Source organism: Piliocolobus tephrosceles, chromosome X (genome assembly GCF_002776525.5).
Source record: "Piliocolobus tephrosceles isolate RC106 chromosome X, ASM277652v3, whole genome shotgun sequence".
NCBI classification, from domain to species: Eukaryota; Metazoa; Chordata; class Mammalia; order Primates; family Cercopithecidae; genus Piliocolobus; species Piliocolobus tephrosceles.
The window spans coordinates 19,294,307-19,438,485 of NC_045455.1; the positions used below are offsets into that span (position 1 = coordinate 19,294,307).

General features: G+C 40.3%; 2 protein-coding genes, 1 non-coding gene and 1 pseudogene across 3 annotated transcripts; 2 read left to right on the forward strand and 2 right to left on the reverse strand.

Moving 5' to 3' along the window:
* Positions 1–1,926: 1,926 nt before the first annotated feature.
* LOC113219601 (integral membrane protein GPR180) lies at positions 1,927–34,829 on the reverse strand. The gene is made up of 9 exons (XM_026446562.2): positions 34,600–34,829; positions 30,476–30,634; positions 23,780–23,980; positions 16,583–16,763; positions 16,396–16,445; positions 14,692–14,849; positions 11,464–11,655; positions 8,965–9,042; positions 1,927–7,976 (listed from the first exon to the last, which is right to left on the reverse strand). Exons 1-9 carry the CDS (start codon positions 34,742–34,744, stop codon positions 7,818–7,820), a joined length of 1,323 nt encoding a protein of 440 aa, XP_026302347.1. The 5' UTR covers positions 34,745–34,829; the 3' UTR covers positions 1,927–7,817.
* Positions 24,161–24,594, reverse strand: LOC111546611 (annotated as a pseudogene).
* A 5,528-nt stretch (positions 34,830–40,357) lies between the features above and the next one.
* LOC113219602 (dTDP-D-glucose 4,6-dehydratase) lies at positions 40,358–62,468 on the forward strand. The gene is made up of 12 exons (XM_026446563.1): positions 40,358–40,582; positions 42,685–42,751; positions 44,285–44,353; positions 45,646–45,736; positions 52,825–52,967; positions 54,830–54,928; positions 56,354–56,413; positions 57,810–57,853; positions 58,435–58,600; positions 59,169–59,227; positions 60,185–60,282; positions 61,725–62,468. Exons 1-12 carry the CDS (start codon positions 40,497–40,499, stop codon positions 61,793–61,795), a joined length of 1,053 nt encoding a protein of 350 aa, XP_026302348.1. The 5' UTR covers positions 40,358–40,496; the 3' UTR covers positions 61,796–62,468.
* Positions 62,469–87,269: 24,801 nt separating this feature from the next.
* Positions 87,270–87,342, forward strand: TRNAF-GAA. The gene has a single exon. It is a non-coding gene; the product is annotated as a tRNA-Phe (tRNA).
* Positions 87,343–144,179: the final 56,837 nt, after the last annotated feature.

Below are 144,179 nucleotides of genomic sequence, written 5' to 3' on the forward strand. Positions count from 1 at the left end.
TTTTTTTTGTAGTATTTTCTTACTGTTCTGTTAATGTCTGCAGTCTGGTATCTCCTTTTATTCCTGATATTAGTAATTTGTGTCTTTTTTCTTTTGTCAGTCTTGCTAGAGGCTTGTAAATTTTACTAATATTTTCAAAGAATGAGCTTTTGGTTTTGTTAATTTTTCTCTATGGCTTTTCTGTAATCAAATTCATTGATACCTGCTCTTTATTATTTCCTTGTTTCTGCTTGCTTTGGAGTTTTCATTTTTAAGTTGAAGGGGCAACAATTAGAGGTAAAAAAATGGAATAGAAAAGATAAAAATGATGATTGTTTGCAGATAATATGGTTGTTTACCTAGAAAACACAACAGAACCAACCAGAAATTTATTATAACTGTTAGAAGAATTCAGTTAGGTGACTGGGAACAAAATTAGAATACAGAAATCAACAGTTTTCATGCATAAAACAAAAGCCATATGCAACATATAATGAAAGAAAACACTAACATATTCATGAGTATCAAGAAATGTACAAGAGCTATATAAAGAAGTCTTTAAAAGGTGATTGAGAAACACATACTTCTGATTACTTAATAAATAAGTATATATACTATGTATTATACATGTATCAAATTATAAGTATTAAAAAATCAAAAAGGCATTTCATACTAGTTTCTTGGGTCACTATGGGAAAACCCAGTTTCAGACAGTTGATATTGATAATACGCTTGGCTGAGGAGTCAATGGCATGCTACCACCTGTGGGTTCAACACTCAACATGTTAAGAAAGTCAAATTTCCCTAAATTGCTATGGAAATTTAATTCATTCCACTAAGAATACTAAACCGGACGTTTTTCTTTTAAAAATCAGAAAAATTGACTTCAAAGTTTATATAAAAAATGAGCAAGACTAATTGGAAAATTATAAAAAACAAAAACATTTAACAGAAAATTATCCCTACCAGAGAGTACAGCAATTTTAAGACTATAATACTTGAAACAGTGTGGTACCAGATCAACAGTTCATCACATAGCCTTAAAAGTCCAGAAATCAATTAGCAACAAATCAGTAAATAAAAGATGGATTATATAACATATGATATCGCAGTAAGTGAGCAACTATCTGAAAAAAATTAAGTTGGATCTCTAGTTCATATTTTAACAGCAAAATAAATTCCAGGTGGATGAAAAAACTTAAACATAAAAAATAAATCCATAAAACCACTAGATGAAAATACAAGGCATTTAAACATAATCTCAAAGAGCTAAGGCTTTTCTACCTGTGAAACAGGTAGAACACAGAAGAAAAAAAGTAAAAGACTGATAATTCCACCTGCATTAAGAAAATCTACAAGAAAAAGATACCATTAAAAAAGGAAAAAGAAAAATGACAAATTGAGAAACACAGTTTAAACTCATATCACAAATGACCAATTTCTGTTATAAAGAGTTTTAATAAATCAGTAAGAAAAAGACAACCAAACCAATAGAAAAGTGGGAAAAATATGTTAACAGATCATAGAACTGGAAAGAAAATGGTTTTAAAACATATAAATTAATAACAGAAATGCAAATTAAAACTATAATGAATAAAAGTTATTCATCAGATTGGTATCTAGTACAATCCATGGAAAACAAAAACATTTAACAGAAAATTACATTGTATTCTCTGGTTAAGGGATAATTTTCTGTTAAGTGTTTTTGTTTTGCATGGATAATCAGGATATTTGCAATGGCTTGTGACACGAACTGCCTAAAGTTAAGCCAAACTTCACAGGTTAAGGGCCCAGTCCTCCATATGACTGCCCTCACTTCAGAAACTAGCAACTTTGGGCATTCTCAGGGCCATCATTACTTCTGACCAACTGGCTGAAAGTTCAGGGGTTCCCACAATACCTTCAGGTTAGATAATTAAATAGAACAACTCACAGAACTCAGCAAAGTGCTATGCATACAATTATAGTTTATTATAGCAAAAGGATACAGATCAGAACAGCCAAAAGAAGACATATATAGAGCAAGGAGTAGGAGAATCCCAAATACAGTTTCTGTATTCTCGGGGACCTGTCACCCTCCCAGAACACACCAGAGTATTGCCGACTGGGAAAGTTCACTTGAGTGTCACTGACCAGAGCTTCTCTCGGGGTTTCATTACAGGCATGATTGATTGACTCAATCTCTATACAAAGCTGAACTCAATCTCTAACCCCTCTCTCCACCTCAGATGTTGGGCTAATATCATACAACTCTAAACTCCAATCCTCTAATCCGATGGTTGGTCTTCTGGTGTGGCCAGCCCCTATCTGAGTCATCTTGTTAGAATAACTATCAGAGAGCTTACTATGAATAACATAGATACTTCTATCACCTAGAAAATCCCAAGGATCTAGACCTAGAACCTGGAGTGGAGGCGGCATTTTGGGAGCAGGGGAGGAAGCCTTGGCAAATACTTGATTACAGTCTTAATTTCAGCCTTGTCTCTATTAGCAAAAGACTGGAAACCAGCAATGTGCAGTAACAGAACTGGTTCTCTGCAAAAATCAAAGTACATCCATATAATGGAGTTCTATGCAATCGGTGAAAAAAATGGGACAACTGTAGGTAGGACTACAGAATAAATTGCTGAATGTGCAAAATTCTGAATGGTATGCTGTAATTTGTGTTTCATATATGTTTATATGTGCATGGGGCCATTTCTAGAAAGATAACTGGTAACAGAGATTGGATCCAGGGAAGGGAAATGAATGAGAGAACTTCTTTTTCCCACCTTTTTCAACTTTCTGATTTTTGTACAATGTGTATATTACCTGTTTAACAAGAAGAAAACATTACAAGATTTTCGCATACTTCTTCGAGGCTACTGAACATAATTTATAACTTAATATCTTCTTGATTACGATCAGTCACTGTCATGAATATATTGAACAACAAATCTCTTAAGAGTCTACTGAGATACACAACACAGGGCTTGATTTCACTTACACTAAATGACCCCAGGCTGCTGCAATTTGAGTGTTATTGTCATTTCTAGTTTTCCTATCTTTTCCCAGCTGCTTCTGACTACTGTCAACATTCCCTCCTCTAGAAATTTCTCTTTTCAATTCGTGCTTCTAGTTGTGGTAGGCCAAGAAACCAGACACATGGTCCTATTACAGGACTACATAAAATAAAGAGAAACTGCCTCTGTGAGAACTTGAGAAATACTCTCATAATTGATGTTTTATAACAACTACTTGACTAGTCAAGATTTTTACACACTACCAAGTTCCATACAATTGAATAAAGAATAGGCAAGGCATTATTGAAGTCACTATGGGTGCTTCTATTATATAATTAATACTACACTGGTAAGCACAGATTTGGAACTTTTCAGCATTGCCTTCATTCATTCACTCAAAAATATTTTTGAGCATCTAGTATGTACCAGGGAGTGTCCTAGTATTAGGCGCATAGCAATGAACAATAGAGACAAACTCACTTAAAATTTATATTCTAATTTGAGAGATGACAAAGATAAACCAGCTAAGTACAAGAAACAAAAAAAGGTATAATATGATAGAACTAGGATGGGGGAATAGCATTAGATAGGATTGCATGTTTATCAGGGTCTGATCAGAAAAGAACCACTAGGATCTAATACACATACCTATCTTAATATTCAAAATAAGGGACTTATTATAAGGATTACAGGAGGCGGTTTCTTTTGTGTCTGGCAGTTGAAAAGGGAAGACAAGGGAAATGGGGTAAGCAAGGAACTTGCTAGGATTGAGTGGAACTTATGAGGATGGACGGGAAGCCATACAGGTCTCTCACTGCCTCCAATCCTCCAGTGTGAATGATGGAGTTGTCCAGCAGAAGCTGGCACCCTTCGTCAGAGTAAAGGGCACACCTGGCCCAGGAACCAGAGAAACTGAAGGAGGCGTTCCAGCAGGAACTGGAGTTCCTGTGGGCCTGGCTGTTGTCCCACAGGCCAAGATGAGCCAACAGATAAGCAATAATGTGGATAAGCTGCAACACTGCCTTGTGCCTTGTCTGGTCCTTCCACTTATAAAAAGAATCCAGATCTGGCTGCTACTTTATTTCTGCCTTCTGTATCTTGTATCAAACATTTCTCATGGCCTACATTGTCCTGAAATTATGCATGGAAGAGAATTCTGCGGAACCTATCTCCAGGTTGACTAAACTGTACCATATAAATCCACCACAGATGATGTGAGTTCTCTAAAAGACATCTGAGCTGAGAACCTGAAGGATGAGGATTCAGCCATCCAACCATGCCAAGATTTGGAAGAGAATGTCCCCGGCAGAGAAGATGGCTAGTGCCAAGTATCTGAGGCTGTGATATAAGCTAGATCTTTTTTTGATGAAGGACAATGAGGTTGGGATATGCGTGTAAGAGTGGTACAAATTAAGAGATAACCAGATCATATGGGCCTTGCAGAACATAGTAATGAGCGAGGACTTCTTTTCCTACGTGCAATGAGAGGCACGTGGGGGGTTTTTGTCAGGGAAGTAGTAGTTTGATCTGATTTATACGATTTTTAAACTTTTTGAAATAATTTCAAACTTACAAAAAAGTTATAAGATTAGCACAAAGAATTTCTATATGCTCATCATCCAGATTATTTCCATTTTTAAGAGATTGTTTTGGCTACATTGTGGAGAATGGCCCTAGTGGGCAGGACCACTTCTTTCCTCCCCCTCCAGGCTTCATGGCACTCCTATAGCACAACACATATGATGCCTCTGGAGCGGTGCAGAAGGCTGCCCAAGTGTGGAGGTCGTAGTATTACTTAGAGAGCTATTGCAAGAGATCAAGCTACGGTGCTTCTACCACACTACTTTCAGATCACAGAGGAAAACCAATCTCATTATTTTAGTCTCAATTCACAAATACACATTGGAATAAAAACCGGTATTACCTCTTCAGATCTGGCTACTTCTAACAATCATATCAATTCTCAAAACAAACAAAAAACAACTTCAATGATTTGATACCACAGAAGCTATTTAAGAAAATGTTTCACAGATAATTCCAGATTTCCAAATTCCAAAGAACGTGCAGTCTCCTAGAAGAAACATGCTGAAGGAGCCCATGTTCATGTTGATAGATAGGTTCTAGTCTCATTATTTTAGAGATGATCTCAGATTTGTGTATCTCCTATGCTCATCAGATGTGACTGACTTTACTGGAGATCATAAATAATTACCCTAAAGCAAGCTCTTCTGCCTAGATTAACTCTCCTGCTAGTAATACTGTCTAGCTAAAAGCCAGGTTCAAATACTGAAGTGTGCTGAGGTCTTAACAGATATTCAAGCTCATGTTCTGATTTTAGCACAATTCTAGTTTTAACATTCAAATCAACAGTGAAAATTATGGATAGCAATTCATTCTCACTAAAACACAGCTAATACGTGTTCCTTAAATCATGAAGGTAAAATGGAAAAACTAAATAGTTTGGTGACCTTTGAGAAATCATTTATTCTCCCTTATACTCAGTTAAATGGGAGTTTGGTTATTACAATAGAGATTAGTAATAATTAAGGTAAAATGCTTGGTAAAATGCATCACAGTAGGCACCCATCTTATTATACACACATCAATAAAAATAAACATCTATTTTTTAAGGGAAGAAAAGAAATGCTTCTTAATAAAGCTCTGCATGAACCATTTATCTTCTTTCAAAAAACATAAAAAAGCATTATCTGACAAAGAAAAGTAGAAAAGATTTTTATCTTTAATTAGAGGTTGCAGTATACACTTAAATTCTGTAATCTGCAGTGATGAATCTCTGTGTAAACATTCAGAAAGAGGGGACACTGTGTCATGACTTATGAACTATAAATTCTGTCCCTGATTACTAGTCAAGAACAGTTTTACACATTTATTAACAACTACTTTCCTCCGCTTAACAACGGCTCTTGAATAACAAAATAAATTATCAGCAATTCCAACCACAAAATTTAAGAATTAAAGTTTAAAAACCTGGTTAGTTTCATAAATGCAAGCAGACTAATAAATTTCATATATGTTAATTGCAGTTACTTATGTTGAGTGAAATAACACAAAGATTTTTCCCTTCCCCTTTTGGCAAGTTCACAAAATTTATGAAAAGGCTTCACCTTTTTCTTTTTTGCTTAATTTCTTTTTTGCATCTCAGCTGAACACAACAGACAATAGCTGGGGTTATTAGGGAGACATGATAAAAGAAAAGGTTATGACCACTCAGACGATCATGTATACCTAACACATAACTCAGACTTTCTAGTCTTAACCTGTAGCTCTAATTTACTAAATGATTTACAAAGAATTAAAAGAGATATGATTTAATGAGCAGGTTGAATTTTGTAACTTTGTCACTTTGGGTCACAAACACATATTCTGTCCTGAAAATGAGGCAGAATACTAGTCATTTCCAATGAGACTAGGTACAAGGGAAAAAACAAAAACAAAGCCATAGATATTTTTCAGTTGCACTATATTAACTATTTAATTGAAAAATTTAACTACCAGATCAGTGCACTGTTTCTTGCTTAAACATACAGTAAGTAGATAAAAAGTATTTTTAAAATAAGCCAGAAGTAAAAAGGAAAAGGCCTGAACAGCTTGACAAACAGCAACAGAATAATTTCCAATCAGTGACTATTAATGGGAATACTCATTTTATACAGCGATTATCGACAACCATTTAGCAATTCTTTAATCAGGCACTTGATATTTTTTTAGCTAGCATACTCAATACTGGGGCATCACACACACACACACACACACACGGCTTTATTACAAAGGATTCAAGATGGCAACTACTTACAATCCAGTGCCAACACGGATTATAACAAATCCAGTGAGTGTTTTGTTTTTCAATTATTCATAGAAAATTTAATCCTGATTAAGTATCCTTGGGCAGGAATTCATGGGTAGTTGATGACTGAAACCAACATTTATATGAAATGCTTCTGTTAATTTAATCTGTGTATACGGCTTAATTATGATTGGGGATGCAATGTAAGAGAAATCAATTCCATTGGGATCAAAATTTCAGTACCGTATCACATAGCAACTTTTCCCTTCTTCCTTCTTTCTTTTTAACCACATAAACCTGCTTGTCCCTTCACCTAAGTGCTCAGATTTTAAAATCCTTTGTCTTTACAACCCGTGTAATGTATTTAAGTTTTATTTTTTCATAAACTGTTTGTCAAAAACCTTTGCTAATCAAGCTAAAACCTGAACTAGAGCCAAAAATAGCAGAAAAAAATTGGAGAATAACTCCACCCACAAATAAACAAAAGCTTAGATATTTAACTGTGAACATATTTTATATTCATTTCCTGAAGTAATTTCAATTCCTTTAAACTCAAATATGAAATGCATTTCCTTAAAGCATAAAAAGCAGCAGTTTTTAAAATCAATGTATTACACTGATTTCATAACTGGACTAGTTTAGATATTTATAAGCAAGTAATCATTTAACTGATTACTTTTTATAAGACTATTAAACCTGAGTTAGCTATTAAGATGAGGCATTATAAGTGGTGAATATTTTACCAAAATAGCATATAGTTATTTTTCACATTTATTTCCATATAGAAATTGCTTCAATCATTTTATAACAACACTTTCTTCAAAGTTTGTTGTTTAAGTATATTTCAAAACATTTCATTTATTACCTTTTTTTCAGTCTTGGTACTGCTTAAATGCAGTTATATAAATAACGTGCTCTGCTTTCGCTGTTCAAGTTTTCATACTAAATGTATGAAAAAAAAGTAACTGTATTTGGATCCTTATTGCACTCTTTTAAACCAGTTCACTTTTCCTCTCAACAAAAATCAAGTATCAGAAATGAGGGCGACTTTTGTGTCCAGATGATATGGTCAGTGGTAGTGTTACTGAAGAAAGTGAAGAAACTTCCCAATATAGACTGTGAGATAGAAAGAGTCTGTAGAGAATAACCATGGAAACAGACTGGCAAAGGATAACACCTATTGTAATAACCTGAAAAGAAAAAGAAAGGAATGCTTTTACTGCATGCAGAAACAGAGAAATAATATTCAATTTCTCATGAATCTATATATGCTTTCTATATAAATACAATATTCTATCTTTCATCTTTACCATAGGTACATTTTATCAAAAAAAATTTCTGACTAATGCTCTAATTCTTTAAGGATAAAAAATCCCTTTAACAGTTATTTTGTAGATGAAAAAGTAAGGCACAAAAGAATAACTTGCTAAACCATTCTCTCCCAAGGGTATGCACTACAGACAAGAGTTTCAGTAAATAAGAAAAATCAGGTTCCTAGCTAATTTAGTAATAGAAATAAAGCATGCTCCTACCTGAACTTTAAAGAGTACTCTAAAAGCCCTTTCAAAAATTCTCAAGTTGCTTCTTTATTTTTGTAGACTACTGTCCTATCTATTCACCCTTTGTAAATACCTCAGGCTCAATAAACATTTGTGCATTCAGGCACATACTGCATTGCTTGTAAAGGGCTCCTGGCAGACCTCTATTTTGAAATGATGGAGCCATTCACCTAAGAAGGTAGGTATCAACACAATCAAAATGCATCATACTTCAGCATGGCACTCTGGTTTGTAGTCTGTTAAAGCAACTAGACTGATTTTTACAAATCTTGATTTTTACTATTATGTAACAAGAAATTTTAATCATTTTTTAAAAGATGTATTATAAATTATCTAATTTATAAAACAAAATTTCTATTTTAAAATTCTCTATTGTCGTTTCTAAAATAAGCTAAAATAGAATCAAGAAAAGCTATTTCCACCATTTTGCTTATAAATATTTTAAAAATATTTTAAACTTTAAATTTATCTACTTACTGGTTTACTATTTTGTTTCAAAGTTTTAAATAACCCAGAAAATGTCTTAAAAAATAAACAGGCCCCTCCTATTTAAATATTCTCCCAATTAAGACAATATTTTCATTAAAAAAAAACTACTTTCATCATGTATATTTCTTACCTTGTCTCTTTGGTAGTCGCTAAAAATGACAGAAATGCATGCAAGAACCGGATGGCATAAAAACCACAAGATACAGCCCTGAAACAAATGAAAAAGTGAAATAAGTACAGCTGTGTATTTTTTTTTCCAGAATGTACCATATAAAAAATGTTACTAGCATATTTAGGTCCTGATTAACCTCAACAGGCCTTTAGAGTAGAGCTTGCAATAAAATGTAGAAATAAATTTACTGTTGCTGTGACATTCATATTTTGTTTCTAACCAAATGAGTATTTTTGGAGTACTTATAATCTTATGTTTATAAATCTGTTGCATACACATTTTGATATACTACAAATTATTAATATAACAAATTATTAAGTGACAAAATCAAGGCACAAATGTGTAATATTCCTGTAAAAAGAAAAAAGAATGTACATTCATATTTGCATGCTGATACACAAAGAAATTCTGTAAAAATACACAAAAAACATTAATAGTTGTTACCTGTTTGAGGGGTAGAACAGAGGAGGGGGAGCTGGGCAGGTAAGAATGGGTAACTGTTTATACTTTTCAAATATTTTTCTATTTTTCCTTGAACCATGGCAATGTATTCTCTTTTCCAAAATTAAATTTGAAATAAAAAAATAAGTTAATAAATAGTAGGTGTTGAAATGTTTGGTACATTGAAGATATAGGGAGAAAAAAACAAGATATAGAAAAACGTTTCGTATGTGACTATTTGTATAAAAATGAAGGGAAATATATATAGGCATATATACTTAAAACTCTCTAGAAGGATAAATTAAGAACTAATAGCAGCAATTGTGTGAGGAGGTGAGAATAACTTTTTGCTACTCCTTACTTTTGGATGTTTGACCCTATTCAGAAAGTTCAATTAAAACATAAAATACTTTAAAATTTGCACTGCTTTAAGCATAAAGCAAAATAAGAGGCCGGGTATGGTGGCTCATGCCTGTAATCCCAGCACTTTGGGAGGCCAAGGAAGAAGGTTCACAACGTCAGGAGATCGAGACCATCCTGGCTAACACAGTGAAACCCCGTCTCTACTAAAAATACAAAAACTTAGCCGGGCGTGGCGGCATGCACCTATAGTCCCAGCTACTTGGGAGGCTGAGGCAGGAGAACGGCGTGAACCCGGGAGGCAGAGCTTGCAGTGAGACGAGATGGCACCACTGCACTCCAGCCTGGATGATAGAGCGAGACTCCGTCTCAAAAACAACAGCAACAATGACAAAAAGCAAAATAAAAAAACTTAATGCCTAAACACCTCAAATATATATTGACTTATCAAACAATAAGCACTACTGTCCCTGTGAAAAACTGAAAAGCAGGATGACATCTTCTTGTCTTGTGCTCAGAAGCCTGAAGTTGGTTCCTAGGGCTGCAGCAGCAGCTTTGCAATGCTCAACACTAGCAATAAAGCAGGAATCTGGCTCTCCTTCCATAGCTGCCTTAGAATAACGGTCAATAACTCTGGACAAGGTGGGCTGACTGAACAGAATCAGTCTGATCAGAATGCTGGTTTGAGGTGCTAAAATGAAGGGGTACGGATTCTCTCAATCTGACAGAAAAATGAAACCTTCTAGGGAGGGAGGGTTCTATAATGTTACTGCTCTAACCCTTCTCCTGTATAGAAAAAAACCGAATTTGCTTTTAGATCTCACTAGCAGAAGAAGGACAAGAAAGGAGGAATAAAGTGACAGGATCTCATGTGGATGGAGTGAGGTTGGCTGAAATATGAACTCAGCCTCCTGGCTCCAGCTGCTTATGCTGAAGGATAGCTCCTAACAGTCTGTTATAAAACACTGTATAACTCTGAAAATAGCAGTTTATAGTCAATTAATAACTGTTGAGAAATCCAAAGCATATTTGATTTTAAAAATTTAAAATTATGATATTACAGAAAAAAATGCAAAATCCCTATTGATGAAAATATGAACCAGGCAAAACTGACCTGCAAAGAGTATAGGGAAAGTACTGTCTCACAGGTCTTGTAAAATGGGGATAATACCTACATCACATAAGTTGCTAAGGTTAAATGAGTTGAACCACATAGAGAACTTATGGTAGTGCTGTCACATAACAGATTTTTTTTTTTTTACAAAAAAAAAAAACAAAAAACAAGGTCTCGCCCTGTCACCCAGGCTGGAGTGCAGTGGCCCAATCTTGGCTCACTGAAGCCTTCAACCCACAGGCTCAAGCAATTCTCCCATCTCAGCCTCTCGAGTAGCTGAGACAACAGGTGCTCACCACAAAGCCTGGCTAATATTAATTTTCTGTAGAGATGGGATCTGTGTTGCCCAGGCTGGTTTCCAACTTGGGGGCTCAAGCGATCCGCCTGTCTCGGCCTCCCAAAGCACTGGGATTACAGGAGTGAGCCACCATGCTCGGCCCAGAAGTTTAATAAAAGTTAGCATGTAGTTGTTTATTAACTTCCCAAAGAAACCAGAATGAAGTGGATAATCAGAATAAACCATTTTCTTTCCAAACCCATACTTTGGCAAATGTGATGTAGAACTCCCTTTTGAGTGTACTTCTCTCCACTGTGATGATCTGATAGAGTCCACAGCCTAATGACAACGCTAGGCAAATTCTTAGAATGATTAGCAGGATCCCTGCTAAGTTGTGGTGTGAATGGTAGCTATGATGACTGGTATCTTCAAACTGTTCCCAAAGTAGCAAAACACTCTGCAAAAGAAAAACAATATTACGTTTAGGAAAAAAAAGATTATACCTAATTAAATATTTTTTTCAACTCTTTAATAAACATCCCTTTAAATGTTATATAAACATTCCTATCAGACCATAGAGGTTGTTAATGAATAAAGTACACTCTTTTCATCACTCTAATACCCTAAGCTAGAAAAAACGAATTTTTATGAAGTGAGACCACAGTTAAGAGATTTTAAAAAAATTCTATTGCTGCTGGGAGCGGTGGCTCACGCCTGTAATCCCAGCACTTTGGTCAGGAATTTGAGACCAGCCTGGACATTATGAAATCCCATCTCTACTAAAAATACAAAAAATTAGCTGGGCGTGGTGGCGGGCGCCTGTAATCCCAGCTACTCAGGAGGCTGAGGCAGGAGAATCACTTGAACCCAGGAGGTGGAGGTTGCAGTGAGCTGAGATTGTGCCATTGCACTCCAGCCTGGGCAATAAGAGTGAAACTCCATCTCGAAAAAATAGGAAAAAAAAAAAATTCTATTGCTGTCATGATTCAAATAAGATCATCTCTAAGGATGAAAACGAACTGAAAAGGTTAAAAGAACAAACTTTCTTCTACATCCATTTCCTTTTTACTTCAACAACATCTTTGAATGTAAACCGTTCTGCATTCAAACTGGCTATCTCAGGGTAACTTTCAAACATTTCAGTGTTTTTTGTGCAACTCAAAAATTAAAAAGTCAGAATTGTTGATTTCAGACTTTATTCATTTTCACGGTAACATCCCTTAGTAAAGGACAGCATATTTTTATTATTCACTATAAATCCTCAGGGCACTGTTATTCATCACTGTTTACTTACCCTTTCTCCCGTGTTGCTAACAGTAAAAAGCTCAGCTAGTTCCTCATTAAGCTATTCTGTTTATTACTATTCAAAATAAATTATTGTCCATGTTGCCTCCATCTTTACTAAACATCAATCACTTAACTTACTCTAATATTTTAACCATTGCAACACATGTCTGCAGCTCTCTGCACTTCTTTCCTTTGTCAATTCAGCCAGCCCTCACTCAGAATTGAGTCTTTGGTGACTTACAAGAACTTTTAGAATACATCAAAACTCAGTATCAAATCCAATTATTAGGTTTTATGGGGTTTATCAGCAACCTCTTGCTTTCCTCCTTCTCACATCCTCTACACTAATTTTACTCCTGCTACCATTCTTGTTAGGTAAACTCCTTTGTCACTATAATATGTGAAATTCCTTCTTGGGCTCAATATTTGCTCTGTTACTGAAAGTGTTATTCTTCCAAACCGCCAAATTATACCCATCTGATTTCTCTCTTTTTTTTTTTTTTTAGACAAAGTCTCACTCTGTTGCCCAGGCTGGAGTGCAGTGGCACGATCTCAGCTCACTGAAACCTCCACCTCCCAAGTTCAAGTGATTCTCCTGCCTCAGCCTCCTGAGTAGCTGGGATCACAGGCATACACCAGCTAGTTTTTGTATTTTTAGTAGAGATGGGGTTTCACCATGTTGGCCAGGCTGGTCTCAAATTCCTGACCTCAGGTGATCTGCCCACCTTGGCCTCCCAAAGTGTTGGGATTACAGGCATGAGCCACCGCGCCCAGTCTCCCATCTGATTTCTTAACCTACATTTCTAAACTTCACTTTTGCAACACAGAAGTGCTACCACAGAGCTACCACAGCCCATGGTTCATATTTTTACATATTCAAACTTCCCTGTTTTCATATACATATGCTAATATGTGATCTGTATAAAATATGTACGTATTTGTATAGTCTCTGACTGCCTGTCTGATCTGCCTTGTCTGGGTTGTTGCTGAAGATCAGAGCTATGTTTAATGTATTCTTCATAAATTCTCATATAAACTCTAGTGTAATATCATCTTAGTTCTCAACTCATATTTGTCTATGACAGTAAATTAAAATTACAATGAAATAATAAAAATGTAATTTTTAAAAAGAAATAAAAAGTGAGAATTTAACCTGACATTGACACTACTCTCCATAAGTCCTGGCTCAAAAACATTAAGTTGGTAGAATCTTAACTTTATTTTAATCAATTCTTCTAATTCAATTCTTTCTCATCATCCCCTTTCCTGGCACTATCTCCTTTCTAAATATCACTACCTGTGATATGGTCTCTTTCCCAAATCATTCATGTAAATTCAATACTCCTATTCCACTCAAAACCTACTATATTAAATAAATACTACTAGGGATAGAAAGATGAGTAAAGCACTGGCCCCATCCTTCATTAAAACATTTTTCAATTTATTTAATGCATTAAACTTACATTATAATGTCCTTTACAGAGCCTAAGTATATAGTTCATTTTCATCTACAGCTAATGCTCATCAAAAACTTAGTACACATTTTATTTTTATACCTGTCTTAATTTTTACAAATCCATTGAACACAGGCATATGGATATCTTAGAATGTCAATACTATTAATACAGACGTAAAGAAAAAAAAAGGCATGCAGGACCTTTATTTTAAGACCGGTTTTGTTTTTACATTTGCTTTCAAAAACAAGATCCCATTCTTTTTTAGTCTATATTTTGCCTTTTAATTAATCTTAGTTAATCACCTGAATTCTTTTATGTACAAAGTAGCCAATCCTAGAGATTCTTGACAATGGATAAATCTCAAATTCACTGAATCACTCATTCAATGTTAAGTACTTACCATGTGCTAGAGAAATATGAAAGAAAGCTATTATTAAGTAGGAAATAAGACTCTAACCTAGTATTAAACATATGGTGCTTAAATAAGCTGATAGGAAGCTCAAATTCAGGTAAATTATAATTAAATTCTGCAGTCTACATATAGTAGCATCCAGATAATTAAGATTATTTGATCTAACGCTCTTCAAATTCATACTTTAAATGACACAAATTGTAGAAGCTCAGACATTTCAAGAAAAAAAAAAATGACACAAATTCCTCATGGGTCCCAGGTTTCAATTCTGAAATGAGGTATGCTCCAGTTTGCATTTCTGAGGATTACTAAGCAGAAACAGAGTATCAGCACTCACCTGTGTCATGACAATGAATACTGCAATGCCAGTGGATGCAGGCGTAGAATCCCACTGGAGAGGTCTGCTTTGAGACTTCTTCATTCTGACTATCGTCCAACCCATGCATAGACTCAAAAGCAAGTATAACATCTGAATTTGGGAAGCGATGTCAAAAACTAATGGGACATGAAAACCAATGTCAACCAAGTTTTCACAATATAAAAAAATTTAGAGCTTCTTGCGTTATGATGAGAACATCTTTTTTTTTTTTTTTAACCACAAAAAGACAGCCATTTTCAAAGAGAAGCTAAGGAAATTCATTAAGAGATATTCGCATGTAATAATTCTAAAGATTTAAAAATTGTCATAAATTTTGTATATATTTATAAAAATAGTTAAAACAGCAGCAATACTATTTAAAAATACATATATATGCCCATCCCATATGTCCAGTAAGTCCAACCTTAACTCTCTTCATATCCCATTTTTCTTAGCTTTTCTAACTACATAATCTTGTTCTCTATAACTCACTGCTTGTTAAATTCTAAATATGATTTCTGCAATGTGGAGAATGTACCTTCATTTCCGAGTTATTTTTTTTTTTGATGGCTGAACTATAAAGAAAAGAGTATTTTCTAAAACTATTAACAAGAAACAATACAATGAAATGCATAGCTCCCATAGCATCCAAACATTGGCTTTACTTTCAGAATCCTGAAGACAAATGAGAAGCTCCATACATTAGTGTGATGTGCCACCAGGTGGCCATCACCTACACTGCAGGGGAAGCCTGCTACTTCAAATAGAAAAACCACCTGTATCTACGTCAACACTACAAGAAAACAACAAAAATCTATAAATGCTTCAAGTTCCATATATATTTATTTTATGAGGTAGTATTTAATGATATTTTAAGAAAGCTTATTACTTTTCTTCATAGTGCATTTTGATGTGAGTTTTAGGCTTTGGGTCAGAAATAGAAAAGTCAGTGTAACAGGGAATGGAATTAAAATAGGAAGAAAACCTTCAGCTTTGAGGTAAGAAAATTTAGGTCTGAGTCTAGTCTCTACCACTCAACAGCTGACTGACATTTGGAAATATGTTTCACATCACTAAGCCCAGATCCTTTATCTGCAAAATAAGGATATGCAGACCTGCTCTTCTATTGAGCATAAGATGAGAGAATGTATATAAATATGCCTAAAAACAATGAAGAGGCAGAGTGTGGTGACTCATGCCTGTAATTCCAGGACTTTGGGAGGGCCAAGGCAGACGGATCCCTTAAGCCCAAGAGTATAAGGCCAGCCTGGGCAACACAGTGAGACCCCATCTACAGAAAAGGAAATTTAAAAATTAGCCAGGCATGATGGTATGTGCCTGTACTCCCAGCTACTGGGGAGGCTGAGGCAGGAGGATCACCTGAGCCTAGGAGTTTGAGGCTGCAGTGAGCCGTGACTGCACCACTGCACTCCAGCCTGGGCTACAGAGTAAGAACTCTGCCTCAAACAAACCAAAAAAACAATGAGGATCTGTACACATTACCTATTATTAAGAAGAAACTAAGTAGGACATATGGGAACTTAAACGGTAATCCTGTTCTCAGTCAAGCTGATTTCTAAACAATTTTTGACAGAAAATTTATACTATGACAAGAAATAGTTTTTTAAGTAAAGCAGATAGCAAGTCTAAAAGCTTTTTAAAAATGCTCAGAAAGATACTCACATTCTGCCAAACTTCCCATAAATGGTACCCCTATTCCATCTTTGGAGTAACTGAGGAATTGAAGAAGATTAGTGTAAATGACAAATGTGAAAAAAACTGTTCATAATCAAAGCAAGCATAATTTTGGTGGACTAATTAGGATTAATTAGATGTAATGATGAACACAGTTTTAGTGGTTTTGAGTTACCTGGAGAAATGAATGTAATTAGCTAAAGCTGAACCAGCTTGTAACAGCAAGGCAGTTGTCAGAACCTTTAAAATCATGTGCATGGGTCCTCCTTTCTTAATAGCCTGCCACAATGATTGAGCATAAATGCAAGCAATCACAAAGTACACTAGGACTAGGAGGAAAAAGAACTCATGTAACCCTGTGAAGAGAAGAAAGGGAGTTTGCTTCAGTAAAACAAAGCCAGTTATCGTATTGGGTTGCTTTCAAATCTCCCTGTCAGTATATGTCTAGAACTTGTTTTTTAACTGGAGTCATAGCATTCACCTTTGTAAGAGAAAAAAAAACTATTAAAACTTGAACGTTTTTGTGCCTTGGGGCAAAATTTTAACTACAAGAAAGCAGATTAAACCAAACTAGTTAAGGTCAATCTGTAAGAAAGCATAATGGTCAGGGAAACCCAAAGACTCATCATAAAATCACAGTTTTGTTTGAAAACAGTAAATGAAAATAGGGATTTTAGCATTCAGTTAAATATACGTTTTACCCCCAAAGTGAATTTCTTTTGTAAAAAGTTTAGAAATAGATTAGCTCAGTCAATAATAGTTTAAAATACCCTGACAATGTATCTCAAAGTGTGTTCTCTTGCCCAGCAGCAACACCAGGGAACTTGTTATAAATGCAAATTCTTGAGTTCCATCCAGTTTTTGATCTACTGAATCAGAAACTCTTGACTAGAGCCCAGCAATCTGTGCTTTAGTAAGCCCTAAGCATGATTCTGATATAGCTAACACATGAGAACCACAGCTCGGGAATGTCCCAATACCTTGAATTTCCATTTGGACAAACCTTCAAAATATCTGTCATGTCCAGAGATCTCTTCTGAGATGAACTGTCTGCAGCTCTTGCCAAAAAAAAAAAAAAAAAACCTGTGGAGATCATGCAACTCCATGCCAGGGTTGGCTGAAAATTGTAACAGCTAACCAAATAGCTACCAATGCAAGAGGCCAACAACATAACAATTTTCAGTTAGGCTAATCATCTTCTCTTAGTAGATCAAACTATAAAGCAGAAAGAAAAGAGGCCACAGAAATTGAAGTTGAAAGGAGCTGATGTTGGAACAGGCCAGAGGAATCAAACCGAGCCATGATAAAAACCAAAGTTTTGAGGGAGTAGAAATTACAAGTGAGGAAAGAGAGATTGCTGGCAAAGAACAAAGAATGTGCAGACTTTATAAAAAATGAAACCAGTCATTACAGCAGCCTCTAGTGCCTACTAGCAGCGTTTTAGTACAGTTTTCATGTAACCTTATTATAAATGTCACTTTTTCTGTGTTAACTTGAAATTTTTTGACTGAGTCTCCATTTTTCAGAAATTTCAGAAAATTTTTATAATAAAGCACCAGGCTAGCTTTCAGTTTAACGGCTAACATTTACTTGGTTACGTGTCAAGACAGTCCCTAATACTAAAACTTTTACATTCTATCTAACACCAGACTGCTCTAACCGTGGTGTGAATAGAGCTGTCTTAATTAAGTCTATGGATGAACTTTCATTCAAATGGTGAACTAGTTTCCCATTTGGGTAAACTCCAATTAACAGTCAGAGAAGAAAATATTTCTAATATGTGGAAAATAATTTTGTAAAAGCAATCAGAAGACACAAATCATAAGAATCAATAAGTAGCTCATCATGCTTTTGGCCTGGTTAGCGGGGAAAAAGCAGCAAAAAGTATTTCTGCCACTGGGTGTCTCTCCTGCTCTATGAATATAAATGTGGACGGTTAACTTTTCTAGTGCAGGTGAAAAAGCATGTTTAGACTTCAGGAAGGGAAGATCAAGTAAAATAGCATATTTTCTTTTTAAACTCCTTACACAGAAAAGCACTCCAGCCTTAGAAATAATGGCAACATAATCCTGGGGTTATTATAGTACTGGAACAAGACAGAAAATACAAATGCTAAATATATTATAACAACTGTGGACAGTAAAGTTCCTTATGCTATCCTGTGTTTTGAATCTTAGTTTTTATCTTTCCTTCTTCGTATTAAAGAAATAAACATGGCATTCAATTTAAAGTTTTATTTATTTATAATATTTTACAGAATATCTTTAAAGTTTCTGACTTATAGGATGAAGTTTCCGACTCCACTAAGTTACAACCCTACCATGAAAAGAAAATCCTCAGACTATTTACTGAGGAATCGGAATAATGTAGAAGGAAGGGACTCTGGAAAATAAGATATACATTACAGTAAAAAATGTTTTAGGATTATTCACAGTTAATAATCTTCCAGCAAAAGCTAACATTATAATGAACACAAAAATTATTTCATTGACATAACATATTAAATAAATTGAACTGGGTCATGCCCACACTTTATTCACTGAATTTTAGATGATTCTTACCTTGAACCTTTCCATAAAATACTTCAAAGATAAAATGCTAGCTCTGCACTCAATGTTCTTTTAAACAAATCATCTCTTTAAAAAAGTCTGTTTTTTTGGTCAGGCGCAATGGCTCAGACCTGTAATCCCAGCACTTTGGGAGGCTGAGGTGGGTGGATCACAAGATCAGAAGACTGAGGCCATCTTGGCTAACGCGGTGAAACCCCGTCTCTACTAAAAAAAAAAAAAAAAAAAAAATACAAAAAATCAGCCAGGCATGGTGGCACATGCCTGTAATCCCAGCTAGGAGAATCGCTTGAACCTGGGAGGCAGAGGTTGCAAGTGAGCCGAGATGGCGCCAATGTACTAGGGGGGACAATGTCCAGCCTAGGGGACAGAGTGAGACTCCCTCTTAAAAAAAAAAAAGTCTGTTTTTTTCTCTCTTCAGCTACCAATTTTTTGTTTTGCCACAAGCAAAAATTGTTTGTTCACTTTGAAATTAAACTCAATTTGTGTTCACGTTGCTTGTTCAGTTTGAAATTAAAACCTAATTTTAAAACAGGTGGGTACTAATTGTTAAATCTTATTATACTTAAGAGTTAATATACACTAAAAGAGTATACACTAAAGAAGAAAAATACTCTTAATGAGCATACAACAGGTGGTGAACACTTGTAAGGGAATGTGTAAGGTTTAAGGCAAGCTTAAAGGAAGCAGCATGGGCAAAATAAAGTAGCAAGAAAACTTAGAGGACAGCTTCAATAAATTCAGCCCCAGCTAAATGATGGTAAATCAGAAAGGAGGAGAGCCTAGGGGGAAAGGGTCCTTGGGTTCTGGGGCAGCACCTGGAACAGACATTCCTGCCTACCCATGATCCTTGTCTCAGAGCCCCAGTGGTCTCCCACACTTAAGTGTGTCAAGATATATCCTGATTAGTCTAAATCAATCAGAAATTCCCATTTGTCTACTTTTATTTTCTTTCTTTCATGTCAACTTACATTTCTCTTATGATGCTATGACCCAGTTCTGAAAAAGGAAATGTGATAGGAAGCTTCTGGGAAAAATTTCCTTCCTCCTAAAAAGCGATACTGAATATTGCAATCATCTAGACATGATGCTCAGAACTGCCACAGCTAACTTTGAACTTGAGGCAGCTAGCTTAAGAACACTGAATAGTCTGAGGACAGCAGGGTAGACAGATGCTAAATAAACCACCCTGGAGAAGCCTCAAAACTTCTTGTTGCATAAGATAATTCATTTCATTACTGTCTACACCACCTGCATTAGGGTTTTCTGTTACTTTAAGCCAAAAACATTCCAACATGTTACCAGTAACACATTACTGAAGCTAAATAGAAGATCCAACCCACTGTCTTTTGGGACATGGAGGAAAAAAGGGATAACGCTAAAGAATGAACACAGCTGCTAGAATTTTAAAAACAGTGAGATGGCAGATGTGGCAGAGCCTGTAGTATTATTCCAGTGAAAACCAGTCTACATGCCTTTAGGTAATAAGGCTCTCAGGATTCTGGGTACTTCTTGGTCTCTAATTAGATACAAACATAGTTAACAACGATTCTAATATTTTAAAGAAGCAGTTTTATTTTATTTTACCTTAAAGTATTATAATCCTATTTAGTACTTTGTCAAGTGGCATCACACTTGCCTTACTTTCTTTGTTTAATCTAGACCAACTCTGCAAAATAGAGGATTAACCAAAGTCTGGTAGATAGAAAATACATAATTGGTTTGAAAGAGAACAAATTACAAAATTTAACCAGAATAACATGTAACATTAATTGCAACTATTAGCACCAGGTTATTCTAATTCAAACCTCTGAGACATGTGGTAATAATCAATTTTCTGTAAAAAGCATAGCAAATCAATTTTTCCTACTTGGAGCAGATAATTAGACAAACTAGCAGAAGTTTCTAAAATGAACTGAAGATTTTCCCTGTAAACAAATTCCATACCTGAGGCTACAAAGTAGGAAGAATCCCTCTTAAGGCTCTATTTTAAAACACACGACTAAAACAATGTGAAATACGGACTTTTAGATCAGTGGTTCTGTACATAAGAATCAACTTTACAGCTTTAACTGGCTTCCACTCCAAACCAAATCTATCTGAGTCTCTGGGTGTGAATATCTGAATTTTTGTTTTAAACCTCATAACCTTAAACTAGATGCATACAGTGATGGGTTAAAAACCACTCACTGATACTTCAATGTAGAGTTATTCACAAAAGTTTTTAGGTATTTTAATCAATAAAATGATGTGATGTTTAGAGGAAGCCACAAAACAAGGCTGGATGCTTTTGGATACTTCTAGCACTTTTTAATGAATAATTTCCGCAGGTTAGCCTTGCATAGAATGTCATGCTTAATGAAAATACATACAATTATAGTGAGGTTTTGCCCCTTGTTTAAATATTGTTGCTGACATACTCAATGTAACTTACCCATTGTAGTATAAGACAGCTTTTAGACACAAGAGTAAGCATAAAATCAAAATCAGTCACATAATCAGGAAAAGGTAGGTCAGAAGGAGTCAGAACTAAGAACTGAATCACAATGGTTAGTATGGATCATAAAGAAAAGGTTGCCACAACTCAAGATGTTGAGGAAAACACTGGAAGATATAGGCAAGGTTCAGGACAAGGCAAGGTATGACTGGCATTCAGTGGTCCAAGCATGGCACAGGGCACAAATGTGATCACTTTATAGCCTGGGATAAAAGTTTACATGCCCAAATCGGTGATAAAGAAAAAGACCAAAAATGGAGGCCTGGATAAGGAGGCAAGTAAAAGCATATTCAGATCCAGAAAAGTCTCATGGATCCACTCAATACATAAAACCACCTTTTGAGCCAAAGGGCTACAGCCTGGAAGGCAGGAGAGGAAGTGCTAATTCATCTGGACTCCACTAGAGGCAGCAGGGTTTACACATGCAGCAACTGCAGCAGAACATTACTTCCTAGTGAGCCTTGACCAGTCCTAAAAACAAGTGTCATGTGAAATAACGAAGTCTTACAGTTAAAAAGGACCGGAAGGCTGCGTGCAGTAGCTCATGCCCGTAATCCCAGCACTTTGGGAGGCCAAGGCAAGCCTGCCTTGGCCTGAGGTCAGGAGTTCTGGTCAACATGGCGAAACCTCGTCTCTACTAAAAATACAAAAATTAGACAGGTGTAGTGGTGGGCGCCTGTAGTCCCAGCTACTCAGGAGGCTGAGGCAGGAGAATCGCTTGAACCCGAGAGGCAGAGGTTGCAGTGGGCCGAGACTGCACCATTGCGCTCCAGCCTGGGTGACAGAGCAAGGCTCCATTTCAAAAAATTAAATTAAAAAAAGAAAGAAAAGGACCTGAAGAGCAATTCAGTCCAACCATCCATTCAATGCTCTTAGTAGACCTGGGTTCCATCAATGCCTTTCCAAAATACAGAAAAATGTTGGCATCTTTTACAAAGATTAAGGAAATGGAAGGACTAAATTAACTTCCAATAATGATCTATACTAGTCAAAGGTATCATTAATGAAATTTAACCTTTACATTCATTTGCATTCAGAAACAACTTGAGAAGTTTACACTATATCATTTCTTTCACAGAAAGAACTTTAAAATTAACCACTTTAAAACATTTAGGGCCAGGTGCAGCGGTTCACACCCGCAATCCCAACACCTTGGGAGGCCAAGGTGGGAGGATCACTTGAACCCAGTAGTTTGAGACAATCTGGGCAACATGGTGAGACCCCATCTCTAAAAAATAAAAATAAAAATAAATTAGCACACCATTCTGTCACTAGATACACATTTTTCCTAAACAAAGGATATTTTTAAAAAGTTTATCCCTTAAAACATTATTTGTGATCCACTGTCACAAATCTCAAGCTGCTTTTTTAGCTGTGACGAATTTTCACTTTGAACTAAACAATCGGTTTAAGCTAATGTGGCCTCACTCCTGCCTCACCTCCACCCACCCCACTCTATGGTCAACAGGATACAATGGAATTAAATTTTTCTCTTAAGCAGATTGACTTTTTCAAACAGCCAACGAACTCATGAAGAGGTAAACCATTAACGCTTTTCTTTGACAGATGGCGTACAAATCCTTACTCCTACATGTTAATTTACAAATCAGTTATACTTCATAGTATGTTTATCATGATCGTAAGAAGTCATTCACTTCTGCTGGGGCTAGGAATCTTACCTCGGTAGGCCAGGACACAGTTACCTAACATTTTGATGAAATATTTTATATGAGTAAATCTGATTCTGGGAAGTATTATAGACTCTGATCATCCCTAAATTGTTGTAAGCTTCAATGAAGGCAATCCCTAAATCTGTTCAAACAACCTAGTAAAGAGTTAACCATACAAAGTAGTTCAGTTTCTAATCTCATTTAATCATTAACAACTGAAATTGTTCAATTTATTACCATTTTTCTGTTTATAAAAATAATGCAAAGTTATCATAAAAACAAAAATATTTAGAATTATAGAGGAAACTAAAAACTGCACAAATCATTTCCTGTCAGGAGCCCAAACAAGCAAACAAACAAAACTACACAACTCTACCAACTCAGAGTATCAAAATAATCTGTTAATAGTTTTGTACTTCTGTTTTATTCTCTGCAGGTTTTAATATACTCAAATAATACTCTGCTTTTAAAAATTAGTATTATGGTTATCAAAATGCTATAAGAAGATTCATTTAACCATTTCTCTACTTTTGGACATACAGGTTGCTTTCATTTTTTTATTTTAAAAATACAACATGAATATATTTGTGCATAAATCTTTTCCAGAATTTAGGATATATTCAAATACATATTCTTACCAGATTCTCCAGCACTAAAATGATCAAATGGATTCCCTTCAGCATCTGGGTTTAGTAACACCATTTCAAATGGGATATCTTCCACCTGAGAATTCTCCTTGTCATCTTGGCACGTATACTTGTCTGCATAAAACACATGCCACGTTTGTGGAGATGGAATCTGGGACACTGTCAGATTATGTTCGGTCTGGTTCATGGTCACTTTAAAAAGAAAGAAAACAACACCTTTCGTAACAAAACTCTCAAACGTGTTCCATTATTTTATCATATAATCAATTTGAGGTTAGGACACTCTTTTGTTTAATTTTTATTGCCTCAGAAATCCAAGACCTTGTGAAGTATTTGGAATAAGTCTTGTAAACCAGATATTTACAGAATAAATCAGAATTTATCTGCAAAGGAGATAAAAATGATGTTTTTAACCAAGGAATCACTATAAAAGTATGACTTAAACACCACGAGTAGAATGGCTTCACTGAAACTCGGAATTTTTTTTTTTTCTGGTTCTCACATTCGTATTGGGAGCCATGGGAGGGGCCTCCTCTGTTAGTGGAGGTGCTCAGTTTCTTCAGCCACTCCAAGCTGGGGCTCTGGGGATCCTGGGGATGGCTGGGCACATCGGGCATGTTCCCATCATTGTGGATGGGCATTGGGTAGTCGTAGGGCGTGACCTCGTTGATCATGATGAAGTACTTGGTGTAGGGGCTGAGTGGGGGCAGAATTACAGCTAGGCTCCTGATGATGAAGGACACGACCAGCACCGGCTCCTTGGCCCAGGCATTCTTGAGGAAGGCGCTGAGTCTCGCCACCATCTTGGTCTCCACAGCTGAAATTTTGAATTTTAATTTTCGATATTTTCACAGTTTCCAGGTGGGTTAATGACATTCAAAAAAATTATTGTGGTAAAATATACACAATGCTAAATGTATCATTTTAACCATTTTTAAGTGTACAGTCTATGGCATTAAGCACATCCACAACGCTGTGCAACAATCACAGTGACATTTTTGAAGATTACTCGAGTTAAATTTAAAATGGAGCACTCAACTTACGAAATCATTGTATCTAAAAACTCTGTATTTTGAAAAGATTTTCCAAAATCTTTTTCTGATTGGTTGTTCTTTAAAAGGGTACAAAAAGCAGAAAAAACAGAAATTACAGAAATGTAGAAGTTATTATACTGGATCAGGTCCCTATGAAGTAGTATGATATAGTCAGGGGTGGGGGTGTGTGGCATCATTCAGATGTATGTTTCAATCCTGGCTTCAATACTTACCTGTTGTGTGACCTTGGGTAAGTTACATAAGCAATGACGCTCATTTTCTTCATCTGTAAAATGAAGATACTACGTACAGCAAAGAGCTGATGTAAGCACTAACTTACATGAGTCACCTAGCATGGTATGTCACAGAGTGGTTGCTAAATGTCAATTCTGCTTTTCCTTTCTTTAAAACAAGGTGGTTATATTAGTAAGTGGTTCTCAATCCAGGGTAATCTCCTTTCATCCAGGGCCTTTGAAAATATGAGGGGATCGATTTTTGTCACAATAGCTGGTTAGATACTTGGAGGGGGGCTGTGTTGAACCTCATGCGAAGAATTTTTCCCCTAAAATGCCAATGGCACTCCCCTCTGAGAAACACAAAATGATGTCTAAGATTCTTTCTGGATCTAAAACTATTAGGTTGGTGCCAAAGTAATTGCAGTTTCTGAATATGACCTGACCTAAGAGGCACTGACTAACACTAACATGAAGCTGCCTAGGAGAGGAGTGTCTCAAGTTCGTTACTAAATGAGTGTAACGAAAAGAGTAGAGTTAGAAGAGTGAGTCTTGGCCTTGTGACTCAGCAAATAAATTTACAACCTCTCTAAATTTGTTTCCTCAATAGTAAAATAAAGATACCTTCCCTGTTAGCTCAGAGTTCTTGTGAGGGGCAAAGGAAAAGCATATGGAATGTTATGTAAAGAGCATGATTCTACACAAAGTATTTTTAAAACAGTATTATGATGGGCCCAATTCCCAACTCTAGTTTGCCCCCAAAACATGTCAATGTTTAAGGACAAATTAGTCTTAATCTCTTTCTTAATTGTAGATTTTTTTAAATAAATAAAAGACATTTCTTGAGGTAACCCGAAATTTGTGTATGGAATAGATTTCAGAGGACATTATAAAATTACTAATTTTCTTAGGTGTATGACAGTTAAACAGATGAATTTCTTTACTCTTAGAAGCTGTATGCTTAGGTATGGAGGGGCAAACTGTGATACCTACTGCTTATTTTCACAAGGTTCAATTAAAACAAAAATCACATACATATAGACATAAAGCAAATTTAATAAAATATTAACAATTATTGAGTCTAAGCAGAGGATATACAGATGCTGGTTGTATTATAATTTCATCTTTTCTGTATGTTGGGAAATTTTCCTGGTGGAAAGTTGGAAAAATGTTATTTATAGGTTGTCTTTATGAATGAAATACAGATGTAGTCAGGATTTGAATTTTGAGGACTTGGACTGTACAACTGGGAATTTCATTCATTGGTAGTTAAATTGAACAAGAGGATTTGATTAACACCATTATGACATTGCTTTTTTGGCTACTGTAAGTTAGCTGACATTTAAACGACCTTTTTTAAAAACAAACAAACGAAAACCATAGAGCTTCCGGAAAAATGTAGCAAAGACTCTAGTTTCTGTTAAATATTGGAAGACTTTTAGTAAGAATTTAATAAATGCTCAATAAATGATTCAGAAATAAGACTTTTAAATGTGCAATTTGCAATTATATAATCTGGACCTCATTATATAAGGGCTCTGCTGTGTTGCTGTTTTTATCCTTTGCACTTTTTCTCTTAGATAAAATATTTAAAAACCACACTTTTACCAATATACTTTTGATGTTTCATTTTAAATTATGTGGGTTTACTTCAAGCAGAAATAAAAGTGTGCTTCATAAAGTGACACTGGCCTTTAGTTTTTGTCTTGCTGTCTTTTCAGCAAGCCTGGGAAACAAGCCTCTTGACAAAACCGTGTGTTCATTGTTTCCGAGACAAAAGACTACAGCACAGCATGCATATTCTATGCTGGTGTAATTAGTACCTCAAATATTAACAAAACTTGAACTGCTGAGAATGGTGCTGAATAGCTAAATTGTCCAATCATATTATAAAAGGAAATGAATACTGTTAACCAAAACACACAATAAAATACTAACACCTTTAAATGATTTACAAAATATACCAAACTACAAAAGGAATCATATGCATAACATGTAAAAAGACAACACTGAAATGTTTTCTAAACAATATTATATTCAGCTCCTATAATTTGAAAGAAAATGCCTCCGAATCTCCTTGTTTAGATAGAAATATATAAACTCATCATCTTCAGTGCTTTTAAATGTCTTGTTTGATCGCTTTAAAAATCTACAAAGTAGTTTTTAGTATTTTTTAAATCAGATTTTTATGACAGAACAAAGAGATGATTGAAAAATAATTTCTCAAACATTAATTTGGGAGAGTCAAGCAACATTCAACGTTGAGATTTTTCAAATCTGCTAGTCCTTTCATGGCACACAGCAGTGGCAGGGTTTTACGTAGGAGCTGGGCAGAGTTACTGAGTTCATTACCAAATAGGTGAAAGGCTGTTAACTCTTAAGTCTCATTAATAGCTATGAAAAGCACTTGCTATAAGGAATTATTCTTAAATATGTGTTACTATTACATCATGAATTTAAGGATATGCTTTTTGTTTAAATGTATCTAAGCTCCTAAATAACATACCATAAATATGACAACTAATATATAAAAGAGACTTCAGATTTGGATTTTGTTATTGGAAAAAAAACTGGTGAAGTATATATACGTAGAAATCAGTATTAAATTTATTTTAGGCCCCAAAATTTGACAAAACAACCTTCACTCCTCTAAAATTCCTGTTTCCTGATATCTTCCATTCCATAATTCCAAAGAATACCTCTGCACTCAACAGAACAGGGAAAAGAAAGAGAAAACAGAAAAAGAAACAACAGCAGAAGGTTTTGTTAAGTTGTAGTCCTATACATAAGTAACTCCATCCTTAACAGTTACAATGAGGATGGCAGCATTTTGGAACTATCATGAACCTTAGGGAAACCTAGTCCAACTTGCTTATTGTACAGATAAGTAAAATGAGGTTCAAAGATAATGAGTTCTTGTTCTAAATCACTAGCAGTGATTCTTAGTTTTGTGGTCTTCCCATTGCACCACACTGTCTCCCTGCATACAGAAGTTCTGGGAATACAGGAATATGACTCATACAGAAATGATGTTTTTAAGTGTATAAAGTATATAGTATAATACTGCCTATGTGATACAAGAGAACAAATCAATATTTCTATAGCTGAAAGCTTTAAACTGCCTAATAAGTTTTTGTTGGAGACAGAAAAAGTCTTTGAGATGCCAAACGCAAAAAGCAAAAAACCTACCTAACAAAAAGCCCTTAAGCACTAAGGTCTACGACTATTCATTCTACAAATACTTAGTAAAAACTTAAGTAAGCACCAGGGTATGATAAATTCTCATTCTCATAGTGCCATATAATTGGTATTCATAGTACTTATCAAAATAGCAATTTTACATTTATTCACATTGATCTGATTCATTCTGGTAACCTCCACCAGCCTTAACAACATTTTGGTCACTAATCTATCACCAGTACCTAGCATAGTACATGAAACAGTGGAAGCACTCAGTGAATGAACACACCAAAAGAGCCCTACTGCTCTCATTGACTGATTTTATAACAAATAAATATAATGGAAAGTGGTAACTATAGTAAGTGCTAGGTAGGAAAGCAAGAGGCTATAAAAACTTAGGTGTTAACTTAATTGAGGGAGGAGCCAGCGGGGAGGCTGAAGAGGAAAAAGCTTATGCAAAGGCTCAGGGTAGCACTGAAATAAAATGCAGTGAGTGGGGCAATGCCCTGAGATAAAATGGAGAGGTAAGCAGCAGCCAGTCTACAAAGGCTTTGCTGGTAGGTTAAGGAGGCCTGGTCAGGTTAAGGGAAACGGCTTTGCTGGTCAGGTTAAGGGAAACCATTTATTTTCAGGGTGTTTTGAGGAAGTGACTGTAAAATAACCATATCTGCTATTTAGAAAGATCTAGTTACAGAAGGGGGACCAGCATGGCTATAGAATAGCCAGGTAGGAGACTGCTGAAATAGCAAAGGCAAGATGAATTCAAGATATATTTAAAAGTAAAACCTCAAGACTTAACTGATGATGGATGGGGAGGTAGAAAGGTCAAAGAGGGGAGTATTAGAAGACACCTTGGTTTCTCAATCTGCATATATTTCCCAGGTAAGTTTTGAATTCAGGGTCAAAGTAAATAATTGTATGTAATTGTCTCTTTTATAGCTGAATCCAATCATTCATCTCCAGATACTATCTTCTCACAATGTCATCTCACAAATCTACATTAAAGATCCCCACAATGGGTGGCAAGGATTGGGGACCTCTGCTTTGTTCACTCTTCTAACTAGTTGCCTTATGAGGGAATCAGACAGCTGATAAGATAAAGACAGGACGTTTAGAAATGAATCGTCCGCTAGACTAGGCTAAGAGGAGACTACCATGTTCATATATGGACGAGTCCCTGAATAATAATGGGAAAGAGGGAAGAATAATTCCCGTTTTTCCTCATGGATGCTTCAAATTTCTAATGTCTCCTACACCTAATTAACTTGCAAGGTGCAAAATAGAAACAATGGCACATGTTCTTCATTTCCATATTAAAAAAACTTTCACTCACTCTGGATGGCTAGCACCCTAATGCACAGGACAATGCTGATGAGAATGAATGGGATCACGGATTTAAGTCACTAGATTAGGATTTAAAAAGTACAGCCTCTCTAGAGGCAAACCCAGAAGTATACAAATGATGTGGTGCTGGTACATCTCAAAGAGACTTCTTTTTTTTTTTTTTTGAGACAAAGTCTCACTCTGTCACCCAGGCTGGAGTGCAGTGGTGCGATCTCGGCTCACTGCGACCTCTGCCTCCCAGGTTTAAGCAATTCTCATGCCTCAGCCTGCCAAGTAGCTGGGATTACAGGCATGTGCCATCACACCTGTCTAATTTTGTTTTGTATTTTCAGTAGAGACGGGGTTTCACCATGTTGGCCAGGCTGGTCTCAAGCTCCCAACCTCAGGTGACCCGCCCACCTTGGCCTCCCCAAGTGCTGAGATTACAGGTGTGAGCCACCGTGCCTAGCTGTCAAAGTGACATATTTTATCACCATGTAACTAAGTCTCATGTTCAAATGACATGTCGGGAAACAGCATCACTCGAGCTAAATTATCCAATTAACTAAGATAATACATGTTTGGCATTTAGCTCAATGCTGGCAGATAATGAGCATTCAACAAATGTTATCATTCATTCCATGCTGCCACTGGGTCAAAATATATTTTCCATATTGGCATAAATTATGCAAACTGTAAAGAGTCTGAATGAAAGAAAGGACTCCTATATAAATTATCTGGATTTTCATTTTTCAAAAATGATAAAGAAGGGAAAGGCATTGTTAAAACTCAGCTTAAAACATACTAGACAAAGTGTCATCACCGTGGGATGTAACATATGTACATATGGTACTGTATTTCAACATTAGGAGGAAAAAAACTGTATCTAATGATCAAAGAAAAAAGGATATACTCACTTGTCAACTGAGCTTTGGATAATTTTTCACTACAGCTATAACCATGACTGCTTTGCTGTAGCTTTAGCCACTCCTGGGCTTGGAACAGGTAGAGTTTAGCTTCTTTTCCAACAGCTACTGCTATGTTGTTGATTCTGACACACAGAAGAGCATGGTCACCTTGACATTAAAACAAAAATTATCAACTAGTTTGGTCTTATATGAAACTGAGACATGAGAACAACTCAACACTTCTACTTACCAAAATGGAAATTTAAAAAGCACAATTCTTCTTAAATCTCACTTAACTAGGTAAATCACATCAGAATGAACACCACATTTAGAAGCAAGAGATTATTCAAATGAACGTGTGGTATTTCCTTGAAATTCAGCTGATAACTGATAATATTTCACTCAATAAACAGCAAATATCTAGGGTATTTGGACAATTCACTGTATTACAATTTTTGCCTCACTTTACAACCACTTGTTTTACATTTTATTCATAATCTATAGAAATGTCCCACCAGGACTGTAAACTAGTTCAACCATTGTGGAAGACAGTGGGCAATTCCTCAAGGATCTAGAACTAGAAATACCATTTGACCCAGCCATCCCATTACTGAGTATATACCCAAAGGATTATAAATCATGCTGCTATAAAGACACAAGCTTATTGTGTCTTTATTATTGCAGCACTGTTCACAATAGCAACGACTTGGAACCAACCCATATGTCTATCAGTGATAGACTGGATTAAGAAAATGTGGCACATATACACCATAGAATACTATGCAGCCATAAGAAAAGGATGAGTTCATGTCCTTTGTAGGGACATAGATGAAGCTGGAAACCATCATTCTGAGCAAACTATCGCAAGGACAGAAAACCAAACACCACATGTTCTCACTCATAGGTGGGAACTGAACAACGAGAACACTTGGACACAGGGTGGGGAATACCACACACCGGGGCCTGTCGTGGGGTGAGGGGAGAGGGGAGGCATAGCATTAGGAGATATACCCAATGTAAATGACAAGTTAATGGGTGCAGCACACCAAAATGGCACATGTATACATATGTAGCAAATCTGCACATTGTGCACATGTACCCTAGAACTTAAAGTATAATAATAAACGAAGAAAAAAATAAAAATTTTAAAAAGTCCCACCAAAGTTTCTGTTTTTCAATATGACATAGGTGTCAATGTTTAATTATACTCTTAATATAAAAAATAAACATAGCTAATAGCAGGAAAGTTTAAATGTATGTGTTCTGGAGTAGACACATTATATCTAAAACAAAATTTGGTATCTATGACTTTTACAAAAGAACTTTCAAGGGCTGGGCACAGTGGCCACACCCATAATCCCAGCACTTTAGGAGGCCAAGGTGGGAAGATCACCAGTCCTAGAGTTTGAGACCAGCCTGGAAAACAAAGTGAGATCCTGTTGCTATTAAAAAAAAAAAAAAAATTATCTGGGCTTGGTGGCTGAGCCTGTAGTCTCAGCTACTCGGAAGGCTGAGATGGGAGGATCGTTTTAGCCTGGGAATCTGAGGCTGCAGTAAGCTTTGATTACACCACTGTGCTCCAGTCTGGGTGACAGAACAACACTCTTTTTTGAGCCAGTGTTACTCTGTCACTCAGGCTGGAGTGCAGTGGTGCAATCTCCGCTCACTGCAATCTCTACCTCCCAGGTTCAAGCAATTCTCCTGCCTCAGCTTCCTGAGTAGGAGTAGCTGGGATTACAGGCATGTGCCACCACACCCGGCATCACCACATCCAGCTAATTTTTGTATTTTTAGTAGAGACAGGGTTTCACCATGTTGGCCAGGTTGGTCTTTTTTTTTTTTTTTTTTTTAATTTTTTCAGACAAAGTCTCGCTCTATTGCCCAGGATGGAGTGCAATCACACGATCTCAGCTCACTGCAACCTCCATCTCCCCGGTTCAAGCGATTCTCCTACCTCAGCCTCCCAAGTAGCTGGGATTACAGACACCTGCCATCATGCCCGACTAATTTTTCTATTTTTGTAGAGAAGGGGTTTCACCATGATGACCAGGCTGGTCTTTAACTCCTGACCTCAGGTGATCCGCCCGCCTCAGACTCCCAAAGTGCTGGGATTACAGGCATGAGCCACCATGCCTGGCTGCCAGGTTGGTATTGAACTCCTGATCTCAAGTGATCTGCCCACCTCTGCCTCCCAAAGTGCTGGGATTACAGGCATGAGCTACCCACCGAGTCTGGCTTCTTTTTTTAAAAAAAGAACTTTCAGAATAATATATGTTGTAAGATGAATAACAGAATGAAACTGGTTGCACACATCAATTACATTTAAGGCCCAGAACAGAAATGGCAATAAGTTAGTGCCTCTAGGGAAAGGGATTCTGGGTGAAAAGAGCTAAGACAGGAGACCATTTTTCATTTTAAGATCTTCTGTTCTCCTGGAAATTTTTTTTTCTATGCTTTTGTTACTCTAATTACCACTTTTATCAAACATTTTAAATATATTTAAATATACAGTATATATGTCAAATAATGTGCAAATCTCTTACATAAATTGATTACATATTTTGAACAGTTTTAAAAGTGACTCTGAGGCCCAATTAACACTGTAAATTGCATTCTGAGTTACAGTTCATTATTTCAGTATAGTTTTTGCATTATTATTTTACTGAATTGGGATTCATGAAAATTGGTAATAACTATATATGATTTTATACATATGAAAGAGAATGAATGTACTTGAAACACCTTATCCCCAATCTGTCTTGTGAAATCCGAATTTAGTACATTTTTCTCCTCCACGTTTACCAGATGATCATCATGAACTATGAGGTCGTCCAAGTCTCTCTGCTGGTCCTAAGTAATAACCCATGTCTTCCATACATCCCAGATTTTCCAACACTGTCTACATTGTGCCATTTAAGACAGTGGCTGTCAATACTCAAAGTATGGTTACAGTCCGTTGATTGAGAAACTCCAAATGTGACCAAAAAATAATAAAATTGTTTCTAGTGTTTCTTCTTCATTCACCCAAAATATATTCCACATTGGATTATGAAAAACCGGGTTGCTGAAACTCCTTTTCTTAGGTATCTTAAAAACTTCAAAAAAAAAAAAAAAAAAATCAGGATCCCTTCCCTTTATTCCGTCAATTCTGTAATTTCCCAATACTTTAAATTCCTTTTCTCACCAAAGTAATTCCTAGTTTCTATTATCTTCTCTTAAGAACATTTTCTAGGTCAATATTCTGATGTTCAACGTTGCATCTTTTAATGCTTAAGACTGTACAAATCAAAGTTCCTAATGTCGTCCAGGCAAATAATTATTTGAAATACAGCACTAGTCAAATTGACAGTACCAAGAAAAACACTTAAATTGTGAGGGTGCAAATGAGACCAAAATTAGAATGAATTGCAAATTCATTTATTGAAGGAATAATTACTGACATCTGAGGAAGATCAAAAGGTAATAATCAAATGCAGCTCTGATTTCAGAAGAGCCACACAGAACACAAAGTAGGGAGCTTCCAGGGCGCTACTTACATGCGTTTTCATCAGCTTAGTTCTAGGCCTTACTGCCCACAGTAAATCTACTGCACTAGTAGCCAATTAACCAAACTGTTAAATATGACAACTACATTATTAAGTGTTTTACTTGGTTTCCAAAACCACTCTGCTGCAAGCAGGTCTCAGCAAATTGGTCTTAAAAAAAAAAAAGGAAATTTAAGTTCCTAGGCTTAAATTCTCCCATATGTCAGTGTATAGTGTGCGGCCGAGACAGGAAGGAGCAAACGTGCTTCTCTGGGGGAAGGATCTGGAAGAGATGCGGCCGACCAGTCATTTGCACATTCGCTTGCAACGGGAGGGTTGGGGAAATGGAAACCGGCTTTCAGGTGCGGAACACGATCACTAGTGGCGAGAGGCCGCTGCCTTGGGCTGGGAAGCCGCACCAGCGGGGTTGGCAAGGAATGCATCCCACTATTACCGGCAGCTGCGGTGACGCAGGAGGTCCAGGTGAGGCTAGGGAAGTCGCCGGCCTCGCCCAACGTGGCGGGGAGGGGCCGGGGAGGAGCGGCCCGCGGACCCCGCCGGCGGGATGGGCCAGTGCGCCTTCATCCCTCTCCCCGCCCCCAGACCTACCATGGAACTCGAAGTGGCCGATGCGCTGGCCCTGGGCGTCCTGGGCCGCGGTGCTGCTGAAGCTGCCCCGCAGGGTCTTACCGTGGCTGCCCTGCGGCCACCAGCAGCACGTGAGGGCCACCGCCAGCAGCCGCAGCCCCCCCATCCCCGTCTCCCGCTCCGCACCGACGCCTCGGCACCCAACTACCGGCGGCTGCCCGCCCCACGTCGGCAGCTGGGGGAGGCGGGGTCGGCGCCGGAGACCTGCGGCTCTAGAGCCTGAGAACCAATGAGGCGGGCTCCTCTGCCACGGGCCAAAGACATTCACCAATCAGAGGCCGAAGTGGGCGGGACGCGCAGATCCGAGTGTCCCATCACTCCCCGGCTTTTGACTAGTTCCCGCCTTTTTCTTTAATGAGAAATCGGGAGGATGTTGCTTCAGGTTACGGAAAACTCATCTACCTCATCGCCTAGCACGTCTTGCTACTGAGCATGCGCGGGCGCGCTGGCACGAGTCAGCGTGGCCTTCGAGGGGCATGTGAGGGTCGGAAGAAACTTAAGATAACACAGGACAGGACTGCCTCTGGTCGAGAGAGGAAAATTCTCCCGCAAAGAAAAAATCGTGTTCTTACGCAGATTTTCTTCCTCGGCGCCTGTATAACCGACAGGACGTGTCCGACTTAATGCCTCAAAGACACTTAGGTCCGCAAGACCACAGTTCAACGCATGATTTCTCTTGGCATCTCCAGTCGATTTTTCCCTCCTAGGTTCTCTGGCTTCCCGACTTTAATTATTTCCCCCCCGCCCCCCCGTCCGCCCCCGTTCCCCCCCGTCCCCCCTTACCCTCACCCCAGCCCACCCCACCCAACCCCCGCAGACCAGACCGCTGGGAATTGTAGCCGCCCCCAGCCCCCATTCAGTCAATTCAATTACAAGTGTGGAGTAGCCCGTCTTCTGGTGAGGGTGGGAAGCAGCCACCACAGTCCTACTCGGTTAATCACTTTCTTGGCCTATGGCAAAGACCGTCTTTACAGTCTTCGTTCTAATTGGCTACAGTCCATCTCTATCCTACAGGCACAGAAAGCTGTAGGAAACAATTTGCTGCAAAAGATTCTCATGACTCTCCAGCCTCTCAAATGTCCATTTTTTTTCTCATCTCCATCCTTACCGCCGTCGGTTTCCTGAACACTCCCAAGTTCTCCCTTCTAGGCCTATATCACTCCCTGATCCTTCTGGCTGGAATACTTCTGCTTATTCCAATACTGGACCTCCTCACCTTCCTTTTCCTCCTTTACTCCTCCTTCCCAAGGCACTTTAAGAAGCCTTTCTCAAACCCCTAAGTCTGTAGTAGATGCCCCTGGCACCAGAATCCCTTACTTCCCTACCAGAGCGCTCAGGCACTGTACTGTAAGTATCCATTCATGTGTCTGAAATCTCCGCCTCTACTGTCAGCTCCAGCTGATCAGCGATTATACTTTTTTTTTTTTTTTTGAGACAGAGTTTCGCTCTTGTTGCTCAGACTGGAGTGCAATGGCTTGATCTTGGCTCACCGCAACCTCTGACTCCCAGGTTCAAGCAATTCTCCCGCCTTAGCCTCCCGAGTAGCTGGGATTGCAGTCATGCGCCACCACACCCGGCTAATTTTGTATTTTTAGTAGAGATGAGATTTCTCCCTATTCATCAGACTGGTCTCGAACTCCCAAACTCAGGTGATCTGCCCGCCTTGGCCTCCCAAAGTGCTGGGATTACAGGCGTGAGCCACCGTACCCTACCTGTCTTAATGAAAGTGAGGCAGGAGAACAGGGCCTGGGGGCAGGGAACCTAAGGCCTTTTCAAACCTAGAACTAAATTTAAAGAAAAAATCTAACTTTCCACCCTAAGTAACAAAAGGACCATAGGCTATATGCCCTTTGCAAATCCCCACCTTTTCTGGAGGCAGATAAGAAATTGGCTGTCCCTACCCAATCAGACTGATTGCCAGCTGAGTCTTCGTTTGCATAGAAGTACAACTTTGTAACTCTGTAACATTGCTTTTTGCAACCAATCAGATGTTTGCACAGGAGTGTGACCTTTGTAACTCCAGTCCTTGACTTGTTGCTTTTCCCAAGGAATCAGACCTATTGGGGGCCACCACTTCATTTACATGAGGTGAGCTCCAAGTGGCCAGTGGGAAACCTCTAGAGGGTATTTGGATCCAAGATGATTATGTATTCAGGTCCTTCTGCGCTGCTCGGGAGGCTCCCATACTGTGGAGTGTACTTTCATTTTCTTTTTTTGAGACAGAGTCTCATTCTGTCGCCCAGGCTGGAGTGCAGTGGCACAATCTCGGCTCACTGCAACCTCCGCCTCCCAGGTTCAAGTGATTCTCCTGCCTCAGCCTCCAGCTGGGATTACAGGTGCTCACCACCACACCCGGCTAATTTTGGATTTTTAGTAGAGACCGGGTTTCACTGTGTCTACCAGGCTGATCTCCAACTCCTGACCTCAAGAGATCCTCCCGTCTCGGCCTCCCAAAGCGCTGGGATTACAGGTGTGAGCCACGGCGCCCGGCCATGTACTTTCATTTTCAATAAATTTCTGCTTTCGTTCTTTTGTTGCGTCATTCTTTCCTTGCTTTGCTGTGCCTTTTGTCCAGTTCTTTGGTCAAAATGCCAAGAACCTGGACAACTTGCAGTCAAGACCCTTCACAGGTAACAAAAGCAGGAACTCAAAATTATTTCATGAATAAATGTATATAAATGATTTTCATTTAACAAAAAGCTTCTATAACATATAAGCAAGTTCTCATAACAGACTTCACCATTTAGAAAAAAAAAATATTGAGGGACCACCTCCTACCATATAACCAGCATTTTCAGTATTTCTGGCTGAATATGCTGGAAGTATTAATATTTTGGGATTAAAAAAAACTGCAAGGGTTCTTTATTATAAAAGTAATCCATGTGTCTCAGAAAAAAATTCACAGTCAAAAGTATATAAAGTGGGCTGGGTGCGGTGGCTCACACCTGTAATCCCAACACTTTGGGAAGTGAGGTGGGTGGATCACTTGAGGTCAGGAGTTCAAGACCAGCCTGGCCAACATGGTGAAAACTCATCTCTACTAAAAATACAAAAATTAGCCAGGTGTGGTAGCATGCACCTGTAATCCCAGCTACTTGGAGGCTGAGATGGGAGAATCGCTTGAACCTGGGAGGCAGAGGGTGCAGTGAGCCAAGATCGTGGCACTGCACTCCAGGCCGGGCAACAGAGCGAGACTCTGTCTCAAGAAAACAAAAGTATATAAAGTAAAAATTAAACTCCCCATTTCCTCCTTTCCCTGCCCATATCTCATCCCCAAAGTTAACTTATTTTAAGAGTTTAGGGTGAATCCTTTCAAGTAAGTCACAAATACCACAAAAATATGTGGTATTTGTAAACCAAGGAAAGGAATAAAATTGGTCCTGAAGAAAAATCATAACATAGGCCTTGAATGCTATTAGGCCTCTCCTATCTTTTCTTTCTTCTCAATCAACTTGGTTTTTCTCACTGTGAAGATAGGCTTTTTGGCTCCTCAGTTTCTTTGAAAGAACATGGCCACCAAAAAGTTCCAGCTTTGTAGCACCTCAGAGTTCAAGTAGAGTAACCAGACTATACTAGCACCTTAGTCGAATTCTAAATCCCAAGAAGAGGCTTCAGTTGGCCTAGAGTCAGCCAGATTCCATTCTGTGGCCTGCCTGGGTCAACTTGGGGAGATCATAAAGGATGGTAGGGGGAGGAGTCTGGTCAGAAAAAAACTGTATGTATTGACTGCAGTATATTTTGGTCTTCATTCCATGTTGGTGCCGTCTTTTTAAAGACTATAAAACAGTCTATTGCGTTTTAAAAGTTAGAAGACATTATACACATTTAGATTATTTCCAGTGTTTCATTATTGCAAGCAATACAGCAATGAACAATTATCTACATTATACATCATGGAATTCGGGGGGGGTCATAGAATATGAACATTTGAAATTTTCATATATATTACCACTTTGCCCTATAAAAAGGTTGTGACGTGATACTTCCACATATATGTCTGTACTGGACGTTTCCATTCGTTTTCAGCTTTGCTAAACGTTATGTTGGGAAAAAAAAGATATTTATTTATCTATTTGACAATATTTAATGGTCATTTATTCTGTACCAAGTCTCTAAGGACATGCGATTACAGCAGAAAACAAAACAAATCCCCTGACGCCATGGAACACTAAACAGAGGGCAGTTACATCAATGTAAATGTTGAGTGCTAGGAAGAAAAATAAAGAAGGGTAAGATGATTCGGCAGGTTTGGGCAGAGCTCGCTATTTTAATTGTGGTGGTCATTCAAGCTGAAAACGGAAGTAAGGGTAAAAACTAGGCAGACACCTGGGGAAAGGCCATCCAGGTCCTGGGGAAGTAGCATGCCTGGCACATTCAATGAAGAGCAAGCAGGGTGGGGAGGCTGGGGCAGAGTGAGGAAAGGGGAGAATAGGATAATATATCAGGGTAGGACCTAGGGAATATCGTTATCATGATTGCAAGCCTTCTGCACTGTCTGTAATAATAATATTATTATTTTTTGAGACGGAGTTTTGCTCTTGTTGCCTAGGCTGGAGTGTAATGGTGAAGTCTTGGCTCACTGCAACCCCTGCCTTCCAGGTTCAAGCGATTCTCCTGCCTCAGCCTCCCGACCCGCCATCAAGCCCGGCTAATTTTTATATTTTTAGTAGAGACAGGGTTTCACCATGTTGGCCAAGCTGGTCTCGAACTCCTTACCTCAGGTGATCCGCCCACCTCGGCCTCCCAAAGTGCTGGGATTACAGGTGTAAGCCACCGCGCCCGGCCTGTAATAATATTAACAACAGCAAAAGATCATTTTGCAGGCCAGGCACGGTGGCTCACGCCTGTAATCCCAGGACCTTGGGAGGCTGAGGAGGGAGATTGTCTGGATCCCAGGAGCTCGAGACCAGCCTGGGCAACTGGGCGAAACCCATCTCTACCAAAAATTAGGCGGGCGTGGTGGCGCACGACTGTATTCCTAGCTACTCCGGAGGCTGAGGTGGGAGAATTGCTTGAGCCCCATTGGTCGACGCTGCAGTGAGCCGTGATCGCGCCACTGCACTCCAGCCTGGGTAACATAGGGAGACCCTGTCCCCGCCCGGCTAAAAAAAAAATCATTTTGAAATTGCAACCTCCGCCGGGCGCGGTGGCTCAAGCCTGTAATCCCAGCACTTGGGAGGCCGAGACGGGCGGATCACGAGGTCAGGAGATCGAGACCATCCTGGCTAACACGGTGAAACCCCGTCTCTACTAAAAAATACAAAAAACTAGCCGGGCGAGGTGGCAGGCGCCTGTAGTCCCAGCTACTCAGGAGGCTGAGGCAGGAGAATGGCGTAAACCCGGGAGGCGGAGCTTGCAGTGAGCTGAGATCCGGCCACTGCACTCCAGCCTGGGCGACAGAGCGAGACTCCGTCTCAAAAAAAAAAAAAAAAAAAAAGAAATTGCAACCTCCCATCTCCATCTGCAACAACTCCCCTTTCTCAGCTCACCTGATACGTAACCTCTAGATATGGCTGTAGTACAAGAATGAAAGGAGGTACTCATTCATAAATCTGATCCATAGTGGTGGCATTTCCGGGAAAAATGTTCCATACCCCCACCATACCAGCGACCCTATTTGCACCTGGCTGACCAGGCAATGGGGAAAAGGAGCCCCGCCTGCGCGGTGGTGAGCGCGGCCCCGCCCAGCCCGCTAGTGGGAGGGGAGAAATTGGCCACAGAGCAGTCTCCGGAAGCTGCCGCTGGCCACCCTGTTAACGTTTCCCGCGAGTGAGGCGCGTCGCAAAAGGTCGCGGCGGAACTTCCCTGCGCTTTTCAGACCACACGCTTTACGGTACTAGGCATTGCTGAGCTGGGAGATGTCGGCAGCGGGTTGGGAGGAACCGTGGGGTCCTCCCGGCGGCTTTGCGAAGCGGGTCCTGGTGACCGGCGGTGCTGGTTTCATGTAGGTAATGGCCAAGCAGTGGCTCCCCAGAAACCCCTACCTTTTCCCGCAGCTCTGCTTGCCCTAGGCAATTTGGGTCCAGCTTTGAGGGGTCCTTATTCTGATGGGAGGGTCCTAATGCACGACCTAGACCAGCTTTTCTCTCCCTGGCCTTCAAAGAAGTGGTTCCTTTGAAACTGTGACTTCTTTAAAACGCCTCTTCCAAACCTGTGTTACTCTCGCCCTTCTGTGGCCCTAGGTGCTCACCACGTCACTCCTTAAATGCGTACAAGTTACCCTAAGTTGCTTACCGACTGCTTCCCACCCCCAGCCTAGAGCACCCCCACCCCTCGATGGGCCCTGTACACATAGGCACCCCCAAAACGATCTGAGGTTTATAATAGGACATCCAAACATTTACAAATCCACTGTTGACACCCTTTTCTTCCTCAGACCCACATTTGATCAGCAAGCCCTCTACTTCCAAAGTATATCCTTACGGCTACCACTTCCCACCACTTTCCCCTTTCCACCCTAGCCCATGTTTGCCGTCATCTTTTGCCTAGACTGCTGCTGTAGCCTCCTGGTTGGCCATAACTGTGTCCACGCATGTTCCTTTAAAGCCTGTTGCTCACATACAAGTCAGTGCTTCTTAATCAGGTCATGTTAGGAGCAGGATTACTTCAGTGGTTCCTGCCACACTTAGAATAAAGCCCGAACTCTACCATATCTAGAAAACTCAAGTGCCCAAGCCCTGCTTTTGCAACGTGATCTGCTTTTCTGTACCTGCCATGCTTCCCCTCTTACAGTTCTTGGAACACACCAAGACACACACTTCTATCTTGAGGCCTTTGCACTTGCTTCCCCTTTCGTTAGGCTGTTTGCATCACTCAATTCCGGGTTTTATCCAGATATCACCTCCTCAGAGAGTTCTTACCTGACCACCGTATCTAAAATAGCCTCTTTCCCAACTAGCACACTTACCTCTACCTGCAATTATATTGCGGATTTGTGTCTGCTTGTTTATTTTTTGTATCCCTACTCTAAAATGCAAACATGATAAGGACAGAGACTACTGTTCACTCAGCACCTGGAAGAATGCCTGGCCCATTCTATATAAGTCTTTAGTAATTGTGGAATGGATGAATGCAAGAGTTATAAACAGGAAACTCTCCCATCCTCCCCTCAAGGGCTGTGTCTAGTGGAAGAAAAGGGAATGTGAGGATTCCTGTTTATGGCCATTTGCACATTAAATCACCCCTTCTAATCTGACAAGTCACTTGGGGGACAACATCAGGCTGGCAGGTTTCACTTAATGAGAAAGAGGACAATGGGCATGAAAGGGTAATACTTGTGTGAGAGTGCAGGTCCAGGGAGGGGGCGATGTAGAAATGCCGACTACAAACTCCAAGTTCATAATTTGCTCAAGGGCTGCCCTTTCCTGGGAGCCCAACATTTTAAGTATATATGGTAAATCTGATAGATCATTTCACTGAGATATGCCTCAGATTCCCCTTTAGAGTCCTCTGAAGCTCAGGACCCACAGTGGATATCCAACTCAGGATGGTTTCAGCTGTTATTAGCCTGGGAACCCTGGGTTCAGTCTAGAACCCTCCTGAGGATTCTAGTTTAACATTACCAAAATCTTATACCAAGAAATAGCAATTGCAGAAGTTACTATTAAATATAGACAACTGACTATGCTCATAGTAATTTAATTTTTACATACTTATATCTGCAGTTCCTGAAAAGGCATGCTATAGGCATGTACAGTTGTGCTGACTGGCTCCCGTTTATCGTTCCACTGTACTCCACACTTGTGCATATATGGATGGCATCATTTGGTTAAACTGACTTTTTCCCCTATACCCAGAACCAGTGCATTCTCTCTTCTACATAGTCTAAATGGAATGTAAAACTTTTGTTTATAGATACTGTTGAGAAGTTTGGTAAAAAGTTTGCGTGTGTGTATATTTAGTGTAGTTATATTGTTTTCTGTTATCTTAGAAAAAATTAAAGTTATCTTTGAGTATTTTCCTAATACTCAACATCTTAGGAAAATATTCAAGTGTTTAGTGAAGTTAAGATTTTTCACTAACAAGGTATACTTTTTTTTTGAATAGTGCATCACATATGATTGTCTCTTTAGTGGAAGATTATCCAAACTATATGATCATAAATCTAGACAAGGTGAGTTTTATAAAAATGAGCTTCATGCACTGAAATTACATTTCAATTTATGTTTTTTAAAAGTACTAGAATCCTGTCATGCTGATATTTTAATTTTTTATTTAGTCATTTTAGCAATTTTGAGGCTCTGTATTGTAATGTGCTTATGCTGTATTTAATCTTATATGTCAGTTTTTGAAACTTGCATTTCTTATGGTGGTCCACAAAGTAAAGTTTTTGTTTTGTTTTTTCAGTTGCTACTTTGCAAATGGACTTTTTGGATTTTCATTAAAAAAAAAACTGTAAGAAAAATTTGTAAGACAGTTTGGTGATTATAAGCCTTAATTAGATTTTTTGTCTATTTTTTAATTGACATATCTTAGCTGTACTTGCTATGGGGCATATGGTGATGTTTTGATACACGTATACAATGTGTAATGATCAAATCAGGGTAATTGGGACATCCATCATAAGAATAAACCTTAACTCTTATGAAGCTTTGCTTGACTTGCTATTATGGACAGGAATTTTTTTCTATATCACCAATATACCAACAGTTTGAGGAATAGGTATAATTAATTCTAATATGTATAACACAGGTGTAATTATTTTCAATCACTAATTCCTTTTCTGTAAGAAATGGTAAAAACTTTTCTAGCCACCAATGGCTACAGGCAAATTTTGACAGGAACTTTTTTGTGTGTGTTTGTTTGAGATGGAGTCTTGCTCTGTCGCCAGGCTGGGTTGCAGTGATGCAATCTCAGCTCACTGCAACCTCCACCTCCCGGGTTCAAGCGATTCTCCTGCCTTATCCTCCTGAGTAGCTGGGATTACAGGCGCACCACCAAGCCCAGCTAAATTTTGCATTTTTAGTAGAGATGAGGTTTCACCATGTTGGCCAGGATGGTCTCGATCTCTTGACCTTGTGATCCGCCTGCCTCAGTCTCCCAAAGTGCTGGGATTACAGGCATAAGCCACCACCCCCAGCCAGGAACATTTTTTAAAGTAGAGATTTATGAAAAGGTTTTTGTTTTGTTTTGTTTTTTGGTACTTTGAAAGGGTAACAAAATTACTTGTTTTTTACTTTTAAGATATCAGAAACTTAAAATGTGTAAAAACAGGCCAGTGCGGTGGCTCACGCCTGTAATCCCAGCACTTTGGGAGGCTGGGGCAGGCGGATCACGAGGTCAGGAGATCGAGACCAACCTGGCTAACACGGTGAAACCCTGCTTTTACTACAAAATACAAAAAATTAGCTGGGCCGTGGTGGCTGGTGCCGGTAGTCACAGCTACTCCAGAGGCTGAGGCAGGAGAATGGCGTGAACCTGGGAGGTGGAGTTTGCGGTGAGCAGAGATCGCGCCACTGCACTCCAGCCTGGGTGACTCAGTCTCAAAAAAAAAAAAAGAGTGTAAAACCAGGGAGCAAACACACTTTAAGAGGACATGTTCTTGTATTACAACCATTAACATCTATAGTCTAAAATAAATTGGTATTTGATTGGAAAAGCTAATGTCACTTTTTGTATTGCCCCTTCTATGCTCTCTTCTTTCAAGTTGGATTACTGTGCAAGCTTGAAGAATCTTGAAACCATTTCTAACAAACAGAACTACAAATTTATACAGGTACGAACATTTTCATGTAATTGTACTGTGACTCTTTAGTCATGCAGGGATTATAGTATCTTTGTACTTTACAAACCTGTGTAATATGAACTTGAAAGGAACACTAATTAAAGGTCTTTTAAAAGATCAGATAGTTAATTTCCAAAAGTACCATGTGCTCTAGAGGATACTACTTTTGATTGACAACACATACAAAGCTACATGTGATTTTTGGTACCTTAGCAGATCTACCAGTAGCTGACTGAATTTACATGGTTTGTATTTTAGTTCCTCCTTAGTCTTTCCCTATGAAGGTTGATTGACTCTGGAAGTCTCATTTTTAGACAAATCCAAAGTATAAACCACAGGACCAGTTCATTAATTTGCAAAGGGAAATGTTATTGTCAAATGAAACTATTTAACTTATGATATATTGTTTTTTAAAGTTATGCTATAAACTCTCTTTTTAACTACAAAACTTAAAGAATATACTAACAACCATTTCATAATTCTGTATGAAAGTGTTTTCTTCAGCTATTGACGAATTGTCAAGAATACATATTTTTAGAAGAATTAAATGTACATATAAACGTTAGAAGTACCATAATTTTACTTAATTGTGATAAAATGTGTTTTCAAAATATCATTCCAGTTGTTACACTATATTTTTTTGAGACAGAGTCTTGCTCTCTCGCCCAGGCTGGAGTGCAGTGGCATGATCTCGGCTCACTGCGACCCCTGCCTCCTCGGTTCAAGCAATTCTCCTGCTTCAACCTCCCTACTAGCTGGGATTACAGGCACCCGCTACCATGCCTAGATAATTTTCATATTTTTAGTAGAGACGGAGTTTCACCATGTTGGCCAGGCTGGTCTCAAACTCTGGACCTCAAGTGATCCGCCCGTCTCAACTTCCCAAAGTGCTGGGATTACAGGCGTGAGCCACCGCACCCTGCCTAAGATATATTTTAATAATGGTTATCTCAAAGGGTTTTTAAAAAATGCTAAAAAAAGTTTTCTCTTAATATAGTGTCCTTGGGTTGGCAAAAATGTTGTGGACAACACTAGCATGGTACTTAGTAGTTGTTGGTGCTCATTAAAATATTATTTGGAAAAATAATTTGAATTGAATATCTAATATCCTAAGATGCTGGAGAAATACATCATTGGTATACTTGTTTGAGCACTTAGTTGAATTTTCAAAACATTCTCTATTAAACAGGGAGGTGGGAGGTAGGGGGATGTTATAGTACAAATGGTTATGAATGAGAGTGCTCAATGAAACCTAACCCTTTCATGTTTGCTTTTTCATATAGGGTGACATATGTGATTCTCACTTTGTGAAACTGCTTTTTGAAACAGAGAAAATAGATATAGTACTACATTTTGCTGCGCAAACACATGTAGGTAAGCATTGTTTTATGTTACAGTTATGATTGGCAGTTCTGTCCTGGCCCCCGCCCCCCTGCTCCCACCCACGTACTTAATAATACTTATATTTGAAAGAGGATATATCATACTGTACTAGAAAAACAGCCACTGTGTCATCAATAAACTCAGCACTTTTTAGATACTTTTATTAGCATTGCAAGGCTATGTTAGTGAAATACAACCTTGAATGCTGTCTGAAAACTTGAGTTGAACCAATTCAGGATAGTAAAGGGGAGCAATGGGGAGATGGGCCGTCAACTGTATTTTTTACGTTGTTTTTCTTAAATTTTGTTGTGGGTATGCAGATGAACATTATTTATATCATTTTGTGAATTTTAGATATTTTCTAATAATTTGACAGTTTTATTATGAAATATATTTGAAAGCGTTTAGAAATACAGTCAAATAATGATAATGTGAGCACCCATGTACCTATCACCTGAACAAAAGGCAGAATGTTGCTGAATCCTCTTCAGTAGTAAGTACTACTGCTACCTATTACCAGATTTAAAGTTATAATTTCCTTTGCTTTTCTCTACACTTTTGCTGTTGTGTATATATATACATATATATATTTATATATAAATATATATATATATATATAATGATGTAGAGTTTTTTTTGTTTTTTCAGAATCAGTGTAGATTCATCCATGGAGTCGGATATAGATATAGTTTGTTTTCAGTGTCATTCCAGTCTAAAAAATATATATGTATACACCGTAGTTTACTTAATATACTTTATTCTTAATGGCCATTTGGGTTCTTTACACTTTGGAGCAACTTTGAACACTACTACCTTGAACATGTATCATGATACATAAATATACATTACATTTGGCTATATAACTGAGATCATAAGATCTGCATACTTCATGTTGAGATAATGTCAAACCATGTTCCAAAGTAATTATACCAACTTCCACTCCTCCAGAAGTGTGTGACTTACTGTTGCTCCAAATCTCATCAAAGCTTAGTTTTGTCAGTCTTTCCATTTTTGCCAATTTCAGTGCTGTGTAGTGGTGTCTCATGTTTCTAATTTGTATTTTCCCTGATTACTAATAAGATTAAGTACTTTTCATATGGTTTTTGGTAATTTGGATTTCTCCTTTGTGAAATGCTGTTGCAATCTTTTGTCCATTTTAAAATGGGATTGTTTACCTTTTTCTCATTGAAAGAGAAGTTTCAATAAGAAAAAATGGCAAGTAGAGTTTTTATATATTCAGGACACTAGTTCTTTGTCATTCTGTATGTTACAGATGCCTTCTGCTCTGTATGGCCTATCTTCTCACTTTTTTGATAGTGTGTTTTGATGAACAGATGTTTTTTATGTCAGTGTAGTGAATGTGTGTTTTTTCCTTTATGCTTACTGCTTTTTCAGTTCTTAAATTCTCTCCTACCCTGAGGTCATGAAGATATATTTTTCTATGTTATCTTTTCAAAGATTTTTAATTTTGTCTTTTACAATTAGATTTGTAATCCATCTGAAATTAATTCTTATATAACACCAATTTCATGTTTTTCCATGTGAATACCAATTATTCCTGTACCATTTATTGAAAAGTTTACCAGTTTCTACCCTCTGTCATATCAAGTTTATTTTTGTATCTCTGTCTCTCTTCATTTGTTTGTCTCTGCCTGTCTGATACGCACTATATTGACGAATACAATGATTTCATGTCTGTTAAAGCAAATCCTTCTACTTGGTTAATGATAAAAGCAGTTGTGCACTTCTACCAGCAATTTATGAGATATTTGCCAACACTTGCTGTGTCAGTTTTGTGGTTTTAGTTTCCCTGATGAAGTTAAAAACCTTTTCATTTGTTTATTGGACTATTCTCCCTCTCTTTCTTATTAGGATATCCTCTTTGGAAACATTTCTATTTAAGTTTCGTGACCATTTCATATTAAGTTGTCAGTTTTTTCCTTACAGATTTTATATATTTTGGATTCAAGCCTTTTGCAGCTACATTCTGTGTTGTTTTTTTTTTTTTTTTTTTTTTTGAGACTGAGTCTCGCTCATTGCCCAGGCTGGAGTGCAATGGCACCATCTCGGCTTACTGCAACCTCTGCCTCCCGGATTCAAGTGATTCTCTTGCCTCAGCCACCTGAGTAGCTGGAATTACAGGCATGCACCACCACGCCTGGCTAATTTTGTATTTTTGGTAGAAATGGGGTTTCACCACATTGGCCAGGCTGGTCTCGAACTCCCAACCTCAGATGATCCACCCTACTCAGGTGATCCACCCACCTCAGCCTCCCAAAGTGCTGGGATTACAGGCGTGAGCCACCATGCCCGGCCTTTTCCCATTTTTAATGGTGTCTTATTATTAGTGAAAGTTCTTAATTTTAATGTGGGTTAAATTATCTGTACCTTTTTCTTTAGGGTTAGTGCTCTTTCTGTCTGGATTAAGAACTTGTTTCCCACTTCCAGGGTCATGGACATGTTGTCTTATAATTCTTTTCTTAAAAGTTACTGTTTTTCCTTTTACATTTAGATTTCTTCCCCATATCCATATCAATTTGACTCAAAATCATTTATTGAAAAGACTTGACTCTTCCTCATTGTCTCTTTTGTCATGGGTCAAATGTTTTTATATGTATGCTTCTATTTCTCGGCTCTGTTCAATTCCATTGGTCTTTGTCTATGCTTATACTATTATCACACTATCTTAATTACTGTAGCTTTATAATAATTCTTTATACCAGCAAAGCAAACCTCCCACGCTGTTGTTCCAAAAAACAACATTTGACATTTGACATTGCTGTTCCAAAAAAACAATCTTTGACATTGTTGATCTTTTCTTATGCATGGTTTGTTTTCTATATAATGAATTTCTGGTCTCACCTTTATTATTTCATTATTTGTGCTTTGTTTAGGCATACTTTCTATTCTTTTTTCTAATCTTGATGATATATTTAGCTTATTAATTTTCACCTTTTCTCTAATGTATACATTTTAGACTATGAATTTACTTCTAAATACTGCTTTATCTGAATCCCACAGATTTTCATATGTATTTTTTCCTTATCTTTTATTCTTAAGAGTTTGATTTCTTGCTGGCTGTGGTGGCTAACACTTGTAATCCTAGCACTTTGAGAGGCCAAGGCAGGCGAATCACTTGAGCCCAGGAGTTCCAGACCCCAGCCTGGGCAACATGGTGAGACCCTGTCTCTATAAAAAATAATAATAAAAAATAAAACCCGGCATGATGGTGTGTGCCTGTAGTCCCAGCTACTTGGGAGGCTGAGGTGAGATCACTTGAACCCAAGAGGTGAGGTTGCAGTGAGCTGAGATTGCACCCCTGCATTCCATCCAGCCTGGGCAATAGAATGAGACCTTGTCTCAAAAAAGAAAAAAAGAATTTGATTTCTTCTTTAATCCATGGGTTACTTAGACATGTATGTCTTAATTTCCAAACATGTATGGGTTTTCTTTTTCTTATTGAATTCTAGCTTAATTGTATATGATTAGGTAACATACTCTATGATTGCAGTCCTTTATGCTACAGCTTGCTTTTTGGCTCAGTATATGGTCACTTTCTGTAACTTGTGTATGTATTGAAAAGAATGTTAATTTGCAAACATTGGGTTCATTGTTCTTTACACATCCATTAGGTTAAGTTGGTTAATGATATTCTTTAAATCTCTTGTGTATTTCTGGTGAATTGAACCTTTTATCCTTATGAAGTGATCTCTTTCCTCTGGTGATGTGTACTGCTTTAAAATCTATTTTGTTTGACATTAATATAGCTGTGTTACTTCCTTTTTGGTTAGTATTTTCATGACACTTTTTCCATCTTTCTCTAGCTTTATGGGTTAGCTGCATGTCTTGTAAACAACATGATTTGATTTTTTTAAAACCCATTCTGACCATCCTTGATATTTGCCCTCAGTGTTTAGTTTGTTGCTATATTTGGATTTATTCCTACCATCTTACTGTATGCTTTCTTTTCTCACCTGTTCTGTTTCCTTGGTTGCTGCTTACTTTTTTTTTTTACAAAAAAGAATTCTTCCTTTGTAAAAAATTGTTTATTTTAAAAAAATTCTTGCTTGCTTTTTTTAAGGACTTGACTGAGGAATTTTTCTTATTCTCTTTTTCTCCCTCTACTAGTTTGGAAATTATATGTTCTGTTGGTACTCTTGGAGTGGTTACCCTACAAATTACAGATGTGTAATTAGCTTATCAAAGTGTAAAGTTCATCAAAACCTTTGTCCTCTTCCCATTTAATTTCCAACTCCATTTTTAGCTATTTTTAACTCTGTTTTTATCTGTTTTTTTGTTTTGTTTTGTTTTTTTAGGCAGTCTTATTTTGTCACCCAGGCTGGAGCACAGTGTTGTGATCTCAGCTCACTGCAACCTCTGCCTCGCAGGTTCAAGCAGTTCTCCTGCCTCAGCCTCCCAGGTAGCTGGGATTACAGGCATGGGCCACCACGCCCGGCTTATTTTTTGTATTTTTAATAGAGATGGGGTTTTGCCATATTGGCCAGACTGGTCTCAAACTCCTGACCTCAGGTGATCCGCCCACCTGGGCCTCCCAAAGTGCTAGGATTACAGGCATTAGCCACCATGTCCAGCCTGGAATTTTAAATTGATCTTATTTTATTTTGTTTTTTTATTCCCACTAGATGTCATTATTACTATTTATATAGTCAGTAGTCATTATATTAGGAGTTTACAAAATGATATTCTAATTATGTCATTCTTCATTTATACCTGGAATATCTACATAAAAACAAGTTTTCCAGCCAGGTGCAGTGGCTCACGCCTGTAATCCCAACACTTTGGGAGGCTGAGATGGGTGGATTACCTGAGGTCTGGAGTTCAAGACCAGCCTAGACAACATGGTGAAACCCCGTCTCTAAAATACAAAAACATTAGCTGGGCGTGGTAGCGGGCACCTGCTACCCCAGCTACTCGGGAGGCTGAGGCACAAGAATCACTTGAACGTGGGAGGCAGAGTTTGCAGTGAACTGAGATTGTGCCACTACACTCCAGCCTGTGCTTTGTTTAGGCTTACTTTCTATTCTTTTTTCTAATCTTGGTGATATATTTAGCTTATTAATTTTCACCTTTTCTCTAATGTATACATTTTAGACTATGAATTTACTTCTAAATACTGCTTTATCTGAATCCCACAGATTTTCATATGTATTTTTTCCTTATCTTTTATTCTTAAGAGTTTGATTTCTTGCTGGCTGCGAAGAGAGAGAGAGAGAAAAAAAGTTTTCCTTATAAATTATGTGTTTACCTTGATATTTAATTGTTATAGAAAAGCCAGGTTAAATACCTGATTATTTTTATTTATTTAGTAGATTTTACTATAATGAGTTGGTTTCCAAGTATCCTCCTTTTTCTTTTTTCTTTTTTTTAGTATCGTTATGAATTTGTAGATTTTAACACATTTGATTTTTTTTTGTTTTAATCACTTGCAGTTATGTTTCTTATTTATGTTCAAAATGACTTACCATTAGCCATTGAGAGGCTCTTCTAGTTGCTTCCTGAGTCCTTTTTGACATGACCTTAGCAGTCTTTGACAGCCATCTAACTTTCTGGTTTGATAGGATGTTTCAGTTTTATCTTCAATGTTTTTCCCCCCAAGATCTGGAATCAGCTCTTTGTCTCAGGAGCCATTGTTCCTTTTGGTGGGAAATGGTGTTTAGAGGCCACAGTCTGGGCCCTGGGAGTGCTTATTAACTGATTGGACGTTGTTTCAAGGCTTTTTCAGTTAATAAAACTAGGGAATATTATTTGCCTATTTACTTAAGATTAAATGTGACATGGGTTTATACAGAAATGTCCAATTCAGATTCAGAGTTTTTGTTTAAGTTCATCAGTCTTTCATTTATATCCTCTTTTCCTTACCTTGAACACCTTGGTTCTCAACAGCACCACCCTAATTACTCATTTACTTTATTCCAGAACACACAATGAGTCCACATTTCTTCTTTTAAGGACAGCAGGTAGATTGGATTAGGACCCATCCTAAAGACCTGATTTTCACTTAATCACCTCCTTAAGAGCCCTATCTCCAAATATAGTCACATTCTGAGGTTCTGGGGGAAGGGGTTGGGCCTTAAGATGAATTATGGGGAGAACACAGTTTAGCCTATAACTCTGGATTAGAGGGAAATGCCTATGTAATTTGACTGGATATTTCCAAGTTTCCTTCCTTAGGGATTGTAAACATTTTACATCATCATTGTCAGTGTACAAAGTGTCTTTTGCCTAACAGCCTCAACAACTAAGTGAATTTGTCAAATTTTTGAATTTTTGCCAGTCTGATAAGAAGTGGTATCTCTGAGTTTTTAATTTGTGTTTCTTTTTTTATTGTACGTGAGGTTGATCATCATAATCTTAAGGACCCATTTGTATTTCTTCATCTAAACTGTTTATGTCTCCTACCTGTTTTACTGTAGGATTGTTCTTATTTATTTAAAGTTCTTCATAAGTTGATGATACTTAACCCTTTATCTCTGTAATTTCACATGGTTTTTCCCAATTTGCCATTTTTGTCTTTTTAATTTGTTTTTAGTTTTTTAACCATGCAAAATTTTTATATGATCAAATTTATCCATCTCTTCCATTATTGCTTCTGGATTGTGATTCATCATTAAGGAAGTTCCTTCCATTTCCTGGTTATAGAGGTTCAGTTCTTTTAAGGTGAATTTATTTTTAAATAACTCATTCAACATTTATTGCTTTCAGCAGTAACAGATTGATCTTAAAAAGCCTAGCCCTGTAATTCATAATTTTTTAAATTTAAGAACACTTTAAATATCAGTGTATTATTTTTAAATTTTCTTCCTTATAGAATAAAAACCTTTCCTGCAAATTTAACACTGATAGTTTTCTGGGTTCTAAGAATTTGCATGTACTATGTAATTTAGGTTTAAAGAAATCATAAATATCACTGCCTGTGTATGTTATTACTATAACTGTTGCAGCTGTGGTAAATGACGAGCCGTGAATAGTACCCTTCTTAAACCTGAGTCCATCATTTGACATTTGTTTTATCCGTTGGGTAGACTTGTTTTAGCTTTTCACTCTTTTTTTTTTTTTAGATCTTTCATTCGTACGTGCCTTTGAGTTTACCTATGTTAATGTTTATGGCACTCACGTTTTGGTAAGTGCTGCTCATGAAGCCAGAGTGGAGAAGTTTATTTACGTCAGCACAGATGAAGTATATGGTGGCAGTCTTGATAAGGTGAGCTTAGAAAATGTATATTTTATCTACTTAACCATGTACCATGATACAGTTTTATTAAACCTACACTGGGCTTTTTTCATCCTCAAATTATATACACTTGTAGCACTCTTCAAAGTGTTTTAGGATTCTGTAGAGGGACAGAACTGATAGATATATAAAGGGATATTTATTAAGTATTAACTCACACGATCACAAGGTCTCACAACAGGCCATCTGCAAGCTGAGGAGCAAGGAGAGCCAGTCTGAGTCCCACAATTGAAGAACTTGGAGTCAAATGTTCGAGGGCAGGAAGCATCCAGCATGGGAGAAAGATGTAGGCTGGGAGGCTAGGCCAGTGTAGTCTATTCATGTTTTTCTATCTGCTTTCTATTCTAGCCACACTGGCAGCTGCTTAGATGGTGCCCACTCAGATTGAGGGTGGCTCTGCCTTTCCCAGCCCACTAACTCAAATGTTAATCTCCCTTGACAACACCCTCACAGACACACCTAGGATCAATACTTTGTATCCTTCAATCCAATCAAGTTGACGGTGTTAACCATCACAGAATGTTATTGCATTGTCTCCTCTGTTCGGATCAAGTGATACCGCCCCAAATGGGGAACAACAGCTTAGTCTTGGTAGAGACTTATTTATTTATTTTTTCGTGCCCCAGAAATCTCTTTAGGTAGATTTATTTGTAATTTTGCAAGAGAATTGCAGATCTCACCTTTTTGTCCCACTCTTACACATATGATGAATGTCATTCCATGGACCAAAGCATAAGTTACACTGCAGCATACTACCTGTTCATCTTTCCCTTTCAGTCATATTGGAATGTCAAGGAGACTATAAAATTCTTATAAAAACTAAAACCTTTTTTTTTTTTTTCTTTTCGAGATGGGAGTTGTGCTCTTGTTGCCCATACTGGAGTGCAATGGTGCAATCTTGGCTCACCGCAACCTCCACCTCCCGGGTTCAAGTGATTCTCCTGCCTCAGCCTCCCAAGTAGCTGGGATTACAGGCATGCACCACCATGCTCGGCTAATTTTGTATTTTTAGTAGAAATGGGGTTTCTCCATGTTGGTCAGGCTGGTCTCGAACTCCCGACTTCAGGTGCTCTGCCTGCCTCAGCCTCCCAAAGTGTTGGGATTATAGATGTGAGCCACTGTGTCCACCCTTAGAATCTATTTTTTAAAATAAATCATGCATAAATATTGTACTTTTTATGCAAATGAAACTCCATTGTCCAATCTATAATTTTTATAGTTGGTGTCTGCAGTGACCTCATTTTATTATTTATGAATTTACTTATTTTACCAAGACACATACACAGTGAAAAATCAAATAGTCTGAAAAGACTGACAGTGAGAAAAAGTAGACCTTGACCACTTCTCAGTTCTTAATTCTGCTTCCAAGAAGCAACTGTTTTTCAATTCTCTGCAGTTGTTATCAGGTAAAATTCTTTGTTCATGCACCCTGCCACCCTACATCAGATCTGACACAGTAACCAGAGTGATTTTTAAAATGTAAGTCAGACCTGGCATTACTCTGCTCAAAAATCAGTCATTGTTTTATGTTGGCCTTCCTCTAGCTCTCTGACCTCCTCTCCCATGGACTCTCCCCTCGTATCAGCCTTCCTGCAATTCCTTTGGACACCCTTCTGTCTCAGGGCCCTTAACTTGCCGTTCTCTCTCTCTGCTGTATAGGATTGTTGTGCACATTAAAGAAGTTACTACATGTCCTTGGGAAAACACCAGGCACATAGGATTTAAGAAGTGGCTTTTAAAATTTGGCGATGGACATTTCAAGTTTTAACATATGCTCTGATTTTTATACTTAAAATATGCATAATTTTTTAAATATGTATTTTTAAAATTAGGAATTCGATGAATCTTCACCCAAACAACCTACAAATCCTTACGCATCATCTAAAGCAGCTGCTGAATGTTTTGTACAGTCTTACTGGGAACGATATAAGGTAAGACCTGATTGCAGAAACTCTTTTTTTTTTTTTTTTGAGACGGAGTCTTGCTCTGTCGCCCTAGCTGGAGTGCAGTGGCCTGATCTCAGCTCACTGCAAGCTCCGCCTCCCGGGTTTACGCCATTCTCCTGCCTCAGCCTCCGGAGTAGCTGGGACTACAGGCGCCCGCCACCATGCCCGGCTAGTTTTTTGTATTTTTAGTAGAGACGGGGTTTCAGCGTGTTAGCCAGGATGGTCTTGATCTCCTGACCTCGTGATCCGCCCGTCTCGGCCTCCCAAAGTGCTGGGATTACAGGCTTGAGCCACCGCGCCCGGCCAGAAACTCTTGAAACATTTTCCTTTGGACTTAAGTGTTAAAACTCCAAGTGGGCTTTTTTTTTTTTCCTAAAGATTTTTAAGTTTTCTCTTTATTCTTCGGGGATGGTCTCTATCTGGCACTCAGGCTGGTCTCAAACTCCTGACCTCAAGTGATCCGTCCACCTCGACCTCCCAGAGTGCTAGGATTACAGGCATGAGCCACGCCCAGCCCAAGTCAGCTTTTAGCAGCATGCTTAGAGTAGAAGGCATAGATTGAGAAAATTTACATATTACGGAATTTTAAAAACTAATTTCCTCTATTGTGTGGACAAAATAGGACCGACCTCTTCTTATTCAGTTCATCATTAAAGGAATAACTTGAATATACATTGTTTTTCTATTTCGGTAATAGGTAGAGTGTTACAGCTAGAGTCAGAATGAGGTTGGAGTCCTGTGAGTGGAGGAAGACAGAGGGAGGACAGATCCCCTTTCTGCCGTGTGCTTCTCTCTGCATGATTTGGCTTTCGTGGCTCCTCATGAATGGGAAGTAGACTTGCCCCTGGTGGCTCTGACAGTGTCAGTATGGGAGCCTTACCCCATATGAATTCTCACCTTGAGTCTCCTACATTTGGCTTCCCACTGCTCTTGGTGAGTTTTTAGGGTGTGGGTCAGAGAGGCAAGCCTTGGAATTCCTAAAGATTCTCTCACCATTTGGGTTCTGGTGGCATCGGTCCTTTTCACTTTCATAGTAGCTCTTTTTATTTGTAGGGATTGGTACAATGAAGACAGCCAATTTAGAGTCCTTGAGGTGGTCTTTAAAATAATCAGCTGGAAAGTTCTTCAGTGTTTTGCTATCAATCAGACTTATAAACCTGTGCCATCTGTGCTCATCTTCTTGTACTAATAAAAGAATGTTCCTCTTCATTTTTTTGGAACGTCTGCCTTTAACTGAATCCTGTTCTCTCCTTTCTAGAAACCTTACGTTAGAAAAAAATCTCTTCCCTTTGACCTTAAGGTGTGTAGAATTATTTAGGCAACGGTGCCCATATTTTGAAATTCTGCTCGTCTTTAAAATAGTCATCATTAGACCTTTTCAAAAGCCTTAATGTTGAATATTCTTTTAAGTTTCCAGTTGTTATCACAAGAAGCAGTAATGTTTATGGACCACATCAATATCCAGAAAAGGTAAACTTTACTTCTTAATTCATGGTGGTGTTCAGTGATTGTAACTTCTCATTATTTGAAATAACCTCTTTTCAGTTATTTGCCAAAATAATATGTTGTAAATTTTACGTAATTTTATATGCTGTATAACACCTCTTGCAGATTCCTTCAGACTTAGAGATTGAAGATGAGTTTTAAGTCTCAAGCTGGCTGACACTCACCAGCTGGCTTCACCACTTGGCAGAAGGATTTTGAAGGATCCAATGAGAATGATATATGTGAAAATACCTTGTACTTTTAAAGACTTTAAAGCATTGTAGTATACTTCTACCACTAGTGACATGCTGTATTTGACTCCCTGTTTGCAGTCAGACCAGTATGTCAGGGTATACAGAAAGTCAAAAGCTAGCTAGCTAGTGATGCAAGAAGCTTGTATACATTAACTGTCTTAGTGTCAGCTGGCTGACTGTGCCTCAACTTATCTTTATGGTGTAGGCATGAATATCTTCCAGAAAGTACTACAAGTAATGAATAAAAACATTTAGTTTAGAGGCTGAAAATGCCTGTGCGGTTGGTTCTGTATCATCAAGTCTGATTTCACATAACTTTGGCCACTCGGCCTAAATTTGGAGACTGAGTTTTTCCTCTGTCACCCAGACTGGAGTGCAGTGGCATGATCTCGGTTCACTGCAAGCTCCGCCTCCCGGGTTCATGCCAGTCTCCTACCTCAGCCTCCCAAGTAGCTGGGACTACAGGCGCCCGCCACCATGCCCAGCTAAGTTTTTGTATTTTTAGTAGAGATGGGGTTTCACTGTGGTAGCCAGGATAGTCTCAATCTCCTGACCTCGTGATCCGCATGCCTCGGCCCCCCAAAGTGCTGGGATTACAGGCGTGAGCCACCACGCCCGGCTGAGTTTTCTTGCTTCCCAACTGGTTGCATTGATCTGTTTGTCCAAAGGAAAGAGACATGTCATGACCTGTAGGTATTAATATTTACTTTGCTTAATTTAAGTTTTCTTTGAATCTAAGAGCACTGGAATTTACTTTCTATAAATTCCTCAAGCACTTAATGCATAGGTGCTATATGTAATCCAATAAGTAAGATACAAATGTCTGCCTTTATGAAGTCAGCACAAAGGTGAGCCTTATGATGAGACCAACTGTCTGATAAAGACTTTTTCTGCATTTTTCCACTATTTAGATCATTTTATCTTCAAGTAACCTGTCTTCATGAAATAGCAAACTAAGAGTTCTTTTACTTATCAAATATTATAGTAGGTTTTAAAATGAACTGATAAAAAGAATTAGAAGCAATCCATATGCATATTTCTTAATAATCTTTTAATCTTGGTATGAGTTCAGATTCTTACTAATGAGTAAATTTCCAGTCTGAAATGATATTTAAATATTCTTTTAGGTTATTCCAAAATTTATATCTTTGCTACAGCACAACAGGAAATGGTATGTTATTATTACCTTTTTACCCATATGCTTTTCTGGTATGTTAGAGTATTTGGTGACACTTTCTTGAATATCATAAAGTCTTAAAGGCCACAAAATTTAATGTCCCACCAAATTTAAGAATCATTTATCCAGTGTAATAGTTTTTAAAATAATCTGTATCTTATTTTTGTAATTTACTTGAGATAATTTCAAATCTTAATAACCTATCATAGAACTTTGAATTATAGCGTTAACATTTGAAATCTATTTTTATATAATTTTACTTTCTCAAAGAACTTATTTAATTCATAGAACTGTAGATATTTCTTTAAAATGAACTTATGGTATAAAATTAAATACACATTTCACAGGGGTCACTAATATGTTTCCCACTTTCCTACTAAGTACCCTCAGAAGGTTTGGAAATTGTTTAAGAAATATGAACAAAATTTAGAAAAGCTATGAGAATTTGTATTTTCAGTAAAAGATTCTGGGATCCCCATGGGAGGTGGCTTCTCTGGAGTTGTAGTACCCAGTCAGTGCTTTAGGAAACTTTACCTTTTTACACTTCATGATTTCACTTCATTTAATCTCTTTAGTTGCATTCATGGGTCAGGGCTTCAAACAAGAAACTTCCTTTATGCTACTGATGTTGTAGAAGCGTTTCTCACTGTCCTCAAAAAAGGGAAACCAGGTGAAATTTATAACATCGGAACCAATTTTGAAATGTCGGTTGTCCAGCTTGCCAAAGAACTAATACAACTGGTATGTATCTATTTTAAAAGGGTGGTATTTTCAAAATTGTTAGTGGCAGTAACCATTAATTTAGTCAAAATCAGAAGCATACAGTTTACTTAATTTAAAAGTAAGCAAGTAGAAAATGAAATGGATTATGTGTACCATATGTGTCTTAATTTAAGTTTTATCACCTATTTAGTAACAGCTTTTCAGGAAAAAATAATTCATTAAATGTACAGTCCCTAATTGTAAGACATAACTCATTTTTAGAAATAGAAAATTGTGTCTTAAAATAAATAACAGTGACATATAAAATAATTATATCAGTAGTTAGCAATATCCATATATATTAGGGGACATCAATTATAAATTCGTTTAATAGAGGGACTGAATAATAACCAAAATCCAATGTGTATATCTGAGCTTCAGATAGAATTTAGTATAAAGTATAGAAAGTGTTACTAAAATGATGTTCATTTTAGCTGTCTTCCCCGCTATGAAGCAGTTGTTTTCTTCTTAATCAGCCATTAAATACCATTGTTATTCTCTGATCTCATTTTATAATTTGACTCAAAAGCCTTCTCCATTTTGACAGATCAAAGAAACCAATTCAGAGTCCGAAATGGAAAATTGGGTTGATTATGTTAATGATAGGTGAGTAACAAGTTAAAACATTGGGGAAAGGTTGTGAAATCTTAGATACCTTTAAAATTATAAAATATGCGGACTTGACCAATAACTAGTTTATCTCTTTTGAATTTTCTGGTAAAATATTTTTTTCATAATCATAAGTACCATACAGATTAACTATAGCATTATTACTTACTAGCTATGTGACGTAAAAAATTATTGACCCTTTCCAAGTCTGAGGTTTCAAACCTCCAATGTGAAATAGGGATAATAACATCTCTCTCTTTTTTTTTTTTTTTTTGAGACAGAGTCTCACTCTGTCACCAGGCTGTACTGCAGTGGTGCAATCTTGGCTCACTGCAACCTCCACCTTCCCAGGTTCACACCGTTCTCCTGCCTCAGCCTCCCGAGTAGCTGAGACTACAGACTCATGACACCATGCCCAGCTAATTTTTGTATTTTTAGTAGAGACAGGGTTGCACCATATTGGCCAGGATTGTCTCGATCTCAACCTCGTGGTCCTCCCACCTTGGCCTCCCAGAGTGCTGGGGTTATAGGCGTGAGCCACTACGCCCAGCTGATAATAACATCTTTCTTATGAAAGTATTTTAACATTTATTTATAATGTATATTAAATACCTGACCCACAGCCTGGCATATGAGTCCTAACAAGGTTTTGTGTATTTGTTTATTCATTCATTGAACATTTGTTGAGTTTTTTTTATGTGTCAGGTATTTCACTTATATTTAGATCGTGGCTGAAAGAAGAAGATAAGACACAGAGAAGGTTAGGCACCTGGCATTATGGAGGACTTTTTTTTTTTTTTTAATATATACTTGATTTTACAAACTTTCTGCAGAAAACCTATTGAGAATTTTTTGTCAAGAGAAAAATTGGGTTGTGGTGCATAAACACATATCTCCTAGTATCTACATTTGTAAATATATATCTACAATATCATTTTAAATTTGTTTTCCAAGACCTACCAATGATATGAGATATCCAATGAAGTCAGAAAAAATACATGGCTTGGGATGGAGACCTAAAGTGCCTTGGAAAGAAGGAATAAAGAAAACAAGTAAGTTATCAATTAATCATTTTGGGGTCAACTCAGGAAAATGTAAAGGAAAAATAACATTTCCAGAACATTATACAAACCAGTGGAATATTATGTTGAATCATTTGTACTTTTCAGATTGCCACATTTCATATATTCTGGTAATAGTCCTATGTTTCCTAAGCATCTTGAATTTTATAAACCAACTTCTGATCAATCTTGCCATATCTTGTTAGCATTAATCAAACACCTATATTGTTGATTCTGAGGTACATATTTTTTCACTTTCTTCACACTCCTAAAAGGTATGTCTTTTTGTAATCACTAGTGTCTTGTATTTATTATTGTAGCTTTTTTCTTTTTTACATGTATGTAAAATTATGATCCGTCAGTGGCATCTTAGAGTTGGTGAAATAGAGCTGCAGTCTTTTTGTATCTTGAGGCTTTTTATATTGAAACCAACAAAGGTAATACATTTAGTATGTGCAGAAAAATCTATTAAAATAAGTGCTTATAAAGTCTGTGTATATATATTAAAGGTCTATTTAGAAATGTATTCATGAGAAAAGATCTACCCAGATGTAAAAAAAAAGTTTTGATTCAGAGCTTGAAATACAAAATACTTAAGTCAAATATGAAAAATCAAAAAATAATTTAAAACTATCAGATTTCTTTAAACTAAAAAAGCTTTTACTGATAGTATAGCAATATAAAATAATTTAACTTATTACTGGAAGAAAGGTGCTGGGCACAGTGGCTCACATCCGTAATCCCAGCACTTTGGAGACTAAAGTGGGAGGATCACTTGAGGCCAGGAGTTCAAGACCAGCCTGGGAAATATAGTGTGACCCTGTCTCTACAAAAAGTAAAAGAAAATCAGCAGGACATGGTGGCACATGCCTATAGTCCTGGCAATTTAGGAGGGTGAGGTAGGTGGATCTCTTGAGCCCAGGAGTTTGGGCCTATAGTGAGCTACGATCACACCACTACACCCCAGCCTGGGCGATGAGACCCCATTCTCTTAAAAAAAAAAAAATGCAAGAAAGTTCACATCAACTCATTGTGACTCTGATGCAGTGTTATCATATTTATATGACCAAACACTGTATTATACTTTTTTATATAAAATAATCTTAAAATCAGAGCAGATGACTTATTTCCCACACCCCAAATTCCTTAATATCAGAATGTCTTAAATATTTATACCAACAAGTTCAGTATTGAATGACTTTTGAAGTTAAAAAGAAAAAAAATCATTGATTTTTAATTATAAATTTTTTAGGTGATTTAAATGTCTTCTGATTAACTTCATTGTTAAGTTCAAAATCAAATTGTTTACATCATTAGGCAGCCCTTGTCTGCTGCTTAGCTGATGGGCAAGACTTAACTAGCAGGAACTCAGTAAATGTTGGTTAACTGATGTTTAGTTTTTTCTTTTTTTGTCTTTTGTTTTTTCCTGTTAGTTGAATGGTACAGAGAGAATTTTCACAACTGGAAGAATGCGGAAAAGGCATTAGAACCCTTTCCGGTATAATCACCATTTATATAGTCAAGACAGTTGTCAAAGAAGAAAATTATCCTACCTCCACAAGTGGTATGAAATTAAGTGACCAAATGAAGTGTTCTCTTTTCATTTGAAATTAGATTCATGACTTTTTGTATAATATTTAAATGCAGAATGCCTCAATCTTTGGGAGAGTTTCAGTACTGGCATAGAATTTAAATGTCAAAATTCTTTCTGAAACCCTTTCTCCTGGAAACTAGGAAATAATAGGTGTAGAAGACTCTCCCTACAGGTAGTCAGGAGGAAGTCTCCTGGTTCCGACAACCATGAGGGGTAATGGTGCTAGGCAGATGGCAACCTTCACTGGTTTTGAACTCAGTCAGCTTCCCAGCCTTTCCCAGTGTCTAAGAAAGTCTGTGAAATGTTCGTTTTTATGCAATATAGGATGAGTCTTATATCCTAATTCACCTTTTCTTTTTTTAAGATCTGATACGCTATCATTGCCTTAGTAATGGAACAAAATAAAAGCATATCTAGCACTTTTAAACTTTTGATAATTTTGTAAAATTGATTACGTTGAATGCTTTTTAAGAGAAGGATGTAAAGTTTTTATATTTTCACAATTAACCTATGTAAAACCTTGTATCAGAAATTTATCATGTATTTACTGTTTAAAATGATTTTATTTATAAAATTGTCAATATCTTAATGTATTTAATGTAGAATATTGCTTTTTAAAATAATATGTTTTTATTTTGCTGTAGAAAAATTAAAAAAAAAATTTGATTATGTGTTTTTAATCCTTCTTTGCCCTAAAGACTTTAAGATGACTTGAAAAAGTGACTGATGGGCTATTGGGTTGAGAAAGGGAAAATAAGCTGGGTGACCCTCTCTATTAAGAGTGCAGATTTTGGTATGGAGGTGTCATAATTCCTCATTAGAAAGTCTTACACTTTAAAAATGCCCTTAAATACCAGCTTCCCACTGTGCTTAGGGATCCCCAAGTCCATCCCTCTTCTCTTCAGTTTCTCCAATTTCACCTTTCAGGAGAGAAAGAGAGGGAAGACAAGTGTGTCAGTTGAGTTTTGCAGGAAGCAAATGCTGATAGAAAGTAATGACTATAATGGTAAAAGAGGAAGGAAGCAAAATTGGGCAGGCTGTGCAGGCAGAAAGGCAAACCCATGTGGAGAAAATGTCTATTGTGAGAATCAGCTATTGGCCCTTTCACAGTGGAAAGGGCCCAGTGGAACTCATGTCCCACCAGGTAGCTGGTAGGTTTCCTTGAAGAATAGTGCCACATTGGGGGCTCAGTATTTGTCTCTATTGCCAGCAGGTTAGATATTCACAGGTGGCAATAGCTGCATTGGCCATGGTAAGTGAGAATTCATGCTGTGGGTCCCAAGAGTACAGTGAGGCCTGTTCCATTCTGGTGCCCATCATGGTAGTTCTGGGGTGGCTGATGATGAAAGCTGGCTAAAGTTAACTGACCAAGTCATTTTATCTACTGGGTGGTTCAGTGCCTCTTGCTATGGTGGTTGCTTTCTAGTGAGTGTTAACATGGAATACACAGGTCTTCACACTCGCCGCCCTCTCCCACAGATAGGCCTATCCATGTTTCTCCAGCCTTTACTTCCTTGTTTCCTGCTCCTCTAGACTTTTTCCTTCTAAGTCCCAAAGTAGCTAGCCAGGCTACTGCTCATGACTGAATGTATATTCTCACCACAGGTCACTACCATATATAGTGCATGAACAGGTATACTACTCAAAGCTTTTTTCTTGGAATGGTTTTCTTTATCCACATTCTTTTTAAGGCCACCCCTGCATGGCTTTCAGGCAACCACCCTCCATTTTTGGCTCACACCCACATAACAGGCCAATCCATCTGTAAACTAAGATCAGCTTTTCTTCTTTTTTCAGTTGGTTGTATGGGACCCTCTGTATGGCCACAGGTATAAAGAACTAAGGTGGTGACATGGGAGTCTGGCCTACCTGCTCTTACGACTTACTTGTGCTCTCCCATTCTGCTCATGCTTGATCCCAGATGTGCCGTTTCCATCTTCCAGTGGACTGCTGCTGGCTCCACCTGACTCTGAGTGGGTGGGCACATTACTCTGCTAGAACTGCCGTAACAGAATATCAGAGACTGGGTAGCTTCCACAACGGAAATTAATTTTCTCACAGATCTGGAAGCTAGAAGACCAAGGTCAGGATCAAGGTGTTAGCAGGGTTGGTTTCTTCTGAGGCCTCTCTTGGCTTGCAGATGGCCATCATCTGTCCTCACATGATCTTTACTCTGTAACTAAATTTTTTCTTCTTATAAGGACACCAGTCATATTGGATTAGGGTGTGTTTTAAAGATCTCATTTTAACATACCTCTTTAAATACTGTGTTTCCACGTATAGTCACTTTCTGAGGTACCAGGGGTAAGTACTTCAACATAAGAATTTGGGGGAGACACATTTCAGCCCTTAACAGTGGGTTCAAGTGCACTTAGCACATATGGGCAGTTCTAGATGCATGGTCATTTGGTGTCCTGTGGTCAAGCATTCTGGGTCTGCCATGGCACAGTAATTTATTTTACAAAGGAATGATTCTCCACCGAGCCTGAAATGGTGTTTCCCAGGTGTAACCATGGGACCTGCATAGTTATTCTCCACTGGGGCTCACCATAAAACCCACACTACATCTGTCTCTACCACTGACACCACCAGCACCATAGGATTTACCACATCATATAGCCCAAGTGGCAGGAATGCTTGCACCCCAGCTTGGACCTGCTGCAAGACCTCTTTCCCGCCCCAGACCCCTCAAAGCTGGCAGCCTTTTCTGTCATTCAGTACGTAAGTTGGAGCAGTATCCCTAAGTGTGGAATGTCTTCCCTCCAGAACCCAAAGCCAGGCTCTGTGTTTCCTTCTTTGAGAAAGGGGATATAAGATAAAGCGGTTTGACTTCAACTTGGAGGGCATGTCCTGGCACACCTTGATTGTTTGACTCCTAAAAATGTTACTGAAATCACAAGTCCTTGAATCTTCATCAGGTTTTATCTCCTACCTTCTGGGGTGAATGTGAATTACCAAAGCCATCAGGGTGCCAGCCACCTTTGCTCATTCTGCCTGATCAGCATGACGCCATCAATGTGATAGATCAGTGTGACATTCTACAGGATGTTCAGGAGACCTGAATCTCTTAGGAGAGCAGAACTTACTTACATAGCCCTAAGGTGATACTGCAAATGCTCCCGGTTTCTGATCGTTCATGGTTGAGATGGAAAAGAACACATTCAGCAAATCAGTGGCTGGATACTATTATTCCAGAGGCCTTCTAATCCACTTCAGCCAAGAAGATGTCACTGGAGCACAGCAGCTGGTATGTAAGTTTGCCATCAGAACCTGGTATATAAGTTTGGATATTTGTCCCCGCCCAAATCTCATGTTGAATTGTAATTCCTAGTGCTGCAGATGGGTCCTGGTGAGAGGTGTTTGGGTCATGGAGGAGAACCCCTCATGCTTGACATTTTCTTCGAGATAGGAAGTCCTTGTGAAATCTGGTTGTTTAAAAGTGTGTGACACCTACTCCCACCCCCCATCCCCCGCCACTGCCTCTCTCTCTTGCTCCTGCTTTTACTGTGTAATGTGCCTGCTCCCTATTTGCCTTCTGCCATGGGTAAAAGCTCCCTGAGGCCTCCCCAGAAGCCAAGGGATGTCAGCACCATGATTGTACAGCCTGCAGAACTGTGAGCCAATTAAACCTCTTTTCTTGTAAATTACCCAATCACAGGTATTTCTTTACAGCAGAGCGGCTCCTTAATTGAGCTGGCCTTGATTGCAGTAATTCACATTGGTGAATTAAATGGAGCTTTGGTGGGGGCCTCTCTGTATCCTTGAGATCTTCCAGGGTGGCATCATCTTCACCTCCTCCAAGATGTGATTTTGTGTTTTAAATTGAGAAGGGGGGTCGGTGGGGGAGTCTCACTGTGTTGCCCAGGCTGGTCTCAAACTCCGGGACCCAAGTGGTCCTCCTGCCTCAGCCTTGATTCTAAAGTGTTGGGTCATGGGGGTGAATCCCTCATGGCTTCTTGACACTGTCTTCGTGATAGCTCTCATGTGATCACTGCTCCCAGCTGTGATTTTGGTTTTGATTTACCATCTCAGCCAGGGCAGTGGCCCAGCTGAGGCAGGTTTGTTAAGATTGCTTCAGCCAAGGTTAGGGCGCTGGTTGGGAAAATCTAGGACTCTGAAACAAGGATGAGATTGTCCGAGTGGATTCCTTTAAAGACATCTGCAGCTTTTAAACTATTAAATCCTGAGTTTGGTTTTGGGCTTCTCCTGTTCTCCCACCTCATGATAAGGCCCTCACACTTAGTTGTCACTTATTTCTTGTTCTCAGCTTTTCATTACCCATCTGTAGGGCATCAGTACAACTTATTAAAGACCAACAATTCCACTGCCCTTGTAAGACTTGTTCCCCTGAGCTTTTCAAGTGCCTGGATTATTACACTAAGCAGGGAAGGGTGGTCCCCTTCCCAGGAACATTCCCCCGAGTCACCACTATGAAAGTTTTAGCAGCTACGTCGCTGCTTTATGCTAGGGACTATTTATGTCCCTGCCTCACCCAGGATGATATTCTTATGACCAGCCAGGCAGAAAGTGATCCAGTCTAAACCCATCTTATCAACTGTTTTGGTAGACCACTCTTAGAAGTGACTGTGTCGTTTGGGTCCTCTGGGAAGTAGGGCTGAGGCCAAATTAGAGGTGCTAGCAGTTTATTAATAGGATGGGGAGTTAATGCTTGTGAAAAATACAAAAGAAGAAACCTTCAGGCTGCAGCATAGATCAGACAGCTGTGTTTTAAAGGATATCAGACAGCTGTGAAAAGGAAGGGGTGAGGAAGAGGGTTGGCAGAGTGAGCCTCAGAATCTTATCCAGCTCAGTAGGGATCTGCAGAGCAAAATCTCCTGATAAAAAGTCCCACCTGGGCAGAAATGGCTGGGTTCCCTGTTGTGCTCAGCCATTGGCCAGGGGTTACTTAGAAACAGCCAGGTGGATCCTGAAGGCATTGCAAGTGGAAGCTGCTGGCTAACTGCACTCTTGCCAGCTGAATGGCAAGCTTTTTCTTAAAGGGAAATCCAGATGGTAGACCTTGATAATTGCCATTTGTAGGGGAGGACGGGGTCTTGGAGTTTAATTGCTCTCTATACTGACTTTCAGCCAAACCACTTGGTTTTGTTTGTTTATTTGTGAGACAGAGAGTCTCACTTATCACCCAGGCTGGAGTGCAGTGGTGCAATCTTGGCTCATCGCAACCTCCGCCTCCCGGGTTCTCTTGCCTCAGCCTCCCAAGTAGCTGGGACTACAGGCATGTGCCACCATGCCCAGCTAATTTTTTGTATTTTTAGTAGAGATGGAGGTTTCACTGTGTTAGCCAGGATGCTCTTGATCTCTTGACCTTGTGATCCGCCCACCTCCCAAAGTGCTGAGATTACAGGCATGAGCCATCACGCATGGCCATACCACTTGCTTTTTATCCAATGCCTTACCTTCCCCTACCTCCCTTACCTCCACCTTTCATTGCCCCAGTTGCTGCCAGGTTCTGTGAGGTCAGCTCACCCAATCTGGAGGTTCCTAGAAGGCTCACTGGAGATGACATTTGAACTGTGACTTATTGAATGGGAGTTAGTGAGGAAACTGAGGATGATTCCAGGCAGAGGAATCATCAGAGTGAAAGCACGAAGTTTTAAATAGTGCTGTGTGCTCAGGGAACAACAGGCCATCAGTTTTACTCTAGCATAGTCATTCTGAAAATGTGTCTTCATTTCATTAAGGAAATCAAAACTATAATGAGATATCACCTGACACCCATCGGGATGGCTATTATTTTTTAAAAACACAGTGTCAGTGAAGATGTAGAGAAATTGGGACCCTGGTGCATTGCTGGTGGGAAAGTGAAATGATGCAGCCTCTGGAAAACAATATGGTGGTTCCTCAAAAAGTTAAACATAGAATTGTAATATGATCCAGCAATTCCATTTCTAGGGATATATCCAAAAGAAGTGAAGGCAGAGACTAAGATGCCTGCACAGCAATGCTCATGGCAGTAGTATTCACAATAGCCAGAAGGTGGAAACAACACAAATGTCCATCAGCAGATAAATGGATAAAACAAAATGGCTTGTACAATGGAATATTATTCGGCCTGAAAAAGGAGTGGAATTCTGACACATGCTGCAATGTGGATAACCCTTGAAGGCACAAAAGGACAAAAGTGGTATGGTTCCACTTAAATGAGGTTCCTGGAGTAGGCAAATTGATACACTATCAGAGGTTTACCAGTGGCTTGAGGGAGAAGGGAAGGAACAGATATTTTTTAATGTGTACAGAGTTTCTGTTTGGATGATGAAAAAAGTCCTGAAACCAGATAATGGTGATGGCTGTGCAACATTGAGTCTACCTAATGCCCCTGAACTCTACACTTAAAAGTGGTTGAACATGACTTTTACATTATGTATATTTTGCCATAATAATAATTTTTTAAAATGTGGCCCTGGACAGCCAGGATTCACATCACCTGGCAACTTGTTAGAAATACAAATTCCCAGACTTACACAATCAGAAACCCTGAGAGTGGGGCCCAGTAATTCAGAAGCCCCCTAATGTTTGAAAGCCACTCTTCCATAACGTGAGATGGGGAGGTGAGGCTGGAGAGGAATGTGGTAGCCAGTTCATGGAGGGCCTTGTCTGCCATGGTAAGATGCTTGGACTTTATCCTACCAGCCAAGAGCTAATTCTGGATTTTAAGGAAGAAATTGACATGGTTAGATTTGTAGGATTTATCTTTTTCCTAGTTTCAAAAATAATGTGCTTATTACAGAAAACTTGGAAAACTAATCAATAAAAGAAAATCACCCATAATCTAACACTGGAAGATAATTCCTGTTAATATTTTGATGTATGTCATTTAATTTTTTGTGCATATATACATACATTTTAAAAACCAAGTAGAGGATCATAATGGACATACTGTTGTGGAGCCTGTTTTTTTTTCATGCAGCAGTATATCATGAACGTTTTTACATATTATGAGATCTTTTGCCATTTTTATTGACTGCAGAATTATGTTTTGGATAGCTTTTTCTGGCAATAGCATGGAAGATGAATTTAAGGAAGACAGGAATGAGTTCCTGCAGGGATTGAAGTTATGAAGCTGTTGCCGTAAATCAGGCTGGCGATGATAAGGCCTAAAGCACAGCACCGTAAACAGGGCAAGTCTGGGACAGACGTGAGAATGTTTTAGATTTAAAAACTTACTGATTGATGATACATTGGAGGTGCTGTTTTTTTGACGTGAGTGGTGTTTTGAGGTTTTCAATGTTGAACTGGAAAGAGTGGAGAATGGTGGATTACAGTTAGGAGACATCGAGCTTGGGGACATACATGTTGAGCTCCAAGGGCCTGTGGAACATGTTAAGTGGAGATACCTGGTGAACAGTCAAGTATGAAAATCTGAAGCTCAGATTGGTGGTCAGGGCTCAAGATCTAGAGACACATGTTTGGGAGTTAAGTGACTATTAACATCTGAAAGCGGATTAAATCCCCCCAAGGAAAGTATACAGAATGACAGGGTTGATGGTAGGTGGAGTGATTTACACACAAGCCATAAGAAACACTGATATGTCAGTTGCAGGCAAGCAGCCCAAGGAAATTAGGAAGGAATGGTTAAAAAACAAAATTACAGGCCGGGTGCGGTGGCTCAACGCCTGTAATTCCGGCACTTTGGAAGGCTGAGGCGGGCGGATCACCTGAGGTAGGGAGTTCGAGACCAGCCTGACCAACATGGAGAAACCCCGTCTCTACTAAAAAAAAATGTATACAAAAATTAGCTGGGTATAGCGGTGCATGCCTGTAATCCCAGCTACTTGGGAGACTGAGGCAGGAGAATTGCTTGAACCCAGGAGGCAGAGGTTGCAGTGACCAAGATCACGCCATTGGACTCCAGCCTGGGCAATGAGAGTGAAACTCCGACTCAAAAAAAAAAAAAAAACAATTACTCCCACTGCTTCACTTGACTAGCCTTAAAAATCAATCCATCAATCAATCAAATTTGAAATAAAAAAGAAGGAATGGGTGGGGCATGATGGCTCACCCCTGTAATTCCAGCACTTTGGGAGGCCAAGGTGGGCAGATCATGAGGTCAGCAGTTTGAAACCAGCCGGGCCAACATGGCGAAACCCTGTCTCTGCTAAAAATACAAAAAGTAGCTGGGCGTAGTGGTGAGCACCTGTAATCCCAGCTACTCAGGAGGCTGAGGCAGGAGAATTGTGTGAACCCGGGAGGCAGAGGTTGCAATGAGCCAAGATTGCGCCATTGCACTCCAGCCTGGGCGACAAGGCAAGGCTCTGTCTTAAAAAGAAAAAAAAAAGGGAATAGTCAGAGAGTGGAAGAAAGGAAGAAATAACGCCACCAAACAGATGGCCAGCTGAAGTTCAGTGAGGCAAAGACCAAGAAGTATCCGCTGGTTTTTGGCAATATGCAGGCAAATTGTCTAGTGTGGGGAGAGGCAGATAGCCTCCGGATTATGAAGATTGAGTAGTAATTAAGAATCAAGGGATGGAAAAATGGAATTTAGCCTTTCAAGGAGCTGAGAAGAGTCAAGATAGGGCCAGCCCTAAGGAAGGCACAGGCTTAAGGAAAGGTCTTCAGAAGCTGCTTTATTTTGTTTTTAGCACAGAATGGACTTCTGTATGATTATAAGCCATTTGTAGTCAGCATTTCACCATTTGTAGTCAGACACCTTTTGACTACATAAAGCTCACTTTCTTGCTCAAATCTCACACTTTAAGAGATGAGCAATAGATGAAGAAAGAGAAATGATATTCAGGAGTGCATAATTAATGGAGTACAGTGTCCATGGAGATGGACTCCCTAGGGAAAGACTCGCTTTGGGATAGGGTTGATCTCATCTTTCTGGATCAGTAATGACAGGAGTTGAGATGAGATTGGATACAGTGACTTTTGGGGAGGGAGGTGAGGGAATTCACCATGGCCTCAATTTTCTTCCTGAAATTAGGGGAGGCAACAGGAGAGAAGTGAGTTTTGTAGTATCTCAGAGGAAAATGAGAACAGCAGCTCTACCACAGCCCAGTGAAGGTGCAGCCACATTTGAAGGTCATGAATTTATACTCTTACAACTGCTGAAAAAATGCTGCACTGACCATCTCAATATACACGTGTGTGTACACAAGAAGAGTGTATTTCTGAAGGATTAATGCCTAGATTTGATATATCTGGGTCCGAAAAGCACATGCACTTAAAATTTGAAAGATATAGATGAAATTCCTGCCCTCTAGCGAGCCATGGGTATTAATAGATCTTTAATTTTTGCCCGTACGAAAGATGCAAAAATTGTTTTATTGCACTTCTAGAATCTTTAGCTAGCTTGAGCCTCTCTTTGACCTCATCTGCAGATGTTGAAGTTCTGCCCTCTATATTATCATCACACTGTACTCATACAATTTGTTTATAGGTGTGTGTGTTCCACTAAACGTGGAGCTCCTGGGGGTGTAATCACCTCCCTGGACACTCAGCATCTCTATTCATTTGCAGGTTTTTTAAAGAGCAGAGTCTTTGCCACTGTCTGTCTCTCTCTCAATTTCTCTCTGCCTCTCTTTCCTTCTTTCTCCTCACATGCACATTTCCCCCTCCCTCCTCATCCCTTGCATTTTCACCGTTTGTAGTCAAACACCATTTGACTACATAAAGCTTACTTCCTTGCTCAAATCTCACACTTTAAGAAAGAGGTGAACCAGTTTTGCAAGTCTTATACCTGATTTCACTTATATTTTGTTATTGTTTAGGAAGGTTGATCTTTAATTCTTACTTTGGTGCTTTATAGAAACTTCTATCCTTGAATAATTGTTCTAGGATCCTTCTTTCGCTTTAATAGTATTTTTAATACTGGTGTGTTTTATAGCTAAACTTACTATGTTTTAATTGGCATACTCTTAAAAATAGTGTTACTCAGCGATGAAAAATGTTATATTTTACCAGTGTAACCTTTCTATCCCAAATTTAGGAAGCGGAAGCCCCTTTGTATTAGCTCTACTTAAGTCAATTTTGAAGAGCAAAAGAAGCAATTCTAGTTCTTCATCTTTTTCCCTTGGCTCCAAACGACAGGCATATCTCATTTTATTGTGCTTCACGTTATTGTGCTTCGCAGATAATTATGTTTTGTATAAATTCAAGATTTGTGGCAACTCTGAGTCGAGCAAGTCTATCAGTGCCATTTTTCCAACTGCATGTGCTTCTTATCTCTGTCACACTTTGGCAATTCTTACAACATTTCAAACTTTTTCATTATTTTTATATATATTATGGTGGTCTGTGATCAGTGATCTTTGATGTTACTAGTATAATTGTTTGGGGACACCACATATCATGCCCATATAAGATAGCCAACGTAATTGGTAAATGTTATGTGTTAGTCTGCTCCACTGATGGGCCTTTCTGCCATCTCTCTCCCTCTCTTTGGGCCTTCCTATCCCCTGAGACAATACTGAACTTAGTCCAGTTAATAACCCTACAATGAGCTGGGCACAGTGGCTCACACCTGTAATCCCAGCACTTGGGAGGCCAAGGCAGATGGATCACCTGAGGTCAGAAGTTTGAGACCAGCCTGGTCAACATGGTGAAATCCCATCTCTACTCAAAATACAAAAATTAGCTGGGCGTCATGGTGGGCGCCTATAATCCTAGCTATTTGGGAGGCTGAGGCAGGAGAATCGCTTGAACCCGGGAGACGGAGGTTGCAGTGAGCTGAGATCATGCCACTGCATTCCAGCCTGGGTGACAAGAATAAAAACTCCATCTCAAGAAAAAAAAATTAGCTTGGTGCAATGGCGCTCATGTAATTCCAGCTACTTGGGAGGCTGAGGCATGAGAGTTGCTTGAACCTTGGCTGGGCGCGGTGGCTCAAGCCTGTAATCCCAGCACTTTGGGAGGCCGAGACGGGCGGATCACGAGGTCAGGAGATCGAGACCATCCTGGCTAACACTGTGAAACCCCGTCTCTACTAAAAAAAATACAAAAAACTAGCCGGGCGAGGTGGCGGGCGCCTGTGGTCCCAGCTACTCGGGAGGCTGAGGCAGGAGAATGGCGTGAACCCGGGAGGCGGAGCTTGCAGTGAGCTGAGATCCGGCCACTGCACTCCAGCCTGGGCGACAGAGTGAGACTCCGTCTCAAAAAAAAAAAAAGAGACTTGCTTGAACCCAAGAGGCAGAGGTTGCAGTGAGCCGAGACCGTGCCAGCGCTCCAGCCTGGGTGACAGAGCAAGACTCTTTCTCTAAAAGACAAACAAAAAACTGTACAATGACCTCTAAGTGTTCAAGTAAAGAGTTATACATCTCTCACGTTAAATCAAAAGCTAGAAATGATCGAGCTTAGTGTGGAAGTCATTTTTAAAGTCGAGAAAGACCAAAAGCTAAGCCTCTTGTACCAGTTAGCCAGTCGTGAATGCAAAGGGAAAGTTCTTGAAGGAAATTAACAGAGATGCTCTAGTGAACACATGAATGATAGGAAAGCAAAACAGCCTTATTGCTAATGTGAAGAAAATTTGAGTTTTCTGGAGAGAAGATCAAACCATCCACATTTCTTTTTTTTTTTTTTTTTTTCCTTTGTAGATGGAGTTTCATTCTGTCACCCAGGCTGGAGTGCAGTGGCATGATTTTGGCCCACTGCAACCTCTGCCTCCCGGGTTCAAGCAATTCTCCTGCCTCAGCCTCCCAAGTAGCTGGGATTGCAGGCATCTGCCACCACACCCGGCTAATTTTTGTATTTTTGGTAGAGACAGGGTTTCACCAAGAGAGACCAAGAGTTAGGCTGGTCTCTAACTCTTGACTTCAAGTGATCCATCTGCCTCAGCCTCCCAATGTGCTGGAATTACAGGCATGAGCCACCGCGCCTGCCCCACAACATTTAAGTCAAAGCCTGATCCAGAGCCAGGCCCAACTCTTCAATCCTGTGAAAGCTGAGAGAGGTGAGAAAGCTGCAGAAGAAAAGTTGGAAGCTAGTAGAGATTGGTTCATGAGACTCAAGGAAAGAAGCTGTTTCTGTAACATAAGTGCTTGGTGAGCAGCAAGGGCTGGTGAAGAAGTTGCGGCACATTATCCAGAAGATCTGGCTAAGGTCACTGATGAGAGTGGCTACACTAAACAACAGATTTTCAATGTAGACAATACAGCCTTCTATTAGAAGATGCCATGTGGGCCGGGTGCAGTGGCTCACGCCTGTAATCCCAACACTTTGGGAGGCCAGGGTGGGTGATTCGGCTGTCAGGAGTTCAAGACCAGCCTGGCCAACAGAGTGAAACCCTGTCTCTACTAAAAATACAAAAAATTAGCTGGGTTTGGTGGCAGGCACCTGTGATCCCAGCTACTTGGGAGGCTGAGGCAGGAGAATTGCCTGAACCCGGAGGCAGAGGTTGCAGTAAGCCGAGATCACACCATTGCACTCCAACCTGGGCAATAAGAGCGAAACTGTCTTAAAAAAAAAAAAAAAAAAAAAAAAAAGGGAGATATCTAGGACTTTCAGTGTTAGAGAAGTCAATGCCTGACTTCAGAGTTTCAGAGGACTCTCTTAATGGGGTCTAATGCAGCTGGTGACTGTAAGTTGAAGCCAATACTCATTGACCATTCTGAAAATCCTAAGGCCCTTAAGAATTATGCTAAATCTACTCTGACTATGCTGTAGAAATTATACAACAAAGCCTAGATGACTGAAAGATTTCTTTCAAAATATTATTGCTCATTGACAAGACACCTAGTTACCCAAGAAGTCTGATACAGATGCACAAGGATATTAATGTTTTCATGCCTGCCAACAGAACTTCCATTCTGTACCTCATGGGTCAAGGAGTAATTTTGACTTTCAAGTCTTATTATTTAAGAAATAAATTTCGTAAGGCTATAGCTGCCATAGACAGTGATTCCTCTGAGGGATCTGGGCAAAGTGAATTGAAAACCTGAAAAAAGTTCACCATTCTAAATGTCATTAAGAACATTCATGATTCATGGGAGAAGGTCAAAATGTATTAACAGGAGGTCGAAAGAAGTGGATCCCAGCCCTCATGAATGACTTTGAGGGATTCAGGACTTCAGTGGAGGAAGTAAGTAACTGCAGATGTGGTGGAAATAGCAAGAGAACTAGATTTAGAAGTGGAGCCTGAGGATGTGACTGAATTGCTTCAATCTCATGATCAAACTTCAGTGGATGAGTAGTTACTTTTTATGGACGAGTAAAAAAAAAAAAAAAGTGGTTTCTTGAGATGGAAACTACTGCTGGTGAAAATGTTGTGAGCGTTGCTGAAATGACAACAAAGGGTTTAGAATATTACGTGAACTTAGTTGATAAAACAGCAGCAGGGTTTGAGAGTATTGACTCTAATTTTGAAAGAAGTTCTACTATGGGTAAATGCAATCAAACAGCATGGCCTGCTGTGGAGAAATTTTTCACAAAAGAGAGTCAATGCAGCAAACTTCATTGTTGTCTTATTTTAAGCCACCTCAGTCTTCAGCAACCACTGATAAATCAGCAGCCATCGACATCAAGGCCAGACCTTCCAGTATGACTCACTAAAGGCTCAGATGGTTGTTAGCATTTTTTAGCAATAAAATATTTTCATTAAGATACGTACATTCAGTTTTTAGGCATAATGCTATTGCACACTTGATAGACTACAGTATCATGTAAACATAGCTTATATGTACTGGGAAACTAAAATATTTCTGTGACTCCCTTTATTGCAATATTCACCTTATGGCAGTGGTCTGGAACCAAACCCACAATATCTCCAAGGTATGCCTGTTCTGGAAAGCTCTCCAATTGCATGTCTAGTAACAGCTCTATACTTTGCCGAGTCCCTCATCTGTTGACTTGGAATGAAAACATTGCTTTCTTAATGAAGATTGTTGTGAGAATTAACTGTAGGGATAGGAGAGGAGGGAAAGCACGTTTTTAGGTTATAAGGCTGAATGGAAACTACAGAGATGAGAAATTGTACCTAAAATAAGCCAAATAGGCTCTTGAAAAAATTTCTATTTCCAGAAAATTTTAAAAATGTAATGGCTCCGGAGCTCTGCCTTTCACATTTTTTTAATTGAATAAACTTAAGTGAAAATATAAAACAATGTTTCTTTGCCCAGAAGAAAAATTTCTAAAGGAAAGTGGTCATTTTAGCTATTTGGATAGTAGATGTCAAATGAAAGCTCCGTGTGTTAACATTTAGAAAATGCACATTTCTCTTAAATTGATTGGCTGCTCTGCAGGGTTTTCTTTTGCTCTTGTAATATTCTAAATAAGTATGCTACCTCTGACTTATTCTGCAGGTATTTCAGCAATCATAAAAAGGGAATAGTGTACTACATAGCTTAAATTAAATCGGTTTAAATTTCTCAGGAGTTGAAATTGTGGTTGCTTAAGTTAATGGACTAATCAAACCATAGTTTTAGATGATGTTACTACAGTATTCTAATTACTGCAATCTGATTTTCCTTAGTAATTGTGAAGGTCACAACTCAAAGCCTGATTCAAAAAGGAAATTAAAAGTTAAAAATAAAAGACAAGGAAGACATTTTTATCCTCACATACATTATGGTAGATTATTAAGCTGACCTTGTAAAGTTAAGGATTTTGCTGTAAATCACATTGGAGTTGACTACAAGACATGGAAACTGTATATTTGAAATCCTTGAAACAGCATAATTTCATTTATGTGATTTTTAAATAAAGATGATTCATTATTAAACAAAAAATTATGTCTACAAATGTTTTGATCTGTATGCTTTTTTTAAAGGCTTTCATATGTGTAAAAGCAGAAGCAAGAAAAAAAAAATCATTTGCCAGACCACATATCCTGACTTGAGAATTAAAAATATGGTCTTGGTATGTGCAAGACAAGCCTTAGCAATAAAGATATAAAGAGGCTACTTAGGCTGTTTGTGGATTTGAGGAAGGGTCCGTTCATTTTCACAAAATGTATCTCTAATCACCTTTCCATGCCTAAACTCCTATTACTAAGAAGGAAAGTTCTTTGGTCTTTAATGGAAAATAGGATTGAAATCCAAAAATTTCTAGAATCTGTAAGACAAGACTGATTTTTTAAAATTTTTATTATTAAAAATTTAAAACATACAGAAAAATTGAAAGATATCTTTCTCTACCTGAATTTAATAATTGTTAACATTTGTCATATTGATGTTTTCGTGTGTATGTATGTGGAAATGTGTGTGTGTTTGAAAATAAGTTGTAGATGTCATGACACTTCACTTCTAAATACTTTAGCACAAATATTCTGAAACCAATAGCATACTCCTACCTAATGACCATATTATTTTTATACTTGAGAATGAAGTCATATATTTTATTCTCTAATACCTAATATACATATTCTAATTTCTCCATGTTCCCCCAAAATTATCTTATCTACAGCTTTTTTTGGTTTTCTTTTTTTTCGTAGCAGGATTCAATAAAGTTTTGCATATTACTTTTGGTAATGTATTTTCAGTCTGTTAAACATAGAGCTGCCTCTGTATCTTTTTGATGTGGTCTTTTTTTTCTTCATGGCACTGACATTTTTGAATACACCAGCAGGTGAGATGTCTTAGAGAATGCCTCATATTCTAGATGTATCTGGTTATTTCTTCATGGTGTCATCTAACTCGTTTCTCCATTTTCTCAATTTCATGTAAACTGAAAGTTATGTCTACCTGGAGGCTTAAGTAGTTTCAGATCGAACATTTTTAGCAAGAAATATTCATAGGTAATGCTATGCATATTACATTACAGTGTATCAAAAGACCCACCCAAAGAAGGGTGGAAAGACCTCTGTTTACACTGAAATATAGACGATTCCTAGCATGTCCCTTTCTGGGCCCCAGATTTTTAATTGAAAGTAATTAGGCCTCAAGAGTCTCAAAACAAGTGTTAACAGCAGAGGATGTCCAGGTTCTTGACGTCTTGACCAAAGGATTGGACAAAACGCACCAAGTAAGAAAAGAATGAAGAAGCAAACGTAGAGATTTATTGAAAACAAAAGTTCACTCCACAGGGTGGGAGCCAACGATTACAGAATTTTCTGGGATTTAAATACCGTTTAGAGGTTTCCCATTGGTTACTTAGTGTGCGCCCTATGTAAATAAAGTAGTGGTCTGTGATCAGTCTGATTAGTTGCAAGAAGGGACCAATCAGAGGCTGAAGCAAAGTTACAAAGTTACACCCTATGCAAACTTATGATTGGTTGTAGAAAGTGACCAATCAGAGGCTAAAGTGAAGTTATAACGTTATACTCCTATGCAAATGAAGACTTGGCCTGCGACCAACCCTATTGGTTGCGGGAGAGGACCATCAAAAGTACTTTCAGTTTTTCATCTGCCACGCAGAAAAGAGGGGGTTGCAGAGGAAGTAGTCCCTGGTCCTTTTGTTACTTGGAAGTGGAAAATTGGGGTTTTCCTTTTGATTTATTTCTAAGAAGTCAGCGTGAATTGACCTATGTTCCCTGCCTTCAGAGCCTATTCTCCTATCTCACAAGATTGGCATAGAAATTCTTCATGGGCTCAGGGAATGTGCCAGTTTAGTGTAAGCAGCAAGATTCAGCGCTGAGTAAATCCGGAAAGACCATTTGCCTTGAAATTTAATATCCCTAAAGTATATGTTACCATAAATTAAAGCAAACTTCTGTTCTGATAAGGTTGGTCTTAAAAGGGAGAAACAAGCATAAACAAATATAACAACTCTGACCTGGGACCTGAGACCTAAGTTCTAGTCCTACCTCTGTCACCAGATAACTGGGTCACACTGGGAGTCATTAACCTCTCTGGTATTTCATTGATTCACACATGGGGTACAGGCATTGTCCCTTACATTTTGTAAATATTACACAAGCACCAATATGATTGAATTATCCTTGTATATTTCTTATTAGGACAAAGAACAGGACTTGAATTTTATTTCTTGCATTTTTTGAGGGGGCAAGTAGGGAAGCATCAATCATTCCCAAACTGAAGCATTTCTCCTTATCCAACTATCTAGGTAATTATTGTCATGAGGGTAAAATGTAGTGTCTGAATAGGGTTCTTTGGCCTGTGGTTTGATAGATTCCTTCCTGCCTGTCGAGAAAGAATCAGGCATCAATGGGAAACACATGTCGAACGAGAGGGTTGGGTTGCAGTTTTATTCCCTTCCGAATTGTACGTAAGCTTGTGTGACTGGGAAAATCGGAGTCAACTTTTCCAACTGCAAATGAGGAGAATAGGCTAGAGAGCTGAGTGGTAGAATCTTGGACTAGGGTCCTGCTTTCTATCTCACTAATTGGAAGAGTCCTGGACATGTGCCCTGACCACTCCAACCACAGAAGGACTGAGGACAGTGGGTTCAGTGAGGCTTCCCTTAGAGTCCTGCCTGAGGCCTGACCACAGAAAGCAGCAAAACTCCGCTATCCCCTCCTGTCACCCTCTCCTGCCCATACACTAAAGTCCTTTAGAAAAATCCTGGCCTGTGTGTGCAATGAAGATAGAGAGGAAGGCTGGAGAAGAGCTGCCTTGACTCCAAGACTTTTATACTAAACACTACATTTCTGAGTAAAAGTGAGGGGTGTGGGTTGGGCACAGTGGCTCATGCCTGTAATCCCAGCACTTTGGGAGGCCGAGGTGAGTGGATCACCTGAGGTCAGGAGTTTGAGACCAGCCTGGCCAACATAGTGAAACCCCATCTCTACTCGAAATACAAAAATTAGCTGGGCGTGGTGGTGGGTGCCTGTAATCCCAGCTATCCGGGAGGCTGAGACAGGAGAATCGCTTGAACCCAGGAGGTGGAGGTTGCAGTGAGCTGAGATCGTGCCATTGCACTCCAGCCTGGGCCACAAGAGGGAAATTCCATCTCAAAAAAGAAAAAAAAAAAAGTGAGGGGTGTGAGGAATAGGCCAGTGAGAGGAGGTGGAGTTAAGGGATACAAATAAATAAATAATAAATAAACACAACTAGAGAAGTGGATGAAAGTGACGGGAAGTGTTGGAAAGATTTCCCCTTTGCCTTTAGGGTTCAGTGGGCAGTGGTAGGGGTTGTGAGTTAACTGAAAATAGACAGATGAATGGGAGAAAAATTTTAACTCACACGCATGTGGGAACATTGAAATGAAAAGGCTGGCTGCACAGCTACGGATAAGGGTTTATATACTTGCTTAAGAGGGGGAAAAAGGAAGAGACAGGACTTCTGTGGGAGATATATGAGCTTTTGGGAGAGACAAATGGCTTTAGGGAAACAATGGAAGGTAGGACAGTCTGTGATAATGTTTGTTTATGCAGTTTCGTATCCCAATGCTAATAGTCTCCTTCCTTGCTGGAAATTCCCCCAGAGACAGAGAGGACTATGGCAGCATCTGTTGTATCTCAAATGTCTTCAGTTTAATCTTTACACCATTTTGGTGAGTTACAAGTCCCTACAAAAGTCAAGAATGTGAAGCCCCCAGGAGGTTGAAAGGAAAACAGGACGAAAGTGCACAGGCTTCTCTGAGTCATGGCCTCATTTTCTGAGCCCCTGGTCATTGAACATCAGCTGTGTACCTCAGTGGGTTAAAGGAAGAGACTGGCTGATTTAGGCTGATTTTTTTTTTTTTTTAATTATTAAGGGATTTAGGAAACTCGTGTGTTAAATTTATTTCATTTGATTTCTCTAGGTGAATAATCAGGCCTTATCCTTCATGGTTGAATAAGGATAGGGTGGGAAGATGAGGAGATGGGGACAGAAACGTAGTTGGGAGTCTGGCCCACTTCATCAAAAGGCAGAGACAAGCAATTAAGCTAAGAAGTATTTAAAGAGCATCCAAGCCTCTGAAACTCAAGTTCTAGAATCCAAGTTTTCTGGCCTGTAGGGTATTGTGCAAAATCCACATGATTAGCTAGGCGTTTGCTTGATGGATGTGGGAGGATTGGATTAGAACATATGAAAAGCTTGGTAGGTTGTTCTGAGTATAATTTACTTAATTGTTTCTGGCCTGGTAAGTATACCCAGAGGCTTGATATTGATGTATGTGATTCAACAAAAACAAAAAACAATAAGGTCTTTATGGACTTGTGGTTTAATGGCTTTAAATAAATTAACTTCTTTTGGATCAGTTCAGCACACTGATGATCTTTGCAATCTGTTAATTTTTTAAAATACTTCTCCCCTAAGTTACAACTTTAATATATAACTTCGGAGGAATCGCTTTGTATCCATCAAACAACTTCCTTCAAAAAGCATACCATGCCCATAAAAAAGCATCTGCAGGAAAAAACTGGTCCCTAACCCTAGATTCAAGTTTGGGTTTTTGATTCTCATGCCAATTTTTCATTGAAACAGAGTCTTTATGAAAAATATTAAGAGCATTTGGTGCAAGGTAAAGAATATGCTCTCTGGGTCAGCAGTCAGCGCTATATCAGTTTGTGTAACTGCTGTGGACTAAAAAATATATCCCCCCAAAATTAATACGTTGACAACCTAACCCCAATGTGACTGTATTTGGATATAGTGTTTTCGGGAGGTAATGAAGGCTAAAGAGGTTGTAAGCGTGGGTTTCTAATCTGATAGGACTGATGGCTTTGTGAGATGTGGAAGGCTTCTCTCTCCACACACATACACACACAGAGGAAAGGTTATGTGGGCACACAGAGACGGTGGCCTCGGCAAGCCAGGAAGAGAGCCCTCACCAGGAACCCAGTCCTCCAAAGCCTTGATCTTGGACTCCCCAGCTTCCAAAATGTGAAAATAAATTTCTGCTGCTTAAGCCACCCAATCTATGGTATTTTATTATGGCAGCCCACGAAGACCGATACAGTAATCTCAAGCAAGTTACTTATTAGTGTCTCTGAAGCATTAGTGTAAAATTTGTGGTCAGGCAAAATAAATGCTAAATTCTCTTCCAGCTCTTAGCTATAGTATGATTCTAATTGAAATCGTCTTGGCTCAAGAAGACCACCAAACGTTTCTTATGTATTTATTTTATTTTAAAAACAAATCCGAGGGTTTTTTTTTTTTTTTTTCTTTTTTTTTAAGACAGGGTCTCACCGTGTCACCCAGGTTGGAGTGCATGGTGTGATCACATGATCACAGCTCACTGTAGCCTCACCCTCCCAGGCTCAAGCGATTCTCCTTCCTCACCCATTAAAGTCAAGTAGCTAGGACCACAGGTGTGTACCACCACACCCGGTTAATTTTTTAAATTTTGTTTTGTTTTGTTTTACGACAGAGTCTCTCTCTGTTGCCCAGGCTGGAATGCAGTGGCATGATCTCAGCTCGCTGTAACCTCTGCTTCCTGAAATCAAGCGATTCTCTTGCCTCAGCCTCCTAAGTAGCTGGGATTACAGGCCAGGCGCCACCATGCCTGCCTAATTTTTGTATTTTTAGTAGAGATGGAGTTTCACCATGTTGGCCATGCTGGTCTTGAACTCCTGACCTCAAGTGATCCACCTGCCTTGGCCTCCCAAAGTGCTGGGATTACAGACCTGAGCCACCTCGCCCGGCCCAATTTTTTTTTTTTTTTTTTTTAGAAACAGAGTTGTTGCCCAGGCTGGCCTCAAACTCCTTGGCTCAAACGATCCTCCAGCCTCAGTCTCCCAAAATGTTAGGATTATAGGTGTGAGTCACTGTGCTTGGTCTGAGTTTCAAATTTTTAGAAAAGTTGTAAAATGATACAGAAGAGTTCCATATACCTTTTACTCAGATACACCAAATTTTAATATTTGTTTCTATTTTTTATATTCTCTTCATATATACACATGCATGTGTCTATATGTTTACATATGTAATCATATGTATGCATACTATTATTTATTTTCAGAATGTATTTGAGAGTGGATTGTCTCTCATCCCTTAATAGTTCAGTATGTGCTTCCTGAAACAAGGATATTTCTTACCTAACTATGGTTGCCAACTTCAGGAAATTTAGCATTGATAAAACACTCTCATCTAATCTGCAGCTCATGCTCCAATTTCATTAGTTGTCCCAATAACACCCTTTAAAGCATTTCCTCCCCACAATAGGAACCAGTCTGGGATTACACATTGCATTGAGTTGTTGTGTTTCTTTCACCTCCTTGCATATGGAACAGTTCCTCAGCTTTTCTTTGCTTTCGTGACTTTAACAGTTTTGAATAATAAAGGCCATTTATTCACTAGGATGATCTTTACTTGGGGTTTGTATAATGCTGCTCCATGATGAAACTTAGGTTCTGCTTCCCTGCCTGGAACACTGTGTGTGTTGTGTCTTTTACAGGGCATCACGATAGAAGGCACGTGTTAACCTAATGTCCTACATTGGTGATGCTAATTTTGATGACCGGAGCATGGCATTGTCCGTTTTCTCCACCATGCAGTTTAAGCAATCTGTGGAGAAATACTTTGAGGCCATGCAATGATCCTGCTCCTCGTTTAACTGTCCCCCCTTAGATTTATCATCCATTGATGATTCTTGACTGAATCAATCTTTACTATGATGTTTGAAAAATGGTGATGTCCAGTGCTACCACTACCTCCAAATTTGTCAGTCTGCACAATTCATTCAGCTGTGAGTCCTCAATTCCTCCCCTGCATCCACCACACACAATTATTGTACTAAAGGACTTTTATTTTATTCAAAGGATAAATAATTCATTAATATTCTTATTTATTTTGATGCTCAGATTGTCCCAGTGTTGGCCAGTAGGAGCCCCTTCAAACTGGTTCCTAGGTCCTTTTGACATACCCTCGTCATTTAAAAAATACTTTTGAGAAATATTGATTAAAATCAGAAGCCCCCAAAAATATGTGTGTGTGTGTGTGTATGCATGTGCACTGTGGAATCCCAAGGAGCAAACTGAAGGAGAGATTAATTAACAGCCATTTAAAATTTTATCAGAAGTGGGGCACAGTTGTGCGTGTCTGTAATCCCAGCTACCTGGGAAGATCGCTTGAGCCCAGGAGTTCAAGACTAGCCTGGGCAATAAATGGAGCAAGACTCCCGCCTCAAAACAAACAACAACAACAAAAAAAACCCCACAAAAATTTATTAGCTGTTTTAACTATATGCAACATACTCTCTTCAGTTTTATTATTCTCAGATCTGCTAGTTAGTTCTCATAATTAGTTGGTTTTTTTTAATCATAGGTAATTAGACTGGAGTTGGCCAAAATCCGCGAGCTCATTTGGAAAACACGACTGTGGCTTACACAGTTTCTTTTCAACACAGAGTCTTCTTCAACATCTTTATCCTCATTTTGAATGCCAACTTCTTTATCACCTGTCTCTTCTTACTATGATGTGCGTGCACAGATTTTCACTTCAGTTTATTTAGCCTGTGGCGCTTGGTCTCCTTGGATGTTCTGACAGTTCTTCTTGCCACTGCAATCTTGCTGAGTAAAGCAAGGTTTTCCCCAAACTCATAATTTTTATTCATTTTCTCTGTTCCCAGACAGCTCTTACTGTCTCGGTAATTTTTTCCAATGCCCTCAGGCCAAAAGAAATGCCGAACAATTTCTTTTATTAAGTACTCAGGTCCAAACAACTTAATAAGGATTTATGTCCAACAACTTCGTAGCTACTTCAAAAATATTGTACATATAATTGAAAGAAAAGTTACATTTTCATGTCATTCCTTTTTTTTTTTTTTTTTTTAAGGGCAGCCTCCCAAGCCAGAGTAGGCTCAGAGAGACTCCCTAATTTCATTCTTGCCACAGTTAACTAGTTAACTTACTGGTGGGATGTGTGTATCCTGGACAGTGTACAATTTCTTAAGTTTGGAAACAGATTGGACATCTCAACCCTAATTTCATATTCCCTGTTGATTCATGGGTACCTTTTATCATGCTGAAAGAGATGACATCATTGATAGAAATGTAATCTCTTGCCGAAACAATGAACTACTGGGTAGTTTGCATAGTGTTCCACAGATGCCAAGCATCCTTATGTTACTTTCAAAATGTAAAATACTCTTCAGTGCCCTGTGGATTCACTGCAGCCACCCAGGGCTCTTCACTGCAGTTTTGGAACCATGGCACTAAGTCCCAGAAACTTTCAGTCTCCTTTGTAAAACAGCAACAATAAATATTGGGTTGATGTTGAAGATCTTTTCACTAACAGGAAAACCTGGGGAGAAACCTGGAGAGCATCAAGCTGAGGCTTTCACAAAGTTTATCAAGTAGGTGATCACATTGTTTATTTATCTTCCAGTCATTCCAAAACACTTTTAACTGTTTTTGTTGTTGTTGTTTTGTTTTGAGACAGAAAGTCTCACTCTGTCGCCCAGGCTGGAGTGCAATGGCGTAATCTCAGCTCACTGCAACCTCCACCTCCCAGGTTCAATTGATTCTCCTGCCTCAGCCTCCCAAATAGCTGGGATTACAGGTGCGCACCACCATGCCCGGCTAATTTTTGTATTTTTAGTAGACACGGGGTTTTACTGTGTTAGCCAGGCTGGTCTTGAATTCCTAACCTCGAGTGATCCAACCGCCTAGGCCTCCCAAAGTGCTGAGATTACAGGCACGAGCCACTGCGCCCAACCTTACTTTTAACTGTTTAACAGTGAAAAGGCTACTACCACGGAGAGTTCCAGGACAACATATATAAACAAAGACTGTCCTGGACACCCAGCTTATCCATGACATCTCTCACAACACTTCCTTTCTAAAATCAACTTTTACTAAACAAATGATCACTATGACAATGTAGTGTCTATTATCTCACAATTTGCCAAGGGATCTCATCACATTGAATCACAAAACAGTGTTTCTTGGTTGCACTCTTCCTTCTCCTCTCTCTCTTACGCTGTTCCTCCATTTTCCATTAGATCCTGCTTGGACCTTTGCTACCCATCCCCAGCCCAGACTAAATCCCATCAAAACTTATCTGCCACTTTCCTAGTTACCCAGGATTTTATTTCCTAGGTGACAATGCATGAAGCGGCTGGTTTGCAGGTGTGACTAGAAGACAAGAAAGCTAGACATTAACACCATGTCCCAGCCCGTAGATGTGTTATGCCATCACTCTCTAACATATATTTTGAGACTTCCTAGATTTGATTTTAACCCAAAGACACAACTTTTGTAAAATTTAAGAAGCTGAACTATCTCATGATTCAATCTAGTAAGGAGTATCCAGCCGGCAGCTCAAGAGTCGTTGAAAATAATTCGTCTGGCCTGCAGTGTTTTGAGGAGAATGGGAAAGGTAGCTACATTCAGAACACACAAGAAAGCCTGTTAAAGGCCTCTTTTCCCATCTCTTTTCAGATGTACAATCCTCACAGGGCGGCTGCCCAAAATTTCTACCTCTTCCACTCCAAGATCCCCAAACCCTTCTCTGAACTCGGTCCAGCCCCAAGTTCTCTTTGGTCTCTCTCTCATCCTTAGCTGCTGAGTTCTGTTAAATCGGAAGCTCTTCGGTTTTTTTGAATTTAAAAGGCAGCTATGCTAACCACCATACCATCAACGCCTCGGCGCTTTTTTGGATTTGGCACAATAAAGGAACCCAGAAAGAAACTCTCTTTCTTATAAGGGAGGAGGCTTGGTGGAGAAAATAGAGATTGCAAACATTTCTAATTTTGTATTTTTTCTCTTTCGCATTTGAAGCCAGCCAGCCAGCCAGCCAGCCAGCCATCCATCCATCCATCCATCCATCCATCCATTCATCCATCCATCCATCTATCCTATCTATCCATCCATCCAAATTGGCTGTGAAGCTTCCACTTAAATGCAAAGCTCTAAAGAGCAGGGTAAGATCCCTGCCTTGAGAGATTACAATTTAATTGGAGACAAAAATTAAAAATGGAAAAAGTAAGATATTTGGGAAGTAAAGAATGTCTGTCCCTGGCACGTAGTGGGATCTTCAGAAACATTTGTTGACTCGTGTGGGAACTAGCATTGACTGAATAATCATTGTTAGTGAGCTCACTAAGCATTTATTTGCCAGTCAGGCTCCATGCAAACAGGTGATGATAAAGGTGGACATTTCCCCGGCTGCAAACTACTCTCCAGAGGCCAGTCTAACGATTCCTGCCCCGTACATCCAATCGTATTGGGCCTACTCGGCTCCTCACCTGGGGCCTGGAACTTTTCGGAGAGCAAGGAGACAAACGTGCACAGTCATAGGCAGGGGCGGATCGACGGGAAGGGGCTGCCAGGCCTGGGCAAGAGCGCGCCGAGGCGACTCCGCTGCTCCGGATCTCGCGGGGACCAGCCCCAGGAGGACTGAACCAGCATCCCGAGGAGCCGCCATGGGGACCCGGCCTCAGCTCCTGGGCTGTGCCGGCTGCGCGCGCCGAGAGCGATCTAAGAAAAAGGCGGGTGTGCAGTGCGCCTAGTGGCAGCGTGGAAGCAGTGAGGAGGAAGAATTCCGACGACACCGTTTAACAGGACAAGGAAGAAATGCTGTAAATGATCACCAAGAAAAGACAAGCATGACAATTGGACGCAAAGCTCTCAGTGATAGTTTACTCCGGAGACAATCCCAAGCGTGCCGAAATAGCTCAGTTGGGAGAGCGTTAGACTGAAGATCTAAAGGTCCCTGGTTCGATCCCGGGTTTCGGCAGCTACTTTTAAATCCTGACTTCAAGAACTCAAATTTTGTAAGACTCAGTCCACGATACCCTGGCCCATTCCTTCAAGCCCAGGCAAAAACTGAGACTTGAAGGGTGAACGAGGAATGAAACAGTCGTTCACAACCGCCCCATGGAGCAGGATCCCTCCGCACAACTGCTTCCGGGCCGTTTCCTGGTAGGCGCCCGGAGAGGCTGCCGCGCCTGCGCGCCGCGGAGCTTGGGGCCGGGACCCAGAGCCACCCTGGGCGCCCAGAGACGCGAACGATCCAGGCCGCGGTGGCGAGACGGGCCGCGCGCCCCCTGGGGGGCTGGTGTGACAACCGAGGCTCCAATGGGAGGAGGTCTGGTCTGTCCACGGGGCCAGCAAAACACCTTCATCCCAAGTTCATCGCATTCCTTCTAAGTATCCGACTTTGAAGAAAAAGCAAAACTGCTGCGTGGTCAGATGGCCCCCACCTGGCGTTGCCGGTGAACGGAACCCAGTGCTGGTTATTTCTGGTTAGAGGCGCATGGAGGCCCGCCCTGGGTCTGGCCCTGGGGTGGTGCCACCAGGTTACTTGCCCAGCGGTGAAGGATGGCAGCTTTACAGCTCCCCGACGCATCAGACTAAAGAACGTTAGCAAGGGTCTGAACCGGTGGTTCTCAAAGTGCGGTCCCCAGGTACGCAGCATCAGCACCGCCTGAGAACTACTTAGAAATGCACGTTCTCGGCCCTGGATAGGCAGCTCTGGCGGTGGGGCCCGGCAGCGGGTGTTTAAACAAGCCACGACTCTAGACGTTCCTTTCTATTTCTAAAAGAGCCCTTGCTTTCCCAAGACTGTTGCTTGAACCAGCTTTTTCCTTTTGCTGTCTTTTTCACACTTGAAATACAACTTTGACACGTGCACGAAATTACTATTTCTCAGATTTTTTGTTTTCACGTGTGAGTGGGCGTGGGTATGCAGGGGCATCAACTTCCCGGCTACCTGTGGGAGCCCACCTCAAGGCCAAACTGGTGTCCTACAGTCAAGAAAATGGAGGTCCAGAAGTCTGATGTTATCTTGTATGACTGGTGGGAACTGAGCCAAGACCCAAGGGGAGAAGTTGCAGGGATGTAGATCTAAATTTTAAAAATAAGAAATATATATTTGTGTCGTTGGAAAATAGAATAGTCAGTTTAGTGAGGTGACGGGTTGCTGGACAGCAGATGAAGGACAATTGTGAGATTTATGCATTAGGGTCTTGCTTATTTTCTGGTTCTGCTGTTTTGAGGGGGAAGGGAAACTCGTATTTATGAACTACTGTGTGTTCTCCCTTATTCATTCATTCTCTAATTGGACGTTAATTCCTAACCTCCCACTACGAGCCAGCATATTTGCTCTTCATAACAACTTTATGAAGTACATATTATTATCCCCATTTTACACATAACAGCCTTTGCAGGATTGCAAGAATTAAACATAAGCTATGTCTGTTAGGCAGCTAACATTGCTACCTCCTAAATGTTACCATAAGTGAAAAGTTGTTGAGATACATAAGAAAGGTGTGAATAAACATACAGGTACTTGTATGAGGGAAATAAAAGTTTTTATCTGGTTCACCAGAAAAGGCTCTATGGAGCAGTGGGTTCTCACCCAGAGAAGATATATATATATATATATACACACACATATAAAATAGATATAATATAAAAATATAGTATATATTGTATATATGCTATATATAGTGTATATTATATATACTATATGTTTTTTATATAGAGAGAGTAGTAGTTGTTGTTGTTTTGTTTTATTTATTTATTTTTGAGATGGAGTCTCACTCTGACGCCCAGGCTGGAGTGCAGTGGTGTTCCGGGTTCAAGGGAGTCTCCTGCCTCATCCTCCCGAGTTGCTGGAATTACAGGCACCCACCACCACGCCCAGCTAATTTCTGTATTTTTAGTAGAGATGGGTTTTTGCTATGTTGGTCAGGCTGGTCTTGAACTTCTGACCTCAAGTAATCCATCTGCCTTGGCCTCCCAAAGGGCTGGGATTACAGGCATGAGCCAGAGTGCCCGGTCAAGATTTCTTAGGTAGGGAAAGATTTAACAGGAGTGCCACCAGCTATCACATTTCTAAAGAGTAGGGAAAGGTTGCAGGTTCTGGGGTGACAGTGACTTTCATTTCAGACAACCTGAGGTCTGAGCACTCTGCCCAAGATAGTGTTAGCGATGGTGAATCTGTGCAGGTCTGCAGAAACCTCAATTCTTGCCTCCTCAGAAGAAAAAATTCGACTGAGGGGCATAAGGTAGAGTGAGAGATGAATGCAAGTTTTACAGCGGGAGTGAAAGTTTTTAAAAAGTTTAGAGCAGGGTCAGGCACGGTGGCTCATGCCTGTAATCCCAGCACTTTGGGAGTCCGAGGCAGGCGGATCACTTGAGGTCAGGAGTTTGAGACCAGCCTGGCCAACATGGTGAAACCCCGTCTCTACTAAAAATACAAAAATGAGCTGGGCGTGGTGGTGCAAGCCTATAATACCAGCTACTTGGGAGGCTGAGGCAGGAGAATCCATTGAACCCGGGAGGCGGAAGTTGCAGTGAGCTGAGATTATGCCACTGCACTCCAGCCTGGACGGCTCGAGTGAGACTCCATCTCTTTAAAAAAAAAAAAAAGAAAGTTTAAAAGCAGGAATGAAAGGAAGTAAAGTACACTTGGAAGAGGGCTAAGTGGGCCACTCGAGAGATCAAGAGCCCTGTTTGACCTTTGATGTAGGGTTTTATACATTGGCATTTCCAGGGTCTTGCATCTCTTCTTCCCTAATTCTTCCCTTGGGGTGGGCTGTTGCATGCACAGTGGCCTGCTAGTGCATGGGAGGGGGGCATGCAGAGTGTGTTTACTGGTGTTGTACCCATGCTGACTTGAGGCATTCTTCCTTTACCAGCTGAATGTTCCTAGAAGGTCATGTACCAGTTAAAAGCCACCATTTTGCCTCTTAGTGCGCATGCCTCAGCCTACTCGCCCAACTCCTGAGATCTTACCAGGAAACTGATGACCCGTTTCAGGTTTTTTCTGTTTGGAGCCTGCCTTTCCCTAGTGCTGGCTGCGACCAATTACTATTTTAGAGAAACAGTGTAACAACCACCTGCCCACCACCTGTTGGTCTCCTTACATTCCTTGGTTGGGAGAGGGGCTCTCCTGTCCTGCTCGTGCCTGACTAGCCCCCTACTGAAACAGTAAGACCAGCTACTGGCTATTGGTGTGGGTGGGGGAAGGATGGAGGCGCACACCTGGTTAGTACCAAAGATAAACCAGACACTATGTAACGTGGTAACGACAGATGGTAATCATAATGTACTATTGCAATAGGGAAGAGGGTCCAGCGTGAACTGAACTCAACTTTGATTTGTACAGAGGTGACTGCGCATTTTGAAGGGACAATGAGGGATAAGGGAGAGAAACCAGTGGGACTTCAGCAGAGTCAGGAAGGTGAAAACTGACAAAGGATTGATGCATGTAAATGCTGATTAGGCAGCTGTGTCTGCTAGCTGGCAATGATCAAAGTTCGGATTCTGTCCTTCCAGAGACTGGGAGACACTGGCTCCATCCTTCCTGAGGCTTACATTATAAAGGAATGGTTTTTAGGTCCTTGATTCCCTTGGTAGGAGATACACAGCCATCTCAAAGGGACAGAGGAAGGAGTCACAATTGTAAGTCCTTTTTAGTAAGTGCTCTGAGAAAGTGCCAGGAGCCTTTCATCAGATGGTGCATAGAATTTTTTTGGCAGTCTTGGGCTTTCTCAAGCAGGCACTCTGAGGGGGTTGAGGCCTGGTCTAGAAAGGGGCTCAGAGAACCCTGGCTAGCATTTGTCAAGGAGAGAATCCCTGTCATTAGAAGCGTGAGGAGGGGAGGGTGAAGTGGGGGAGTTAGGCAGGCCTCTATTTTTTGGTTGAGAAGGCTTTTCAGGACTTGTGGCAGGGAGGAGCGATCAGGAAGCAGGTGGGCTGCATTAAAAAAAAATACACACACCAGTTATATATATGAAATAAAGGAAGCCCACCACGTGAGAAAGCAAAGGCTGTTTATTCAGAGCTTGTTATAGCAAGGGAGTCAGCCGCCATCACTGGCATTTGGGAGAGACTCAAAGGCAGGCAGGGGAGTGGAAGAGCTTTACAGCAGACACAAGGGCTGGCTTCAGGTGTACCCCGATTGGAGGGTGTTGGTCTGGGAAGCTGGAGTTGGCTGAGAACCTGCAGCCGTGTGAGTATTTAAGGAGCCTTTTGTGGTTGGTCCTAAGTTGGAAGTGAGGATAAAAATGAGGAAAGCTGTCAGTTATTGATCAATTCCTGGCCGTTTGGGATTAATTATTATGAAAGTTATTGTTTAGCTTCCCAGATTGTTATTTCCCAGACTTCTTGAAAGTCTGGCGTTAGCAGAGGGGCTTGCTGGACTGTTTATTGTAGATAAGGGGTTGGTTTCCTGGGCAGGTTATGGTCACAGTTCTGTTTTTATGTATGGTCTGACCATGGCCTATTTGGATATTCAATTTTATAATATATATTTTACCTGAAGAGCAAAAATTTAAAAATGTTATCTGATCATTTTTATTATCTTCTGAAGTGTGATGTGCTCTAATAGATGTCAAACACTGTCACTTCCCAGGAGTGAAGGCTGAGAAAGATTGAACATCAGGTGTCTCCTGGGAACCCAACTGATGCCATGATCACACTTTATAACTTAGGAGGCTATAAAGGGTGAAGGGTGGGAGAATAGGGTCACCCCTTACTTTAGAAAAGAAATGCTTTCAGTGGGAAAGAACACCATCATCATTAAACATTTATAAGCGTTAATGCTCAGCCCGGCTATTTTGTCAGCAGAAAGCTTGTGAATGTCTCCTCTTGCTTCAGGCAATTTATCGGGGTGGGAGCAGAAAGGCATCTTTTCTCAAATTTCCTTGGAAAGCTTTTTAGAAAGAAACCTGGGACATATGCCTTGTCTGGGGAGTTTCTAAGATGACACACAAACGTATTGCTGAGCAAATGTTTATTTCTTAATTGTTTTAGATACTATATTCATTTTAGGTTGGAACTGTGATATAGTGAAGCTGCTATAATTTTTATATATAATAAAACCAGATGAGTATTTAATAATTCATTAAGGCCTTTTGTGTAATCAATGTGTACATACATTAATGCTCATTTCATTAGTCTTGGATCATACTTATCCTCTTTTAAATGGATGGTGGTTTATAGTTTACTTTTGTTATACTATTTGTCATATCTCAGATTTATTTGATGTTGAGTCCTTGGCCAGAAATAAAACTTCTGTGTGGATTTGTTACAGGTTCCAGGAATATACAGTTCCTGTACAATCATCCTTCATATGTAGTGTCACAAGGGATTACATTGTTTAGCTTCCTTTTCTAATGGATTATCTTGGAGGATCGTCTGCAGTCCCTGCTTAGGCGAGGGCCCGCAGACAGCCCTGCAAATGAAGCTGGACAGTCTGAGCAAGGGAAAAGCTCTTCATCTCAGACACCAAATGCACACTTTAGCTCTGTAAATTCCAGTGTTCCTATAATGAGTTGTCTTAAAGCAGGGAGCGCAAATATTTTGCTATTCAGTACCTAAATATTTCCTATAGTGCATCTTGAGCAAACTCTCTTTCCCCACATATTTCACTGACTCCCTAGTCCAAAGAATCAAAAATAATGAATAATGACAGTCACCATTTATGGAGTTTCTCTGTGTGCCGGGTATTCTGATAAGCACTTTTCATATACAATCCCATTAAACTCGTCAATAATCCTTTGAGATAGGAGGCATAATTGAATACAAATAAATAGAAAAAAATACATGCTACTAGGAATGCTGTTGTGAAAAATCAGCATAATTCTGAGATGTACTAAAATGAAACATGAGCTCTAAGTATAAAGTATTAGTTCTTCTTTCATACATTGCATTAATGAGATCCATATAGAGCCCTTTTTTTTTTTTTATTTTGAGACAGAGTCTTGCTCTGTTGCCCAGGCCAGAGTGCAGTGGTGTGATCTCGGCTCACTGCAACCTACGCCTCCCGGGTTAAACCGATTCTCCTGCCTCAGTCCCCTGAGTAACCGCAATCACAGGTACCCACCACCACGCCTGGCTAATTTTTGTATTTTTAGTAGTGATGGGGTTTCACCATGTTGGTCAGGCTGGTCTCAAACTCCTGACCTCAGGTGATCCACCTGCCTTGGCCTCCCAAAGTGCTGGGGATTACAGGCGTGAGCCACCGCACCTGGCCATTTTGTTCAGTGTGTGTGTTTGTTTTTTTTTTGAGACGGAGTCTCGCTCTGTCACCCAGGCTGGGGTGCAGTGGCCGGATCTCAGCTCACTGCAAGCTCCTCCTCCCGGGTTCCCGCCATTCTCCTGCCTCAACCTCCCGAGTAGCTGGGACTACAGGCGCCCGCCACCTCGCCCGGCTAGTTTTTTGTATTTTTAGTAGAGACGGGGTTTCAGCGTGTTCGCCACAATGGTCTCAATCTCCTGACCTCGTGATCTACCTGTCTCGGCCTCCCAAAGTGCTGGGATTACAGGCTTCAGACACCGCGCCCGGCCAGTTTTGATTAACTCAAAAGGAAAGGGTTAAGAAAGAATAACAACATGATTAGCAGAGAGATTCATTTTAAAAAACAACAATAAATGGATATGAACTAGATTTGCCGAGAGAAAAGAAGCTAAGGGTAATTTGATTATTTTTTTTTTTTGAATTTTTTTATTATACTTTAAGTTCTAGGGTACATGTGCACAACATGCAGGTTTGTTACATATGTATGCATGTGCCATGTTGGTGTGCTGCACCCATTAACTCGTCATTTACATTAGGTATATCTCCCAATGCTATCCCTGACCCCCCCTCCACTCCCCACAATAGGACCGGGTATGTGATGTTCCCCTCCCTGTGACCAAGTGATCTCATTGTTCAATTCTCACCTATGAGAACATGTGGTATTTGGTTTTCTGTTCTTGCAATAGTTTGCTGAGAATGATGGTTACTATTTTCAAATTACTATTTTTTCAGTAGTATATAATTTCTAGGAAGATACCACAAGAAGGAATGCACTTAGATAAAGGCAGGAGATATTTCTGTTAGAGAAGGACAGGAACCATTCGGTCAGGGTGATTAGATCGTTTGACCTAGTTGTGTTACAGGAAAGTATCCCTCCAAGATTGGGTGAGCTAGACAACTGCTGTCCAGTAGCCATATCTGTGTTCAAACAGGACTGCTAGCCAACTTTTGGCATGTTTGAAAAATCTTCTGAGTTGTTTCTTCTTTGTGCTTGCTGCTGCTGATGGTTCGAGAAGGAATAGGGTGGATTGGCATGAGGTGTATACAGGGGTAGAGACAAAAAGGGTGGTGGCCTCACTGGATGAATTCTATTACCTCGTTATCTCTTAACACTAAGTATGACTAGAAGCAAAACCAGCATCTGTCCCTGTGGCTGTGATGAGTTCGTGTGCACATCATAATCATGTGCCCTAGTCAGGCAAAAACAGAAAGCACTTGGCATCCTGAGATAAACCAAAAGAAACCCCCAACAGGATCACCCTGTCCGGTTAGAGGCCCCATAATAAATGAAGCTGTGAGACTTTCCTGAAAGTTATTTATTCTATGTCAAAGAATTTTTTCCGTGACCAGTTCAAAGCTAATGTATGAAAACGTCCTTTGTAAATAAGCTACTGTGACAAAATTGCTGTTTTCCCACCATGAACAGAGAAATTGTGAACTTGGCAACATTGGTACTCTTGTATGTGAACGTGGGTGTGTTTTGGTTTTTTGGGTTTATTTCAGGGTTTCCTGTTTATTTTTGTTTGGTGTTGAAGCTAGACTTTTGAAAGCCTGGACACCCTTGTTTAACTTTCATGCAAGTAAATAACTTTTTGTTTTCCTAAATGCTTTTCACAGAGCTGGTTCCAGAACAAAACATCTGCTTAAAGATAGACTCAGTGTTAGAAAAGTGAAAATCAGAGACCTTTGATTGAGCCTCAGGCAAATGGAATGGTGGGGAATTGAACCCATGAAGCAGGAGGCAGTATGTGATGATAATTAAGAAAAGAAAATTGCCATTCCATCCTCAGTGGCCTTGTGTGAAGGGAATAGGCATTTAAAGATGGAACGGGCCAGGTGCGGTGGCCCTGTAATCCCTTACACCTGTAATCCCAGCACTTTGGGAGGCCAAGGCGGGCAGATCACTTGAGGTCAGGACTTTGAGACCAGCTTGGCCAACATGGTGAAACCCTGACTCAACTAAAAAAATACAAAAGTTAGCTGGGTGTGGTGGCGCGCACATGTAGTCTCAGCTACTTAGGAGGCTGAAGCAGGAGAATTGCTTGAATCCGGGAGGTGGAGGCTACAATGAGCTGATATTGTACCACTGCACTCCAGCCTGGGCAACACAGTGAGACCCTGTCTCAAAAAAAGAGATGGAATGCCCGAGAATTCTCAGTCGGTGTGGAGACATGCTAATGTTTGAAGTGCTTGTATGGTAACACAGACATTTAAATGATGTGTCCTGGTAAAAGGGAAGCATACATGCTGCCAGTCTGTTTCATGTCAGTTTCATGATTACCTGGAGGGAAATTTGATAGGCAAGTAGACTCCATAAAATTACCTAGGAAACGGGTATTGAGGTACTATATACATTTACCTGTATGAAGGCAAATGATGGGACTGATGTTTTCCTAAAATCCCTGGTCCTGCCTCTGGAGTCGCTTCCATGACCCCTGTGCGTAGCCAGCGCAGAGCCCCTTCCCTCCACGTTTGTGTGGTTCTCTTTGAATTAAAAACATTTTTTTATGGATACATAATAGCCATACGTATTTATGGGGTACATGTGATGTTTTGACACAAACGTACAAAGTGTAATGATCAAATCAGGGTAGTTGGGGTATCCATCACCTCAAACATGTATCATTTCTTTGTGTTGGGAACATTCCAAATCCACTCCTCTAAATGCTTCAAAATATATTAGGTTGGTGCAGAAGTAATCACGGTTTTAAAATTGCAAAAACCACAATTACTTTTGCACCAACCTATACAATAAATTATTGTTAACTATAGTCACCTTATAATGCTACCAACCACTAGATCTTTTTTTTTTTCTTTTTTTTGAGACAGTTTCACTCCTGTCACCCAGGCTGGAGGGCAGTGGCATGATCTTGGCTCACTGCAACCTCTGCCTCTCGGGTTCAAGTGATTCTCCTGCCTCAGTCTCCCGAGTAGCTGGGATTACAGGTGCCCACTGCCACGTCCAGCTAATTTTTGTATTTTTAGTAGAGGTGTGGTTTCAGCATGTTGGTCAGCTGGTCTCGAACTCCTGACCTCAGGTGATCCACCTGCCACGGCCTCCCAAAGTGCTAGAATTACAGGCTTCAGCCACTGCATCTGGCCTGAACACTAGATCTTATTCCTACTATCTAACTGTATTTTTGTGCCCATTAGACAACACCTCTTTATCTCTACCTCCCTGCTACTCTTCTGAGCCTTAGGAAACCATCAATCTACTCTCTATCTCCATGGAATCAATTTTTTAGCTCCCACATACGAGTACAAACATGGGTTCTTTGTCTTTCTGTGCCTGTGATATTTCACTTAACATAATGTCCTGCAGTTCCACTCACGTTGTTGCAAATGACAGGATCTCATCCTTTTTTATGGCTGAATAGTGTGTAAGTACCACATTTGCTTTATCTATTCATCTGTTGATGGACTCTTACATTGAGTCTGTATTTTAGCTATTGTGGATAATGCTGCAATAAGCATGGGAGTGCAGACATCTATTAGATATACTGATTTCCATTCTTTTGGATATTTATCTAGCAGTGGGATTGCAGGACCATATGATATCCCTTTTTTGTTTTGTTTTGTTTTTTGAGGACCCTTCATAGCGTCCTCCACAATGGTTGTACTAATTTACATTCCCACCAACAGTGTACGAGGGTTCTCCTTTCTCCACACCCTCACCAGCATCTGTCTTTTTGATAAAAGACATTTTAACTGGGGTAAGATCATATCTCATTGGGTTTTGATTTGCATTTCTTGGATGATTATTGATGTTGAGCTTTTTTTCATGTACCTGTTGGCCATGCATTTGTCTTTTTTTGAGAAATGTCTATTCACATCTTTTGCCCATATTAAAATCAGATTATGTGCTTTTTTGCTGTTGAGTTCTTTGAGTTCCTTACATGTTTTAGCTCTCTTTGAAATTTGATCCTCCCACAGTCTTTCTCATCTTTACAAAGCATCTGTAATTATTGATTCTACTTTTCAGGTGGTGTCTTAAATGGCCCAAGGAATACGTCTTTCTAACAGGTGGACAATGTGAACAAAGGTTTATTCTCTTTCTGCAACCCTTAGTGCCCAGAGCAGAGCATCTATTCCACAATTTGTCCCTTCTTTCTTCCTTCTCATCCTATCTTCTTTTTCAATCTCTTTCTTCCACCTCAGAGAATGTATTCTCACATTTTAAAGCTGGAAATTTGAAACAATGTTTTATATTAAATAATGTTTTTTTTTTTAGAATTGATAATTGAGGTACATGGTGGAAAATTCAATCAGAAAAGGAAGTATACAATGAAAAACAGTCTTTCCTTTAGCTCTAAGTTCCCCTCTGCAGAGGCAAACTTTGTTACTGGCTTTTAGTGTATTTGTTCATAAGTTATTGTTGTATGTCTATGCACACATTTTTATATATATATGTGATATACATCACATATATGTATATATAATGTGATATATATCACATATATTTATATATCACATTATATATGTATATATAGCACATATATACATATATATCACATTTAAAACAAACAGTGTCATTATTATGCACACCATTGTAAAGCTTTTACCTAAAGATGCACATTACTTCTCCTTTTAATGCTGCCAACACCATACTTTTCCTTTCTTCTTCTTTTTTTTTTTTTCTCACCGATTCTAAACCTGAACTGAGCTTTTAAACCATATTTTGTATTCAGAGGCAGCCTCACCCAATAGCAATCATGTTTATGTTCCCTAATTGATTCAAATTCTAAAGATAATATTGGAAAGTAATTTAATATTAAATCCATAAATTATATCTCTATTTGAATGGTCTGATCTCTTATCCCAGGAACAATTATTTTATAATAATTATTTTACGAACAATAATTCTGTTATTTGTAAAATAAATAAAACCAGAAAAATTTGGTTTTATTTCTTTTACAAAAGGAAGAGCTGATTTGTTGTGCACGTTTAGCTTTGAGTATGCAGGAATGAAATCCAGGTGTACAGTAACACAGAAGAAACATTCCTCTTTTAAGCATTTTCTAATAATAGGTTGGTAAATTGCTCATAGAAAAATGCACTCAGATGCCTGTTTATTTCATATCTTATTCCCTTAGCGTCACCTTAAGGTGACGCTTCATCTTTCAAGTTCTCTCAGGTTTTGAGTCTTCATGAAAAATTTTCCATGGTTTAAACTAATATCCAGCTCTTTCCACTCTGACCATCCTGAGAGCTTGCAGTCTGCTATGCTCTGGGCATGTGATCCTGTCCCAGCTTTCATTCTCTGTGTTGAATGTGTGTGTTCTTCCTCATGGCAAAATTCTACTGCCCCTCAAGAGGTGGGTTTGATTTCAGGAAGAAGAATTTTCATATTCTAGTAAAAAAGCGGGGGGCTAAGAATTCTGTAAAAGGTCATAAAAATCTATTGGAGTTCTTTGGAAATGCAGGTGTTACTGTGTCGCCTGGTGGTTGGGACTGAAAGAGGTTGTGTGACCTGGAATAGCTGGAGGGGTGTGAGCTGATAACCCCTAGAGGCTAGAGTAGTGCTGGGCTCTCAGAACAAAAGGAAAAGGGCAAGGACAACAGGGAGAGCCAAACCTCCTGGGTAGAAGCAGACAAATCCTGAGAGTGAGGGAGGAGAAGCAGCTGAGTAGCTCAGACAGTTGATCTAACATGTTAGGATGGGGAAGCTTCTGAAAATGATCTTCATCCCAGGCAAAGAGAGAAACTGCAACAAGAGAGCCTGAATGCAACTTCATTCTTTTTCAGTCTGAGTGCTCAATCGTATTCGTGATGGGCACTGGACAGCCCATAACCTGAACGAACCTAAAAATCCAAGTTCAGGGCTCATCACAATGGTCTATGGTTTATACCCTTGAACTCTTATATTGTAGCAAAGACGGATAATGCACCAAATCCATTTGCTTTTTTCACTACAACAGATGAAGAGGGGGAAATGTGGTATAGCAGGAGGCAGGGGAGAAGGCTAATACCAAGGTATTGGGGCTACGTGTATACATATGGCTTGGCGGGGAGGGGTGGTGGGAAGCACAGCCGCTGGAGGCAGGCTGCCTGGGCCAGGGCTCCAGGCTCACCCGCTGCCTGTGTAATATTCAGAAGTTCCATAACTCTCCTTGGTTTCAGTCTCCCTGTCTGTAAAATGGAGAAAAATAAAAATCCTTATTTTATCGGGCTGGTGTGAGAATTAAATGAGATAATCCATGAAGAGTGCTTGGCGTGTAGTCAGGCAGGTCCTGCAGGCTCAGTAAGCACTCTCTACAAGCTCCTCCCTTCTTTCAGGAGTCACTTTCAGCATCATCTCATCTTGGCTGCCCAAGAAAACTTAGCTGTTGCTTCCATCCTGTACTCCCTATACCTTATCTACACAATAATCTGGATATCATTTTATGGTTGTATATTTTATTGGTCTGATTTTCTGACTGGCTGCTATTATCTCCTTAAGGTCAGGATTCACATGACTAGCAGAAAACTCAGTAGGTGCTCAATGCATTTTTGTTGAATGAATAATAGTACATCTCCTCTTTTTTCATCCTGCCAGTGGTGGCCCACCACTGCATCATAATGGCTGTACTTGTTTTTATTATATTTCCTAACATGAGAATCAACTCTTCTGAGAGCCTACACTGAGGTTCTTATTCCTTTTCCACATCTTTATCACCTAGCCCTGTGCCAGAAACATTTTAGAGTCTCAAGAATTGCTTGTTAACATCTATTGATTTAACAACAACTATTGCAGGACTAAAAAGGTTGTATGGTTAATTTAAGATTATGGATGATTTTCAGTGTTTTTTATTTCTCTGCATTTTTTTCTCAATTGCATAATTTGTAGAAAACAATAAAAAAGGCTCTACATCTTCAACATGGCAGCACAGGAGAGCAGAAAGCTATAACTCTTTGTTAGTGCTTCAAAAAGATCATGGGATTGTCTTAGTCTAACAGAGACAGAGACAAGTTGAGGCAGTTTAGGAACAGCCATCTGCCAGGACGCTAACTTGGGTTAATTTAGGTTGTAATCTCATGAACCAGGGTTATAGTCACACATTAAGTGGCTGACATTCAAAAAATACCTTAGCAACAACAGCATTCTCCCCATCTTTCAAGTTACTAGATGTTCTGACTGCTATTTTTAAATGGAAGGTTTAAGGAAATTTCTAGAGAAATGGGATTTGGAAAACCTTCCAGAAGTAACTGAGAGATTGAACTAAAGATTATGTGTTCAGAGAAATATAAAGAAACTAACAGTCTAGTACAAATAGAGACATGTCCTAATAATGAAAACATTTTACTTGATCTGCCAATTACCAATTCAGTTATTCTTACACAGTTACCAGGTATGTTAGCTTGTTTTTGCATTGCTATAAAGGAACACCTGACACTAGGAAATTCATAAATAAAAGAGATTTATTTGGCTCATGGTTCTGCAGGCTGTATAAACATGGCACCCACACCTGTTCAGCTTCTGGTGAAGTGTCAGGAAGCTTTTTTTTTTTTTTTTTTGAGATGGAGTCTCGCTCTGTTGCCCAGGTTGGAGTGCAGTGGTGCAATCTTGGCTCACTGCAACCTCTGCCTCCCGGATTCAAGCAATTCTCCTGCCTCAGTCTCCCGAGTAGCTGGGATTACAAGCTCCCACAACTACACCTCTGCTAATTTTTGTATTTTTAGTAGAGAAGGCGTTTCACGATGTTGGCCAGGCTGGTCTTGAACTCCTGACCTCAGGTGATCCAACCATCTTGGCCTCCCAAAGTTCTGGGATTACAAGTGTGAGTCACCACACCCAGCCACGAAGCTTTTATTCATGGCAGAGGGTGACGCAGAGGCAGATGTGTCACATAGTGGGAGAGGGAGCGAGAGAGGAGGATGTATCAGACCCTTTTTAACAACCAGCTCCCACGTGAACTCATAGAATGAGGATTAACTCATGACCATGGGGAGGGCACCAACCCATTCATAAGGGATCCACCCCATGACACAAACACCTCCCAGCAGGCCCCACCTCCAACACTGGGAACCACATTTAAACATGATATTTGGAGGGAACAAACATTCAAACCACATCACTAGGTTACACTGGGTTGGTCTTTAGCAGGGATGTTTGGGAGGTCCCCTTTGAAGAGCAGCTTCTTGGAGGCATCACAGGCCCTGGCTGCTCCCAGAATATTACTCTGTCCAATGTCAATGTTAAATCATCACATGGCATCCTTGTGACCAGGGTCCATGATTGGTACATGGCATCCTTGAGGGTCAGACCTATCAACCTTGAGTCCTAGACTGTATCGACCATTGGCTCCTGGTTGCAGCCACATTTCTGAACACATCCTTTTGTCTCCTGGGCCTTAAATAAGGGGCTAAATTTTTCTAAATCTGGAAAGATTTTGTGTCATTTACTGGCTTCTGAGCTAGCTCTTGAGATCATTTGGAAGCACAAGCAATCTTTTCTGTGGTGTTAGGGGTTAGGCTATTTCCTGCGAACATCTCTTTAAGATGCCTGATGAGGAGCTAGACTGACTTTAGTTAACCATACAGCCTCTATGAGTGGCAGGAGGCATTCTTCCTGGAAGAGGACAACCTAGGAGGGGCCACACCATTTACAAGCACCAATATATTAATAGTGTTTGTTTGCAATTCACTGTGCCCTACCAACCTGAGGGTATAGAGGAAATCACAGTACTGGCCATAGCTCAGAATTTTCTGGCTTTTGCTCCAACTATTTATTGAGGACCTCTGCAACTAGAAAGATTCCCATTTGCACCTGCCCAGGAATGTTGCATGTATTTTCACAAATACATCTCAGATTGCTAGCATCACAATTGGACTTCTGGTCTACCAGCTTCCCTCATTTCTTGCTTGGCCTTATGGGTTCTGCCTATGAGGTAGTTCCAGGCACTACCTACATTAATGCCTACAGGGGTGCTGAGTGTTGTGCTCTGCATATCTGCGTAGGAGAGATGCTGGTAGCTCTTGAGCATCCTTATCTGACAGATTTGAATGAAAACTATCCTTCAGTTTCTGGCAGAGCCTCATTCCATTGGGCTGAGTGGAGTGACAGACACTATTTCCATGTTATTTCTCCATATTATTGCCCTGATACTTATAGCAATAATGCTTCTTCCTTATTTAGCCAAAGGCCTAATGTTCCTTTGCAATTCAACTCATGCAGCTGACTAGTCTTGAACCTCTTCCATCATTTAGTCAAACATGCCATATACCCTGAAACTCTGTGGTACATACAACTGAGGACATGTGGACATATAAAATAGTCTGCATGAAAACAGGTATATAGTATATGTTCTAAATTATATATATTAACAAGCTGAAAACAAATTTCTTAAGTAAGGCCAGATGTTTGAACATTCCAGGCAGCCTAATCAAGTGGGCTGCAGTACCTTCAAAGTGATGTTTGCAGAATATTTACTCAACATTTATTTGGGCCAGGTGCAGTGGCACTTGCCTGTAATCCCAGCTATTTGGGAGACTGAAGTGGGAGGATCACTTGAACCTAACAGCTTGAGACCAGCCTGGGTCACATAGCAAGACCTTGTCTCTAAAACAAACCAACTACATTTATTTGGATGGCACTGGGGAAAGATAGATGTTACAGCTAATAGCAACTCTCACGTGTGATGTTGGTGAAATTATCTTTTGCCTTCAAATTTTCCTCCTGCATTCAAACAGCAGTGTTTAAGTTAGCTAGACCCACCCTCCCTAGCAGGTACTTTAGCAACTTTCAGATGTTGCTTCAGATTGTTCTTTGAAGAGCTCGCTCCCTGCCCAGAGCAGCTGATGGCAGTAGAGCAGAAACTTGATTAGCCTGTGCTTTCCATTTTTTCTTTCAAATAACTGACTTAGGATCAGGGTCCACTGAAAGTCCATGGCCACTCTCTAGTATCCCAGCAGGCTTCTGCTCCCAGTAGCTGACTTGTATACTTGGCCAAAAACTGCTCTTGTTCCCACATCTGTTTGTGCCAGTTGTACTTATTACTATAAAAGTGTGAAAAGCAAAAGACAAATAAATAATTGGTGGTCTAAGAAAATTAAGTTGAATGCCTCGGAAAAACTTAATAAAATGAAATCATCAGCTCAAACACATCATTTAGCTGTAATGAGGGCTCAGCCCCCTGACTCATTGTATGTTCCATTCAACTTGACCTGAAAACTTAGCAGTTCTCCCTTTGAGGAGACATCAGGGTTTGATTTCAAGGGAAACTTACTTGATTACTTTCTCTTTGTAAAAGTAAGAGAGAGATTTGGACACAATGGGGTGACTAATAGAGATAAATTAATAGGTTATTTAATTTATTATATAAATTTATATTTAATATATAATTATATATCTATGAATAATATAAATATGGGAAAAACTGTGAATGTAGACAGAGGCTACAGCCAACTTGTTTTGTAACAATTGTCTTGATCTTGTTCTATTGGAAATCATAGAGGATGCATCACAGGTGTAGTAAATGTAACACCTTTGATCAGTCAACCTATACTCAAAGTGTATATACATGAAAAGATGTGGGCTCTTTTTTGGTTCCATATGAACTTTAAAGTTGTTTTTTCCAATTCTGTGAAGAAAGTCCATGGTAGCTTGATGGGGATAGCATTGAATCTATAAATTACCCTGGGCAGTATGGCCATTTTCACAATATTGATTCTTCCTATCTATGAGCATAGAATATTCTTCCATTTGTTTGTGTCCTCTTTTCTTTTGTGGAGCAGTGGTTTGTAGTTGTCCTTGAAGAGGTCCTTCACATCCCTTTTAAGTTGGATTCCTAGGTATTTTATTCTCTTTGTAGTAATTGTGAATGGGAGATCACTCATGACTTGGCTCTTTGTTTGTCTATTATTGGTGTATAGGAATGCTTGTGATTTTTGCACATTGATTTTGTATATTGAGACTTTGCTGAAGTTGCTTATCAGCTTAAGGAGATTTTGGGCTGATGTTGAGGAGATTTTGTCTCAACAATGGGGTTTTCTAAACATACAATCATGTCATCTGCAAACAGAGACAGTTTAACTTCCTGTTTTCCTAATTGAATACCCTTTATTTATTTCTCTTGCCTGATTGCCCTAGCCAGAACTTCCAACACTATGTTGAATAGGAGCGGTGAAAGAGGGCATCCTTGTCTTGTGTCGGTTTTCAAAGGGAATGCTTCCAGTTTTTACCCATTCCGTATGATATTGGCTGTGGGTTTGTCATAAATAGCTCCATCAATACCTAGTTTATTGAGAGTTTTTAGCATGAAGGGCTGCTGAATTTTGTTGAAGGCCTTTTCTGCATCTATTGAGATAATCATGTGGTTTTTATCGTTGGTTCTGTTTATGTAATGGATTATGTTTATTGATTTGCATATGTTGAACCAGACTTGCATCCCAGGGATGAAGCCAACTTGATTGTGGTGGATAAGCTTTTTGATGTGCTGCTGGATTCGGTTTGCCAGTATTTTATTGAGGATTTTTGCATCGATGTTCCTCACAGATATTGGCCTAGAATTCTCTTTTTTTGTGGTGTCTTACCAGTCTTTGGTATCAGGATGATGCTAGCCTCATAAAATGAGTTAGGGAGGATTCCCTCTTTTTCTATTAATTGGAATAGTTTCAGAAGGAATGCTACCAGCTCCTCTTTGTACCTCTGGTAGAATTCAGCTGTGAATCCATCTGGTCCTGGACTTTTTTTGGTTGGTAGGCTATTAATTATTGCCTCCATTTCAGAACCTGTTATTGGTCTATTCAGAGATTCAGCTTCTTTCTGGTTTAGTCTTGGGAGGCTGTATGTGTCTAGGAATTTATCCATTTTTTCTAGATTTTTCCAGTTTATTTGCATAGAGATGTTTATAGTATTCTCTGATGGTAGTTTGTATTTCTGTGGTGATATCCCCTTTATCATTTTTATTGCATCTACTTGATTCTTCTCTCTTTTCTTCTTTATTGATCTTGCTAGCAGTCTATCAGTTTTGTTGATCTTTTCAAAAAACCAGCTCCTGGATTCATTGATTTTTTTGAAGGGTTTTTTTGTGTCTCTATCTCCTTCAGTTCTGCTCTGATCTTAGTTATTTCTTGCCTTCTGCTAGCGATTGACTTTGTTTGCTCTTGCTTCTCTAGTTCTTTTAATTGTGATGTTAGGGTGTTGATTTTAGATCTTTCCTGCTTTCTCTTGTGGGCATTTAGTGCTATAAATTTTCCCCTACACACTGCTTTAAATGTGTCTCAGAGATTCTGGTATGTTGTTTCTTTGTTCTCATTGGTTTCAAAGAACATGTTTATTTCTGCCTTCATTTTGTTATTTACCCAGTAGTCCTTCAGAAGCAGGTTGTTCAGTTTTCATGCAGTTGTGCAGTTTTGAGTGAGTTTATTAATCCTAAGTTCTAATTTGATTGCCCTGTGGTCTGAGAGACAGTTTGTTGTGATTTCTGTTCTTTTACATTTGCTGAGGAGTGCTTTACTACCAATTATGTGGTCAATTTTAGAATAAGTGCAATGTGGTGCTGAGAAGAATGTATATTCTGTTGATTGGGGTGTAGAGTTCCGTAGATGTCTATTAGGTCCACTTGGTCCAGAGCTGAGTTCAAGTCCTGGATATCCTTGTTAACATTCTGTCTCATTGATCTGTCTAATATTGACAGTGGAGTGTTAAAGTCTCCTATTATTATTGTATGGGAGTCTAAGTCTCTTTGTAGGTCTCTAAGGACTTGGTTTATGAATCTGGGTGCTCCTGTATGGGGTGCATATATATTTAGGATAGTTAGCTCTTCTTGGTGAATTGATCCCTTTGCCATTATGTAGTGGCCTTCTTTGTCTCTTTTGATGTTTGTTGGTTTAAAGTCTGTTTTATCAGAGACTAGGATTGCAAACCCTGCTTTTTCTTGCTTTCCATTTGCTTGGTAGATCTTCCTCCATCCCTTTATTTTGAGCCTATGTGTGTCTCTGCATGTGAGATGGGTCTCCTGAATACAGCACACTGATGGGTCTTGACTCTTTATCCAATTTGCCAGTCTGTGTCTTTTAATTGGAGAATTTAGCCCCTTTACATTTAAGGTTAACATTGTTAGGTGTAAATTTGATCCGATAGCTGGTTATTTTGCCCATTAATTGATGCAGTTTCTTCATAGTGTCAATAGTCTTTACAATTTGCCCTGTTTTTGTAGTGGCTGGTACTCATTGTTCCTTTCCATGTTTAGTGCTACCTTCAGGAGCTCTTGTAAGGCAGGTCTGGTGGTGACAAAGTCTCTCAGCATTTGCTTTTGTAAAGGATTTTATTTCTCCTTCAGTTGTGAAGCTTAGTTTGGCTGGATGTGAGATTCTGGGTTGAAAATTGTTTTCTCTAAGAATGTTGAATATTGGCCCCCACTCTCTTCTGCCTTGTAGGGTTTCTGCCGAGAGATCCACTGTTAGTCTGATGGGCTTCCCTTTGTGGGTAACCTGACCTTTCTCTCTGGCTGCCCTTAATATTTTTTCCTTCATTTCAACCTTGGTGAATCTGACAATTATGTGTCTTGGAGTTGCTCTTCTCAAGGAGTATCTTTGTGGTGGTCTCTTTATTTCCTGAATTTGAATGTTGGCCTGCTTTGCTAGGTTAGGGAAGTTCTCCTGGATGATATCCTGAGAAGTGTTTTCCAGCTTGGTTCCATTCTCCCTGTCACTTTCAGGTACACCAGTCAAATGTAGATTTGGTCTTTTCACATAGACCCATATTTCTTGGAGGCTTTGTTTGTTTCTTTTCACTCTTTTTTCTCTAATCTTGTCTTCTCACTTGATTTCATTAATTTGATCTTCAATCACTGATATCCTTTCTTCCACTTGATTGAATCGGCTACTCAAGCTTGTGCATGCGTCATGAACTTCTTGTGCCATGGTTTTCAGCTTCATCATGTCATTTTTGGTCTTCTCTACACTGTTTATTCTAGTTAGCCATTCAAACCCTTTTTCAAGGTTTTTAGCTTCTTGTGGTGGGTTAGAACATGCTCCTTTAGCTCGGAGAAGTTTGTTATTACCGACCTTCTGAAGCCTACTTCTGTCACTTTGTCAAATTCATTCTTTGTCCGGTTTTGTTTCCTTGCTGGCGAGGAGCTGTGATCCTTTGGAGGAGAAGAGGGCTCTGTTTTTTGGAATTTTCAGCTTTTCTGCTTGGTTTCTCCCCATCTTTATGGTTTTATGTACCTTTGGTCTTTGATGTTGGTGACCTACAGATGGGGTTTTGTTGTGGATGTCCTTTTTGTTGATGTTGATACTATTCCTTTCTGTTAGTTTTCCTTCTAACAGTCAGACCCCTAAGCTGCAGATCTGTTGGAGTTTGCTGGAGGCCCATTCCAGACTCTGTTTGCCTGGGTATCACCAGCGGAGGCTGCAGAACAGCAAATATTGCTGCCTGATCCTTCCTCTGGAAGCTTTGTCCCAGAGGGGCACCCACCTGCTTGAGGTGTCTTTCGGCCCCTACTGGGAGGTGTTTCCCAGTTAGGCTACAGAGGGGTCAGGGACCTGCTTGAGGAGCCAGTCTTTCTGTTCTTGGAGCTCGAACGCCATGCTGAGAGAACCACTGCTGTCTTCAGAGCTGTAAGACAGGGACATTTAAGTCTGCAGAAGCTGTTTGCTGCCTTTTGTTCTACTATGCCCTCCCCGCAGACGTGGAATCCATAGAGGCAGTAGGCCTTGCTGAGCTGCAGTGGGCTCCACCCAGTTCGTGCTTGCTGGCCTCTTTGTTTACACTGTGAGCTACTCAAGCCTCAGCAATGGCAGACGCCCCTTCCCCAGTCAAGCTGCAGTGTTGCAGGTGGATCTCAGACTGCTGTGCTAGCAGTGGGCAAGGCTCCATGGGCGTGGCACCCACCAAGCCAGGCATGGGAGGGTATCTTCTGGTCTGCAGGTTGCTAAGACTGTGGGAAAAGCGCAGTATTTGGTCAGAAGTGTACCGTTTCTCCAAGTACAGTCTGTCACGGCTTCCCTTGGCTAGGAAGGGGAAATCCCCTGCCCCTTGTGCTTCCCAGGTGAGGCGATGGCCCGCCATGCTTCAGCCTGCCCTCCGTGGGCTGCAGCCACTATCCAACCAGTCCCAATGAGATAGACCAGGTACCTCAGTTGGAAATGCAGAAATTACCCGTTTTTTTGCATCAATCTCACTGGGAGCTGCAGACTGGAGCTGTTCCTATTTGGCCATCTTGGAAGCGCCCCTAATTATTTATTTTTAAGACTAGGTCTTGCTCTGTTAACCTGGGCCAGAGAGCAGTGGTGCAATCATAGCTCACTGCAACCTTGAACTCCTAGCCTCAAGCAATCCTCCCACCTCAGCCTCCTGAGTAGCTACAAGTGCATGCCACTGTGCCCAGCTAATTTTTTAATGTTTTGTAGAGAAAGGGGTCTTGCTATGTTGCCCAGGCTGGTCTTGAACTCCAGACTCAAGCGATCCTCTCACCTTGGCCTCGGAATTGCCTTTTAATATCTTAGAATATCCGTGTTACTCAAACACAGTTTGGGAAATTCTTTTTTTTGAGATGGAGTCTCGCTCTGTTGCCCAGGCTGGAGTGCAGTGGCGCTATCTCTGCTCACTGCCAGCTCCGCCTCCCAGGTTCACACCATTCTCCTGCCTCAGCCTCTGGAGTAGCTGGGACTACAGGCACCCGCCACCACGCCTGGCTAATTTCTTTTTGTATTTTTAGTAGAGACAGGGTTTCATAGTGTTAGCCACGATGGTCTTGATCTCCTGACCTCGTGATCCACCCGCCTTGGCCTCCTACAGTGCTTGGATTACAGGCTTGAGCCATCTTGGGCCCAGCCAGGAAATTCTTTGTGCTGGCTTTTTAATGTCTTTAATCTGGTTCTCAATTGCTCAAAGACAGGAATTGCGCATTATTCATCACTGCAGCTCCAGGGCATCCCACAGGGCCTGACTCCAGTACTGACTCAGTAAATGTGTGTTAACCAAATGAGTGGGCATACAGTAAGTGCTGATTTGGCTGTTGCCATGATAGCACTCACAGTTGGGACCCAGGAGCCAGATGCCCCATAGTTATGTCAGCTTGCTATAGATACTCATGCCCCATGAGTCAAAAGCCCTAAAGACAGCACATGTGGCCAGAATTCAGTGTCTTCATCAAATTGAACCTTGAATGAAGTAGTGCTGACCAATTTGTAGCTCTAATCATCATGGCCTTTGGGCTCAAATGAAGAGCAGTTTACAGAAGCAACACGTTTATGCAGCCAAACCAAACATTTATGTGGTCATCTAGCAGACGCAAACTCCTAGTAGAAAGATTCATGGCACCACCATGCCTGGCTAATTTTTTACTTTTTGTAGAGACAGAGTCTCACTATGTTACCCAGGCTGGTATCAAACTACTGGACTAAAGCGATCTTCCCCTTCCTACCTTGGCCTCCCACAGGGCTGGGGTTATAGGCACGAGCCACCATGCACAGCTGAGAAAATTTATTAAAAGAAAATCTTTTCAGTAATCTTAGCTGTGCAGAGGCCTCAAGAGTTGCGTTTAATATGACACAATCCACTGAGGCACAAACTCCTACAAATGGATTTTGTGACACAATCCACTGAGGCACAAACTCCTACAGTGGATTAATATGACACAATCCACTGAGGCACCCCCTCCCCCTGTGATAAGGCTGCAATGAAGGAGACAGGGTGTCTCTGTGATGTGAGGGAAAGACAGAAGAAAGGTGGGAAGTAATTCCTACACCAAGGGATGGAGCCTGTATTTGTTTGCCAGGGCTGCCATAACAAAGTGCCATAAACCGAGTGGCCTAAACATCAGAAATGTATCACCTTGGCCAGGCGCGGTGCCTCAGGCCTGTAATTCCAGCACGTTGGGAGGCTGAGGCAGGTGGATCACCTGAGGTCAGGAGTTTGAAACCAGCCTGACCAACATGGTGAAACCCATCTCTACTGAAAATACAAAAACTTAGCCAGGCATGCTGGTGCGTGCCTGTAATCCCAGCTACTCGGGAGGCTGAAGCAGAAGAATCACTTGAACCCAGGAGATGGAAGTTGCAGTGAGCCGAGATTGCGCCATTGCACCCTAGCTTGGGCAACAAGAGGGAAACTCCATCTCAAAACAAACAAACAAACAAAAACCAGAAAAGAAATGTATCACCTCACAGTGCTGGAGGCTCAAAGTCTAAGACCAAGATCTCAGGGGCTGGTTTCTTCTCAGGGATGTCAGGAAGAATCTGTTCCCTATCTTTTGCTAGTTTCCTAGCAAGCTTTGGTGTTTCTTGGAGTGTAGACGCGTTACCTGATCGGTCTTCATCTTCACATGGTATTCTCTCTGTGTTCATATCTGTATCCAGACTTCCCCTTTGATTAATAGAATGGGTACTGATCATATTGGATTAGGGCCCACCCTCGTGACCTCATCTTAACTGGTTACATTTGAAACCCTATTTCTAAGGAGGGTCACATTCTTAGGTACTGGGACTTAGGACTTCAACATCTGAAATTTGGGGGCACGAGGGCACAATTCAACCCAAAACAAAATCCTCCTGGGGTTATCCAGAAACAACCCCTAAGGCTGAACCAAGAAAAGACCCTATTAATTCTGGGGGAAGACAGCAAGCCCCTCTGCACATGAGCACAAAATGCAACAAAATCTCTCTTTTCACGGAAGGAGAATCACAAAGCAGCCAGCACCTGATCACTGGCTCTGCTCACACTTTCCCACCTCCTTGCACAGGACTCTGAGCCCGCCTGTCTAAAGAGTCTCCAGGCCAGTGGCAGAGAGGATTACTGCCAGGGAGGGTCTGGGCTGGCCCAGGATGGCTATAGGCAGGCGGCCTGTGGCGATGGTCATAGGCTGTCCTGGGCCCAGGATGCCCTGTAGCCACATGCAGGGCATCTTGAGCAGACATAAGGTGGTAACCACAGCCTGCTCCCTGGCATCCTCGTCAGTGCTGCTTTTCATTCTTCAGCCATTCTGAAGGTGCCACAGCCCACTGCACCTGTCAGGAGCTTGCTTTGGGTTCACCACAGCTTCTGAGAGAAGTGGAGCTACCTAGAATGTATTGTTATATTCTACGCCCCGGTCATAGATGGGCTTGAGTTGCAACCAAAGCTTTTTTCGGAATAAAACAGTTTGGATGGAGATCATCTTGTCCTGATATAAAAGGGGAGGTATTAGCTCATTTTGCTGAATTCAAGTTCACAGATGAACTGCAAATCCCTCTTTTCTTCTTCCTCTCCCAAAGTAGTTTCCAGATGTCATATATACGTTTGCACTCAGCTGGGTGCAAGCATGGTTATTGTTAGCAAATTACTTAGATTTGGGCTTGGGGGAAATGCAAAATGGTTGGTAAAAAAAAAAAAAAAAAAAAAAAAAAAGGAGTCCTCAGAATTTTAGGTCATTTCTTTCCAGTCCAGAGAGCAGGGAAATTTAAGCACGTTATTGTATACATTTTAAGAAAGGTGTTGGGGGCTTACCTGGGGGTGTAAATACAGGACAAGAGTCTCATTTCTCCCCCATTAGGGCAGGGCAAGGGTGTCTCTGATCAGAATGGTGCTGCTTAGGAATGGCGTAGTTGTAAAACCTTGAGTAGAGATTTAGCCAGGGAGATATGAAGTCAGAACACTGTTCCACGGTGAGCAGTTCTGTGCAAACCTATCCCAAAGTCTGAGGAAGCTGAGAGGCCAAAGAAAGAGATTGTTTCTTAGACAGAAACACTGAATAGGGACTTACATACAAAGGCCATGTCTGTGACTCAGGTAACCGCAAGACTAGATGGTGGATAGCGGTGCTACTACCCCCCAGACTCAGGGCTTATATACCACAGGAGAGGGGCATGTAGGACAATTGAAGTCTACCCCCCAGGGAAAGGTAAGAAGGCACTGTGAATCTTCCTAAGGGGAGGATTTATGGTGTTCAAATGAAATTGTGTATGTCAACATACCCTGTAGGCTTCAAAGCAGCTCCACAGGGATGAAAGTTGGGACTACATCTTACTGTTTTTTTATAACTTAGCATTGAATTCAAAATTAATCCAAAAATAATAGCAATGGCTAAGCAAAATGTACTATACCCATATTTATTAGGGTTCTCTAGAGGGACAGAATTGAATTTATATATATATATAATATTGAGGGGAATTTGGTATTAACTCACATGATCACAAGGTCCTACAATAGGCCGTCTGCAGGCTGAGGAGCAAAGAGAGCCAGTCTGAGTTCCAAAACTGAAGAACTTGGAGTCTGATGTTCGAGGGTAAGAAGTATCCAGCATGGGAGAAAGATATAGGCTGAGAGGCTAGGCCAGTCTCTCCTTTCACATTTTTCTGCCTGCTTATATTCTAGCCACGCTGGCAGCTGATTAGATTGTGCTCAGTCAGATTAAGGGTGGGTCTGCCTTTCCCAGCCCAGTGACTCAAATGTTAATCTCCTTTGGCAGCACCCTCACAGACACACCCAGGATCAATACTTTGCATCCTTCAATCCAATCAAGTTGACAGTATTAATGATCACACCATACAATAGGATATAATTCATCAATAAAAGCAATAAGTCTTGATACATGCTACAACATGGGTGAGACTTGAAGACACTGGGCTAAGTGAAAAAAGCTCGTCCTAAGAGACTATGTATTATATGGGTCCATTGATATGAAATGTCCAGAACAGGTAAATCGATAGACACAGAAAGTTTATGTCTAGGAGGAACAGAGGGATTGGGATGTGTTAGGTATTAGGTACAGGGCTTCTTTTTATAATAATACAAATGTTCTAAAATTGTGGTGATGGTTGCACAACTCTTTGAACATACTAAAAGCCATCAAATTGTATACTTAAAATGAGTGAATCTTATGGTTTGTGAATTATATCTTAATAAAGCTGTTAACAACAACAACAAAAGCAGCAATTGAAATTACTAAAGTTTTTTTTTTTTTTTTTTTTTTTTTTTAGCAGAGTCTTACTCTGTTGCTCAGGCTGGATTGCAATGGTGTGATCTCGGCTCACTGCAACATCCACTTCCAGGTTCGAGCGATTCTCCTGCCTCAGCCTCTTGAGTAGCTGGGACTACAGGCACACGCCACCACACCTGGTTAGTTTTTGTATTTTTAGCAGAAACAGGGGTTCACCCCATTGGCAGGCTGGTCTTGAACTCCTGACCTCAAGTGATCCGCCCACCTCGGCCTCCCACAGTGCTGGGAATACAGGCGTGAGCCACCTTGCCCGGCCACTATAGGATTCTTAATATGAAAATATATCCTTCTTTCTTTAAACTCATTAAAAATATTTAGGTTCCTCTATTGAAAATAATAGTAGCTAACTTTAACAAGCACTCATGAAGTGCCAGGTACTGAGCTAAGCATGTTATACACATTCTCTCTTATCCTTACAACACAGATTTTTGTCTCTGTTTTAGAGATATGTAGCAGAAACTCAGAGGGGTTAAGCAAGTTGCCCTAGATCACACAACTAGTAAGTTTCCAAGCTGGCGTTTGAAACCAGGCAGATGGACTCCACAGCCTCCATCCTGTTACCCAGGTCTGCCTGTGTCTTCATTGAGAACCACTGTTGAAACATCTTTACTTTCTAAATATTGGGCTGCTTAGGTCTGCCTTTGTCTTCACTGACAGCCTCCATTGAAATATCTTTACCTTCTCAGTACTGGGCTCTATTCTGTCCTATGAGCTTTCAACTGAGTTTAAATGGATATGGCTAATTCTGCTTAAATATTTACCATGTGATTTACCATTACAGGATAAAAGCAGAATCTATATTTTCTGGGGACTAATTATTATAGAAAGGTATAAACTTGGTCCCAGAAACTCCATCTGACTTTACTACTGCCCAGCATATGTTTTGATCTGGGGATCGTGCCAGGAAGGTGGGAGTTTCTTAGTCCCTTTTTTTCTCTACCCACCTTGCTAGAAAGCTGGAGCTTCTGACCATTTAAAGCCTCTGTATATACCTTCTTTTAGAGAGAAAGGAAGGCAGGCTAGGTTGATTCTTCCTGGGGAATCATTTAATATTTTTGTAAGATATTTGTGGCTCACATGTTTTGTGACAGAACTCACCATGAATACAAAAGCCACAACTGATCTGAGGCTCCTCGACATACTGCAGATTGCTTTCTCCTTCGACGCCGGGTCGGATGCTGTTTTCCAGCCCGATGGCAGGCCTTGCCATCAGAATAGATTAATTTTGTCATTACCCTTTCTCAATTTCTGCCTTTGACCAGAAAAAAAGAGGTTAATTGTGTGCCATTTCTCAGGAGAATGAGGTATCAGCATTTTAATTCCTGATATTTCATGAATTGTGGGCAGCTAATTAAAACCTAAAGATTAGAGGAGCTATTTTGACTAAGAGGCCATTTGCAGGATTGTGAAATAAAGAGAACAAAGGGTTGTCTTTTCTTTTTATTCCTACAGCTTAAATGGAACTTCATGCTGAAATAGAGCCTTGAATTGTTTTGCATACTGAGTACTCGTATTGACTCTAATTTTAATTTTGCAGCAAATGGTATAATATCTGAAAGCTATTGAGGGGCTAACACTGAGATTATTGAGAATGTTAAATAGTAAGATTTGTGTTTTGAGGCTCTGTTTGACCCTTCTTGACCTCAGAGAGACATCTTAAAGTCAGATAGGGACCACTTAAAGATTCTATTAGATGTCCTTAATTGCCACCTTAGAACTCAATATGTATTTAGACCTTCTCGTCAGTTCTCCCTCATAGTTAACTGTTTGAGGAGCATAATAGTAGAATAATGGACATCTCTCAAACCTGGGGCTTTTTCTGGGTTCTACTATTACCTGTCTGAATTTTAGGCTATTGCATTTCTTTAAGCACCACCAAAATCACCCAGGACCCACATGTTTGGAATGTGAATCAAGGCAACCACTGGCCTCTACCATACCTTTGCGCAAGTTAGAAAAAGGACCTAAAACCATAAAAACCCTAGAATAAAACCTAGGCAATACCATTCAGGACATAGGCATGGGCAAGGACTTCATGTCTAAAACACCAAAAGCAATGGCAACAAAAGCCAAAATTGACAAATGGGATCTAATTAAACTAAGGAGCTTCTGCACAGCAAAAGAAACTAACAGCAGGGTGAACAGGCAACCTACAGAATGGGAGAAAATTTTTGCAATCTACTCATCTGACAAAGGGCTAATATCCACAACCTACAAAGAACTCAAACAAATTTACAAGAAAAAAACAAACAACCCCATCAAAAAGTGGGCAAAGCATATGAACAGACACTTCTCAAAAGAAGACATTTATGCAGCCAACAGACACATGAAAAAATGCTCATCATCACTCACCATCAGAGAAATGCAAATCAAAACCACAATGAAATACCATCTCATACCAGTTAGAATGGGGATCATTAAAAAGTCAGGAAACAACAAGTGTTGGAGAAAGTGTGGAGAAATAGGAACACTTTTACACTGTTGTTGGGACTGTAAACTAGTTCAACCATTGTGGAGGAGAGTGTGGTGATTCCTCAAGGATCTAGAACTAGAAATACCATTTGACCCAGCCATCCCATTACTGGGTATATGTCCAAAGGATTATAAATCATGCTGCTATAAAGACACACGCACACATGTTTTTTGTGGCACTATCCACAATAGCAAAGACTTGGAACCAACCCAAATGTCCATCAATGACAGATTGGATTAAGAAAATGTGGCACATATACACCATGGAGTACTATGCAGCCACAGAAAAGGATGAGTTCATGTCCTTTGTAGGGACATGGATGCAGCTAGAAACTGTCATTCTCAGCAAACTATCACAAGAACAGAAAATGAAACACCGCATGTTCTCACTCATAGGTGGGAACTGAACAATGAGAACACTTGGACACAGGAAGGGGAACATCACACACTGGGGCCTGTCGTGGGGTTGGGGAGGTGGGGAGGGATAGCTTTAGGAGATATTCCTAATGTAAATGACGAGTTAATGGGTGCAGCACACCAACAGGGCACATGTATACATATGTAACGAACCTGCACATTGTGCACATGTACCCTAGAACTTAAAGTATAATAAAAAAATTAAAAAGAAACAGAAAAAGGACATCTTCAGCAGATGCAGTCCCTACTGATGTGTAGCTGGGAAAGCTGAGCATTGTAGGATTGAAGCTCCTAACCCACCTCCTGGCACCATTTCCTTGTGCAGTGTAAACCCCACATAATTTTACAGTGGCCATGCTGAAATAACCCTTTTTAAATTGCTTAGGTACTCATCTCAATATACTTCTTGATAAACAGTCATTTCTTTCTTCTGATATGGGGTTAGGTGAAATGGGATTTGAAGAAGTATCCAAATGCAAACTCCTTGGGTGCAAAACCAGGTCTTGCTCATCTTTTATAACTCCCAAGCTCCTAAGTTTTCCATTCCATCCAAAATTGAATAAGCACTCACCTACCTACTAGGGCCCAAGCACTGTTCTAGGTGCTAGAGAGTCACCAGGAATGAGATAGACAAGGCTCCAGAGCTTATAGAAATTATAACCTAGGAAAATGAGATACATTAAATGAATCAAATACCCAAGTAGTTCACAATTTCACTTGGGTATGTGCCATAAAGGTGAAGTATAGGAGGGCCTTAGGAGGATATCATTTGGAGATGTGACCTAGACAGGGAGGTGGTAGAGATTTCCATGAGAAGGTGACATTTGTGCTGGAATTTAAAGGAGGAATAAGAAATAACCAGGTTAGGTGGAGGGGGCAACGGTGGGTGGGGCAAGGAAGAAGAACATTCCATCCAAATAGAAGAGTGTAGGCAAAGGTCCTGGAGCTGGAAAGAACTTGGTGCATTCTAAGAATTGAGATAAGGCCAGCAAGGCTGCAGCTTAAAGGGATGAAGGAGAAGCACAAATCAAAATGAGGCCAAAGAGAGAAGAGGCCAAATCATGAAGCAGGGCTGGAGTCCATGATAAGGATTTGGGACATCTATGAAGAACTGGAATCTATTCAGATACTCAATTTTAAGCAGAGAGTCAAAATGATTAAACTTGTATGTTAAACAATAACTCTGCTCATGACAAATGAACCAACAGGAGGAAAGCAAGAATGGATGCAGAGATGTGTACAGAGGCTATTGTCCCAGCTCAGACAATTGATGACAGTGAATTGAACATTACATTGGTAAAAAGTGGAGAAATGTGAACAGGTTTAAGAAACTTTGAGGCACTAAAATCAACAGAATTTGATGATGGATTGGTCAAGGGATGAGGGAAGAAAAATATCAAGGATTCTGACATGAATAACTGGACAGTATTAGGGCCATTTTCTGAGCTGTGGAACATGGAGAAGTAGGTTTGGAGAGTGAGATCATGAGAAAAGTTTTGGATACATTGAATTTAAAGTGCCTCTGTGACTCCCATGTTGAGTTGACAGCGATATACATATAGTCTAGAACATGGCTGAGGGTAAGCAGTGTGGAGGGTTCAGCTGAGGTTCCCAGATGTCAGTTTTGGGTGGTATCAATCTTCCTGGTTGTATAATTGTTTTTCTAAACAACACTTAGTTGCCAGTTGCTGACACAAAGACGACCAATGGTTGGGCTCACTGGTGACAGTGAAGAGGGAGGAGCAAGGGAATTATGAATATTTGCAACATAGTAATGATGGACAATGGAACTTAGGATGGATAAGAAAGGAAGTGAAGTCAAGTAGGAGAAGAAGAGGGCAGCAAGAAAGCAGATGAGTTGTGGAACTGAATAATGCTTGCAGCACAAGTATGCGTTAGTTTTCCGTGGCTGCTATAACAAACTACAACAGAAGTCATTCTTTAATCCTTTCCTCCCCTCCACTCCCCTCCCTTCCCCTCCCCTCCCTCCCTTCCTCCCTCCCTCCTTCCCTCTCTCCCTCTTTTCTTTTTCTTTTTTCTTTTCTTTCTTTCCCCTTCCTTCCTTCCTTCCTTCCTTCCTTCCTTCCTTCCTTCCTTCCTTCCTTCCTCTTTTCTTTTATTGCCCAGACTGGTCTTGAACTTCTGGACTCAAGTGATCCTCCCACCTTGGCTGCTCAAAGTGCTGGAATTTGAGGTGTGAGCCACTGTGCCTGGCCCTGAAATCATCTTCAATGGAGTGAAATCAATGGGGACCATGCTTTTCTTTGAGGCTCTAGTAGGGAGAATTCATTCCTTGCCTCTTCTAACTTCTGGTGGCTATCAGCATTCTTTTTAAAATTTTTAAATTTAATTAATTAGTCAATTTATTTTGCTACTAGCATTCTTTGGCTTGTGGTTGCATCATTCCAAACTTTGCCTCTGTGTTCACATTGACTTCTGTACGTGTTAAATCTCTCTCTGCATATCTCATTTAAGGACACTTGTGATTTCATCTAGGGCCCACTGGGATAATCCAAGGATACTCTCCCCATCTCAAGATCCAGAATTTAATTGAATATGCAAAGTCTTTGCCATATAAGGCAACGTTTACAGGACTTAGGACTTGCTGTCTTTGGGTATCATTATTCAGCCTGTTACAGAATGCTTGAGCAAGGGAACTGGAAGGATGTGAGGGTGTGGTTGCAGAGGTGGATATTTACATGTTATAAATTTTAGAAGTCTCATTTTTGAAAATGACACAGTTTCAGGTGATGAGAGTCAAGAATGAGACCATGAGGGTGATATCTGAGGTAGAGAAAAGGAGTAATTCACTAGAAATGAAGTCAAGAAGATGAAGGTCCAGGATATTGAGTGAGTGTCAACATGGACCTTGAACCCTCATTGGAAAATGGCAAAAATTGTTGAGGTTAATTGTTAGTCTTTGGATAGTGAGTAAAAGTGATTAGAAGTTAGGAGACAGAAATGAAAAGATGTTGTTGGGTGGAATAAATAAAAAGGGTGGAAGAGAAATTGCCAGAAAATCATTTCTAACCTATATAATTCTCCTCAATCCCTTACTTCACTTACCCTCTTATATTTAGGTAGTGACCATATTTGGGGGGAAATGTTAGAAACTACATAATTAGTATGCCTTGAGGTGCATTATTTGCAATAGTGTATCTTTGTACAAACTTGTTTCGTAGAACACACTTTTGAAATTGGTTTTGACTTTCCTTGTAAATTACTTGGTTAGGAAATGTGGTTGTCTCTTAGTCTATTTTCTGTTGCTTATAACAGAATACCTGAAACTCAGTAATTTGTAAAGAAAAGGAATTTATTTTTTACAGTTGTAGGGGCTGAGAAGTCCAAGGTTGAGAGGCTACATTTGGTGAGGACCTTCTTGGTGGTGGGAACTCACTGCAGAGGCCCAAGCTGGCACAGGGCATCACATGGTGAAGGCGGGTGGACTCAAGTATCTGTTCCTCTTCTTATAAAGCCACCAGTCTCATTCCCATGATAACCCATGAGTCCATTCATTCATACATGAATTAATCCATTCATGAAGGCAGAACTCTCATGACCTGATCACCTCTTAAAGACCCTCCCTTTCAGTAATGTCACATTGGGGATTAAATTTCAACATGAGTTTTGGATGGGACAAATGTCCAAAACCATAGCAGATTGTCTCTTAATGATTTATTCTCTTAAAAAGCTTTTTTCCCCCATTGCAAATGAGAAAAACTGTGAAATCTTTAGCACAAAGAAAAATTGTTTATTTCACTTAGCTTGAACCATGTGATTTTCACCAGACGTACTTCTCTTCTGGGCAGCAGTTATAGCAAGGATTGAAATTTAATGTAGAACATAGCCTACCTGATTTGTATCTTTCCTCCTAAAGCCTTGATTCTGCCAGAAGTTTTCCTCCCTACCGACCTGCACTTGGCCATCATCTTTTCCTACTTGGAGCAAATTCAGGCTTACAGTATCTGCCAGGCACACTCAATCCATTGCCACCTCTTCCATATATAGCCCCGGTCATGCGCTGGAGAACATGAGGCTGAGGGCTTGCACTGGGACCACCTGAATCTGGCTTCTCACCATGAGACAAAGGAGCTCCTAAAGTTAGAGGGTAGGTGGGGGTGGAGGTGGGGCAGCATCAAGAAGCTTGAGTTGCTGCTTATCATTGCCTTATTTGGACTCCTGTGGATACTGTCCTGTTCTTTCTCACTTTTCTGCCTATGTTCTCTCTGGGTGATTCCATTTTTAAGCCCCATGACTCTCAAATCTGTCCTTCTAGTTCAGAACTCTCCCTTGTTATCTGGATGTGTGTATCAAACATCTTCCTTGGAGATCACGTCGCCTACCCCAACTCAACTTTCCATTCTCTAGCTGAACTCCCAGGTGAGTATCTGCTGCAGTGCTGTAGGCAGTGTAGACAGCTGCAGTGGCTTCTTGTAGATGACCTGCATTGCTGCTCTAAGCTGAGGTCCAAGCTTTCTAGAAGTTCTTAAGATTCAAAGAAGCTTCTCTTTTTCTGAACAGCAGCTGTAGCACTTCTGAAAACCACTCCAAGCCCTCCTTGAGGTTTTGTAAGCCTCTACTTCCTTGTATTAGAACCCATCATGCTTGGAATACACATAGCAGCTTAGCACTGACAAGTACTGATTCAGTATATGGTAAGTGGCATTACCAGCTACTCAGTTAGCTAAGCTTTAAGCATGGGGTTTACTTTACTTCTCCTGTTCCTCACCTTCCACATCCAATGGTTTCCAAATTCTGTGTATTCTTTTGTACCTCCTTGTTGCAGTTTGAATCTCTCCCATCCTCTTCATTCCCCACTGTTGCCAATTTGGTTTAGAACGTTGTTTATTTAGTACTTGGATTATTGCAGCAGTTTCCTTACTAATTTTTCTGCCTTCTGTATCCCCCTTGAACTCTGTCTTAGTCAGTTGGGGCTGCTACAGCCGAGTATCATAGACCAGGAGGCTTATCAACAACAGACATTTATTTCTTATAGTTCTGGAGGCTGGAAGTCCAAGATCAAGACGCCAACATTGTTGGGTTCTGCCCAGGGTCCTCTTCCTGGTTCATAGACTGCCATCTTCTGGTTGTGTCCTCACAAAGTAGAGAGAGGGCTAGAGATTTCTCTGCAGTCTCTTTTCTAAGGGCACGAATCCTATTCATGAGGGCTCTACCCTCATGACCTAATTATCTCACAAAGGCCTCACCTGCTAATACCATCACATTGGGGTTTAGAGTTTTCAGCATATGCATTTGGGCAAGAAGTAGGGGGTACAAACATTCATTCCCTAACAAACCTAGTTAACTTTTTCCATCCTGTCATCAGAGTAGTCTTTCTAAAATACAGCTCTAATTATGCTACATCTGCCCAGCGCCTCACTGTCTCCAGTCTAATTTGCAGGCTCCTTTGCCTGCCATGCAAGGCTAGGTCTCCACGTCCATCTTTTGTCTTCCCCCTTCCCACCCTGCCCTGCAGCCATATTGAGGGAGCCGAAAGGCCCAGCCTTTTTCACATCCCTGCCTTTCTTCCTGCTGCTCCCTTTGCCCATGTGCTCCCCACTCTGCCTGGTTAACTCCTGTTTAGCTTTTGCATGTAAGTGCAGCCTCTTCTGACACTGCCCTGGAGTCTGGGCCACACGTCTTACCCTGTGCTGCAGCAGCCTCTGAACACACACAACCTTCCTGTCGCTCAGCCCAGCCAAGGCTGCTCGCTTTGCTTACTAGCTGCTAACTGTGCTTCCTCCTCTCAGACTCTGCAGTGGTCAGTACAGCCTCTCAGGGCAGGCAGGGAAACAGAGGGTGGGGTTCAGAAAGGCTGCTTGAAGTCAGATGTAGTGAACCTCATCGATACCCACCCCCCGTTTTGGTGGTTTGGCCACCTCCCCTTCCTCTGTGAGGAAATTCGTATTTTGCCACCTCCCCTTCCTTGTACTGTTGTTATGACGTCACATCTGCACTCTTTCCATATTTCATTAGGATGGAAGTGGTGATGTTCCCGGCACAGTAGGCAGCTAGGTCTTCTACTCAGAGCTAAGTGTTGTTGGCTTTTGCTTTCCATCTCTGGAAAGCCCAAATGCACAGCCCATGATCCTAGTCTCAGTATTCTGGCTGCCCCATCTCCAATCCCTGACCTTTTACATCTAAATCAAGAAAAGAGATAGGTATCTATCTTTTTTTTTTTTTTTTTTTTTTTGAGACAGAGTTTCACTCCAGTTGCCCAGACTGGAGTGCAATGGCACAATCTTGGCTCACTGCAACTTCTGCCTCCTGGGTTTAAGCAATTTTCTTGCCTCAGCCTCCCTCAATAGCTGAGAATACAGACGCCCACCATCATGCCTGGCTAATTTTTGTATTTTAGTAGAGATGGGATTTCACCATGTTGGTCAGGCTAGTCTCGAACTCCTGACCTCAAGTGATCCACCCACCTTGGCCTCCCAAAGTGCTGGGATTCCAGGCGTGACCCACCATGCCTGGCAGTATCTATCTTTATCTAAAGGCCGTCTCCCAGCCTGACTCTCTGGGAACCGAGTAGAGTCTTTAGAGCCTGCCTAGCCCTAGTGTGTGGACCTCTGGCTGCTCCCTGCTTGTTTTGTCTCCCTGTGACAGAACATTCCCTGCCAAATCTCAGAGGTATAGTAAGTGCCTAACAAATGCTGCCCATCGTTCCACATACTGTTTCTGAAAATTAGATAATTGGAGGTTGGTTGTTATATAAATTGCTTGGTGTGCTAAAATTTACTCTAAGCTCAGGATTATTCCACAGACACCAATAAAACTGTAACAGACCATAGTTACCTGTCCACACGATAAATTCTTGTGCTCTACAAAGCACTCTGAGTGGAGAGAGTCATTTATATGCCCAGGTGGAACCAGTACACAAATCTGCTACCCAACTGTAGACTGGAATGCGATCTGGAAAGTCGCCTGTTAGCATCTCAAAGGAGATAAAAAAGGATGCTTCCTTATTTTTATCTCTGACAGAGCTGTCGCCTTGGGAATGACTAGCACACATCAGAGAGGCACCTTCTTTCACCCAGCATCACAAGTGACACAAAACCACAGACATGAATCGGGAGAAATGAAGAAACCAGCCCTTTGTGTCTTTAAAGACATGGGTGAGACTTTGACTTAACACAATGGCATGTTCTCTGAAAATGTTCATGGCCTCACTCATACTTTTGCTCATGCTATTTCTGCTGCCTGGAAAGCCCTTCTTTCTACCTTCTGTATATTCAGCCTTCCACAGCTTCCTCTTCAAATCTTGTTACCTGTATGAAGGCTCCCCTGGCTACAATGATCCTCATTAATCTCTTCCTACTCTGAAGTTCTAATGGGTCTGAATACTTAGTTTGGCTTTGTTGTTTTAAATCTTTCATGTGTTTCTTTTCTAGCTCCTGTGTATTTTCACATAAATACACATAGGGGTGTGTGCATGTGTGTATTATATACACACACACACACATATATATGTATATATATGAGAAACCTATTCACTGGCATGTTGTATTATAAATATTACATAGATTTGTTGAATTGATGAACTAACAGGGATTATTTAAGACTGAATATAAACATTCCATACTTAGTCAATGTTTTGGTGAACAAAGTCATGCCATATTATGTGTTTCACTAAATAGTTTGTAGTTTTTTCTCACTTCTGGCTTTTCAACTGTTCATAATAATTTAATTCCTGTTGACATATTTTTATTTTTAAATGGCAAGAACAACTCTTCCTTTAATAAATTAGAAGTTATCTGAATGTCTTTCGCTGGGTGGTAGTTTTGCCTGAAAGAATTGTGCACTATTTTTGTCACTTGATGATATTTCCGATTTCTTCAGATTAGAGAACCTGCTCCTTAGTGTGTCTTGTGGTGTTTAGCACAGTCCTAGGCCATGCTCAAGTTTTATTATCTCAATATACTTCTATAAAGTTATTATTAAAAGAGGCAATCCATGTGAAGCAGAGAGCAGTTTCTGACATGTAGTAACTGCCCAATCCCTGCTGCTATTATTAACGTTGTTATTATTGTTGCTGTTGTTATTATTATTATTATTATTATTATTACTTTTTGAGACAGAGTCTCGCTCTGTTGCCCAGGCTGGAGTGCAGTGGCCGGATCTCAGCTCACTGCAAGCTTTGCCTCCCGGGTTCACGCCATTCTCCTGCCTCAGCCTCCCGAGTAGCTGGGACTACAGGTGCCTGCCACCTCGCCCGGCTAGTTTTTTGTATTTTTTTTTTTAGTAGAGACGGGGTTTCACCGTGTTAGCCAGGATGGTCTCGATCTCCTGACCTCGTGATCCGTCCGTCTCGGCCTCCCAAAGTGCTGGGATTACAGGCTTGAGCCACCGCGCCCGGCCACTATTGTTATTATTATGCTGTATCCGGTACTGGGTGAGGCACTGGGGATACAAAGGCAAGTCAGGAAGGGCAACCGCCTTTAAAAGCCTTATGGTCTAGTGGGAGTAGACAAAGTAAAAGGGCAATAAAAAGCCAGGCGTGGTGTCACGCACTTGTGGTCCCCGCTACTCAGGAGGTGGAGGTGGAAGTATTGTTTGAGCCCCAGAATTGGAGGCTGCAGTGAGCTATGATTGCACCATTGCTTTCCAGCCTGAGTGACACAGCAAGACCCCCATCTCTTAAAACACACACACACACACACACACACACACACACACAGTGCTGGGCATTGAGGTGTATAGTGGGAGCAGACAATACACCTATGATATGAGAACATGGAGTGGGGTGAGAAAGAGTTTCTCCTTTAGTCTGAGGGAGGGGGTGGCTGGGGAAGTTTCCGTGGAGAGCAAGCTGGGAGTCCTGAATGGTGAAAGTTATGAGGCCGGGCGCGGTGGCTCACGCCTGTAATCCTAGCACTTTGGGAGGCCGAGGCAGGTGGACCACTTGAGGTCAGGAGTTTGAGATCAGCCTGGCCAACATGGTGAAACCCTGTCTCTACAAAAAATACACAAATTAGCCAGGTGTGGTGGCACGCACCTGTAGTCCCAGCTACTTGGGAGGCTGAGGTGCAAGAATCGCTTGAACCCAGGAGGTGGAGGTTGCAGTAAGCCAAGATCATACCACTGCACTGCAGCCTGGGTGATGGTAAGACTCCATCTCAAAAAAAAAAAAAAAAAAAAAAAAAGAAAAGAGAGAAAAAGAAAGAGAGAGAGAGAAAGAAAGAAAGTTGTGTAGGTGCAGGGGAACAGGAAGAGCCTTCCAGGAAGACAGCGGTTTGTGCAAAGATCCAGGGTCCTGAGAGAGCAGGGTGTATTGGAGGAATCAGCAGTTCAATGCAGCTGGAGAGGTAGGGCAGCCCCCATTTCTCAGGTGGGAATGGGGGAGAGAAAGGTAAGCACCTTATCAGGAAAGGCCTCATAGATATTGTTAGGACTTTAGATTTTATCCTCAAGTCCATTGGTGCCATGAAAGCATTTTAAACAGAGGAAATTTGCATTTTGAAATGATCCATCTCTTGCTAGGTGTCTACAATAAATTAGAGGGAAGACAGACCACTGAAAGCCAGAAACAGTGGGAATGAAGAGCAATGCAGAGTTTTGGGGAATATTTAGGAAGTAGAATGCGCAGGAGGTGGTCCATATGGTCAGGGGAAAATGTGGAGAAGTGGAAGGAATTGCAGACTCTTGTCTGGTGAACAAGTAGATGTTGATGCTCCACAGGCAGCATCAGGAGGAGGAAGAGCCAATTTTGTGGAAGATGTGTGTTTGGGTTGGATGCGTGAGCTTGGAGCTCAAAAAGAAGTAGGTGCTGGAGAAGCATATTTGTGGATCATAATGCACAGTGGCAACAGCCATGAGAAAGATGACACCACACAGCAGGACTGTCTAAAGCAGCTCTGTCTACTAGAAATATAACATAAGCCACATATGTAATTTAAAATTTCCTGATAACCACATCAGAAAGTAAAAAAAAAAAAAAAGACAGGTAAAATTAATTTGAGTAATATATTTAACCCACTACATCCAAAATATCATTGTTTCAACATGTGCTCAGTATGAAAATTAAGAATGAGTCAACTTCACATGCTTTTCTTCATAGGAGTCTTAGAAACCTTGTATGTATTTTACACTAACAGCACACCTCAGTTTGGACTCACCACAATGCAAATGCTTAATTGTCTTATTTGGTCATTGTGGTGGACAGTTCAGGTGCAGGGCATTAACTCTCCACTTTGGCTACACAGGATGATCACTTGGTGGGAGGGGGGGCGGTTTAAATATCCTGACCATGATGCACCCTAGTCCAATTATATCAGGATACCTGCAGGTAGGACCTGGGCATTAAGACTTTGTAGAGCCATCCAGTGACTCTGATGTGAAGAGGGCCAAAGACATAACTCTGGAGAATGCCCTTGATAGTAAGGGAGTAAAAAGAGGAACTGGAAAAGGGATTGAGGAGAGGCCAGAGATCTAGGAGGAAATCAGCCAGGAGGAATATCTTAGAAACAAAGGGGGAGTTTCAAGGAGGACGCTGCCATGAGTAAGATGACAACTGAATATCATTCATCAGATTAGCAATAGTGTGGTAGGTGTCATTGATGCTCCTTGTCAAGAATGACTTAATTTGATTCTTCAACAAATTGCTATTGAGTGCCTGGTCAATAGCCACAAATTGCTATTGAGTGCAGGCACATAATTCCTGACCCAGTGGAGCTTATGGTATAGTGATCATAGTAGATAACATTTTTGAGCACTCACTTATAAGCCAGGCACCGTGTTAAGACTTTGTAGGCATTAACTCTCTCACTTGATTCTCACAGCAGTCCTAGAAGATGGGTGCTATTATGATTCTATTTTATGTATAAGAAGTCTGAGATTTAGCAATGTCAAGTAACTGACCCAGAGCCCATGTATCAGTCAGGGTAGGCTAAGTTATGCTGAGATAACACTCCTGAAATCGAAGTGGCTTAAGACAAGGATTTATTTCTCACTCATGCCGCATGTCCATTATGGTTGTCAGGGAGCTTTGCTCCACATTGTCCACTTTGGGGCCAGGCTGAAAATCACACACTGGTTTTACCTCTTTTATTTTACTGGCCAGAATGGGTCACATGGTCACACTCCTCTGTGTGTGTCGAGGGAGGGGGTGGTGGTGTGGGGGAGATGTCAGTTCTTCCCAGGAGAAAATATTTGGAAATATTTGAGAGAACAGCACCAGTGACTGCCACAGCCAGGAGATGGGGACCCAGGATTTGTACCCAGGCAGGCTCTCCACAGCTGACATCCTATCCACCATACTGCATGGCCTCCCACTTACAGAAAAAGAAGAAAAGTTCACAAAGTTAAGAGTCTTCCAAATTTTAGATCTCATACAGGTCTCTGTCAGCTCTGAAAGACCGACAGCAATGCATTGGTTGTCTGAGTCAGCCTCTTATCTCCAAATACCCATTCAGTTTGCTTCTCTCAACTCAACATAATAGGTAGCCCAGAGCTAAGACACCATGGAGGAAGGAGTTGGAAACTGACCTCTCTCAGTAGGGTCTGATTCAGTGGCAAAGCAAAGGCTCAGAATTTCTCACAGAGCATCCTGACTAGAAGAGACTTTCAAAGTCATTTAATTTAAGTACCAATTCCCTGTTTTTATTCTTCTTCTCTGAGAGTTGGTCATCCAGCCTCCTCAGTAGCACTCATGGGACCAAGAGCTCAGCAAGTCCTGAGGCAGCATCTCCTGTAATTGGACTATCTGGTTAGAAAGTGTTTCTTTATAATGAGCTAAACTGTGCCTGTGTAAACTTCCACCCATTGGCCCCATTCTTCTTTCTCAGGTCACATGCAACAATTCGAATCCCCCTTTCCCAGAACAGCCCTTGACATTTTAAAAACTGTCTTTCATGTTCCTCCTGAGTCTTTCTCCTCCAATTGGAAACTTCTCTAATTTTAAACACATCAAACTGAAAGTTACATTTTTATGACAAGATTGAGACTCTTCAGACAATTTGAGAATTTTTCTCCTTCTTTCTTTCTTTCCTCTCTTCCTCCTTCCCTCAACGCCTACTCCCCTTCCCCTAGTGCTAACAGAGTAAACGGATTTAAAAGACATAAATAGAAGGAAATTGATCAAATAGTGGCTGTTGCCGTGACAACTCAGTCATTTCTCCAGCACAGACCTTTCCTGGGGTCCAGTGTAACCCGCCTAGCTCTTTCTCTGATGTCAGATATTACTAGCGAGTATATGTTTGCAGACTCATCTGTGCCTAACTCATAGTGTTATTGAAGGAATAAAAGAAATAATCTATAAAGTGGTCTGCTCAGTGCTTCCTATGTAATAGGAATAAAATGTTAGTTATTATGACAAATAATTAGGGCAATGACAGACAGTTTCTACCACCAACATAATACAAAATAATTACTAGTTATCACTTTTTACTAACAGTATCATAAAATGAAGCATGCTATGATCTTTGCAAATAACTGATTATGTACATATGATTATGTATGTCATAGTAAACAATGTAAACTTATAAAACTTATAAACTTATAAAAATGTGACTAAAGAGCAGTATATAGGGGCCTTTCATGTGCACATTTTTATCTTGGCTAAAGATTTGGATGAGCAATTTCTTCTATCATGAATGAAGTGAAGGATAGAGACTAAAACCTGTAGACTCTTGACTCTATAAAGTTAGAAGTGATTAATTAAGACTGAGCTAATGTCTTCTAAGAGTTTAGATAAAAAATAGTCAATATACCAGAAATGCAAACTCCACCTGTTGTTCAAAAGCAGGCTGTTCTTTGATATGGGTTGATTAATGTCTGTCAAGGAGGGACTCTTTTGTAGCCCACATCAAAAGTGTTGCCCCTGTTCGCTTGTGGTGTGAGACTGAAAGGCCACCAGAATGTCCTCTTAGAATACCAGATGTTTTTTGTTATTAAACTTTTTTTTTTTGAAATAGCTTTAGACTTGTAGAAAAGTTCCAAAAAAGAGTAGCGAGACTTTCTCTTTAGTTTTCACTCCCAGCTTTTCCTTATGTCAATACTTTACATAACCCTAGTATAATTATCAAAGGTAGGAAATTAACATTGATACAATGATATTTCCTCATCCAGAGATCTTACTTGAGCTTTGCCAGTTTTCCTTCTAATGTCCCTTTTCTGATTAAACATGTCATGTAGTTGTGTCTCCATAGTCTCCTTGATCTGTGCAGTTCTTAGTCTTTGTCTTTATGACTTGAACACTTTTGAAGAATACTGGCCAGTCCAACACCCTTATTTTCCAGATAAAGAAACCAAGACTCAAAGAGCTCATTGGAGTAAGATAATAGTAAAAACTCTCGATGTGCATCAGCCTGATTTTTAAAATAAATGTTAATAGATTGAAGCTAAACATTTTTGGCAAGAACACTGCCAAAGTGATGCTGTGCCCTTCTTAGTGAATAACAGGATGTACATGATGCTGATATGTTACATCTTATCACTGATGATGCTAAATTTGATCGCTAGGTTAAGGTGGTATCTTACAGATTTCCCCACTTTAAAAAATTATTTTTTCTTTATAAGCAATAAATATAAGAAGATATTTTGAGACTATGTAAATACACTCTTTTGTCATGCAACAATGTAATCCATAATGATTACTGTGGAATTTGTCTAATAGTTACTTTCTATTTGCATCATTCTTTCTATATTTACTAATTAAATTCTGCTGTCCCTTCTCACATATTTATTTTTTTCTTGTGTTTATTTATATAAGTATGAACTCATAATTATTTATTTTGTGCTATGGGTTATAATCTATTACAATTATTATTTAAATTCTTATTCACATTGTTTCAGATTTTACCACTGGGGGCCCTTCAAGTTGGTTTCTGTATCCTTTTGACTTGCCTCATCATTTTCGGGAGCACTCCTTACTTTGTTTCAGGCTCTACTTTTGCCTTTTTCTGCCCCAACCCTGGAATCAACTATTTCCCCAAGAGCCCTAGTTTGTTTGAATGGAGAATGGTATTTAGAAACAAAGAGCTAGGTGCTGGTGAGCAGATGGAGTTTTAAGCAATTAAGTAAACGCCAGAGGGAGAAACAAGATAGTCACTGGTGTTTAGATATCTGTGGTAGCAGATAACAAACTATATGTGATTTCTCAATATCAAATATATTAGTTATATATTGCTGTGCAACAAATTACCCCCAAATTTAGCAGCTTAAAATACATGTATTATCTTACAGTTTCTGTGGATCAGGAATCCAGGCAGGGCTTAGCTGGTTCTCTACTCCCGCATTTCTAACAAGCTGCAGTCAAGTCAGCTGGGCTGTAGTCATCTTAAGACTCAGCTGGAGATAATTCACTTCCAAGCTCACATGGATGTTTCCCAGATTTGGTTCCTTGTGGATTGCTGGACTGAGGACCTTAGTTACTTGCTGGCTGTTGGTTGAAGACTGCTCTCAATTTCTTGCCATGTGGGTCTCTTCCACAAGGCAGCTTGCTTTATCAAATTGTTCAAGCTGAGAAGACAATAGGGTTGGCTAGCAAGATGGAAACCAAAGTTTTTTGTACCGGCTCACAAAGTGATGTCCCATCATGTTTGCCATTTTCTCTTCTCCCCACTTTTGTGCCATACTCTCTTTCAACTCTGATTATGTAGAATAGCTCTTGATATCCTCCCTGCCTTCCTCCATGGCTGAAAAGGAAAATATGCTCCCATGGAAACCAGGATAACACATGACCACATGGCTTCCATTCTCAAGCTAGGTACATTTGTTTCTAAAATGTAGCTTCTACAAATGGACGTTCAGCCAAATCTAGACTCTGACATTAAATAAGATAATGACTTATGTTAGAGGATTAGTAGAAAATCTAGAAATAGCCTGCACTTGGCAATAGAACTATGGTGCCTAATCTTGAGGTAATATTATGTTTATCTAACAAAGAAGTAGAATTTTTGAAGCTGGAAGAGACCTTAGAATAATGCAGAACAAGCCTTAATTCCCCTTATTTTCCAGATGAAAAATCTAAGACCTAGTAAGATAATGATAAAATGCACGTGTCAAGAACCCTAGACCAGGATGGCAGATCTGGTGTCCTTTCCCCAAGACCAAACCAGGGCCTTCAGGATAACAAAGAGTATTTCTGTGACCAAAGAGACAATTCATTCTGTGAACATTTTCTAACCTTTTTTGGTGTACCAGGCTTTTGTTTGTTTTCAGTCATTAAGCCTAACTGAGCATCCACTCTGTTGTTGAAATGCTGCTGGGGATACAAAGACAAATGAAGTACCGTCTCTGTTCTGATGTCACACACAGACTAGAGGAAGATGAACATGTGAACGCACACAGTCCGATGAGAAAAGGTAGAAGGGAGTTATGCAGAAGGTGCCTTGAATATAAAGAGAAGAAGCCAATACAAGTCAGTTCTCATTATTTTTCGCACACCTAATAATAAATGGCATCACCTTGGCAAGTCACAAATGTTGCATTGGAAATCCTGAGCGATACTTTTCAGAGGGTTGCTTATGGGCATTTTGGGTGGGACAACTCTGCCACCTGCCCATTGAATGCCAGTAGCAAGTATCCCCCCAGATCAAAAACAAATGCTGGCCAGACGCGGTGGCTCATGTCTGTAATCCCAGCACTTTGAAAGGCCGAGGTGGGTGGATCACCTGAGGTCAGGAGTTTGAGACTAGCCTGGCCAACAAAATGAAACCCCATCTCTACTAAAAATACAAAAAATTACCCGGGCATGGTGGCAGGCACCTGTAATCCCAGCTACTCAGGAGGCTGAGGCAGGAGAATCGCTTAAACCTGGGAGGTGGAGGCTGCAGTGAGCTGAGACTGCACCACTGCACTCCAGCCTGAGCAACAAGAGTGAAACTCCATCTCAAGAAAAAAAAAAAACAAAAAAACAAACAACAAACAAACAAACAAAAAACCCCAAAAAACTGCGAAAGCCCCAGCACCACCACAGTTGTGCACAGCATCAGTTGAGAAGCTCTACCAAGGCTAACAGGTAACAAGAATCTACCTGCGGTACACAGAAGCAGAATGCTGCTTTGCAAACATATTGAAGCATTGAAAATGAGTGTAAATTTGGAATGGATGATTTTAGCTGAACATTAATTACATTAGCAAACACAAGAATCACAGTCTTTAAAAATAGCAAGGATTACACCACTTTTCAGCAGCATCTTATTAATTCCACATCTTGCAAATTTGACTTTGGATTAAGATGGACTAATGTTTATTTTTGCCTTCACTTTGATAAATGAGTTCACCAAGCAACAACATAAACAAGAGAGAAAGAAAATGTTTACTTCACTTATGCACAACCAACACCATTCATTTTACAGGTAAAAAACAAACAGTAGTTTATCAATAACTCTAATAGTTATGAAAGCCAGGATCCCCACTTGAAAACTGCATGAGCAATTTTTAAAAAGAGAATAATGGGTACATACCTGTATTACTTTTCTAGGGCTGCTGTCACAAATTACCATAAATTGGGTGACTTAAAACAACAGGAATTTATTCTGTCACCATTGTGGAGGCCAGAAGTCTGAAATCAAGATATAGGTGGGGCCATGCTGTCCCCAGAGGTTCTAGGGGAGAACCCCTCCTCTCTTCCAGCTTCTGGCAGCTCCAGGCAGTCTTTGGCTTGTGACAGTATCACTCCAATCTCTGCCTTTGTCTTCACATGGGCTTCTTCCTTGTGTCGCTCCAGTTTTCTGAGGCCTATTGTCTTATGAGGACACCAGTCAGATTTTGTGCCCACCCTAAATCCAGTACTGTATCATTTTAAGATCCTTAACTTTTCCCTTGCCTCCCCTCCCCTCCCTTTCTTTTTTTGAGATGGGGTCTTTGTTACCCTAGCTGCAGTACAGTGGCGTGATCTTGGCTCACTGCAGCCTCGACCTCCCAGGCTCAGGTGACCCTCCTACCTCAGCTTCCTGAGTAGCTGGGACTACAGGCATGCACCACCATGCCCAGCTAATTTTTTTTTTTTTTTTTTTTTTTTGTATTTTTAGTAGAGATGGGGTTTTTGCTATGTTTCCCAGGCTGGCCTTGAACTCCTGGACTCAAGCAATCCATGCCCCCTTGGCCTCCCAAAGTGCTGGGATTATAGGCATGAGCTACCGCACCCAGCCTAACTATATTTTCAAAGACTTTATTTCCAAATAAAGTGACATTCATAGGTCCCAGGGCTTAGGACTCGAGGACATCATTTTGGCAGACATTATTTAAACCACCACGGTGTTTCTAACAATATTTTATAATTCGCCTCTTTGCTAGTTAAACCAGGTTTTCCCTGCAATAAGCCTGGCTTTGGGAAGCCTCACTGAGTCACAGTAAGGTGGGGACCTGGGGTGGCAGGCTTACAGTGGCTGGAAGTCAGAAGATTTGTCTGCATGAGCAGATGTGAGCTGAAGATACAGATTTTGGAGAGAGTGCAGTGAGGAAAGGACAGTCACATGTTGAAGGGTTAGCAGACGAGAAAGATTTATAAAGATGGCTGAGGAATATGAAGAAAAAAAGGAGGACACAAGGAGAATGAGGTAGCTGGAAGCAAAGGGAAAGGGGTGAACCAAGAAAGGAGACAAGAGGGTCAGAAAGCTATGAAGAGGCCAAGCAAGCTAAGGACTGGCCAGGTGCCTGCTGGGTGTAATCACAACGAGTTCACCAGCTCCTCGCACCTGAGTGTTGAGGGCTGATGACTGAACGCAGGTGCAGTAGGTTCAGGAGTAAATGAAAAAAGAGCAGGTGGAGGCTGGGAGCTCAGGCCACTCTCCCAAAGAGTCTGGCTGGGAAAGTGAGCTGAGAACTATGGCAGTACCTGCTGGAGGAAGGTACGTGTCCTGCCCCACCACAGAGTCAACTGGAAATGGCAGAGGCAACAGAAGAACATGATGGTGAGGGAAAGGGGCAAACTTCTTGGGAGGAGGGGGACAGCAGGGAGGGCTGTGGAACAGTGAAGACGCCCTCAGCAGAGCCTCAGAAGTGGGAGCTGAGGCTATGGAAACAGTGGGAGGCCCAGCAAGGGCAGAGTGAGGGAGATGAAAATACTCAAACGATAGTGAACTTTGGGCTGCCTTCAGCTTCCTTAAGCTGAAACATGAGGACTTTCCTGACATGGTCTCTACTCAATCTGCAGCTTTGTTCCTCATGAACTCTTCCTTTCTTGTACCCAGTGTGTCACATTCTGATGATCTGGCTTTTGTAATGCTGTGCCCTCTGCTTGGGACACCCTCCCTCACTATCTCAGGTTTGATGGTGTTGCCATGAGTTCCTGCAACCCTTCCCTTCCCTTTTCCCTTCCCTTTTCTCTTCCCTTTTCCCTTCCCTTTTCTCTTCCCTTTTCCCTTCCCTTCCCCCTTCCCTTCCCTTTTCCCTTCCCTCTGCATAAGTACCCTGACTGCAGGATCCATGGCTGTCTTCTTCCCCATCCTTGTGAGCCTGGTGCCTAGCGCAGGTCAGGCATAGACAGACAAAATCTGCATGATCTCGCTTATATATGGGATCTAAAAACATCAAACTCTTAGAAGTAGAGAGCAGAATGGTAGTGATATGGTTTGGTTGTGTCCCCACCCAAATCTCATTTTGACTTGTAGCTCCATAATTCCCACATGTGGGAGGGACCAGGTGGGAGATAATTGAATCATGGGAGGGGTTTCTACCATACTCTTCTCGTGGTAGTGAATAAGTCTCACAAGATCTGATGATTTTCTAAGGGGCTTCCCCTGTTGGTTGGCTCTCATTTTCACTCTTGCCTTCCGCCATGATCGTGAGGACTTCACAACCACGTGGAACTGTGAGTTCATTAAACCTCTTTTTCTTTATAAATTAGCCATTCTCGGCTATGTCTTTGTCAGCAGCATGAGAACAGACTAATACAGGTTGTTTTCAGGGATGGGAAGTGAGGGAAATGGGGAGATGTTGATGAAAGGGTACAAAGCTTCAGATGTGTAGGATGAATAAGCTCTGGAGATCTAGTGTATAGCCCGGTGACCATACTTAACTATACTCTATTGTATACTTGAAATTTGCCCAAAGAAAAGATCTTAATTGTTTTCTCACACACAAAAAAGGTAACTATATGTTATGGGTATGTTAATTAGCTTGATTATCATTTCACAACATAGATGTATACTAAAACTTCATATTATATGCCTTAAATATATATATAATATTTGTTAGTTATAACCTCAAGCTGAGGAGAAGAGGGAAGGCCAGCTGTGCTTTGGGTCAGAGCGTGGTGGGGGCACAGCCCTCTCCTGTGGAGAGGGTGAAGAACTGGAACACAGGGTTGGCCAGAGTCATGAGGAGAGGTCAGTTTAATATTCTCCATGGCTTGGACTTGAGGCTAGTTCTGGGACTCAACTCATTCCTAACTTCACTTATGGCTTCCAGTGTGAAACTGAAATGGTGTCTAGGTCACTGATGGTGCACTTTGCTTGTTCGCTTGTTCATTAAGAACTAGAGGTGTTTTGTACGTTTAAAATTAGGCCATCTAATTCATGCTGCCAGGTTTGCTTTTGAACATCCTGAAGAGAAAATTATTTTATACTGCCATCAACAGCCACTGCTTGGTGCTTTGGAGGGAACGCGCGCACACACACACACACTCACACTTTCATGCACACTCCTTTGGTCCTTTTATTGCTTTGGGAATGGGAGCACATATCTTTATGCTTTTAGCCTTCTTTATGCTAAATGTTTATGCTAAGTTTTAATCAGGGAGCTAAATGTGTGTCTGGAGTTGGTTCCTTCCGGTGGGTTCTTGGTTTCACTGACTTCAAAAATGAGGCCGCGGACCTTCGCCGTGAGTGTTACAGCTCTTAAAGATGGTGTGTCCGGAGTTTCTTCCTTCTAGTGGGTTCGTGGTCTCGCTGACTTCAAGAATGAAGCCGCAGACTTCTGCAGTGAGTGTTATAGCTCTTAAAGGTGGTGTGGACCCAAAGAGTGAGCAACAGCAAGGTTTATTGTGAAGAGCGAAAGAACAAAGCTTCCACAGTGTGGAAGGGGACCCGAATGGGGTGCCACAGCTGGCTGGGGTGGCCAGCTTGTATTCCCTTATTTGGCCCCACCTACATCCTGCTGATTGGTTCATTTTACAGAGTGCTGCCTGGCACATTTACAGTCCTTTAGCTAGACACAGCGATGATTGGTGCGTTTTTACAGAGTGCTGATTGATACATTTACAATCCTCTAGCTAGACAGAAAAGTTCTCCAATTCCCCATTCAACCCAGGAAGTCCAGCTGGCTTCACCTCTCAAATGTACACAGCTCCTGTCATAGTTCAGGCTGCTGTAACAAATTACTGTAAACTGGGTCGCTTCAACAACAAGCGTTGATTTCTCATTTCTGTCTGGAGGCTGGAAGCTGAGATCAGGGTGCTAGCTGGGTCAGGTTCCTGGTGAAGGCCCTCTTCCTGGTTTATAGAGGGAAGTTCTCTCTCTGGCCCCTTCTTTTTAGGGCACTAACCCCATTCATGAGGGCTCTACCCTTGGACCTTATCATTTCCCAAAGGCTCCACCTCCTAATGCCATCCCAATGGCATTAGGGCATCAGAATGAATCTGGAGCAGGGAGAGGGGATGCAAATATTCAGTCCATAGCAGCTCGTAAAGATTTTCTGCTCAGCTCTAATTTATTTGTTCACTTCTTTGACAATTTTAACTGTGGGATTGAGGAGAAAATCTGTAAAGTCCCTCTCATTATGCTTGGTTTACCTGTTTTCCCTCACTGGTGGAGTAGGCAGGGCGCTTCATCTAGTGGGTTCCTCACATATTTTATCCACATGCAACTCTTGACGCACCAACTTTGGGGATCTCACTCATCCAAGATTGTTCCCTTCCTGAGGGAGTAGAGGTTTAGGATTCTTTCTGGCTGTTGTCCTTGATTCTAAAGTTGCTTCCTGAGGACAGCAGCTCTTACTTAGGCCTCCAAAAGGTAGCTTGTTCTTTGCATTTGAGAATATCCTCCACTGAAAAGTGCAGAGTAGACATATTAAGGTACTCCAGGGAAACTGAACCCGTAAGATGTATATGTGCATGCATATGTGCACACACACACACATATATAGGTGACCCCTGAACAACATGGGTTTGATCTGCATGCGTCCATTTGTACATGGAGTTTTTTTCAAAGTTGCATGGAGCACGCCTGCCTCTCCTGCCTCCCCTGCCTCCCCTTCAATCCCCTCTACCTCCTCCACCTCTGCCACCCCTGAGACAACAAGACCAACCCCTCCTCTTCCTCCTCCTCCTCAGCCAACTCAATGTGAAGATGAGGATGAAGACCTTTATGACGACCCACTTCCACTTGATGAATAGTAGATATATTTCTCTTCCTTAGGATTTTTAAGTAAAATTTTCTGTAGTTTGCTTTATTATAAGAATAAAGTGCATAATACATATAAAATACATATTCATTGACTATGTTATTGGTGCATCTTCCAGTCAGTTGCAGGTTATTAGTAGTTAAGTTTTGGGGGAGTTAAAAGCTATACTTGGATTTTTGACTTCATGGGGAGTTGGCGCTTCTAACCCCATGTTGTTCAAGGGTCAACTGTTATTTATACCTAGAGAGACAGACTTATTTTAAAGAATTGGATCACTTGATTATGGAGGCTGGCAAGTCCAAGATCTGCAGAGTAGCCTGGCAGGCTGGAGACCCAGGGAAGTGTTACCATTCAAGTCTGAAAGCAGTCTGCTGGCAGAACTCCATCTTGCTCAGGGAAGGTCATTCTTTGATCTATTCAGACCTTCATCTGATTGGATGAGGCCCACCTGCATTATGAAGAACAGTCTGCTTTACTTAAGGTCTACCCATTTAAATGTTAATTTCATCCAGAAAATACCCTCACAGAAACATCTAGAAAAATGTTTAACCAAATGTCTGGGTGTCCAGTCAAGTTGACACATAAAATTAACCAACGCATATTTCCCAGAGGCTACACTGAAGAACATTTATAAGACACAATTTAGCTCAACTCTCAACGTGTTCCCTGTGAGTCTTGAAAGAGGTCCAGCACTTGTGTGGGCACAGCAAGGAGCACTGAGGCCTATAGCTTTCCTCTCTCTCCTCTGTTCCAGGTGTATTCACAGCCCACTAGACACTCTTTCCAGAGCCTGCAGAAGCTGATTATCCATTGTGCTCTGAAGTCCTGGTATCTAGGAGCATGTTGCAGCCTGCTGTTGTGTGTTTCCCATGGTGAACATGCAGGTTGGGCATGTTACAGTTCTCGTGCTTTAGCAGTTAAAAAGGGATGCTCAACCTATTAAATGCAAACTATACCACACATAAATATCTTCCTTCATGTCTCATTTTTCTATGCCTTAGCATATCCAAATTATGTCCCTTACCACCAGCCCATGCTTGAAGATCAACCAAGTCTGTACATGCCACTGTGAGTTCCTTGAGATGAGTGAAAATGTTAATAATGCCAGAAACTGGCTGCGTGTGGTGGCTCACGCCTGTAATCCCAGCATTTTGGGAGGCCGAGGTGGGTGGATCACTTGAGGTCAGGAGTTGGAGACCAGCCTGGCCAACATGGTGAAATCTTGTCTCTACTAAAAATACAAAAATTGCTGGGTGTGGTGGTACGTGGCTGTAATCCCAGCTATTTAGCAGGCTGAGGCAGGAGAATGGCTTGAACCCAGGAGGTGGAGGTTGCAGTGAACCAAGATCATGGCACTGTACTCCAGCCCTGGTGACAGAGTGAGACTCCATCTCAAAAACAAAAATAAAGATAAAAATAAATAATGCCAGAATCCATTCCAAAAACAAATAGAGACTACAGCTCTTAATCTCTGAGTTGATTAAGCTGGATCATGCTTTATACGGTTGAGAATACTGTCAGAAGAAAGGGCTGGGTAATATCAGCATGTTGACAATAAGTGAATACGGATGGCACAATGAATAGGGCAGGGAAAGGCAGAGAAGAGTCAACTGGCAATGATCAGAGGCATGCAGGCACGTCGTTCCTTTCTGGGAAGAGCCTGCTGTGTAGACTTTTAGGCAACAGACTTACCATGCAGCTTCACTAGACCTGCAGACTCATCCCTTCATGAATTCTAAGGGGGTGCCATATCAAATTATTTATAACCAGATTTAAAAGAAAACCCTCATAGTTGAAATAAGAAGTTATTGTGTTCAACTTCTTATTATTCCAAAAAGCTTATACAGTTAAACCATGTCTCCCTCTCCTTTTGAGATAGTACATCCTTCACAACTGTGGAATGATTAATACAATTGGAGAGAGGGGAAAAAGTAATATTTTAACAGAAATATTGTAATATTAGTATCATGACATCTTCTAAAAAGGTATCATGTTTTATTCCTCTTTTCTCTTTGAGTTTTTGCATCCTACTTTTTTTTTTTTTTTTAAATTATACTTTAAGTTCTAGGGTACATGTGCATAACGTGCAGGTTTGTTACATATGTATACTTGTGCCATGTTGGTGTGCTGCACCCATCAACTCATCAGCACCCATCAATTCATCATTTATATCATGTATAACTCCCCAGTGCATTCCCTCCCACGTCCCCCCTCCCCATGATAGGCCCCAGTGTGTGATGTTCCCCTTCCCGAGTCCAAGTGAGCTCATTGTTCAGTTCCCACCTATGAGTGAGAACATGCGGTGTTTGGTTTTCCCTTCTTGTGATAGTTTGCTAAGAATGATGGTTTCCAGCTGCATCCATGTCCCTACAAAGGACGCAAACTCATCCTTTTGTATGGCTGCATAGTATTCCATGGTGTATATGTGCCACATTTTCTTAATCCAGTCTGTCACAGATGGACATTTGGGTTGATTCCAAGTCTTTGCTATTGTGAATAGTGCTGCAATAAACATGTGTGCATGTGTCTTTGTAGTAGAATAATTTATAATCCTTTGGGTATATACCCAGTAGTAGGATGGCTGGGTCATATGGTACATCTAGTTCTAGATCCTTGAGGAATTGCCATACTGTTTTCCATAATGGTTGAACTAGTTTACAGTCCCACCAACAGTGTAAAAGTGTTCCTATTTCTCCACATCCTCTCCAACACCTGTTGTTTCCTGATTTTTTAATGATTGCCATTCTAACTGGTGTGAGATGGTATCTCATTGTGGTTTTGATTTGCATTTCTCTGATGGCCAGTGATGATGAGCATTTTTTCATGTGTCTGTTGGCTGTATGAATGTCTTCTTTTGAGAAATGTCTCTTCATATCCTTTGCCCACTTTTTGATGGGGTTGTTTGTTTTTTTCTTGTATAGTTGTTTGAGTTCTTTGTAGATTCTGGCAATTAGCCCTTTGTCAGATGAGTAGATTGCAAAAATTTTCTCCCATTCTGTAGGTTGCCTGTTCACTCTGATGGTAGTTTCTTTTGCTGTGCAGAAGCTCTTTAGTTTAATTAGATCCCATTTGTCAATTTTGGCTTTTGTTGCCATTGCTTTTGGTGTTTTAGACATGAAGTACTTGCCCATGCCTATGTCCTGAATGGTATTACGTAGGTTTTCTTCTAGGGTTTTTATGGTATTAGGTCTAACATTTAAGTCTCTAATCCATCTTGAATTAATTTTCATGTAAGGAGTAAGGAAAAGATCCAGTTTCAGCGTTCTACTTATGGCTAGCCAATTTTCCCAGCACCATTTATTAAATAGGGAATCCTTTCCCCATTTCTTGTTTTTGTCAGGTTTGTCAAAGATCAGATGGCTGTAGATGTGTGGTATTATTTCTGAGGACTCTGTTCTGTTCCATTGGTCTATATCTCTGTTTTGGTACCAGTACCATGCTGTTTTGGTTACTGTAGCCTTGTAGTATAGTTTGAAGTCAGGTAGCGTGACGCCTCCAGCTTTGTCCTTTAGACTTAGGATTGTCTTGGCAATGCGGGCTCTTTTTTCGTTCCATATGAACTTTAAAGCAGTTTTTTCCAATTCTGTGAAGAAACTCATTGGTAGCTTGATGGGGATGGCATTGAATCTATAAATAACCTTGGGCAGTATGGCCATTTTCACGATATTGATTCTTCCTATCCATGAGCATGGTATGTTCTTCCATTTGTTTGTGTCCTCTTTGATTTCACTGAGCAGTGGTTTGTAGTTCTCCTTGAAGAGGTCCTTTACATCCCTTGTAAGTTGGATTCCTAGGTATTTTATTCCTTTGAAGCAATTGTGAATGGAAGTTCATTCCTGATTTGGCTCTCTGCTTGTCTGTTACTGGTGTATAAGAATGCTTGTGATTTTTGCACATTAATTTTGTATCCTGAGACTTTGCTGAAGTTGCTTATCAGCTTAAGGAGATTTTGGGCTGAGACGATGGGGTTTTCTAAATATACAATCATGTCATCTGCAAACAGGGACAATTTGACTTCTTCTTTTCCTAACTGAATACCCTTGATTTCTTTCTCTTGCCTGATTGCCCTAGCCAGAACTTCCAACACTATGTTGAATAGGAGTGGTGAGAGAGGGCATCCCTGTCTTGTGCCAGTTTTCAAAGGGAATTTTTCCAGTTTTTGCCCATTCAGTATGATAGTAGCTGTGAGTTTGTCATAAATAGCTCTTATTATTTTGAGGTACGTTCCATCAATACCGAATTTATTGAGCGTTTTTAGCATGAAGGGCTGTTGAATTTTGTCAAAAGCCTTTTCTGCATCTATTGAGATAATCATGTGGTTCTTGTCTTTGGTTCTGTTGATATGCTGGATTACGTTGATTGATTTGCGAATGTTGAACCAGCCTTGCATCCCAGGGATGAAGCCCACTTGATCATGGTGGATAAGCTTTTTGATGTGCTGCTGAATCCGGTTTGCCAGTATTTTATTGAGGATTTTGGCATCGATGTTCATCAGGGAGATTGGTCTAAAATTCTCTTTTTTTGTTGTGTCTCTGCCAGGCTTTGGTATCAGGATGATGTTGGCCTCATAAAATGAGTTAGGGAGGATTCCCTCTTTTTCTATTGATTGGAATAGTTTCAGAAGGAATGGTACCAGCTCTTCCTTGTACCTCTGGTAGAATTCAGCTGTGAATCCATCTGGTCCTGGATTTTTTTTGGTGGGTAGGCTATTAATTGTTGCCTCAATTTCAGAGCCTGCTATTGGTCTATTCAGGGATTCAACTTCTTTCTGGTTTAGTCTTGGGAGAGTGTAAGTGTCCAGGAAATTATCCATTTCTTCTAGATTTTCTAGTTGATTTGCGTAGAGGTGTTTATAGTATTCTCTGATGGTAGTTTGTATTTCTGTGGGGTCGGTGGTGATATCCCCTTTATCATTTTTTATTGCGTCTATTTCATTCCTCTCTCTTTTCTTCTTTATTAGTCTTGCTAGCGGTCTGTCAATTTTGTTGATCTTTTCAAAAAACCAACTCCTGGATTCATTGATTTTTTGGAGGGTTTTTTGTGTCTCTATCTCCTTCAGTTCTGCTCTGATCTTAGTTATTTCTTGCCTTCTGCTAGCTTTTGAGTGTGTTTGCCCTTGCCTCTCTAGTTCTTTTAATTGTGATGTTAGGGTGTCGATTTTAGATCTTTCCTGCTTTCTCTTGTGGGCACTTAGTGCTATAAATTTCCCTCTACACACTGCTTTAAATGTGTCCCAGAGATTCTGGTATGTTGTATCTTTGTTCTCATTGGTTTCAAAGAACATCTTTATTTCTGCTTTCATTTCGTTATGTACCCAGTAGTCATTCAGGAGCAGGTTGTTCAGTTTCCATGTAGTTGAGCGGTTTTGATTGAGTTTCTTAGTCCTGAGTTCTAGTTTGATTGCACTGTGGTCTGAGAGACAGTTTGTTATAATTTCTGTTCTTTTACATTTGCTGAGGAGTGCTTTACTTCCAATTATGTGGTCAATTTTGGAATAAGTGTGATGTGGTGCTGAGAAGAATGTATATTCTGTTGATTTGGGGTGGAGAGTTCTATAGATGTCTATTAGGTCCGCTTGGTGCAGAGATGAGTTCAATTCCTGGATATCCTTGTTAACTTTCTGTCTCGTTGATCTGTCTAATGTTGACAGTGGAGTGCTGAAGTCTCCCATTATTATTGTATGGGAGTCTAAGTCTCTTTGTAAGTCTCTAAGGACTTGGTTTATGAATCTGGGTGCTCCTGTATTGGGTGCATATATATTTAGGCTAGTTAGCTCTTCCTGTTGAATTGATCCCTTTACCATTATGTAATGGCCTTCTTTGTCTCTTTTGATCTTTGATGGTTTAAAGTCTGTTTTCTCAGAGACTAGGATTGCAACCCCTGCTTTTTTTTGTTCTCCATTTGCTTGGTAGATCTTCCTCCATCCCTTTATTTTGAGCCTATGTATGTCTCTGCATGTGAGATGGGTCTCCTGAAGACAGCAGACTGATGGGTGTTGACTCTTTATCCAGTTTGCCAGTCTGTGTCTTCTAATTGGAGCATTTAGTCCATTAACATTTAAGGTTAATATTGTTATGTGTGAACTTGATCCTGCCATTATGATATTAACTGGTTATTTTGCTCATTAGTTGATGCAGTTTCTTCCTAGCCTCGATGGTCTTTACATTTTGGCATGTTTTTGCAACGGCTGGTACCGGTTGTTCCTTTCCATGTTTAGGGCTTCCTTCAGGGTCTCTTGTAAGGCAGGCCTGGTGGTGACAAAATCTCTAAGCATTTGCTTATCTGTAAAGGATTTTATTTCTCCTTCACTTATGAAACTTAGTTTGGCTGGATATGAAATTCTGGGTTGAAAATTCTTTTCTTTAAGAACGTTGAATATTGGCCCCCACTCTCTTCTGGCTTGTAGAGTTTCTGCTGAGAGATCTGCTGTCAGTCTGATGGGCTTCCCTTTGTGGGTAACCCGAC

Coding starts and splice junctions, on each gene's coding strand:
- LOC113219602 (XM_026446563.1), top strand. CDS start 40,497: ATGTCGGCAGCGGGTTGGGAGGAACCGTGGGGTCCTCCCGGCGGCTTT. Junction 44,354..45,645: donor AGAACTACAAATTTATACAG/GTACGAACATTT, acceptor TTTTTCATATAG/GGTGACATATGTGATTCTCA. Junction 56,414..57,809: donor CACATCAATATCCAGAAAAG/GTAAACTTTACT, acceptor ATATTCTTTTAG/GTTATTCCAAAATTTATATC.
- LOC113219601 (XM_026446562.2), bottom strand. CDS start 34,744: ATGGGGGGGCTGCGGCTGCTGGCGGTGGCCCTCACGTGCTGCTGGTGG. Junction 23,981..30,475: donor ATCCAAAGCTCAGTTGACAA/GTGAGTATATCC, acceptor TTCTTTTTAAAG/TGACCATGAACCAGACCGAA. Junction 14,850..16,395: donor TATGGGAAGTTTGGCAGAAT/GTGAGTATCTTT, acceptor ATGTCCCATTAG/TTTTTGACATCGCTTCCCAA.